The 143,031-nt window shown below is 39.7% G+C and overlaps 6 protein-coding genes, 1 long non-coding RNA gene and 3 pseudogenes across 14 annotated transcripts; 5 read left to right on the top strand and 5 right to left on the bottom strand.

Annotated features, from left to right (window-relative positions):
• Positions 1-5,568: 5,568 nt before the first annotated feature.
• LOC115676882 (uncharacterized) lies at positions 5,569-13,628 on the bottom strand. The gene is given in 4 exon segments (XM_056305093.1): positions 5,569-5,955; positions 5,957-6,094; positions 6,245-6,355; positions 12,802-13,628. Coding segments are annotated over 4 exon segments (933 nt in total). The 5' UTR covers positions 13,462-13,628; the 3' UTR covers positions 5,569-5,931.
• Positions 13,629-20,126: 6,498 nt separating this feature from the next.
• LOC115676880 (SWI/SNF complex component SNF12 homolog) lies at positions 20,127-23,395 on the bottom strand. Its single transcript, XM_030599904.2, has 2 exons — positions 21,342-23,395; positions 20,127-20,538 (listed from the first exon to the last, which is right to left on the bottom strand). Exons 1-2 carry the CDS (start codon positions 22,844-22,846, stop codon positions 20,469-20,471), a joined length of 1,575 nt encoding a protein of 524 aa, XP_030455764.2. The 5' UTR covers positions 22,847-23,395; the 3' UTR covers positions 20,127-20,468.
• Positions 23,396-47,010: 23,615 nt separating this feature from the next.
• LOC115676814 (wall-associated receptor kinase-like 1) lies at positions 47,011-67,660 on the top strand (annotated as a pseudogene).
• Positions 67,661-76,636: 8,976 nt separating this feature from the next.
• On the top strand, positions 76,637-79,689 carry LOC115676815 (phospho-2-dehydro-3-deoxyheptonate aldolase 2, chloroplastic-like). Its single transcript, XM_030599830.2, has 5 exons — positions 76,637-77,312; positions 78,017-78,294; positions 78,408-78,684; positions 78,870-79,115; positions 79,199-79,689. The coding sequence occupies exons 1-5, from the start codon at positions 76,773-76,775 to the stop codon at positions 79,460-79,462; spliced, it is 1,605 nt and encodes a 534-aa protein (XP_030455690.1). The 5' UTR covers positions 76,637-76,772; the 3' UTR covers positions 79,463-79,689.
• A 5,825-nt stretch (positions 79,690-85,514) lies between these two features.
• Positions 85,515-92,844, top strand: LOC115676816 (polyadenylate-binding protein 2). Of its 2 annotated transcripts, none has more exons than XM_030599832.2 (6): positions 85,515-85,732; positions 85,900-85,990; positions 86,742-86,812; positions 91,556-91,747; positions 92,327-92,454; positions 92,541-92,844. In XM_030599832.2, the coding sequence occupies exons 1-6, from the start codon at positions 85,607-85,609 to the stop codon at positions 92,587-92,589; spliced, it is 657 nt and encodes a 218-aa protein (XP_030455692.1). In that variant the 5' UTR covers positions 85,515-85,606; the 3' UTR covers positions 92,590-92,844. The 2 variants fall into 2 exon arrangements, with proteins under 2 accessions (XP_030455692.1, XP_030455693.1); XM_030599833.2 differs by having other exon boundaries at positions 85,518-85,732; positions 85,900-86,002.
• Positions 92,845-99,752: 6,908 nt separating this feature from the next.
• Positions 99,753-104,982, top strand: LOC130135626 (uncharacterized). Of its 5 annotated transcripts, XR_008814915.1 has the most exons (5): positions 99,753-100,187; positions 100,279-100,371; positions 101,476-101,569; positions 104,600-104,733; positions 104,945-104,982. It is a non-coding gene; the product is annotated as an uncharacterized LOC130135626 (long non-coding RNA). The 5 variants fall into 5 exon arrangements; XR_008814913.1 differs by lacking the exon at positions 101,476-101,569; XR_008814917.1 differs by lacking the exon at positions 104,600-104,733 and having other exon boundaries at positions 104,945-104,975.
• A 1,427-nt stretch (positions 104,983-106,409) lies between these two features.
• LOC115676935 (ABC transporter G family member 1-like) lies at positions 106,410-112,431 on the top strand (annotated as a pseudogene).
• Positions 112,432-119,424: 6,993 nt separating this feature from the next.
• Positions 119,425-123,863, bottom strand: LOC115676971 (ABC transporter G family member 1-like; annotated as a pseudogene).
• Positions 123,864-127,897: 4,034 nt separating this feature from the next.
• Positions 127,898-135,826, bottom strand: LOC115667735 (ABC transporter G family member 1-like). Its single transcript, XM_056305107.1, has 9 exons — positions 135,351-135,826; positions 133,712-133,791; positions 133,106-133,570; positions 132,927-133,013; positions 132,711-132,833; positions 132,431-132,628; positions 132,218-132,304; positions 131,502-132,111; positions 127,898-128,086 (listed from the first exon to the last, which is right to left on the bottom strand). The coding sequence occupies exons 1-9, from the start codon at positions 135,802-135,804 to the stop codon at positions 128,031-128,033; spliced, it is 2,160 nt and encodes a 719-aa protein (XP_056161082.1). The 5' UTR covers positions 135,805-135,826; the 3' UTR covers positions 127,898-128,030.
• Positions 135,827-136,720: 894 nt separating this feature from the next.
• LOC130135590 (ABC transporter G family member 1-like) lies at positions 136,721-138,852 on the bottom strand. Of its 3 annotated transcripts, none has more exons than XM_056305109.1 (6): positions 138,800-138,852; positions 138,527-138,696; positions 138,012-138,435; positions 137,824-137,911; positions 137,603-137,730; positions 136,721-137,519 (listed from the first exon to the last, which is right to left on the bottom strand). In XM_056305109.1, coding segments are annotated over exons 2-5 (603 nt in total). In that variant the 5' UTR covers positions 138,528-138,696; positions 138,800-138,852; the 3' UTR covers positions 136,721-137,519; positions 137,603-137,640. The 3 variants fall into 3 exon arrangements, with proteins under 3 accessions (XP_056161084.1, XP_056161083.1, XP_056161085.1); XM_056305108.1 differs by having other exon boundaries at positions 138,617-138,696; XM_056305110.1 differs by lacking the exons at positions 138,527-138,696; positions 138,800-138,852 and having other exon boundaries at positions 138,012-138,513.
• Positions 138,853-143,031: the final 4,179 nt, after the last annotated feature.

Here is a 143,031-nt window from a genome sequence, read left to right as displayed (position 1 = left end):
CCACCCAGTCTAACCCCCCATCACTTCCCACAAAGTCCACCAAACCTCATTCTATTCATATCACTTCCATAAAGCTGAATGGAGATAACTTTCTTTAGTGGTCTCAATCCGTTCGAATGTATATACGGGGCAGGGGAAAGATTGGCTATCTAATTGGAGATATCGCAGAACCAGAGACAAATGACCCCACTTGGGCTGTCTGGGATGTGGAGAATTCAACAATTATGACGTGGCTGACCAACTCCATGGAAGAAGATATTGGTGCAAACTATCTGGGCTATCATACTGCCAAGGAGCTCTGGGATGCTGTGTGTGAGATGTATTCAAATTTCAGTAATCAATTTCAAATCTACGAGTTAACCTTGAAATTAGGGAAGATGCGACAAGGAGAGGAAACTGTCACGAAATACTTTCATTCTTTAAAACGTTTGTGGTAAGAACTGGATTTATTCAATGACCATGAGTGGACGTGTATTGAAGATGGTAATCGGTACAAGAAAATTGTAGAAGCAGAACGTATCTACGCTTTCCTGGCAGGGCTTCAAGATGAGTTTGATGAGGTATGCGGTAGAATACTTGGGAAGCAGCCTCTTCCACCTATTGGAGAGGTCTTCTCAGAGGTTCAGAGAGAAGAAAGCAGACGGGGAAATATGCTGGGCAAGGTAGCTACCTGCGGAAAAGACGGATCACTGGAAGGTTCAGCCTTGGCTTCCTCCGAAGACAAGAAGAGCCATGTTCCTGCAATAATAGTCTCCGAGGCAAATGTAAGTAGAATCCCTGTTAACTTGTGAAGATTAGATGGGAAATCCCGTATTTGGTGTGATGTCTGCAACAAACCCCGTCATACACGGGACACCTGTTGGAGGATTCATGGCCAACCAGCTTCGTTCAGCCTCCTATAGCTAATGAGGCCACCGCTTTCCCTTTCAGCAAAGAACAACTAGACCATCTTCTGCAACTTCTTCAAGCTGGGCCCGTATCGGGTAATCCTACTGCTTCGATTGCCCACCAAAGTAGAAATCTCAACGCCCTCTCCTGTTGTTCGCAACATGTACCTTGGATCATTGATTCAGGGGCATTTGACCATATGAATAATATATTCTATATTTGTTCTCATCCTATGTTCCTTGTCTCGGCAACCAAAAAATTCGGATTGCTGATGGGAGTTTTTCGTCTATTACAGGCAAAGGATCAGTTCCACTTTCTGATTCTATTATACTTCATAATGTACTACATGTTACTAAGTTAGCTTATAACCTATTATCTGTTAGTAAACTTTCTAAAGAGTCTAACTGTCATGTTGTCTTTTTTTGGTTCCCATTGTGAGTTTCAGGATCAGATCTCGGGGAAGACGATTGGCAGTGCTAGGATGAGGGATGGTCTCTACTATTTTGAAGAGTTTGTCTTTGATAAAAGAGTTCAGGTGTATGTAACTTTCAGTTCTTCCTTTGTTCAAGAAAAAATAATGGTTTGGCACCATAGATTAGGCCATCCTAGCATTGGATACTTGAAACATTTGTATCCCCGTTTGTTCAAAGGTGTGGACGTTTCTTCACTACACTGTGACAATTGTCTTTTTTTTAAAAATCATCGTACTCATTATAATCCAAAACAGTATCGTACATCATCACCATTTTATATAATCTATAGTTATGTTTGGGGTCCTTCACCCGTGCCAACAAAAATCAGGAAACGATGGTTTGTCACCTTTATAGATGATCATACCCGTTTATGTTGGACATACTTGATGAGTGCCAAGTCTGAAATCGAGTCCATGTTCAAAACTTTTTATCAAATGGTTGTGACCCAGTTCCGTACTACTATTAATATCCTTCGTATCAATAATGGTACTGAATATTATAACTAGTTTTTGGGGAGTTTTTTGAGAGAAAAAGGCATCCTTCACCAGTCAACTTGCCGAATTACACCCCAACAGAATGGCATTGCCGAACGCAAAAATCGCCATCTCCTTGAAGTATCCCTTGCCCTCGACTTTTCAATGCATGTACCTAAATACTTATGGGGGGAAGTTGTGTTAACAGCATATTATCTAATTAATAGGCTACCTACTTGGGTATTAAACTATACTACTCCCTTAGATTGTTCAAACAAGTGTACCCTATAGCCCGTATTTTTTTTTTATATTCCTCTAAGGGTGTTTGGTTGCACTGCATTTGTCCACGTCCCAATTCAGTATCGATCCAAATTAGATCCTCGGGCTGAAAAGTGTGTGTTTATAGGGTATGCACCTAACCAAAGAGATTACAAGTGTTACGATCCACATACTGGCAAAACTCATATCACTATGGATGTCACCTTCATAGAGTCACAACTATTTTTTTTTTCAACAAATCTCTTTAGGGGGAGAATGCCGAAGTTAGTAAAGAGATTTTGTGGTACTCAAACTCTCATGTCCTTCCCACTCTTTTGCTTGAGTCTTCGAAAACACCTTTGCCGAATCTTGATGTGTCAAAGATAAAGGGAGAAAAAGTTCAAGATCACAATGTGATCAACAAGCCCGAGCTTCAGGTTTATACTAGAAGAAAAACTCTTCAAAAGGTTGCAGATCAGAACTTTGTATTTGAGCCTCATCTGTCTGCCGCCCCGGGAGATGATCTCTTGCCTTCGTCATCAGGTGATCTTAGTAGTACTTTTTTTCCCTCCATTCCAGTCTCAAATTATGATACTAATACTTCTAATCTTGATATGCCTATAGCTCTTAGAAAAGGGGTTAGATCATGTACTCAGCATCCTATATCAAAGCATGTGTCATACCAAAAGTTGTCTCATCATCATAGAGCATTTATGTCAAACATGTCTCACATATCCATCCCTAGAAATATCCAGGAAGCTTTGAAGGATCCAAAGTGGAATATGGCAATTGAGGATGACATGCGGGCACTTATGAAGAATGACACCTGGGAATTGGTTGATGCACTAGAAGAAAAAAGATTGTTGGCTGTAAATGGGTATTTACTATAAAATGTAAACCTGATAGGAGTGTTGAGTGGTATAAAGCAAGGCTAGTGGCAAAGGGGTTCACTCAGACTTATGAAATTGACTATCAGGAGACTTTTACCCCAGTTGCCAAGATAAATTCTGTTAGGATTTTACTATCTTTGGCTGCTATTTTTGATTGGCCCTTGCACCAGTTAGACGTGAAGAATGCATTCTTGAATGGTGACTTGGAGGAGGAAGTGTTTATGAGTTTGGCATCAGGTTTTACAGAAAATGAAGGCAAAGTCTACAGATTGAAAAAGTCATTGTACGGACTTAAACAATCTCCAAGAGCGTGGTTTGAACGGTTCGGGAAGGTGGTTAAAAGGTTCGGCTATCATCAAAGTCAAGGGGATCACACTCTATTCTATAAACACTCAAAGGAAGGTAAGCGTGCCATTCTAATTGTCTATGTTGATGATATAATACTGACTGGTGATGACAAAGTTGAGTTGGAAAGCCTACGAGAGAAGCTAGCTAAGGAGTTTGAGGTTTAGGATTTGGGTGTCTTGAAATATTTCCTTGGAATAGAATTTGCGAGATCCAAGAATGGCATATTTGTAAACCAATGCAAATATGTGCTTGATCTGCTCAAAGAGACAGGTTTATTAGGATGTAAAGTGACGGAGATACCCGTGGAGCCAAATCTGAAACTTGAACCAACCAAGGCTGAAGAAGTGATAGATTGAGAAAGGTATCAAAGGCTTGTCGATCGACTTATTTACTTATCTCACACTCGACCTGACATAACGTTTGCTGTAAGTATGGTGAGCCAGTTTATGCACTCACCAAGGCCAAGGCATTATGAAGCAGTATATAGAATTCTACGCTACCTAAAGGGAAGTCCTGGTAAGGGTCTAATGTTTGAAAAACATGGACATCTGGAAATTGAGGTGTTCACCGATGCAGATTGGGCTGGAAGCATTATGGATAGGAGATCTACTTCAGGCTATTGCACATTTGTTGGTGGAAACTTAGTCACTTGGAAGAGTAAAAAACAAAGTGTAGTGGCAAGAAGCAGTGCCGAAGCTAAGTATCGATCAGTAGCACATGGTGTCTACGGAGTTATGTGGATTAAAGGTATCTTGGATGAATTACAGATCCCGAGTTCCACACCAATGAAAGTGTATTGCGATAATAAGGCAGCAATTGCAATTGCTCATAATCCTGTCTTACATGAACGGACAAAGCATGAAGAAGTTGATAAACACTTCATCAAAGAAAAACTCGATAGAGGGTTGATCTGTATGTCGTATATTTCAAGTGATGAACAGGCTGCTGACCTTCTGACCAAGGGTCTGCATAGAAGGCAATTTGTCCATCTAGTGGGCAAGCTGTTTATGGAAGATGTCTTCAAGCCAGCTTGAGGGGGAGTGTTGGAACATGTTACTTGCTAGCTGTAGAGTTAGCTGTCATAGATATTAATTAGTATTAGTTGTCATCTTGCTATCAGCTATTTATTAGCTTCCAACTACCTATTAAATAGGTTTCATCTCTAACTGGGTTTCTGATGTCTATAAATAGAGACTTATTGTAACAATAGAAAAAAAGTGAATACATTCGTCAGTATTTTTTCTTCAACAAAAACTAATACCAAACAGTCAACTTGTTATGCCTTAATTTGTGGAGATACTTGAAATGGGGTTCCTTTCTCTACCTGGTATTTTCTCCTAGACTGAGGGGTGAGAAAGGGCTGCCGCTCCATGATCGCTTGACGCTTGATGTCATTTTGAAAACGACAACTTTGCTTAGCTGAGGATAACAAGAACCAAAAATAAAACAACTGCGAACAAAACCCCAGAGGAACTTTGGCAGAAGATTGAGATTTCAAGAAGGGTTCTCCTGTTTTAGAAATTTTCTGACAAGACAGAGGCCAAAAATTTGGGGACCACAACGTAGGTACAGACGATAGAAAGGGAAACAATTACAGCAGAAAATCCAAGAACAGTGAAAATTCACTGGAAACCACAGGAACTTCCCTTGTACTATACATTATAGGTAGTGTACCTATCGTTTTGTTTGATGTGACGGGCTCAATTTGTTTAAAAAGACAAGTTAATTTAACAGCTCTAGCATACTTGGAAGGGCTTGTCATTTTTTTTATTCCCTCTCTCTTTATAGGGAAGGTCCGCCCAGCTGGTAAATCTCTTATTTTCTTTATTTTGCAAAATTTCTTATTTTCTTTATTTTGCGAACTACAGTAATTTGAAAATTATTTTCTTAATTTTAATCGTTGTTATCGCTTTTAAAATTAAACAGACGAAAATATCTTCATTGTTGACAAAAATAAATGTCTTGTCAAAGATTCTCGTCGGTTATGAAAATATTTTGCGTTTACTTGTTTTTTGGACAATAAGAAACCAAAATTGAAAAAAAATATATGAATTAATAATTTTTCATAAAGCAAATGGAGCTGACTATCATATCAATCATTCCAATTATTTGACCTAACATCAGGTGTCTTCGGTCAATTTGATTGCACCAGGATTTTCTGTTTTAGCTCCTTTCTTTAGCTAGGAGGATTTTTTGGGATGGCAACTTTTCAAAAGACAAACTTGAAAACAGGGTATATTGACATTGAGACATTCAAGAAACTTCTCAAGGGAAATGATTCGTTAAACCCTTTATTCCTGTACAACCATAGCAGGGTTCTACGGATCCGCATCCAATGATAATCGAGTCACAATGAGTTACGACCTCACACAAACATGCAACTTTCAACAAGAACCCAATCATTTGTCTTATCGTAAGAATGATGATGCAGGAATTTACCAAGAAATGCACATTTGAAAAGAACCAGATCTTTTCGGTTCCTTCCTCATAGACCTGAATTGTGGAGCGTGGCCATGATAGCTAATTCGCAAGAGGATCATAACATCCTACATTGGCTGCTTGCACAATCCTCTGATGTTCACGATTCAGTTCCCTTGCTCATCATAGGGGCTTTAGTTTGGTTGATTTCTAACTGCTTCGACCCTTCCTCAGGCAAACTCGTGGATTCATTCGTGTGTTCTTGATTAGGTCCCCGTCGGCTTTCCCATAGTTTCCCTGTCTTCCCAATTGCAAGAATCAGCTCGAGTTGTTTCTGCTGCTGATCCTGCCGGAAGTCAAAGAAAAACATTAGCAGTAATCTTAGAAGAGAGCATATCATTTTCTAAATGCGCGATTCCACTGCTATCGAGTCGTCCTGGGATGAATAATTTTATCTTTCACAATAAGTCAAGAGGTCTGGAAAGTCATTAAAAACCTGCATTGCCAGCAAAACCTTCTGAATTTCACCAAGCTCCTTTTCAAGAATGTCTTCTTGCATTGCCAATGCACGAGTAGCCTCTGAATTCTTTTGAGCCAGAACTGCAGCCTTAAGACAAAAAAAATATATCGTCAGATCAGATGCGACCCTTTCTAATGATTTTGGAAGCAAAGTTACTTCCTAAGGGAGATGCAAGAACTTTACTTAACTGGAAAGTAATTTTAGTAAATAGTTCGACTTTAAACACTCCATCTTGTCCCTTTTCTAACTTGTAGGCATTTCCACTATAGAGTCTGTGGCACCAGGTGGCCTACCATGGGTTCTCTCTATGCCAAAACAGCTTTTTTTGATCAATTCCTGGACCATTTGATGGATTAAAAATGCCCAATTCACCCATAAATCAGATCATTCTATTTTGAACATTTTTTATTTTCCTATCTGGTCATTTGCAAGTAAATACAAATCCTCAAGAAGTTCTACACACCAATTGTCATATATTACAGTGACTCCATATGATGCTGGTGCATTTCTCACTTTTGAACACCCCGCATTTGCCTGGCGAGAATGAATGTTTCCTGGCCTTTGAATCAAAGCAGGATCAATGATGGAGAAGTATGCAAAGATGTGCTCCAAATCAGTTCCTTAAGACAATGCAACAATATGCATGTTTCCAAGTGAGAAAATGATACATATAATCTTCTTCTAATCTCTTGGTCAAATAAGAGCAATAAAAAAAGAAAAACATAACAGCATGTGTTTGTCATAAAATTGACAGAGCCTCATTTACTTTACTAATCATAGTTGATCCACTATTCCAGGTACTTATTGGAAGTGATCACATGGATTTGTATTGACGGACGATATAATTCCAAAATTTGAATGAGGACGCATAGTTATTGGCCCAACTGCAGGGTTTCCTAGATACCTCCAACGAGAAGGACTGAATTTGACGAGTTCACACTGGAGAGAGCCAGTAAAAATGGTTACAACATCTAGATTACAGATACAATTCCCAAAATAGTCACTCTTTCAAATCTGCAAGCCCTAATTTACATGAGCCAGTACACCCTTCATGCCCTCACATAATTTTGCCAAATTGATTCATAATTCGCCATACCATGACATCAAGTATAAATTCCCTTCATTCCACTATGATGCGTGCATCTTCTTATACATAATCAGGCATGTCAAGCTCCCACCAATGTTGATTGGCTCAATTATTAAGCATTCTAGATCCACATTATCTGTAAAGATTTACATCCTCTTCTCTGGAACAACAAAAGGACGATCTCTGCCAAATGATTACTGTCCAATTTCCTAGATACTGCTTTCATCAATTACGAGATGATTTTCTTAGCCTCTTTCTGCAGAAGTAAATTAGTCGGAACCTATAGTGCCCGCTATCTCAAATTTGGTGCCAATTACTCCCAAAGTCTGGGGTCTAGTACCCCACTGCCTGAAACCGCATTTGCAGTTACAAGCTTTACGATGCTGTACATGTAGACTTAGTAGTCACATGCATTATGTGGAGCAATCGGACTAAGTTCAAGCTCATCACTAAAGTCTGACTGGGGGATACCGACATCAATAATGGGAAGGAACCAGAGGCGGAAAAGGATAGTTGAATGGGTAGGAGGAAAGACTTTTATTTCTGTTTGTTGAAGGATAGTTGATTTCTTGGAGTTGAGGGATACAGGGACATTCATGACTTTGAGTGTATTTTAGTTAGCGTCCTGCCTTCAATAATATCATCTTTATGCTCTCATGCCATTTGTCTCTCATTACTTTGCATTCTCGGTCCTGTACTACTATGTTCTACATTAACTTTACCTGTAGAAAGCAAAGGAAAACCTATCCATTCTGCATTAACTTTTCACTAGATCAACACGTAACATGCTTGGATCCGAAGCATGGCTCATTTCCCCAATTACACCGGTCAAATAATAAGTCCATAAATAATTAGATAGTTGAAGCTGAAGTCTCTAAGTGTTTGGTCTTTTAGCCTCCCTGGTAAATGAACGCACGCTGCAGGAAAATCTTCAACACTAGAGGTTCTTCGGTTTCACATGAACCATCAGGTAAGACTCTTGACCACATTCTTTTGGTTAGATAATTGGCAGCCTCATAGGCCACTCTTGCTTACATATTCGAGGAGTGTTGTACTTGCTTCTGGTTTAAATCTATAGATTAAAGTTTCTGAGCATCCTCATGGCAACAGGTGGAATTTGAGGTCTTCCAGAAAGGTAGTGTGAATGGAGATTCAACAACCATTGTCGAATGATATAAATGTTACCAATATCAATGCGTTAGACATGCAGCTGCTTCAGGTTGCCTCTCTATTTCAGCAGATGCTACAGTGACGAACAGTGAAAGTGCTCCAGTAATGAACAGCGAAGTGCTACAGTGATGAACAGTAAAGTGCTACAGCGATGAATATTGATTTGTCAGCCTCTTTCTGCTATAGCGTCGGCGCCGCTTCGGTCATGTGATCTTCTTTTGAGTGATTTTATTCTTCATCTTCTTCACTATCATCTACTATGGGATTAGCGAAGATGAAGAATAAAATCACTAAAAAGATCACATGACCAAAGTGGTGCTGACACTATAGCAGAAAGAGGCCAACAAATCACCATTAATCACTGTAGCACTTGTACTGTTCATCACTCTATAAAAGTCCGTCTCTTCACTTAAAAGACACGCCTTTCTTTCCCCATTTAGAGAAGTTTTTCTCTTCCTCTCCCTCTGATAGTTCTTCTTCCCATCCTAAAATCATCCCCTTCTACCTTTGTATCCGAATTACTTTGTAAGTTTTCTTAGTCACTTTAATCACTTTTCTATAAAAGGCAAAAGCAATATATAAAATAATAAGCAGAATGATAAAACCAACCATGTAGGTGGTATGTACTGATATTGAAATGATGAGAAAGTTATAGCGTAATTGAAAGTTACAGTAAGCTGAAAACCATCAACAAGGGCGGTAATCCGCACTCAAAGGGAAGTGTGATCTGAAGACTACTAAGTGATTAACCAACCATGAAAGGGTTGGTAACCTTACATGTAATAAAGAAAAGTGATTAAAGTGACAAAGAAAAAATTACAAAATAATTGGGATACAAAGGTAGAAGGGGATGGTTTCAGGATGGGAAGAAGAACTATCAGAGGGAGAGGAAGAGGGAAAGAACTTCTCTGAACGGGGAAAGAAAGGTGTGTCTCTTAAGTGAGAAGAGACGGACTTTATAGAGCGGTGAACAGTAAAGTGCTATAGTGATTAATAGGGATTTGTTGGCCACATTCTGCTATATATATCAAGCTCTAAGCTGTTGAAATAGAGAAGCAACCTGAAGCAGCTGCATGTCTAACGTATACACTCTTTCAGTCTAAAAAATTGTGTTCTTTAACATTGTCATGGTGGCAGAACCACGAGAATCTGAAAACCTAATCTGAAAGCCTAATCATAAACCATAAATACACCAACCTGAACCCTAATCCAAATCCATAATTCTGATAAACTAAACACCGATCAACACTCCTCCAATTAATTTGTGACAATTAGGCTGCAGTACATATAGCCTCTAATCCAGGGTTCCATGAGAGAACTAAACAAATCAAAGTTGATTGTCGCGTTATAAGGGAGTAGTTAATTTGTGGAGAAATTGCAACAGACTTGGTAAAGTCTATCGGTCAGTTTGACGATCTATTTACAAAGGCTCTTCGTGTAAAGTATTAAACTGGCTTCATATGAAAGATAGATTGAAGAAATGGAAGACGTTAGTATCATACAGATGTGTTCTTTGAGATCAGTTACCTGAGATCAGAGATTATCCAACTTTTGAATGTCCTTATTCAGCCGATGCTTTGCCTCATAGAATGTCACATGGTCAATGACGGAGTAGTTTCAAGGCGGGACGACAAGCTCAATTTGACTAGATAAAGATGAACATCTAAAGGAAAAGCTTTTCACATAACTGTTTTTAAATTAGCATGAAATTTCTAATTTGTCTTACTTGGAGATCTAGGAACAGGGGATCAATTGCAATGCTCAGGGTATCCGAGTTGTCCTTGATGCGAAAACCATGGTGAAACTTACATAAAGAGGTTTTAGCTCAGATTAGACCAAAGTGTCACTGATTACCATTGAGAACTATGTACAAGATGGAACATTTTATTTAACTTGAAACGATATATGAGGTTGTAGCAGGATTGGGGACCCCGCTTTAAGACTAAGCATTACTGATAATCATCACGTGTGAAAAGGAAAATGGTAATTATTTCTCCCCTTTCTCCTCTGCAACTCAGTCAAGACTTAAGTTGCAGGAACTTGGCACCAAGAAGGCATTGTCGGTCTCTCTCAAGGATGGAATAACAACAATGCTAACCAAGCCTTATCCCAATAGTGGACTGCTATGCCATCAGTTCTATTTCCTACCAACGGAAAGAATGGTAAAAAATCTAAAATTTCAACTTCACAGGGATTACAGAAAGGAGAAAAAAACAAGAATAAGTTGCAATGTGAAAAAAAAACCAATAATAAAAGGACAAGTCCTAAGGGAATCTAAGATGAGAACGAGTTGATCGACAGCAGAAGAGAGGAAAGTACAACTAGCAGCAAACAACTGAGGCAATGCCATTCCCCATTTTAAGGAAACTTAAGTGATCAACACCTACAGGCTTATGTCCTCCACGGCTCCTCTTTATGGACCTATACAATCATTCGCTCCTCCCCAACATTACTTCCACACACACAGCGAGAAATTGGGAGGAAAATGAACCTTCTACTAGATGCCTCCAACCGAAATTACACTCACAGAGGTTGAAAACATGTAACCAGGGGCATCAAATAGATTTTTCACATGAGTTTGTGTGTGCAACCTGTCCGCCCCTAGAGTGAGAGAGAGAGAGAGCACATAGATGTAAAGTAATTTCCAAGTCTCCAACTCCCTCAGAATTTCTCTACATTAGGCTGCCTCAGCGAGTTTGTTGACCAAGAGAAACCCAAACAGGAAACTAGAACAGTCCAGGTATACACCTCAGGATGCTACTATGAATTCATCATGTACAACATCACCAATTGAAGAAGTCTGCTCTTTCACAAATACACCGTCATGCCCCATGACATCACAATGCAGATAAAATTAAATATCATACGAAAAAGTTGAAAAACTATAAGTATGGGTGGATTTGAAGAAGCCTTTAGTGTGACATTGAGAATATAGAGTGGAGGGATCGTCCTACTCCATTCTATCCCTTCACAACAGATACATCTATGAATATAAACAATCAAACAGTACGATTCCTCGCTGTTATCTTGGGTGGAAAGAAAATGATATTGCTAATGAAAGAATAGGTGTTCTCTGTCTATCTTATTATCAACCTAATGGGTTCATAAGAATTGAGGAAGTCGTTGTGTTGAGAAGTTTGTGGATAAAGTGATGAAGAAATGGCTAGGAACTCTATCCAGGATGTTCTACTTATGTTCAAACGAGTAAACAACCAATGCCCAACAAAAGTGACCACGGAAGCAGCATTAGAATCTACAGGTCAGGAATACATAGACAATGCAGAGGCAACCTTGTATGTATTTTACCCATTATCCCTATTTTTGTTCATTTGACGAGGGAAGGTTTGCATTATGCTGGACAAACATTGAAACTGTAAATTAGAGTAAGCATGACAGTTTTAACATTACTTAACCCAGGAAAATGCAGAAGATGATTGTGCTGATGTAGGTGAATTTATCCAGTGGGAAGAAGGTTTAAGTTCTTTCACTCTAGTTGTTGCTTGTAGCGTGCTATAACAAGAAGGAGAAGTTAGCCATCAGACACATGGATTATGCTACAACCATCTTAATCACATATCTTTTTCTCTAAGAGGTAACAAGGGACTAGGAATGCCTACTGGATTCCATTTGTTTAACTTTAGACTGTGACATGAAATTCTGCTAAAGCAAGAATAAACATCGATAAAAAGGATAAGCATCTAATGCACAAAGCAAAACGGAACCCGGAAAAGGAGTGCGAGGATTGAGGAGACAACATAAGCAAAAGAAAATTTGGAAAAGATAACCTCAATATCTGATTCGAAACACATGATTCATAGGCCGCAATTTCAAGACTGACTAATGAAGTTTTACCAAGAAGTGGGTGTTATTAGGGCATGTGCATACAAACAACGAGTCAGGTCAAGCCTCACAAATTCATCTTTTTCGTTCATTACTTTTGTTTTTTCCCTGGCGTTGTCTACAAAATGCCTCTTTTGACATGGACATCCCCAATTCACTTCTCTAACATTTTTTCAAATGATGAGGATCGTCACAACTTAACACGACTGATATTTGTATCGTCGCTAACTATGTTGATTGAGCTACAAGATGAATCTATGTTTCACCACAATACCCAACACCCACCCTATTCTAGTCCTGTTGATGACTTGCCTCCAATTCTCAGTTCTACCAGCGGAAATAGAGAAAAGTGGCTTGATTCAGTACAATTCTATAGCCTAAACCATAACGAGCCAAGATTGAACTGAAGACAACCATAATTAGGAAGACCCATTACCTCAGCAATCGGCTCTTTCAAAGCTTTCCGGGTAACCCGAAACCTGATCCCGAGCTTCTCGAGCTGTCTCGAGAGGACCCGAATCATAGTCGCGGAGCTCCTCAAGTCCTCCTCCAGCTTCTCAATCCTCTCCACCAAGTTCACATTCGCACCGCCCACTGTCCCCGGCTGCTCAAAGACCCTCCTCCACTGACGCCGCCTGACCCACGCGCCGCTCGCCACGCCACCCACCAACGCCACCACCACCCACCCCAAAACCCTGTCCCCCGCCGCTCCGAAGACCGCCCTCCTCGCGGCGAAGACGACCGACACGACGGCCGCCGACACGAGGCAGAGCAGCTCGGCGACCGAAAGGAAAGAATCGAAGTCGAGATGGCCCGCGCCCTCCTCCCCGTGCACCGCGCCACCGGACGGGTACGCTCCGACCCGGAAACGGCAGCTCCTGAAGGAAGCCGAGGCGCGAAGCGAATTGGGCGAATCGGGCGGATTCTTGCGCAGGACGATGCGGAGCTCCGGGGTCGAGGGGGTGGAGTGGTGCTGGGAGGCGAGCGGCGGGAAGAGGCTGGAGGGTCTGAGAGGAGGGGAGGCCTTGGCGGAGCGGTGGGAGAAGCGGGAGACGGCGGCGCTCCGCCGCTGAGGCGGTGGGAGGGAGAGTGACATGGTCTGGCCGAGAAGGGGGGAGGTCAGGGTTCTTCTAGCGGCATGGATGGATGGGTGCGAGCTTCTTCCTGATCAAGAACGATGCTGCGAATATGCAGAAGCAGATGGTCTTTGGTCGCGCAGAGGGAGGGAGAGTAGTGTGTGTGTGACAGAATTTGGCGATGGATACGATGGTGAACTTGGTGGGCAGTGTGGCCTAGCCGCGCATGATAGCTTGAACGTTTGACTTTTCTCGGGGGAATGTCATTGTCACGTATGATCACTGAATTTTGATATAATATATAATATGATTCTTAAATTTTAAATTTATTTAATGTAGCCTCTAAATTTTGGTTTATTTTGTATATGTTTAATTTAATTCATGAACTGTACGTGGTGGTGGGGTTTTGTGGAACTAGATAGTAGGATTAAGGGGTAAAAGATATGAAGGAAGAGTAATAGTCTTTTTATTTGTAGGAGTTGCAAAGTGGTATTCTTAAACAAAAGAAGGCGAAATGTAGTCATCGATTGAGAACTTATATATGTTTTTAGTGTTTTTCTTTTTTGCATTGATAGCACATGAATTTATGCTTCTGAGATGACCCCAAAAGAAAATATATATTTAACGGTTTGGTCGGGCTTGAATGATGGATACGGGCATGCTTATTACTTGGGCAACTTGTTTCATCAGAGCAGCGATAAGCTTCAATGTCACGGAAACAGTGAAGTGGTCCGAGTTCCTTCCTAGCAAATTCCAATGGCAGCTGAGTGATCAAAGATTGTAACAAGTGAGGAGTATCATCAGTGACAATGACGTTATCAACATATAGCAGAAGATATAAATGGCCCCGAGAGGAGAGGAACCATAGATGAATAACGACTGATCGGTTTTACTCGCTATCAATCCCAACGATAATAAAAATCTGCTGAAGTGGTGATATCATGCACATGGAGCCTGGTTTAAGCCATAGATGGCTTTCCATAGACGGCATAAGTGATTTGGGAAGTTAGGATGAGGGAAATTAGGAGATTGGCACACATGAACTTTCTGAAGAAGGACGCCGTGTAACAGGCATTTTTAACGTCAAGTTGACAAATGGCCCATCCTAAAGAAATCGCAATAAAGAGACAATTGCAGGGGGTTTAACAATCGGACCAAAGATCTCGTCATAGTCCAGTCCGCCCTACTGCTCAGATCTTTATGCAACAAGGCAAGTTTTGGCGAGTTCAAATATTCGATTCCTTGACCTTGAAATCCATTCACAGCTGAGTAAATTCTTAGAAGGATTAGGTGGTACAAGATCCACATGTGGTTGGCGACCAAAGTGTTAAAATACATCTGTCATGGCCGCTTTCCAAAGTGGGTTAAGAATGGACTTAGATTAACAAATCGGTGGCTCTTCATGAAAAGATAGGGAGAGATTAAGAATTTTTTTAGATTTAGAAATTTCGGTTTGGCATGAGTTTGCATAAGCTAAGTGGAAAGAGAAACAATGGGAGTGCGGGAGCTAAACAAAGAGGCAGAAAGGATTTTTCGGGTGTATTGCGAGAGGAATTGGGCAAGGGTAGGAGTCGTGTTCGACATAGTAAGCGGGGTTGGAGGGTAAAAAATGGAAGCGTGTTGGGTGGGCCGAGAGTTGGAGAGAGGCGGGTTAGAAGGCTAGGCTAGAGAAGAGGAGAAAGGCGAATGAGAAGTTGAGTTTGATAAAAAGAGATAAGACCATAGGAGGGAGATGCAGAATGGGCTGATTGAAGGAAAGACAAAGAGAAGGGGCTGATCGGGACAGTGGGTTACGGGACTAAGGATTGAAGGATTTTGTGAAAATGGAAAATTTTCCTCATCAAACCGAACATGATGGTTTATAGAAATGCGACCGCCTAACCGATCAAGACAACAATAGCATTTGCAATTCGAAGCTTTTCTAAGAAATACACATGGCAGAGAATGAGGCGCAAACTTATGGGAAACACAAGACGGAAAAAAGAATAACAAACACACGCAAAGAATGAAGGAATGAGTAATCAAATGGGAACCCATACAAAATAGTGGAAAGGAGAAAATACCAAACAGGATAGGAGTGGGAAGCTGATTAATAGTGTAAACAGCAATTTGAAGAGTATCAACTTAAAATAAAGAAGGCATAGAGCATGGATCGATAAGGCTCGAGACACTTCAACTAAGTGTTTGATTTTGTGTTTTGACAAGCCATTTTGAGTAGGGTATCCGGACAAAAAACACGTTGAAATACCATTGTCATATAAGTATGTTGCAAATGAATTAGTGTCGTATTCACCCCCACCATCGGCTTGTAAAAATTTAATTTTGGTATTGCATAGATTTTTGATAAAACAATGAAAGAGATAAAAGTGTGGAGGCACCTCAGATTTACATTTCATGGGAAAGACCCAAGTGAGCCGAGAGTAGTTATCAATGATTAAGACAAAGTATTTAAAATCAGAATTTGGTATGTACACGTCCAAACATCAGGATAAATTACAACCAAGGGAAAAGAAGCCCAATGCCTAAGAGACTCAAAAGACAGTCGAAGAGATATGTCCTCGTGACAAGACTCACAAGATACTCACTTACAATTAGAATTGGCGAACATGGCTCATAATGTTTATTAGGATGACCAAGACAAGCATCTCATCAAGTGAAAGAGACAAAAGACACCTCGATAGGATGCAACTGAGATGGTACCAATAAGTTGGAAATCGGATAGAGACCATGAGAGGAGTCAGTTTGGAGGTGAACTTTCCCTATTCATTGGTCTCTCAAAAGAAAATGATGAACCATTAAAATCAATAATATAGGAAGTATGGCAAAGTTAAGTAACTAAGAGAAGATTGTGAGCAAGATTAGGGATATGATAGATAGGAGATAACAATAAGGATCAACAACCGGTACGTAAAAAGGTTTTACCAAATTGCTTAATAGGCAATAAAAATCGTCACCAACCATAACTTTTATCAAATCGGGGTTGAAGGTTTAGGATTTTACCAACGTTACTAGTCATGTGGGTTGACGTTCCATTGTCAAGATACCACATGGGATTAGTATTCTCACCAATCGAAAGAGTTGGGAAGGAACCTAGGAGATCATTGGTGGTGAGGCATGGCTAAACCACTATTGACATTTTGCAGTGTGCCCAACCCCATTACAGATGACAAATAAGATAAAGCCTAGATCCAAAAAAAGCTTCCCTAGGTGCATGGGAGAGCATAGGGCCTTAAACCATAATTAGACCAACCAGATGATGTAGAGGAACGACCAATATAAGGGGCTGCTGATGAGTGCAAACTAAACCAATCATAGGAAGATTGCAAGCCTTAATGATCACACGAGAACTGTCCATCATGTCCCCGACCAAATTTCTAGCCCTTAAAGTTGAGTCCATCCCAAGGCCCTAATAAAGTAGGAGTGGGTGAAGTGGCATGCCAATCAAAGCATAATGAATATTGGATGAAGATGAGATATTGGATTTTTGGAGAAATCGTTTTCTTTGATGAGGAGTCGAGAGAACATAACACCAGAGGAAACAATCGCAGAGTTGTTAGTAACCATAGTGACAAAAGGATGTACTAAGGAGGGAGCCCATTGAAGACTTGAATTACCAAATCCTTATCAGAGGTGGAGTAATTATTTGCGGTGAGAGAGTCCACAATTGACTTGAGATGTTGACTAGTCTGATTTCTTCATGGCGTTCTGGAAAACAAATATTAGTCCAATTTTCTTAGCTGATAGCAATTTGTAAAGTGTCTCTCGAGATGTCTAAAGGTCAAAATCTCGACTGTGTGGCCGAATTGATCAAACTAAGAAGACATTAATCTATTTTAACCTAGATGAAATAGGAGAGATTGAACACCATAGTGCCATTGTGATTAGTGACAAGTTTCGACGGACACAAAAAAGACCCATCTACATGGCCAGCAAATCTTTGCAGATTAAAATAAGATCAAACTGATATTTCCACAAAAGATTGTTATCTATATTAAGCTTGATGGAAACAAGACTGGCAACGTTCGGAAACACAAGAGATGGCGAGGCTGAGTGCACGATTGGAGTTTGAGCTGTAGGGAAGGGGGTAGAAGAGGTGGAAGTGAGCGCAATGTTGAGGAGAGGTGATTGGGAATTGGGATTAATGGAGATAGAAGATGATGGGCATACTCCTTACCAAAAAAAAACAAAAAGAAGATGATGGGCATACAGATGGTAGAGAAGAAAAAACTGAAGATGCCTCATACATTGTTGAGATAGAAATAGGAGCAAAGAAAACGTGAATTTGGGGTAGGGATGTTGAAGAATTTGATGCGTTTTTCTGTTTTGATGTGATGTTGATGTTCATAGTTAGAAAGAAAATAATGACAAGGTGTTTATGATGGCTCAACCTTAATTAGGATTGCATGGTATGTAATTATAAAAGTGACTAATTTCAGTCATGGTACAAATGAAAACATAATTATAGATTGACCCCATAGTACATATCAAGTACATATTAGTAACTGCATCCATTTCATATTGGAAAATTTTTCAATTGTGTGCATAAACTTAGATTAGTAAGTTTAAACACATATCTTGACCATTTGGCCCTCCGCCCCCAACATTCAAGGAGCCCGGTTTGAGCCGTTTGATTTCTTTTTTGAGTGGTAGCGGCTGTTTTCGTTTTTCTTTTCATGTTCTTACATAATTTTATCTACTTCTTGTGATTACTTTAATAGGTAAGATATTTATCTAATAGAACTAGGATTATCTACAATTCATTCACGTGAGAACCGGATATCAAGATTTAATTCTCTCCAATTATCCTGTCAACAGATGATTGACTTGACCTCCGTATCACCTATTATTTGACAATATTTTTCGATATAAAGCGCACAGTGTCTAGTAACCAGGGGTACAAGTAGGCAAGTTAGTTACTAGACACTGTGCGAAGCACAAGCCAACCTGCAGGAAGCCTAAGCTTCCCCTTCTGTAACTCTAGGTGCGGGAGGCTATTACATCTATTTACCCAGAAGTAATCAACTAAAGTTGACGTGGAGTCTACCTTCCCTACCAAGAAAGCCCCTTAGTTCCCTCCATTTATTTGTCTTCTCTGGAGAGAGAGAATACGGAGAGAACTTACGGGCATATCCTTCCACCATACTGGGGAGTTCATTCCCATGTCTATCCTTGAGTTTTTTAAGGACCTGCTCAAGTCCAAAATGATTATGTTTCGACTAATATCTTAAAATTTGAAGATATCTATTGGGTTCACACTTCTTTGGTGCGCGCATCTACCACAAAATTTTTACATAAATTCCACTACCCCCTCGGTCATATCAAGTTCGTCTAATATTTTTTTTTTAAATGATAGATGCAACCAAAAACCCTAAGCTATACCCAATCCTAAACTATTTTCTGTGATATCAACAATCCCAAACTTATAACTGCGTGGCACATTTACCCTCTGTTAAAGTTATGTTAATGAGAACTATTAAAAATCTGCCAACATGAACGCCAGAAAGCAAGCGATGTTGACATGTCCACATGGCTTGAGTGAAAGAAAAACGACGTTATTTTGACTGAAAAATCATCTAACAGAACCTTGATGGAGGGCAAATGTGTCATATAAGTACAAGTTTAGATTAATGTGTCACAATATGCATAGTTTGGGTTTTTGATGTAAAAAAAATGTTCAAGATAAATGTGTCACAATAAACATAATTTTGGATTTTTGTGACTTTTTCTCTAAAAAAAATTGGGGAAACATCTTCACTTGTTCTATTTTTTTGATTGGCGACGATCTCATTATTGAGTATTGACAATGAGAACAATGTGTTTCCTTTTTACTTTTTTGTGCATATGGTTGTAGTACTATCAATCATTGCTCTTATGAAAATTGTTGCAATCATAAAAAGTGGACCAATTTGGTGGTGGCTTCTTCCTTATTTTCCTCCCGCCTACTACCAAATGCCTATTTGCCCAATGATTCGTCCACATAAGATGGGTAGGCAAACTGCATTGCACAGTACAGTGTACAGAGAGATCGCTCTCATCAACTTCCAGATGATTGCAACACTTGTTTACATGAAACCTGAAGAGAATGGTCTGTGGTGGATTGGAACATTCGGTAAAGAAGTGGATTAGTATAGTGATACCATCATCAACTAACTATATGGGACCTAAATTTCTGATCTCATGGAGAAACTGAATTGCAGAGAGAGACCCAAAAGGTTAGGTGCACAGTTCAGTTCAAACCAGGATCCAATCTGGGTGCAGTCAACTTCGCTGGTGGCTTCCTCAGCATTTTCCCTAACAAGGTCACTAGTTTCTAGAAGAGTGCAGAGCAATAGCAAGCAAATCTTGTCCCGTGATCAACTACTTTTAATTCATCACGAGCCCAAGAACCACAGTTAGAAAAGTGCATAGCATCCACGTATGACATGACAACCATGGAAAGTTCGAAATGATAAAGAAATTAAGGAGAAAAATAAAGTTCCACACCAAGGTCTAAAACCATTGGCAAAATTAAGACTTATGAGCCTCATTGGAGGCAAAGCAATGGCAAAATTTGATCTGGATTTTCCCAAACAACAGCTTTGAAACATGCAGACAATCGCGTACGACAAGTTCGAACAGGGTCAATGTTGAGGAATGTGCTTGCTTAATAAGCAGAAACATCGGAAGAGAGAGAGAGAGAGAGAGATTGGCAGGACCAATTCACATAATTCAATTCATCCATGCACCGCAAGTCTGCAATTCTGTTTAAAAGTGCAATATGCACTGCAGGCGCATGAACTCGCCTTTCTTCTAAGAACAAAGATTTCATTACAAGATGCTCAGACAAAATTATTGTTTGTCTAAATCCTAATCCGGGAGATCCATAAATCAGGGTGCAACAGCAAAGCAAACCACAAGGCAATGCCTTCTCGAATATATAGAATCATCCCTGCCGGGCACGTTGTAGTCCACATAATCTCTCTCTCTCTCTCTAGACATGTCTGCAGCTACTTCATTGATATATCAAGACAAGAAAATCCTATATGGCTCAGCTGCTTCCAGGAGTGTCAGTTACAGCAGACTTGCGGTTCAAATAACGAATGACAGCATCCTCAACCCTGTAATTTCAACCGAAAAAAGATTTACGAAAAAAAGTCTCTTCGGCAATACATTGTCTAAAACATGACTACTTAGAATCACATCACAGAAGAAAAGATTAAGACAGAGGAATGACTAGCTAAAAAGTACAATATGAGACATTCAGCAAACGCATTAAAACCAGAACCCGATTCACAGTGTTAATAAAAAAAGGGTTCCCGTTCTAATTATCTGACAATTAATGCAATTGAAATCCTTACAGGACGACAAATATGGTGAACAATCAACATTGACAGTGTCTCAAAGAAATCAGGAGTGTGATAATGAACTACAATAATCCATCATTGACATGTAAGGAATATCCCTCATATTGATCGGATTTGCCCGACATTTTCTCATCAATTCAACATGAGTACAAAGCACATTAGGCATAATGAATTTTCAGAACAATCACCATCTAGAGGAGAAAAGATCCAACAAAAATCTGAGACAAACCATCAGAAAAGTTGGTCCATTGATCAGGTTTTACAGCAAATTTTGCACTTTTTATGATACTTATTCCATGACTTCAACAATGTAATGTTATTAGTGAGTAATTTATAAATTTAGGCAACAAGACGCTCAAAAAGCAGGTGTTGCTTGATCGAACAGGGCATTCGTGCAAAATACCAAGGAATATCCAGCTTCGTTTTCTAGAGAAAAAATTAGCTTCTCATTCAAAATGCACTATAAATTACTTCTATCTTTCGTATTTCACTGTACTCCATATCGCCTCCATGAGATGCATACATAAAAAACGGACAAGAAAATTAAACAAACTCACCAAGATTGGTTATAGAAGTCAGGATGATGTTCTTTGTCCACAATATGGCTCGCATCTCCCGCCGAAAGCTTCAAGTCTCTGCTTTGAGAAGCAATCAACGCATTGACGAATTCTGCCGGTGACTGACTGAACCCAAGAAAGAATGAGCGTCTCTGCCGATGGCTATGGATATCTTTTATTGCGGAAATGATCTTATCGTCACAAGAATCAATCTCATGATGCTTCTCGATGTTTGCCAAAAATGCAGACATTTCCTTGTCCAATGGGATAGGCAAATCCATCATCACATCACAACAAGTAGTTCCGGCAGGAGAACTACCAGAAAGCTTGATCCTGTGCTCCAAGTGAATGGGTTGTGGAGGAGTCAAGTGCTGCGACAACTTCTGCGGAACCATGACAAACTTCATCTTCTCGTCTCCAAATACTTTTTGAAGTGGCGGATCACACATGAAGAAGGATGGATCACCTGAGCTCTGCAGGTTCCTGGTCTTAACATAGTGCCAAATTGCTTCCAAAACTCTAGGCCGTGTAGATACATCAAGACCAACAACATCTGATAAAGCAGGTGAAAGCTTGAACTTTTCAGGCACGTAGTTCATGTCTAATCTTATATGCACAGTGAATTCCTTGTCCCCATTTCTTTTGACCTCAAATCCCTCATGCAGAGAAGGAGACCTCTCACTATCCCATAAGATTACATGGTTATCTGGATAGAGACTTTGGTCCAAGTAAATGGTAATTTTCTTGAAGAAAGACGAAAATTTGGGGTTCGACAGACCTGCCTTCTGAATCATTCCACCCACAACAGGATCTTTACCATCCTCTAATATCCTTCCAATAATCTTAAGCGACCATGATGGTGACTCTACATCTGTCTTCTCTGAAGTCGTTGGAGTTTGATTCGAAAATGTGTTGAAAACATATATCCTAAGCGTTTTCTGAAAGCGGGAAGGGTTCTTAAGTGCCTCTTGAATTTCAATCTTCTTCCTTGACAAAAGGGCGTCCACTCTTGCCTCATATTCAAGCAATTGAGTGTAGATGGCAGATTCAGGCAACAGTGCAGCCACCTTACCGGGCAGTTGGTTCTCAGGAAGCTTCCTCTTCTTCCTAGGACCGGCTGGAGTTAACTCCATCGTTTTCAACAGCGAAGCAGCGGCAACATTGGACGACCCTGGAGGCCGAGAAGGCGGCTTCTGACCGGTGCGCTTACCACTTCCAGTACCAGGCGTAGCAACAGACGGTAAAGATGTATTGACATTGCTAGCGCCAGCATTACCGGCATTGTGATTCTGAAACTGAGCTTGGAATTTGGCATGGGGGGCTTGCGGTTGCGCATGCCCCTGAGCAAGCACATGAGCTTGGGGCTCGGACAACTTGAAGTGGCCGGGAAAATGAGACCCGCCATGCGTTTGAGGTTGCGACTGCGGACGGAGATTGGCCGGCTGCTGGTGGACTACCCCAGGATTCCCAAATACAGTATTTTTAATCCCACTATTGTTATTCATTGAGTGACCTTATTTCTATTCCACAGCACTAAATACTAATGATTCTGCAGAATACAAGCCTTACATACAATTCCGAGTCGAGGCACGATCAAGGGTCGCATAAATCTACGATCTTGCATTCAACGACGGAATCTTTACGATCCTCGACACGTTATTGAGCACAAAAACCCTACGTTCCCACGATTTCTTACCCAAAAGAATCGAGAGAAACCTGGAGATCGCTTCCAAGATCGAATTTTTCCTCGATTTTACGGAAAATCTTCCAGACAAAGTGTGGTTTTCGACGATTTGGAGAAGTTAAATAAGGGATTGAGAGAAACTCTAGAGCGGAGACATACGCTGGTCGCCTGTCGGAGAGGCCGTCGCTCAGATCCAGCTTCGTACCCGCAGCTCCCGTCTCCTTCTCAGGCCACGCAGACGCCGTCTCTCTCTCTCTCTCTCTCTCTCTCTCTCTCTCTCTGCGATGGTTTCTCGCCGGAGGTACAGTCGCAGGCGGCGGCTTGGGAGAGAGCTTGAGCTACGTAGTGTTTGTTTTGGTGTTCTCTTGGAGCGGCTTCCACCGGTAAAAATCCTACTTGTTAAAAAGATTTTTGGGAAAATTTCAAATAAGAGTAAGAAATATAATCATTTTTTACTTTTATTTTTAAATAATGATCTTTTATTTTTTAATCTTATTTTAAATAAAAGCCTGAAGTGATCAAATCGTTTAAAATGAGAACATGAAGTAGCCAAATTATCTCAAATAAGGAGTTTTGATCAACCGGCCAACAAGTGACTATTCCGAAGAGAGTACTTCAGTCAAAAAATTCTAAATATAATTTTTTTATGTTTTTACTTTCCTTTTTTGTCTTAGTGATGGCTGGTAGAGGTTGCCGGTCTTAGGTGAGAACCACCCTTGCCGTCGTCGCGAGGGCGCCGCACGGGGCAGCGATTTCGAGAGTCGCCCTCACTTGAAGGTGGGGCGAGAGCCGCCCTCATATGGGTTGGCGAGGGCGGCTCTCACTTGAGGCCGGCGTAGGAATGAGGGAAAAAGGAAAAAGAAAAAGGAAAAGAAAAAACAAAAAAAATGAAAGAAAAAAAGAAAACAAATTCAAATAAGTAGAGAATAAAAATGTCCTTTGGCCAACTAGATCAGACCTTTCTTCGAAATTGATATGGCAATTTCAGGTCCTTATTTAAAGCAAAATCCACACCATGCTCTTATTTGAGAAAATGACGACACTTTATGTCCTTATTTAGAATTTTCCAAAAAAAATTTACCAAAAAAATGATTTTTTTAATAGGAAAAAAATATCAAAATAAAATTCGTCCTTTTTTTTTCTCATCATCAAATACGTTTCTATTGCCTCCTCACTTTGCTTTTCAAACATTAGTATGTTATTATTATGATAGCAATAATAATCAAAATAAAAATATATTAAATAAGGACAACAACAACAATTATATCATTATTATTTTTATATGGTACAAATTGTTTATTGCAAAAGTTCCGATAATACAACCATAAACGTGGGTAACAACTCTAAAACAATGTTATAGGTCTTCTTCGTTAAGTTAATTATGTGTGGCTAACTCATATGTTTCGACACAGCACAAAAAAATCACAACACTGCCACAACACAGTTACAGTTATACAGAACAGGCTCTAGGCTATTACAATTTATTCTACAATTAGCATTATTCTTGTACCTTCAGCACGATGCGAATAAAAACATATATAATGATCTTACTTAAAATTGTATACAATTGTAAAGTTAAATCATAAATAACCTTTAGTAAACGTCCAGAAAGAATAACAATACATGAATAAAGAATTTGTATGTTTATATATTTTTTGCTTCGAAAATGTCTTGTACTCTACGGGTTAGAACTGGTGCAAATTAAAGAGTGACAAATGGCTCAATTATATGGTTTGCAAAGTAGATATTTTATTAAGTTACCAAGATATATAGTAAATCAATACGTAAACAAGAAAATTAGTGTCTATTCTAATTACTGATAAGTCCGAAAAATATTTTGAACCCACTAAAATTATTAGTGAACAATATCGAAGGCTAGGAAAATCTCAATTCAGTAAATTTAAAGCTTGAAAATTACCAAATAAGTAATTCGGAGCATACCAGCCATTTCTATAACTAATATGGTGGTGAATCAATTATCATTGTCCTACATCACTATTGTGCACGTCAACATCTATCAATTTAATTCTAACGTATCGGACTCCGGCGATTACGATTGCGGAAAATTGTCCTTCGCACATTCCACACCTCACAAAATTAACGACCTACATGCCATCCGAAATTCCAAGCTAAATAAATCTTAAATTTATATCCTAAATATTATTACCGAACATAGAAAATTTCAGAGGTCACAACTTTTCCCTCCTTAAAAATGCACAACCGATTGGACTTTTGTTGGAATCTAAAGATATATTATTGTATCTGCTAACCTTAATAAATTCAACAAGGAAGCTCGATAAAACAACAATACATACCGCGGAATGAAGGTTTTGGTTTTTATTTTATTTTATTTAAGGAATTATATCGCTATCGTCCCTTTATTGTCCAAAAATCCAAATCATCATTCTATAGTTTTTTTATAAAATAAACGTCCCTCAACTTTTTAGAAAATGTCAATATATAGTCCTTCAATTATACGTTTTCTCTTATTGGTTGATTTTTGTTGATTGCAGAATTAATGACATAGACACTGGCGAATGCACATGTCGCGCAAGAATACACATGTCTTGTAATGATTTGTCGAAAATTATTATGAGCCAAAAAGGCGGTACATCAAACAATATAAGAGAAAACAAAATTGAGAGAGAGATGGACTTCCATCTCGACCGCCATAGCCGCAAACTCAAGCTCTAAGCTTGCGGCACAACCATTGGAGTTTTGAGTTGCGAAGCTCGAGGCATTGCTGCTCAATATAAGCTCGCAGTCAGGGCAGCTCAATTGGCGATCGTTAGCGGTTTTGAATCATAATTTTTGTATAGTTGTGGATGTTTTGTGGTTTTCTTCAAGTTTATCATTTTTTTAGGGTTAATATTACGAAAAATCGCAAACTAATACACCTGTGACAAATTTACCATAAATTAATTTTTGACCACTAAAAACCCTAAATTGGTACACCTGTGACAATTTTATCCAAACTAATTTTTTGACCACAAAAAACTCCAAACTGGTACATTTGTGACAAATTTACCCTCTATTAGTTTCAGTTAAATTGGATTACTGCAAAAAAAAATCACAAACTAGTACACTTGTGATAAATGGAGCGTAAAACTTAAAACCAGTATATTCGTCAATTACCGCATGTCATTTAACAAAGTAATTTAACAGTAAAATTTAACGGAAACTAATACAGGTTAAAATTATCACAGATATACCAGTTTGTGGTTCTTTGTGGTAAAAAACATTAGTTTTGGGTAAAATTTCTTCAAGTTTAATCCTTTCTTTTATTTTGTTTTTATTAAACTTACATTTAAGAAATCTTACTTAGAGGGATTAAAGAAAATCCCAATTACTAGATTTTATTCCAAATTTCCCAAAGAAACCGGATGAACAATTTATCCGGTTCCCTTGGGAAAATTTAGCCGTTGTATAATCATTTCAATTTATCTAATTAGGAAGTTTGAGGATATCTCTCCTATATTAGAAAACATGGAATTGTGATTATAATTCTATTGGACTAACCCATCTTACTTCTTCTGTCAATTCTATTTAGGAAAGTCAAATTGGAAGGATAAGTTCGACCGAATCCGACCATAATTGGTAACCGCATGCGACTCATGAAACCTACTCACTCAAGACTACGCAATCTCCTCTGCTAGTCCGATTTCTAGGTTTTTGTTACTTCGGGAAAATTGCCAAAACAATCTTAAACCTATTGTAATTGTGCCAATTCAGTTAAACTTTTTTTTTATCAATTCAATCCTAAATCTTTTGTATTTGTGCCATTTCAGTCCATCCGGCCAATTTTGGGTGGCCGGCGCTAACTTGAACGCCGGCCATCCGGTTTTTTAAATCGTAATTTTTTTTTATTTTTTAAAAAAAATTTGATTTATTTATTTTTTCCCCTTTTTTTTTTCCTTTTTTTTTTTTGCTTTCCTTCTTCCCCTCGCCGTCGCCGGGCAGGTCGCCGCCCTCCAGGCCAACCGGGCGAGGTCACCCTACCATGGCCGATCCGGCAAGCTCGTATGGCGAGGGTGAGATCAAACTTGCCCAACCATGGCAAGGGCGAGCTCACCTCGCCATTGCTGGGCAAGGTCGTCGCCCTCTCCATGGCTGATCAGGGAGGTCGCCCTACCATGGCCAAATCTGGGCGAGCTTGGCCATGGTGAGGGCAAGCTCGACCTCCCCCAAGCTCGCCCTTGCCATGGCCGACCTTGCTTGTGACAGTGTGGTCGTCGCCCTCGCCAGACCACCTCGCCGACCCTAGTCCCTGGCCGGTTCGGCAATCGGTGACCGGCTAGGGAAAGAAGGAAAGCCAAAAAAAAGAGAAAAAAGATAAAAAAAATTGCCACGTCAGCGTCGATCGGACGGCCGGCGTCAACGTTAGCGTTGGCCAGCCAAAATTAGTCGGATGAATTGAATTGGCACAAATGCAAAAATTTTATGACTGAATTGGCATAATTACAATAAGTTCAAGATTGTTTTGATAATTTTCCCTTGTTACTTCTGACCTCTCCCTAGCCTCTTCATTTTCATGATAAAAAATGATCCCATGAAACTCCCGTATCTTTCCAACCTTTTGAATTTTGGATTTCATTTTTTTCTCTCTACTCGGGCAGGTGCAAGGTTGGTAGCTGAAGATATTGCGCAAGGATGTCAGGAACAAGGACGGAGCATGCTCATGGGATTGTGACTGAGATTTTCAGCTCGAACTGTGCTAGAAGCTTCGGCAAGCTGGAAGCCATACATAAGCCCTAGCATCGCGAATGCAAAGCTTCTCTCTCCAATTCGGATAACCAGAGAGTCTCTTGACATTGGCCATTGAAGGTCACCGACGCGGCAGCTGCTCATCATTACGTGAGTTACGGCCTGAACATATAGTTTGACCACAAACTACCTTACTCGCCAGACTGGGAGTGGATCTTCATCGCCATGACCCATCATCATCACAAGCAATCTAGCACAGTTCAAGCCGAAAATCTCAGTCACGGTCCCATGAGCATGCTCCGTCCTGGTCTCTGACATTCTTGCGCAATATCTTCAGCTACCAACCTTGAACCTGCCAAAGTAGAGAGAAAAAACGAAATTCAAAATCCAAAAGGTTGAAAGATACGGGAGTTTCATGGGATCATTTTTTATCATCAAATGAAGAGGCTGGGGAGAGGACAGAAATACCAGAAACCTAGAAATCAGACTAGAAGAGGAGATTGCGAAGTCTTGAGAGAGTAGGTTTTATGAGTCGCATGCGGTCACCAATTATGGTCGGATTCGGTCGATCTTATCCATCCAATTTGACTTTCCTAAATAGAATTGACAGAAGAAGTAAGATGGGTCAGTCCAAAAGGACTATAATCACATTTCCACGTTTTCTAATATAGGAGAGATATCCTCAAACTTCCTAATTAGATAAATTGAAATGATTGTACAACGGCTATATTTTTCCAAGGGAACCGGATAAATTGTTCATCCGGTTTCTTTGGGAAATTTGGAATAAAATTAAGTAATTGGGATTTCCTTTAATCCCTCTACGTAAGATTTCTTAAATGTGAGTTTAATAAAAACGAAATAAAAGAAATGATAAACTTGAAGAAAACCCACAAAACATCCACAACTATACCAAAATTATGATTCATAACCACTAATGGCCGCCAATTGAGCTGCCATAACTGCGAGCTTATATTGAGAGGCAATGCCTCGAGCTTCACAACTCGAAACTCCAATTTTTGTGGCCGCCATGACCATGGTTCCCGCAAGCTTAGAGCTTGAGTTCGTGGCTATGGCGGTCGCGATGGACCTCCATCTCTCTTGCTCAATTTTGTTTTCTTTTATATTGTTTGATGGGGCGCATTTTCGGCTCATAATAATTTTCAACGAATCATTACATGACACGTGTATTCCGGCGCAACGGGTGTTTTCACTGACGTCTACGTCATTAATTCTACAATCAATCGTCATTAATTCTACAATCAATGTCAACAAAAATCCATCAGTAAGAGAAAATGTATAATTGAAGGACTATACATTGACATTTCCAAAAAAGTTGGGGGACGTTTTTTTATAAAAAGAAAGAGATAGAATGATGATTTTAATTTTCGGACAATAAAAGGACAATGGTGATATAATTCCTTAAATAAAATAAAATAAAATAACCAATACTTTCATTCCTCGGTATGTATTGTTGTTTTATTTAGCTTCATTGTTGAATTAATTAAGGTTAGCAAATATAATAATGTATCCATTTAGATTCCAACAAAAGTCCAATCGGTTGCGCATTCCTTTGAAATGGAATTTCAGCCCACTATCCACCGTCATCCGACGTAGCCGTTAGGCTAGCATCTCCCTTAGATAATTCCTATAATGGGCATCTTTTTTACATCTCCCTAATTCCCTAATTAGAAAATTCATAAAATGGGCATCATTTTGTTAGTATTGTAAAGTAGCAAAACAAAGTTTTGCTTTGTCCTATGAGAAATAGTACAAGCAATTAAATAGACACATCTTGGTCTAGTCCTTTGTTTTATAAGTAGGTTGTCTCAAAGATTATCAAAATATCTCAACCTTTACATTGGTGCTTAATTTAGTCCTAAACCTTTTTGGTGCCAATTCAGTCCTAAACCTTTGATTTGTGCCATTGAGTCCTAAACCTTTTTGGTGCCAATTAGTCCTAAACCTTTTGTATTGGTGTCAATTCAGTCCCTAAACCTTTTGGTGCCAATTGAGTCCTAAACCTTTTTTGGTGCCAATTGAGTCCTAAACCTTTTGCATTGGTGCCAATTCAGTCCTAAACCTTTTGTATTTGTGCCAATTCAGTTCTTCCGATTAATTTAGCTAAAAAGATTTAGGACCGAATTGGCACAAATGCAAAAGGTTTAGGACCGAATTGGCACCAATGCAAAGGTTTAGGACTGAATTGACACCAATACAAAAGGTTTAGGACTCAATTGGCACCAAAAAAGGTTTAGGACTCAATTGGCACTAATGCAAAAGGTTTAGACTAATTGGCACCAATGCAAAAGGTTTAGGACTGATTGGCACAAAAAAAGGTTTAGGACTAAATTGGCACAAATGTAAAAGGTTTAGGACTAAATTGGCACCAATGCAAAAGGTTTAGGACTTTTTTTGACACTTTTCCCTCTCAAAGATTATCAAAATTTGCAAAGGGATTTGCCCTTCTATAATTACTTGACTTCATTGACTCGTGGTTCTAATTTTCTTCGACCCCTTACAAATTGGGAAAATTACCAAAAAGTCTTAAACTTATTGTGCAGATTTCAATTTAGTCATATACTTTTTAATTTGGTCAATTTTATCTTAAACCTTTTGTATATTTTCCAATTGAGTCCATTCAATCAATTTTAATCGAGAAAGTATGATGTGGATACCTAGTTAGTGTTGGCCATCCTACATGGCATAACCGGCGGTAACATGGACACTGGAAAACAAAACGATGTAGTTTCCCTCTCTGAAAAACGACTTCCTTTCCATTAAAAAAATATTTGAGTCCCCTAAAACGATGTAATGTGGTGACCTTCTTGCCTCAAATTCAATTGATCTCGCCCATATCATCCCAGGAACCCCAATTGAGATCTTCCCCAAATTGATTTCATATTTTGCCCCGAATTCGACCTTGACGTTTGCCAGACCCCTTCGCCCAAATTCGCCCAACGCCTTTGCCCAGATTCACAATATAAGTGTTGTTATCGACAATGCAGAGAATTAAAATTTAGGGGTTCTCCCAGTTTCAAGCTCATAACAACGCTTGTGGGTATGACTCCGTTACCAATGTGATGGAATCAATGAAGATGGTTTTGGACATAGATGGTGTTGTTTGATGATATTCATGGTTTGATTTTTTTTATATAAGATGTAGCTTGCAATTTTGCTTTGGAATATGTTTGATTTGTTCATGAGAAAATTGGGGGAGAATTACCAAAAAAGTCTTAAACCTATTGCATTCGTGTAAATTCTCCTGGACCTTTAATTATATAAATTGAGTTCTAAACATTTTAGCTTTGTTGCCAATTGAGTCTATCCAGCCAATTTTTGCAGAAATCTTCGACGTGGACGCTAGTTATCCTATGTGGCATAGCCAGCGCAGACGTAAATATTTTTTAATAATATTTTAATGATTTTCTGATTTTTTTTTATAATTTTATTCTTTTTTCATTTCTTTTCTTTTCTTTAATTTCTCTTTTTTCCCTAGACTTAGGGCCGGCGATCCCCACCCGAGCCTTGCCGGCCATTGGCAAGGGCCGAGAATCCCTCTCCGACACTGGGCGAGGGTGACGTGTCCCTCACCAATGCCTTTGCTAGATCTGGCCAGGCGAGGGCTGCGATACCCTCGCCCAATCTGGGCAAGCGAAGCTGTCACGTCCCTTGCCGGCCCTAAATTCAGGGAAAAAAAGGAAAAGAAAACAAAAGAAAACAAAAAAGAAAAAATATATTAAAAAATCAAAAAATTATTAAAATACGTCTACGAAAGTGCCGGTCGTGCCACGTAGGACAGCCAGCGTCCACATCGGTGATTTCTGGCCAAAATAGGCCGGATGGACTTAATTGGCAAAACGTGAAGAAGTTTAAGACTCAATTGACACAATTAAAATGTTTGGGATTGAATTGGCACAAGTGCCATAAATTTAGGATTTTTTTGGTAATTTTCTCGAAAATTGGTCGAAGTAAAAATGGGAAAAGTAAGGCCTCAAAAGAGAAAATTCTGATTCATTGGCTTTAAGACTACCTCGGTTAGGATTTTTTGCACTTTAATGATCTTGTCCAACGAGGGTTTCCCTCATCGTGTTCATCGGCAACTATGCCGACACACGGTGAAGCTTGAATGGGTTGGTGGAGATCTTGGAGTGTAACATGAGGTTCAGAGATCATCTGGTGTTGCCCAAGGCCGATGACACCATCTAACATGATCGAGGCTGCAAGGGTCGCAATGTCAAGGATCAAGATGGAACACAGATGGTGGCCGACTGGGCGCCATGAGTTGTTGATTGGATGACTATAGGGAGCACGATACAACAAGTAGTGATGGCACGACAAGGTGAGGCAAAGTTAATGCGGCTTGACAAGTGGCGGCGAAAGGTTACGGCAACGTCGGATTGATGACAATATAAAGGTGGAGGGGGGAGGGAGACAAGAATCTGTGTTATATCCATATTATATCCAAACATTTACTAAACATTGTATTAGATATTACAAATCGCATCACTATCCTATCCAACTTTTAACTTATTCGATCTTATCATATTCGATAAAAATGTCAAGACGATCAAACACAGCCTAAAAAATAATAATATACAAGTGACAATAGCTCATACAAATGAGAAATTTTGGGATGTTTGGGGCATTTCGCATTAGATCGATAATTAATATGATTAAATCCTAGTGCAGGGCGAAAAAATAATTCAAGAGCAATCACATAAAATTATGTTAATCGGCATGAAAAAACCTACTAATTTTCTACTAAAAAACATAGTTGCATAAATGAATATACTTATTTGACTCCATATGCGTGGACGTTCCCATTTCCTTCCATATTCATCACTAAATCTCAAATTGGCCTAGCAAAGCAGTTTGGATTTTTGATGCAAGAAAAAGGAGAGGCCAAGCTGGTTCAACTTCCATAATTTAATGCGTGAAGTCTTCACTGAACCATCTTCTCTGTCAGCATCCTCAATAGCTTGTCAATCACCGACTGTAATTTTCCAGACCGTCTCCAAGGAATTAACGATGTCAGTTATGGCTGAAATGGAAGAAAATGCTTCCTTAGAATCTGTGCACCTCTCGTGTCGGTCCTCCACCTTTCACGACGAAGATGTCTACGTGCACAGGCTTCAAGAAGCTGGCGACGATAGCATTGCTTACTGTCTTGGTGGTCACCGATGTTCTAACAACCTTTGACAAGCTTGTTACTTCATTCCCTTCCGTCAGTCGCAAGTTCTTTCCCAGCTTCCCACGCGCGATGCTCTCAATGACCGATGGTATTGTTACCCAAAATGTTGGTTTGTTTTCAGGATATGGATAACCTGTGAGAATCTTAGAGTCATTAGAGTCCTTGTGAAAGTTTTTTTTTTATATGAGTTTTGGAATTAAAAGGAAGTGAAAGTGTGCGAGTTGCAAGATTCAAAATAGTAAGAAACGAAAGTCTACCCGAACAGACAATTAATGAAATTAAGCTCATACGATGTCTCATTTTATTAATATATATATAATATTTCCATTTACAATCCCCAGATCACTGGGCTTTGATACCATAATTGCCCAAGGATCTGGGGATTGTAAATGGAAAAGAATATAATATAGAAGGATAAATTCTTAATCTGAACGTTTACGTTTATTAGAAAGGAATCCGGGAAATTGTAATAAAAAGATAAGAGCAGTAAAGATATATGTAATTCTTAAACGTTGGTCTAAATGATCAAAATATTCAATATATTGTGAAAATAGATAAAGGATATGAGATCTATCTCTAGATCTAGCAACAGCAAAAATATATGTTAATATAAAAGTGCAGATTTCTACACAAAACACTATTAAATAACTAAAATTAAATAAAAGCGCGAGCATTAAAAATAATAAAGAGTCCGTAAGCAAAAATATATAGAACTAAAATGAGAATTGCTAGGAATTCTAAACCAACCATGTAGGTGGTATTGCTAAGCAAGGTTTTAGCACTCAAGTGATCCAAAAAAAACTTATGACACTTAAGTGATCGTTTTTCCTCCGACTTGGCACCAAAGTGATCCGAAAAAAAGTTATGGCACCAAAGTGATCTCCATACACAAGTTATGGCACTTATAGTGTTCTTTTGCCCAAAATGTTGGTTTGTTTTCAGGGTATGGATAACCTGTGAGAATCTTAGAGTCATTAGAGTCCTTGTGAAAGTTTTTTTTTTTTTTATGAGTTTTGGAATTAAAAGGAAGTGAAAGTGTGCGAGTTGCAAGATTCAAAATAGTAAGAAACGAAAGTCTACCCGAACAGACAATTAATGAAATTAAGCTCATATGATGTGTCATTATATATATATATATATATATATATATATATATATATATATATATATGAATGCCTTAAGGATGGACAATAATTATTGAAATAATGTCACAAATGTACAAACATAAGCACTAAGAAAGGTACAAACATAAAAGATCAAAAGCCAATAAGAAAAGTAAAATTTAAGTTCTATTACAATTCCTCGAAAGGTACTAACCACTAAGAAATAGATACGCACGACACGTGTTCAGTCCACTTGTACTATAAGCATCGACCACTCTCATGTTTAGATTATTCACTCGGATTTCGGCTCGTGCTTCATTTCCAAGGGGAAAAGTACCATAAAAGTACTAAACTTGTTGTGTGGCAACTAATTCAGTCCTTAATTCTATAATTCGGCCAATTTAGTCTTAAAGCTTCTGACGATTGGCCAATATAGTTACTCACTCGGATTCCAGGTCGTGCTTCGTTTCATGTATTATTAACTCACAAAATTACACGTATACAACCAAGAGTTCTCCTCTTATTTATAAAGGGACTAGGACACTAGATCAGGAAACATCAAAACCTTAAACTTGGAAAAATTAAACTAGGAAACATGAAATTAGGTAGACTTAAATTAGGAAACATTAAATTAGGAAATCTGTCAAAATAGGATACCTTATGTGAAGGTTGGGCTTCTAGTTTCTTTTGCAATTTGGGCTTTTCAAAACTATAGTTTGACAAGAGATAATAGGGTCAATATCATGGCCGAAAAATGAAGTGGCTACAAGCTCTAAAACGGAAAAGCAGATACTACGAAGTTTATCTCATAGGATCTGGCGTTCCTCAAAAACGGAATTTGCAGAGACAAAAGTGAGCCGCGATTGCTGTGATAGTTGACTGCTTGTCCACATTGTATCTTTGAAGTTACTAATGTTGCCATAATCCCCCTTGATAAACCTCTATGAGGCAATTCCAGAACGTAAACCTAGTCTTTTCCTCAGTTCCATAGTGCCTTGATTGCTTCGTTTCCATGAGGAAAATGATGGTGGTGGGCCTTTCTTGGGTTCGAAGACCCCGTAGAGCTTCGACTGTCCAGGAATTACCCAGCCCCTGATAGTTCCAACTCAGGAGCTTCATGGGTTTTTTGGTGGCTTATTTGGACTAGTCATCAGAGCCCGAACATTGAAGGTAGATTTCATATGAACTGGGAGTATTTAGTAGGATGGTCTCATCCAGAGAAAGAGCTTTTTGAGCCTTAGAGCCATAGGGCTCAAATTACTATTTTTTTCTTTCTGCTGTTTCATTTTTCCTTCTCCAAGAATTACACCTTTCGCTCTGTCTTTTCTGTTGACATACACTTACATTATTGATTGTCTACACTGTAGATCTGTAGCGTCCGTCCTTCTATGGTGATTGTCACTGGGGAGGTTCGACATGCTGCTTACAGGGATCAATAGGGATAATCCGCCATTGCAGCACCTTGACCTTCATCAACAAAAGGAATATCTGCATATCCAGTGTATCAACACGTTCAACTTTTTTTTTTGGAGTTTCTTTTGCATTCCTCCAATAGGGATTTTAAAATGATGATTCGACTTTTAATTAGGGCCCAAAGATGGATGACTCTTCCCAATTAGCAGTTGGGATTCCATGATCACCATTTTTTAGGTAATGACCAATACGACCACATGAATAACTTTAATGTGGTAGAGTTCTTATCTAACATCGGAAGAATGACACTAGAAGTGTCAAAAGTTGTGTTCGGCGCTCACTTTAGCGCCAAAGGTTTTTTTCGGATCACTTAAGAATTAATTTTTTTTAAAAACGATCACTTAAGTGCCAACTCCGATTAGGGTCGCCGGAAATCCAACGTGGCCATTTTTTATTAATTTCTCAGTCCAATGTGGCTCGCCGGCGTGCCTAGTCATCATATAACCCCTAAACGATATCGTTTTCTCCTAAATATAATCCCTAAATCAATTTTTTTTTTGAAACCCTAAATCGATTTTTTTTTGTCAGAAGAACCCTAAATTTTCACGTTCTTGAATGTGGAGAAGCTATTATTTCAGTTCTCGATGCTCAATTTTGATTTTTCTAAGTGGAGGATGATTAGACTCGATGACATGGCCATCGTCTAATTTCCATTTATAAAATTGATCCAACATAAAAATTTGTTTTTCTTTTAGAAATTCATTTTCAAACCAATCAAAGAAGAATACCTCTATTTCATGTTGGTACATGTAATCATAATATTCCCTTTTGATTTCGAGTGCTTGTTTTTGAAAATTAGCAAAGAACCATTCTCTGAAATGTTTGTTTTCAAAAGAATTGAATTCTTTATTCAAAATGATTTTATCAGGTTCAAAGGCTAATTCCAAAACATTGATTTCGGGGTCTTCCATTTCGGAAGGAGTTGGATCAGGGAAATCAGGAATATGTTGGTAAACTGGTCTGGAAATTCCCGACCTGTTATCTATACCACTGATGTTTGGAAGAGGAGGAGCACTTGCAGATGCTTCTTCAGGATTATTCAAAGGAATATTGAAAGGAATAGTATCTACTGACCTACGAGAAGAAGTGGAATGCCAAGAAGGAATTGATCTAATGTCACAAGACCTTCTAGGAATATCTATAGATCTTCTGAAAAATTGAATAGTTACTCTTCCTTCGGGGTGTTGAATGATATTGGTAGGATCAGAATTTTGAATGATTGGTCAGGGAATTCGGTTTTCTAATTCCCATTGATCGGAAGGGTTATCGATTCCAAGGAATGGTCCTAGGAATGGTAACATTTGCTTTAGAAATGTCTGTTTGCGGGAGAAGGGTTTCCCTATTGGAATTTAATTTAAAAGCTTTGCTACCGAAGGCAGAATTCATTACTTTGTAATAAACTCTGTATATAAGGGCTATGAGAATAGAACCTTCAGCTATGGAATAATTATGGGTTTTTATTTGAAGAGTGAGAGACTTTAAAATATTTTTGTCTTTGAGAGAGACAGTAAGACCAGGATGACTATCAAAATGAATTCGTCCACTACAAAGACTGGTCTCGACAGCACCAAGAATAGATTCTTCATATTTTAAAAGTCTAGCATCTCTCAAAACAAGGAGTAAGGAAGTATCTAATCCTTCTTTGGTAAGGGCTTTGCACCACCTGTACCAAACCTATGTGCATGTAATTCCATTTAAGGGAATGCTTCTTTACGAATCCTTATTTAAAAGTTGTATAGAAGCAAAAGAATTAGAAAGTGGTACATCTCTTTCTTCAAGAACAATGACATAGTCATTATTTCCAAAGAGTTTAAATTTTGAATGCTCATAAATTCTATCCAGTTTGACTTTTGGAATAAACCAATTTTCAATAGATTTATTGAAATCTTCTATATTAATTTCTTCTCTATTTATTGGTCCTTGATCTGAGGACATTTGTGATAAAGAACTAGAAGAAGACTCGGATCTTCTTAATAAGTTCATGTCAAAAGACTACTTTCTTCTTTCTGCTGTTTCATTTTTCCTTCTCCAAGAATTACACCTTTCGCTCTGTCTTTTCTGTTGACATACACTTACATTATTGATTGTCTACACTGTAGATCTGTGGCGTCTGTCCTTCTACGGTGATTGTCACTGAGGAGGTTCGACATGCTGCTTACAGGGATCAATGGGGATAATCCGCCATTGCAGCACCTTGACCTTCATCAACAAAAGGAATATCTGCATATCCAGTGTATCAACACATTTGACATTTATTTTTGGAGTTTCTTTTGCATTCCTCCAATAGGGATTTTAAAATGATTGATTCGACTTTTAATTAGGACCCAAAGATGGATGATTCTTCCCAATTAGCAGTTGGGATTCCATGATCACCATTTTTCAGGTAATGACCAATACGACCACATGAATAACATTAATGTGGTAGAGTTCTTATCTAACATCGGGAAAAGGACACTAGAAGTGCCAAAAGTTGTGTACGGCGCTCACTTTAGTGCCAAAAGTTTTTTTCGGATCACTTAAGTGCTAATTAAAAAAAAAACGATCACTTAAGTGCCAACTCCGATTAGGATAGCCGAAAATCCGATGTCGTCATTTTTTATTAATTTCTCAATCCGACGTGGCTCGCCGGCGTGCCCAGTCAGCATATAACCCCTAAACGACATCGTTTTTCCCCTAAATATAATCCCTAAATCAATTTTTTTTGTTTGAAACCCTAAATCAATTTTTTTTGTCGGAAGAACGCTAAATTTTCACATTCTTGAATGGGTAAGAACAGCATTGGTGCCAAAACTTGTGTACGGAGGCCACTTTGGTGCCAAAAGTTCCATTTGGATCACTTTAGTGCCAAAAATTTGAAAAACGATCTTTTAAGTGCCAACTTTTCAAGATCCCCAAAGTGGCCGATTTCCTTGCAGCAGAATGAGATGGAAAAAAAGGGAATTGTAATAATTAAATATAGTGTGCGTTTTCAGTTTTAATTTTTTTCTTCTTCCCCTTTGGGCGAGGCCAAATACGGTGACGGGCGGCTTGTGAGCGACGCATGCTTGTCCATGAGCGTTGTCGGGGGAGAAGAACAGCAGAAGTGCCAAAACTTGTGTACGGCGCTCACTTTAGTGCCAAAAGTTTTCGCCGGCTTACTTAAGTGCCAAATCGAAGAAAAAACGATCACTTATGTGCCAACGGCGAGAAATTCCGGCCAAATTAATACGTGGCTTTTATAATTAAAATTTTAATATGAGTTGGATTTTTGTTAAAAAAATAAGTCTGCGTGGCATTTCCATGTGTACATTTAGATTTTTTAAATATTTTTTCTAATTTTTTTCCTTCTTTTATTTTTTTCTTCTCTTTCTTCTTCTTCTTCCTCCGGTCACCGGCGGTGACCAGAGGCCAGCCACGGCCAGCTGCCTGACCTCGCCCGGACGAGGCCGCCATAGCCCGCCACAGGCGAGGCCCGGCCGACCCTCACCTAGGCGAGGGCGGACGAGCCCCAGTGAGGGTCGACCTCGCCTCGCACAGGCGAGGCAAGCCCCGGCAAGGCCGACCCTCGCCGGATCCCGGCGGTGCGACGCCATCGCCGGAGGAAGCCGCGACGCCTACTGCGAGGCGCCGTAGCCACGGGGCGTCGGCCGGCCTCGCCGAGCCCGACAGGGTCGGCCTCACTCCCGCACAGGCAGGGCGAGCCACCAGCGAGGGCTCCCCGCCCATGCGAGATCCGGCCGAGGCCGGCCGTCGCCCCGGACCAGGGTCGGCCGGGCCTCGCCCGTGGCGGCGGCGGCGGCCTCGTCCGGTGAGGCCAGGGCGGCCGGTGGCCGGCCTCCGGTCACCGGCGGTGACCAAAGGGAAAAGAAAGAAAAGAAAAGAAGAAAAAAAGAAAAAAATTCAGAAAAGTATTTAAAAAATCGAAATATATACGTGGAAATGCCACGTAGACTAATTTTTAAAAAAAAATCCAACTAAGATTAAAAATTTAATTATAAATGTCACGTATTAATTTGGCCGAATTTCGCCGTTGACACCAAAGTGATCATTTTTCCTCCGATTTGGCACAAAAGTGATCCAAATGGAATTTTTGGCACCAAAGTGGCCTCCGTACACAAGTTTTGGCACCAATGCTGTTCTTCCCCCATTCTTGAATGTGCTCTGTGCTCATGGAAATCAATCCGAAGGACTAGTGGTGACCGGCGACAGAAGGTCGACGCTAACAGATTTTGCTTCGCTTTGCCCTCTTGCGCGCGTCCATTTCCACCATGAGATCACCAGTAAGAAAGAGAGATTTTCAAGATCCCCAAAGTGGCCGATTTCCTTGTTGTAGAATGAGATGGGCAAAGAGGAACGCAAGGAAAGGGGAATCCAAATATAAAAGAGAAGCCTTTGCAGAATGAGATGGGCGAGACCAAATCTGGACGAGCGGCTTGTGAGCGACATATGCTTGTCCATGAGCATTGTCGGCGTCGTTCGGCCAGATCTGGTTGGCTCGATTATTGCCGGTGACTCGGCTAGTGGTGACGATGAGGGAGGGGCAAAAGTCGAACACCGAGGGAGGGGATGACCAGTTGGGTTTTTCGAGCAAGAGGGACGAGAGGCGTGGGAGCAAGCGATGTCATTGTTGCAGAGAGGGAGCTTAGAGAGAGAGAGAGTAACAGAGGAGAGAGATGAAGAGATGAAAAATGTCCATATTTTCTTTTCTTCTTCGTGGGATAACAGCCAAAAAGCCAACATGGACTTGTTTTTTTAATAAAAATTACCAACTCATATTAATTTTTTTAATATAAATGCCACGTAATATTTTTGGCCGGAAATTCTCGCCGGTGGCACTTAAGTGATGATTTTTTCTCCGATTTGACACTTAAATGAGCCAACGAAAACTTTGGCATTAAAATGAGCACCGTACACAACTTTTGGCACTTATAATATTCTTCTCTCATCTAACATCTATCCAAACAATCGCTTCGTATTTTGTGGCTAAAGGTTCAGGTTTGAGTTGCATTGATATATCCAGTAACCCTAATTCGAGCAAAATTTCTCAAATAATAACTAGTATCCACTGTTAACACCGCCAAAAACTAAGAAAGTAGTTTTTCTACGAACTCTTCAGAGAACCAGTCTATAGGTAAACCATAGAGCTGAAGCCAGAAGGGGCAGTCATCAAATGCACATGGTTCCCTCCTTTTCGAGATGAGAAGATAATTAGCAAAAGACCATGGTATTGCATCTTCAATACGTGTCTCCGCTCTTTCATTAGAGAACTGGAATGCAAAAAGAACTCTAACAAATTGGGAGATAATTTTTCCGCAACTTCCACACCTTTTTCATGGTAGATTGGAAGGCATGAAAGTCGAGAATGGGGCTGGCAAAAAGTTACCCAACAAGAGTAAGTTCACGGTTTCTGATAGATTGATCGGATATAGAATCATCCATTTGTCTGACTTGCGTTTGAGGTCAAAGATTGCTCATTTCTTTACAAAGAGCAGCAAGCTTTTCTCGGTCATTCATTGTGCGAGGACAAAAATAGGGGTAAGAAAAGAGGTTGAAAGGAGCTGGTATAGCAGAGCAAAAGGGTTAGGAGACATCAATAGAGTTAGATGGCGGAAAAAAGGTTTAAGGTGGGAGATAGGGCACAGAGAAAACTACCAGAAGGTTAGGGGAAAGAGAAAGCTCTCCATGGTGACAGAGGAAAACCGGCGAATCTTGTCCGAAGATTCAATTGAAACTTGGAGTGTCATGTAATGCATAAGCTAAAACTTCAAGGGCAAAACCAATCAGAGAGCAATCGAATTAATTGATAAAAAAAAACATCTTCGAATCGAAATCTCATTACATAAAAGTTGGTTAATCAGCACGAAAAACAACAATTCCCTACTAATAAACATAAATTGCATGACTGAAAATACTTGTTTGACCACAATGCATTGATGTTCGGTCATAATTTCCCTCCATATTCATCACTAAATCTCAGATGGCCTAGCAAAGCAATTTCGATTTATGACGCAAGAAAAGTGCGACGCCAAGCTGATTCAACTTCCAAAATTTAATTCGTGACATTGTCTTTGAGCCATCATCTTTGTGAGCATCCTCGGAAACTCGTGGATCGGCGGCTGTAATTTCCCGAAACATCCCAAAGGAATTAACGACATCGGTTACGGTTGAAATGGAAGAAAACACATCCTCAGAATCTTTGTCCGTCTTTCTCTCATCCTCCATCTTTACGACGAACATTTCTACGTACATGGGCTTTAAGAAGCCAGTGAGAATAGTGTTGCTTACTATCTCGGTTGTTGCCGATGTTCTGACAACCTTTGACAAGCTTGTTGCCTCATTCCCTTCCATCAGTCGCCAGTTATTTCCGAGCTTCACACGGGCCGTGCTCTCAATTATCGGTTGTACTGTTGCCCAGAAAGTTGGTTTGTGGTCAAGACATGGATAACCTGTTAGAATTAGAGTCATTAGAGTCCTTATATCCTATTCTGTCTTATCTATTGTACGAAATTCCAACCCAAAAATCTAAACTGATAAATCACTTATAAATAAAGAATAGATAACCTCATATTCAAGCGATGTGAGATATTTTAACATTTATGAGTATGTCATGAATATTTTGAGGATGGGCTATAATTTATATGTCCAGAAAGTCCAAACATCGAAAATGGAAAGCCAATTAAGAAATTTAAAATCAATTTTATTACAATTCGCTGCGAGGTTTTCGGCAATTTCAAGGCTCCGAGTTCTTCCTTCTTCTCTCATGACTTTAATTTTCACCAACTTCTACGAAAAAACCCGCGAACCAACTCAACCGTTAAGGAATGGATACTCACTACACGTGTTCAATTCCCTAACACTATCAATATCGACCAATCTCATGTCTTGCGGAATATCTAGTTAATGGCACCCGAGTTTCTTCAACGATAAATTTGCCGGTTATTAAGAAATTCCATTTCAACGAAAAGTGTGCATCTACCATTTGTGCTCAAGAAAATTAAAGTTGAGTGTGAAAATGCAAAAGATGGAAGTTAGGCGAGGAAGAATTTCTACCATTTTCTCCATTGTCGAGGCCGGTATAGTTGCCAAACTTGATGAAAACCCTCTCAAGAGTGTCCACTATGTCTTCGTCACAGTCTGGAGGAAGCTGGAGGCCATACAGAAGCCCTAGCATCACAAATGCAAAGCTCCTCTCTCCAACTCGAATCACCATGGAGTCTCTTGAAAGTGGCCATTGCAGGTCACTCACGCCGCACGTGGTCATCATGATGTGAGTTATGGCCTGCACATAGAGATTGACCACAAAGTCCCCGACTCGCGGAACTGTGAGTGACTGTTCATCGCCATGACCGATCTTCATCACAACCAGGGTAGCACATTCGAAGTTGAAAATGTCAGTGACAGTACCATGAGGATGCTCTCTCCTTGTCCCTATCATCCTTGAAAATTCGATGGGATCAACGTTGGATCATGCAGATGTAGTAGAGACTAGGGAGAGGATAGAAGTTCCAGAAAACGGGTCGATGCAATAGAGTTCAGAGATCTGATTTCGATGGAGAGAAAGAGGAGGAGATTGTGAAGTATTGAGAGAGTTAGGTTTCAAGAATCGCATCAAATTTAGTTAAACTTATCCATCCAATTTGACTTACCTAACTAAAATTCAGCAAGAGATTGTGTAGAAAGGGGCACGATAAGGCCTCTATTTAATCAGCAAAAGACAAGTTAGGAAGTGAATCAAATAAATCTAAGTTGACAGAAGAAGTAAAACAGCGGGTCAGTCCAATAGGACCAATCACAGTTCCACATTTTTCCAATATAGGTAAAAAATATCCTCAAACTTCCTAATTAGGAAAATTCCTAACACGGGCATCATTTAGAAAATTCATTGGATGGGCATCATTTGTTAGTGCTACCAAATAACAAACAAAATTTTGCTTGGTCCTATGAGAAATTGTATAAGCAATTAAATAGACATATCTTGTTTGGGTCCTTTTTGTTTTAAAAGTAGGTTATCCATTCATAGATTTGATCAAAACGTGCAAACGGATTTGCCCTTCTATAACTACTTAACTATGTTAACTCGTAGTTCTAATTTCGTTGGTCTCTTTCAAATTTGCCTTATCGCCAAGTTAGTTCAACATCCCATGTTATTTAAGAGTAAGTAATCTATAACATCGATTAACTTCTCAGCACGTCGGTTAAGTTCGTGGCTTTTCTCGGCTGTCCACGTGCTCTAAACATATTGTTCTTAAGTATGGATCTTCACACCTTTCCAAATTTTACATGTTTGCGTTCCCCTTTAATCTGAAAGTTCCCTTCCTATTAGTTTTTCAAATCTTGTAACGCTAGCACGAGCAATCGACGCTGAATATCATGTACATCTTGCAAGGGCAAACAAGGAAAAGACCGTAACAACCGAAAACCTATGAGAAGATGAAATTTATAGAGTAAATGACAAAGTTCATTGAGGAGGCAAAATGAGTTTGAATTTGTTTCATCCTCGAAATTTAGAATTACCTATCCATTCAAATAGCTGTGGATACTTGCGTCTCATATTGTCTTGACTTTCCCATGTCGATTCTTCCAAATCGTGATATTGTCACAAGACCTCAGCTAAGGGAATAGTATTGTTTTTAAGGTCTTGTTCCCTTCGATCCAAAATTTGTACTGGCTTCTCCATATAAGTTACTCCCTTGTCTACCTTGATTGTGTCGAAATCCAGTACATGTGTAGAATCTGGTTCATACTTTCTTAACATGGACACATGGAAGACATCGCGGACATTGGAAAGTCTTGGTGGCAATGCCAATCGATAGGTCAAGTCTCCAATTCTCTCGAGAATTTCAAAAGGTCCAATAAATCTTGGACTCAACTTGCCCTTCTTTTCAAATCGAGATACACCCGTCATTGGTGACACCTTTAAGATTACATGGTCACCAACGCCAAACTCCAATGGCCTTCGATGCTTATCTACATAACTCTTATGTCGACTTTGTGCAATTTTAAGTCGATCTTGAATCACTTTTACTGTATTCGAAGTGATTAGTACTAACTCTGGTCCTATCAATCTGCTTTATCTCATCTTATTCCAGCAGATAGGAGTTCTACAAGCTCTTCCATATAATGCTTCAAAGGGAGCTATGCCAATACTCTACCGGAAACTATTGTTGTAGGCAAATTCCACTAAATGCCAATGATCATCCCAACTGCCTTTAAAGTCGATCACACATGCCCGTAACATATCCTCTAATTTCTGGAGATAAGAATAGCGCAAGTGCCATAACTTTCGTATGGTGCTCACTTGAGTGTCATAACTTTTTTTTTTGCTCACTTAAATGCTACATTGGAGTAAAATCAATCATTTGAGTGCCATTTCCGGCAAATCATCCTACATGAATTTTTTAATTAATTTTCCATCTAATGTGGATTTTTAAATTTTTAAATTTTTAATTTTTTTATTTTTCGTTTTTTTCTCAAGGCTAGCAAGGGTCACTGGCGACCCTCGTCGAATGCCTTGCCGTCGGCCAAAATGGGCAAGGGCCACCTCGCCATCGACCGGTATGGCCACGAAGGCCCTTGGTGAGGCCATCGCGGCCTCGCTGGCCGCAAGCGAGGTGGTGAAGGCTCTCGCCAGATCTGGCAAGACTGCCTCGCTCGCGGCCACAAAGGTCCGTAGCGAGGCCATTACGACCTCGCCGGCTGCGGGTGAGGTGATAAAGGCTCTCGCCAGATCTGGCGAGGCTGCCTCGCCCACAGCCGCGACTCTCGCCAAATTTGGCGAGGCCGCCTCACCCGCGGCCACCCAGATCTGGCAACGATCTTCGCGACCTCGCCTGCCACCGGCAAAGCCGGGATGGTCTCGCCCAGGGCTTCACAATCGAGGGCAAGGCGGCCCTCGCCCAATCTAGGCGAAGCCTTCGCAGCCGGCGAGGGTCGCCGATGACCCTCGTCGGCATTGAAAAAAAAATATTTGAAAAAAAAAGGATAAAAAATAAAAAATTCGAAAATATTTAAAAATTATCCACGTCAGCTCCGGTGAAGCCACATAGGACGACCGGCGTCCATGTCAAATTTTCCGACGAGGCAAATCGCCGATGGCACTTAAGTGATCAATTTTTCAAATTTGTAGCACTCAAGTAAGCGAAAAAAAAGTTATAGCACTCAAATGAGCACCGTATAAAAGTTATGACACTCTTAGTGTACTGATTTATCAATTTCTGTGTGGTTCTTTCTAATGGACCATCAGTTTGACGATGGAAGGTTATACTTATTGAAGTTTAATTCCCAAAGCAATTTGGAGACTCCACCAAAAATTTGTAGTGAATCTTGGGTCTCAATCATATATAATAGTCACAGGCGCTCCATACAATCAAACTATTTGTTGGACATATAGTGCATACTTTTCCAATGCACGGTATACTCACCGCCAAAAAATAAGCAAATTTAGTCAAACGATCCACTATTTCCCAAATGAAATCATGACTTCTGGGTGTCCTTGGCAACTTTGCGACAAAATCCATCGTTACGTGATCCCATTTCTATTCAAGTATTTCCAATGGTTTCAACATTCTACCAAGCTTATGATACTTTGCTTTCACTTGTTAACACATCAAATATCTCGAGACATGTTTGGCGAATCAACCTTCATTCCATTTTATCAATAGTGCTAACAAAGGTTTTGATACATTTTCGTATTTTCTGGGTGAACACTATAACTGCTTCGGTGAGCTTCCAAGAAAATTTCATTCCTCAAATTGCCGTCATTTGACACACAAATACGTCCATGAAATCTTTTGAATATTAAACTAGACTTAATATTTCTTTTCTAAAAAAAAAAAGGCTCTCTATTCTCTCTCTCTCCTCGTGTGTATCACGGGTAGTTTATTATATTTAATTTCTAGTTTTCTTTAATCATATGGGACCAAATCGCTTTTATTGTGGAAGTAAAACAACCTGACACATGATTCACGTCCATCATTTACTCTTTTTTGGGTGGCCAAGAAGATTCCCAAGTGCTTTTACAGATGGCTTGAGCAAGAAGAGCATTCTAATCGCATGATGCACGACACACAAGGACAATAAAAATGAATTTCTGCTTCAGTAAAGAGGGAGATTGCGACAATCGCACATCGCAGTATGGTTCAAGAAACTGCAAAGAAACCACTTTTGCAATAAAATAAAATAAAAAGTGAGTTTTGCTTTCACGTTCCTAGATTAAATCGTTATCTTGATGTGGAAAATTGGTTTCTTTCTCAAAAAGGACACAAAAGAAGTAGGAACACGAAAGCGGGAGTCATCGAAATTAGTTCATTAGGCGATAATGATTTGATAATGCTCTAAGTCTTTATCGTGAGAGAGTAAGTGCCGATAAAGTTTTGTCCCCGACAATGGGAGAAGTCGTTCTTGGCTGAACAAAATGGTGTCCTCTGCATACCCAGCTTTGTTACGTTCAAGAAAAGGGCGTATAAGTAACCGCGCCTTGCGTCAATTCCCTCCAATAGGTCCACTGTTTCCTGACAAAAAGAAACAGGAACGAGTATGTTTCAGATTCTTCTGCTTCTAGGATCACTTTTGCTTCATAACCAAGCATCACTAGCAGCTCCTATGGTGAAGAGAGGTTGCACATGTGGCGGCGTCGCCATTCCCTTTCCCTTCGGGATTGGAACTCTGTGTTCCCTCGATAAATGGTACGAGATCGTGCGTCGGAATGGCACTGTCCCGATACTGAACAAGGCCAACTTGAAGGTGCTCGACATTGCGCTACCTGATATGTATGGCGAAAGGAACGGCATTGAAAGACATAATGGGTGGACCGCCCAAGATGGGCCAAACCCGGCCCGTGAGCCACAAGGTAGTTATTTGCCTATCACTATAAATAGTAGGCACCCTTTGGAAAAACGAACGTGTTTTTCCATATGCACAAGAACACACTCCTTCGAACATTACGTTATCTCTATTTTTCCTTCGGAAAGTAAACGAGTACGAAAGACGATCGAAGAACTCTCAAGCGCAAAGTGGCACTTAATCTATGACAATACCGGGTATGTTCGTTGTGTGATATGCCTGTACGATCGGTGATACAAGTTGATGGTCATCGGGCACGTTTTCCGCATTGATCGAATTCGTTTCGAATGTGTCGATCGGGGATTGAGTTTTCCCAACATTGGTATCAGAGCCCGCTCACTTGTTTCCCGATCATGCATGTGTATCGTCTCTAACATTGAAGTGTATACTGCTTGTTTTTTGTTTCGGCCTCGTTTTTTTTTTCGTTTTCTTCGCGTCGCCGAACTGTTCATGCATGTTTCGATTTTTGTTTTTCGTCGAAACTTGAATTTTATTGCATAGACAGAAAGTGCTCGTCGAGACGAGCAAAATGAGGGGCGGCGCGTCGCCGGAGGAGGCCGCACGCGCCCTCACATGCCGACAAGGGCAGTGGATGCGACGGCGAAACGGCGCGTCGATCGTCGCCAACCGCCGACGATGACGTCAGCGTGACGTCATCGGAGCGCGGACCCGAGACCCGACCCGTTGATCCGCCCCGATTTACCGTTGACCGACCCAGTTGACCGTTGACACGATCCGATTGACCGTTGACATGTTGACCGACCCGTTGACCCGACCCGATTGACCATTGATCGGTCAACGGTCGGACCGGTCAAACCGGTCAAACCCGACTGGTTCAGACCGGGCAGAATGACCCATTGTGTTCTTTCGGCCTGTTCGAGCTCATTTGAACTCCGATTTGGGCATTCTTGGTATCAACGTGCTCGTATCGGAATGCTCTACGTTATGGTATATTCATATGACATGTTTGCTGCACTTATAAATGTGAAAATGCACGATAAACCCTATGTACACGTACTTAGGGGTATGTTCTTTGGCATTTTCTCTTGTATTTCTCTATAGTTTTTTGAAATACAAGTGCTAGATCATATGTATATGAATAAGCATTCCTTATCTTAATGTATCATGGGTTATAAGTAATCCCTTTGTTCTGCATTCGTTGTAGGAACAATGGTACATTTGAGACGCACTCCGATAATCCCAAGAACGGCAGCTCAAAAGGAGAGGCTTAAGAAACTAAGAATCAAGCTAACTCTTTATCGATGGGACGCTGGAGATGATATGATGACACACATCATCAAGGTTAATAAAATGATACAGGATATCATTTGGAACGATTTTGTAATGCCAGAATATGTAATGGTCGGAGGCCTAAAATGCACTATTCCTGAGGAGTTAGGAAGAATGATTGATAAGGTTAAAGAAACCTTAAAGGGTCCAAGCTATAAGATGCTTGTGGAGAATTTTCTACAAGAATACATAAGGGTCGGGGCAAGGAGAACATCAACCCTTGCATTGAATGGGTCTTGGCGCAAACCATGGCCCGGATCTAGGGGTTTTCCGGGAGCCTCCGTTTTTGTTCCAAAGAAAATAGAATTTTCTAAAGAATTTATGAGTCATTTCCTGTCTATGTGTTGGATTGGTACACTTGATATTATTTTTTTAGGATTTGGAATCAATTCTGTACATGTTTCAAGTTGATATTACATGTTCTTAAATATTTGTGAATATGTTATGAAATATATATGGCTATGAATTTTTGTGATTTCTCATTTTATATTGCCATATTATATGTTATGTCATATGTGGGAAGTTCTTAAAAGTTTGTATAACTTTTGAAAAACCAATTTCTTTACATAAATGATTATGTAAATAATAATTTCAAATTAGGATTTTTAGACGATGATTGGGAACATAGTGAATTTTCGACTCTAAGACCTTTTGTGAAACTATTCATTAATATGATTCGTTTATGTAATCATGATGCTGATGAAGCATTTATATAGGCTTTAATAATTCGTGCGTATGTATCTGAAATGTTCAGATACGATGGCTTCAGCAACTAAGAACATAGTGGCTGAATTTAACAAGGGAGAAAAATTGAATGGCGACAATTATGAGATTTGGAGTTTTAAGATTCAATATGTGCTGGAAGAGCAAGAGGCACTCGAAGCTCTTAACCAGATTATGGAAGAACCTGAGGATGGGACAACTGCCCAACACAAAATGGACAAAGATGCCTTTACTGTTTGGAAAAGAAAGAACTCTCTTGCTCATATTACGTTGCTAAGCAGCATGGACAATGACATCATGCGAGAGTTTGGACGTTTCCAGAGTACCAAAGACATGTGGGCTGTACTGGCATCAAGATTTGGTCGAACTTCTGTGACCAAACTGAGACAACTCACTATCCGTTTCGACTCATATAAGATGTCTCATGGAAAAACCATGAAATAACATTTGAGGTAGATATCGAATATGATTAGTGAGCTAAAGGATGCCGGCCACATACTCACTGATGAACAGCAGGTGCATGCAGTAATCCGCTCCTTGCCTCAAAGCTGGGAGCACATGAAGATCCATTTGACCCACAATGAGGGTATCAAGACCTTCGAGGATGCTATGCGGCACCTTGAGCTGGAAGAAGATCGCCTCATGGCGGCTAAGTCAGAAACTGATATTTACTTTGCTGGTTCTAGCTCGCATGGAGTTTTGGGCTCCAAGAGGAAGCACCCTGCTGGGTCAAAGAAGTGGAAAGGTAAGGGGACAAATCCTTCAGGGAAGAAACCGAGGCACAACCAACGGGAGAAAGGAAAGCATCCTTTCAAGAAGAACATTTCAGAGTGAAATGTTACAACTGTGGCAAGAAGGGCCACTTTGCTCGCGACTGTGGCGAGCCAAAGAAGGTAGAAACCCTTAGCATTCATGAAAATGCTACTTATGTGTCTAGTTCAGTATTTAATCCTTTGTGGACCGTAGATTCGGGAGCCACAGATCATGTAGTGAAGGACAGAGAAGCTTTCGTGGAGTTCCAACGAGTTCCACAAGGAACGAAGTGGATATACGTGGGGAACAATTCAAGAGTAGAGGTCAGAGACATTGACACCTGTCAACTACTTATACGCGATGGACGCACATTGTTCCTACATGATGTGCTATTTGCTCCGGAGATTCGTCGGAACTTAGTTTCGGTGTTGGTTTTAGTTAGACTTGGTTTTAATGTAAACTTCCATAACAATGGTGTAGACTTGTCTTTAGGTACAAGTTATTATGGTTTCGGATATTTTTTAGATGGTTTCATTGTATTAGATGTTAACTATTGTGAAGTTAATGTTAGTTATTCCTTATTTACATCATCTGATACTTATGAAAATGATGTGAATGTGTAGCATGCTAGACTTGATCATATTGGCCAACAAAGAATGAATCGATTGGCTAAAGATGGCTTATTGGCAATATTAAAAAGGTTGATTTGCCCATATGTGAGCATTGCCTAGAAAGAAAAACAACGCGGAAACCATTTAGAAAAGAAACAAGAGCTGAATTTCCTTTGCAATTAATCCATACTGACATATGTGGTCCAATGAATGTAAAAGCAAGGCACGAGTATGTTTATTTCATCACATTCATTGATGATCATACTCGATTCGGACATGTTGATTTAATTTCTCATAAGTCCGAGGCTTTAAATTGCTTTAAAAGATTTATGAGCTTAGTAGAAAATCAATTAGACAAAAAAATAAAAGCATTAAGATCCGATCGAGGTCGAGAATATCTGTTTGATCAGTTCAGAAATTTATGTGATAAAAAGGGAATAGAAAGACAACTGACTATTCCACATACTCCTCAACAAAATGGTGTTGCGAAAAGAAGAAACAGAACCTTAATGGAAATGGTTAGGTCAATGATGACACAAGCTAACTTGCCCATCACTTTTTGGGGTGATGCTTTGTAGACTGCTGCCTACATACTTAACCGTGTACCTTCTAAATCAGTTGCTTCTACTCCATATGAGTTATGGATAGGTAGAAAGCCTGATTTAAGCTTTCTAAAACCTTGGGGTTGTGCTGCCTATACTCGTGAGTCTTCTCACAAGTATGGAAAATTAGGCCCAAGAGGCAAAAAGAGTATTTTTATAAGATACTCAAAGCACTCAAAAGGATGTGTATACATAGGTGAGCAAGAAAGCGAAAGTATAACTGAATTTGAATCACGGGATGTCACATTCTTAGAGAATGAATTTCGTAAAAAGAGCGAAGTAGGTAGATATTATTCACTATACGAATCTGTGGATCGTGATAGTGAAGTTAGTGGGAGCATTGTGACAAATGGAGAGTTGAATGCAACCCAGTCTCAATTGTAACCACTTAAAAAGACGACACCACCATTATCTAATTCAAGTGGGAGCGTAATGGAACGTGGTGAATCATCAGGAGTACAGCATTCCATACGACAGTCAAGTCGTAATAGGATTCCCCGTCGACGTTTTGACATTGAAGGAGAAGCTTTCATGATCGCCCCACAAGATGAAGATGAGCCGAAGAATGTGAACGATGCTCTAATGTGCCCTGATAAGGAAAAATGGATACATGCAATGGAAGAAGAAATGGAGTCATTAAGATCAAACCAAGTTTGGGAATTGGTTGACCTTCCAAAAGGACGCAAAGCCATTGGGAACAAGTGGGTTCTCAAAATAAAGTGTAAGGCTGATGGCTCAATAGAGAGGTATAAGGCTCGCCTTGTGGCGAAATGATATAATCTACAGGAAGGAGTTGACTTTGAAGAAACTTTTTCTCCTGTGGTTAGATTTACCTCTATTCGCCTTATTCTGGCAATAGTAGCTAGTATGGATCTTGAATTACATCAAATGGAGAATTACAAGAAGAATTTATATGGAACAACCTGTTGGTTTCATTACAAAATGCCAGGAGCACAAAGTGTGTCGACTATTGAGGTCGATATATGGCCTTAAGCAGTCTTCGAGACAGTGGTATATACGTTTTCACAATGCCATAATGGCATATGATTTTGTAATAATTAGTGAAGACAATTGTGTATATATCAAAAGATCCAAAGATCAATTTGTGATCTTATCATTATATGTTGATGATATACTAATTGCCGGAAGCAATATGGAGTTTGTTAATACAGTCAAGAATTGGTTATCTTCCAATTTTGAGATGAAAGATATGGGTGAAGCTACATACATTCTTGGAGTTAAGATTTCAAGAGATCGCTCAAAGAAATCCCTATCCCTTTCACAAGAGACATATGTGAATAAAATCCCTGAGCGATTTCGTATGCAAGACTGTAAATCAATAGATACTCCTATTGCAAAGGGCAAAGCATTAAGCGACAGAATGTATCCTAAGACTTCACAAGAAAAGGAGCAAATGGAGCAAGTTCCATATGCTAGTGCTGTCAGAAGCTTGATGTACGCTATGATGTGTACAAGACCTGATATTTGTTATGCAATTAGAATGGTAAGTAGATACCAATCCAATCCAGGTCAAGCACCTTGGATCGCCATCAAAAGAATCCTGAGATATCTAAAGGGAAGTGCCGACTATGCGCTGACTTATCAAGGAAGTGATCTACACCTTGAAGGCTATACTGATGCTGACTGGGGAGGAGATTTAAAAGAAAGGAAATCTACTTCTGGATACGTGTTCTTACTGAATAATGGCACCATATCTTGGAGCAGTAAGAAACAACGGTGTGTAGCCTTATCTGCAATAGAAGCCGAGTTTGTGGCTCTATCAGCAGCGGCACAAGAAACTGTTTGGCTTGGAAGATTTTTGGATCACTTAGGTGTTACTGAAAATCCTGTAAACCCAGTATTGGTCTATTGTGACAGCCAAGCAGTAATAGCGTACACTAAGGATCCCAAGTACCATGGAAAGACCAAATATATAGATATCAAATATAACTATGTCAAGGACATGGTTGCACGAAAAGAAGTGAACGTGAAGTACATATCTACACAAAGGATGATAGCTGATCCTATGACGAAGCCAATTCCTAGAGAAGTTTTCCATAGTCATGTGAGATCTCTAGGACTGTGTAGAATATGATATACTGAACATTGTAATTTTCCCTGAATATTCACTATTAATAAAGTTTGTTATTATCAATGCCTACAAGTTTGTATGACGTTTGTGAATGTCGATGCTGAGTGCATTATATTTAAAAGGTATGTCGGACAGATGAGAGATTAGCCTACTCACACGGGGAATCGCCTCTACTCACTGTGTGATGAATAGAGATGAGACAGTTTTAAGCTTGTTATCTAGGTGATAATTGAGAGCTCAAGCTTGAAGCATGGACGTCACCTTAACAGAATGTTAAGATGAGGACATATAAGTTATTATGTCCGAAAGTGAAATGACCCACATATTTCACTTTACCTGTCTTTAATGCCAGATGTAAGTTCTGATAGACGCTTATGAATAGAATAGATTTGTGAACTCAAGTTAGGTATTGAGTATGTCTAAACTATCATCTGTACGGTATTGAGAGTAAAGACATACGCTCTATGGGAAAAGGAGAGAATACCATAATACGTATTTTATATTACGTATGCATGGGACGACTGATAAGAGTTGGCAAAAATTATGATCTCAATTTTTAAGTCGTGTGAGACTCTTGAGGAAAATAGTTTTTCTCAATTAAAATGCCCTCACGACTCTTACTTATTCTCAAAATTTCTATTCAGTGTTTGCTATCTTAGGATGTTGCCGATGATCATGATAATTCGGTCTAATGGGGCATTTCTAGAAAAGCGAGTTGGACTGAAATGGAGAGGTTTAAGGAAAGAGGAAGATCAATTTAATTTATGATGTCACATTCTATATTTGTATTCACAGGTCGATCAATTATGATTTTGAGTAAATCATAGCTGTGAATACAATATACGACATACTAAAAGAGATCAAGAGAGATAAAAAAAAATGTGACTGATTGATCTAGCGAACTGCATACTAATTCTACTCTGGATAATGCCCAATTTGAGCTGTTATATATTCCTAACAGATGTATAACAACGAGCTCTCGTAGTATGCTGGTCGCACGGATTATTTGCCAATATGAACTTTGCAAGGAAAAGAGTTGTGTTTAGTCCATCGTGGGTGAGTGGGAGATGAAAGACATAATGGGTGGACCGTCCAAGATGAGCCAAACCCGGCCAGTGAGCCACAAGGGCCCACAAGGTAGTTATTTGCCTATCACTATAAATAATAGGCACCCCTTGGAAAAACAAACATGTTTTTCCATATGCACAAGAACACACTCCTTCAAACATTACGTTATCTATGTTTTTCCTTCGGAAAGCAAACGAGTACGAAAGACAATCGAAGAACTCTCAAGCGAAAGTGGCACTTAATCTGTGACAATACTAGGTATGTTCGTTGTGTGATATGCCTGTACGATCGATGATACAAGTTGATGGTCATCGGGCACGTTTTCCGCATTGATCAAATTCGTTTCGAATATGTTTCGAATGTGTCGATCGGGGATTGAGTTTTCCCAACAGGCATGATTAAAGTCAATCTTCCAATAACTTACTCGTCAAATGTGAGCTGCGGCAGCAATGGAAGCTCCACGCCCTTGAGCTTGAAAGGAAGCCAGTTTGTCTTCTCTGCTTCGCGAAACGTTTTTGTTGTCGTCGGTTGCAATATACATGCTCAGATGAATGATGCCGAGTCTACTACCATAAGATGCAATTCAAGTTGCGGAGCAAAGGACAATGTTGTTAGGAACACGACTTGTTCGAGCAGCGACGGATGCTGCCAAATAAGGATTACCTCAGTTCTTCAGGCTTTCAGTATCGATTTCCAGCCGTACATTGAAACAGCGGGAGACAATGGATGCAACATTGCCTTTTTGGGAGATAGGTCACAGTTCACGCCTTCAGTTATGGACTTCAATAAGTTGAAGGCGAGCGGGCATTTTGCAGCTATCCTAGAATGGGGGATAGCTAATTCCTCAACAGCTGCATTAGAGATTTACAATTACAGCTCCATCTCTAACAAATCCTACTGCCAGAAACGGATTCCTAAAAATGCGGAAAGACGGAAACAAATTCCCAAAAGATGAAAACTCGAACTAACGAGTAACACCAAAACATATGCGGAAACGTGCCCAAGAAAACTTGAATCACCGTTCGCAAAGTACATCACCAAGACGGACGGGACGTACCTTGTTTTCCACGGATTAAATGCATCTATTGCAGCCTCGAGAGAAAGCGATCCTTCAATCATAGACTAAGGGCGTTGTCCATTTCAATTGAGAGTTTCTTTTGTGAGAGTTAACACCGAAAAACTGGCAGAACATTCATCGTGTTTCTTCCTCTCACTTTGTTCATTTTGCAGTTGCCCACAAATAACTGCATTGGTGGTTATTTCTCTCTCATGGGTCATTTTATGATTAACGGGCTGGGTTAGCCTAACATGGGCAACCAAATATCCATAAAACCTATCATCTCCCACTCGCTTATAATGGGCTAAACATAACTCTCTCTTCTCTGCAGTATTCATAACTAGCATACTTCGAGAGCTCGTTGCTATGCATGTGTTAGGAATACATAGCAGCTCAAATTGGACATATCGTTTTCGAGTAGATATAGTATGCAGTACCCTAAATCAATCAGTCACATCTATATCTCTCTTGATCTCTTTTAGTATCTCGTATATTGTATTCACAACTATCATTTACTCAAAATCATAATTGGTCAACCTGTGAATAGAATGTGACATCATAAACAAATTGATCTTCCTTCTTCCTTAAACCTCTCCATTTCAATCAAGCTCGCTTTTCTAGAAATGCCCCATTAGATCGAATCATTCATGACCATTGGTAACACCCTAAGATAGTGAACATTGAATAGAAACTTTGAAAATAAGTCAGAGTCATGAGGGCACTAAATGAGGAATTCTTTTCCTCAAGAGTCTCACACGGCTTAAAAGTTGAGATCAAAACTTTTGCCAACTTTTATTGATCGTCTCATGCATGCATATTATGAAATACGTATTATGGTATTCTCTCCTTCCCTATGGGGCGTATGTCTTTATATTTAATACCGTACAGATAATAGTTCAGACATACTCAATGTCTAAACTTGAATTCACGTATCTACTCTTCCAAAGAATCGATCAGAACTCACATCTAGCATTAAAGACAGATAAAATAAAATATGTGGGCTATTTTACTTTCGAACATAGTAAATATTATGTCCTCATCTTAACACTTAGTTAAGGCAACATCTGTGTTTTAAGCTTGAGCTCTCAATTATCAGCAAGATAATAAGCTTAAAATTGTCTTATCTCTATTTATCACAGAGTAAATAGAGGCGATTATCCATGTGAGTGGGCTAATCTCATCTGTCAGACATACATTCTAAACATAATGCACTAAGCATTAAGATGCATAAATATCAAATAAATTCATAGGCATTAATAATGATAGAACAACTTCATTAAATATGAACATTAAGGGAAAATACAATATTCAGTACATCACTCTCTACACGGTCCCAAAGATTTCACATGACTATAGAAAACATCTCTAGGAATTAGCTTCGTCATAGGATATGCTATCATTCTATGCGTAAATATGTACTGTAAGTTCACATCCTTTCGTGCTACCATATCTTTAACAAAGTTATATTTGGTATCTATATGTTTGGTCTTGCAATGATATTTTGGATCCATGGTGTAAGCTATTGCTGCTTGGCTATCACAATTAACCAATAATGAACTTGCAACATTCTCAGTAACACTTAAATGATCCAAAAATGTCTTAAGCCAAACTCCCACTTGTACTGCTGCTGACAATGCCACGAATTCGGCTTTCATGGTGGATAAGGCTAAACAAGTTTATTTCTTACTGCTCCAAGATATGGCGCTATTATTCGGTAAGTAAACAAATCCACAAGGAGATTTCTTTTCATCCAAATCTCCTCTCCAGTCAGCATCTAAGTACCTTTCAAGTTGCAGATCCTTTCCTTGATAACTTAGAGAATAATCAGCATACCCTTTAGATACCTCATGATTCTTTTGATGGCTTTCCAATAAATTTGACCTGGATTGGATTGGTACCTACTTATCATTTCAACTGAAAAACATATGTCGGGTCTTGTACACACATAGCATACATCAAGCTTCCAACAGTACTAGCATAAGGAATACGTTTCATTTGTTCCTTCTCTTGTGGAGTTTTAGGACACAATCTATGGCTCAATCCTTCACCTTTTGCAATAGGAGTATTCATGGATTTACAGTTTTGCATACAAAATCATTCAAGAACCTTATTTATATAAGTCTCTTGCAAAAGAGACAATAATCTCTTAGAACGATCTCTTGAAATCTTAATATACAGCCTCACCCATATCTTTCATCTCAAAGTTAGATGATAACAACTTTTAACGGTATTAACCAACTCCATATTACTTCCGGCAATTAGTATATCATCAGCATATAATGATAAGATCACAAATTGATCTTTGTATCTTTTGATATATATGCAATGATCTTCATCAATCATTGTAAAATCATATGCTACTATGGCATTATGAAAACATATATACCATTCTCTCGAAAACTGCTTAAGCCCATATATCGATCTTAAAAGTTGACATATTTTTTGTTCTTAGCCTTTCACAATGAAGCCAATGGGTTGCTCCATGTAAATTTCTTCTTCTAATTCTCAATTTAGAAAAGCAGTCTTTACATCCATTTGATGTAATTCAAGATTCATACTTGCCACTATTGCCAGAATAAGGCGAATTGAGGTAAATCTCACTACAGGAGAAAAAGTTTCTTCATAATCAATTCCTTCTTGTTGATTATACCATTTCTCCACGAGGTGAGCTTTATATCTTTCTATTGAGCCATCAGTTTTACGCTTTATTTTGAGAACCCATTTGTTCCCAATAGCTTTGCGTCATTTTGGAAAATCAACCAGTTCCCAAACATGATTTAACTTCATTGACTCAATTTCTTCTTCCATTGCAATCATCCATTTTTCCTTGTCAGGGCAATTTAGAGCCTCATTTACATTCCTTGGCTCATCTTCATCTTGTGGAGCAACCATGAAAGTTTCCCCTTCTATGTCAACATGTCGTTGGGGAATACTTTTGCGACTTGTTCGCCATACAGGAGATTGTACACTTTGTTCATTATTCTCCATTACGCTCCCACTTGGATTAAATAATGAATGTATTCTCTCATCAGGTGATTGTAATTGAGATTGAGTCGAATTTAATTCCTCACTTCTCATGTTACTCCCACTTAGACGAACTCTATTAAGTTCATTATCAGGATCCAAGGTTTCAAATAGTGAGTAATCCTCACCTATTTCACCCTTCTTAGGAAATTCATTTGCTAAGAATGTGAGATCTCGTGATTCAAATTCAGTTATACTCCCACTTTCTTGCTCACCTATAAACACGTACCCTTTCGAATGTTCTGAGTATCTTATGAAAATACTCTTCTTAACTCTGGGACCCAGTTTCCCATACTTATGAGAAGGCTCGTGAGTATAAGCAGCATAACCCCAAGGTTTAGGAAAACTTAAATCGGGTTTTCTACCTGTCCATAACTCATATGGAGTGGAAGTAACTGATTTAGAAGACACACGGTTAAGTATATAAGCAGCAGTTAACAAAGCATCACCCCAAAAAGTGATTGGTAAGTTAGCTTATGTCATCATGGACCTAACCATTTTCAATAGGGTTTTGTTTCTCCTCTCGGCAACGCCATTTTATTGAGGAGTATATGGAATAGATAACTGTCTCTCTTTTCCATTTTCATCACATAAATTTATGAACTCATCAGATAAATATTTTCGACCTCGATCAGATCTTAACGCTTTTATTTTCTTATCTAATTGATTTTCTACCAAGTTTATAAATTTCTTGAAGCAACTCAATGCCTCAGATTTATGAGAAATCAAATAGATATATCCGAATCGAGTACAATCATCTATGAATATAATGAAATATACGGCCACATGCCTTGCTCTTACATTCATTGGACCACAAATGCAAGAATGGATTAGTTGCAGAGGAAACTCAGCTCTTGTGCCTTTTCCGAATGATTTCCTTGTTGTTTTTCCCGCCAGGCAATGCTCGCAAATAGGCAAATCGACTTTTTCAATATTGCTTAATAAGCCATCTTTGGCTAATCTATTTATTCGTTGTTGCCAATATGACCAAGTCTAACATGCCACACATTCACATCGTTATCATAGGAGTTGGAAGATGTAAATAGGGAATAATAAACGTTAACATCACCACAGTTAACATCTAATACAATAAAACCATCCAGAAAGTATCCACAACCATAGTAATTCGTATCCAAATACAAGTCAACACTACTATTATGGAAGTTCAAATTAAAACCAAGTTTAACCAACACTAATGCAGACACTAAATTCCGACGAATCTCTGGAGCATATAATACGTCATGTAGGAATAAAGTGTGTCCATCAAGCATATTTAATTGACAGGTGTCAATCCCTTTTACTTCAGCTTTGGAGTTGTTCCCTACATAGATCCATTTCGTTTCGGTCGGAACCCGTCAGAACTCCACAAAGGCATCTCTATCCTTCGCTACATGGTCTGTAGCTCCCGAATATACAGTCCACAAAAGATTAGACTCAGTTAGAAATACAGAACTTGACACATAAGCAAAATTCTCAAGAATGCAAGGGGTGTTTACCTTCTTTGGCTCGCCACAATCGCAAGCGAAGTGGTCCTTCTTGCTACAGTTATAGTACTTCACCCTTGACATCTTCTTAACGAAAGAACTCTTTCCTTTATCATGTTGGTTAAATTTCGGTTTCTTACCCGAAGAACTTGTTCTCTTGCCTTTCCACTTCATGAACCTTTCGAGTCGCTTGCGCTTGGAGCTTGAAGCCTCATGTGAGCTAGAACCAATGTAATAGATGTCAGTTTCTGGTTTCGCCGACAGGAGACGATCATCTTCCAACTCAAGATGGCACATGGCATCCTCAAAGGTCTTGATGTTCTCATTATGGGTCAGGTACACCTTTATGTGCTCCCAACTTTGAGGCAAGGAACAGATCACTGCTTGCATTTGCTGTTCATCAGTCAGAATATGGCCAACATCTTTGAGCTCATTGATCATGTTCGACATCTTTCTCAGGTGTTGTTTCATGGTCTAGCTATGAGGCTTCTTATACGAGTCAAACCTTATAGTGAGCTGTCTTAGCTTGGTCACCGATATATGACCAAATCTTGCTGCTAATGCTTCCCACATTTCTTTGGCATGGTCAAAACGCCTGAACTCTCGCATGATGTCATTCTCCATGCTACTCAGTAACGTGATGCGAGCAAGAGAGTTCTTTTTCTTCGAAGCAGCAAATGCATCCTTATCCCTTTTGTATTGGGCAGTGTTTCCATCTTCAAGCTCTTCCATGACTCAGTTAAGAGCTTCTAGTACCTCTTCCCGCATATATTGGATTTTCATGTTCCATATTTTATAATTTTTGCCGTTCAATTTCTCTCCTTTGTTCAATTCAGCTACTATGCTCTTAGTTGCTGAAGCCATTGAATCTGAATATTTTAGACATATACGCACACCTATTATTCCACGATCGGCTGAACGAACACCTATTATTTTAGACATATACGCACACCTATTATTCCACGATCACCTATTATTATTCATGTTTTTGGCATTACTCATTAGACATACGGGGTGACACTGTTCCTGCAACAAATGCAGAAAACTAACAGGATTACTTTTAATCCATGATACAATAACGCAAGAAACACATTCTACCCTTTTTTTGTGGTCAACGTAGGTCAACAGTCAACGCCAGTCAACAGTCAATGCTGGTCAATGGATGACCGAGTCGGGTCATACGGGTCGGGTCGCAGGTCGATGCACCGGGTCGTGCCAAGTTGGGTCGGACCACCCAACCCGATTAAATAACCGCTAGATGATGTCACGATGACGTCATCCGTGTGTGCCGTGCACGCACGCAGTAACTGCTGGCGCGTGCAGGGCACGCGTACGGGGTGGCGCTAGCAGTTTTTCGCTCGCGCGCACGTGCAACGCACATGCCAGCAAGGCCGCCGATTGCGACCGCGCATGGAGGCGTGTCCGGCCTCCCCTAGTGGCGTGCCAACCGTCGTTTTTCTTGTCTCGACGAGCACTACAACCCTACATTTTCAAAAATAAATTTCAACGCATGAAAAATCAAGAAACGGCCTCGAATAGTACGATCGGGTGTCGGTTTTTCGTACCCGAGCGTTCGTCAACGCCGTTTCACGAATTCTGGCCAACAATCCTTTTATAAAAGCATGAATTCAACAATCAGGAAACAAGAACTATCGTTCTGATACCAATGTCAGAAACGGATTCCTAAAAATGCGGAAAGACGGAAACAAATTCCTAAAAGACGAAAACTCGAACTAACGAGTAATGCCAAAAACATATACGGAAACGTGCCCAAGGAAACTTGAATCACAGATCGTAAAGTACATCACCAAGACAGACGGGACGTACCTTGTTTTCCACGGATTAAATGCACCTATTGCAACCTCGAGAGAGAGCGATCCTTCAATCGTGGAGTAAGGGTGTTGTCCCTTTCAAGTGAGAGTTTGTTTTGTGAGAGTGAACACCAAAAAACTGGCAGAACATTCATCGTGTTTCTTCCTCTCACTTTGTTCGTTTTGCAGTTGCCCACAAATAACTTCCTTAGCGGTTATTTCTCTCTCATGGGCCATTTCATGATTAACGGACTGGGTTAGCCCAACATGGATGGCCCAATATCCATAAAACCCATCGCCTACAAATGCAGCTCAGTCAGCTTCGATGCTGTAGATCCCATGGAGATGCCATTTTTGCAGTGTGTTTGCATGACGGGCTTCACTCGTAACCTCTATCTAAAGGATGGATGTGAAGGTAAAGCCAATTACGTTTATCACACCAATCATTGGAAACCTAACCTCGATACACTATACTAATAAGATAAGTAGCTCTTTGGAGGCTAAAGTAGCTTTACATGCAATCCTAAACACCCATTAAAGAGACGAATCTCTACTAATTAATTTGTCGTGTTTTGTCCAGTTGTTGATGAACGCAAAGGTGTTACCAATCGATACCTTGGCAGAAAGTGTGCAGAGATATCAGGTCCCGCTTATGTTGTAGATTATAGAACTTTCCGTTACTCCTCATAGGTAAGCAAATTTCTACATTCTGTCATGAGCTATGAACAAGGACTATCCATCTTTCGTATACCCAGATATTCACGAGTATCACATCCTTTCAGTTAAATAAATGCAACATCGAGTCAATCAGTGATAAAACCCACAATTTAGAAAAAGCATATAGCATGATGCGCTTTTAGTGGATTGGATGTTCCGCATTTGATTTGGGCATATATTATGCTGCTCGATTGATTATATGGCTTTTCTGTTATGTGCTAAGTTTTTCATAAGGAGACTAATCTTGCACCATGCACATTAGCATCCTGTTTAATCAGTCTAAGGTAAATCTCTCCAGTATCAAATTAGCATTTTCTATTTTTCAAATCGGAGTTGCAATCCTTGATGCTTGCTTTTGGTTATGCTCATACCCCTTTGGTAAACCAGGAATCGGAGCAGGCCTAGGAGCACTACTCTAGATTCAATAAGTAGTATCTATCAAACCAACCTCAGAACTTTCTCTTGACACTATTACTTGAGAGTTATCCTACTTATTCTTGTCAGATTTGAATTGGAATTATTTCAATCATAATTAAGCTAACTGCCAGTAGAACCTTTTTCATTTTCATCAATGGTTTGCTAAATTCCTTGCAAGGGATATCGTTGTACAGTGTAGATGTTTGTATAATATTTTCACCAGATGGAACTTAAAAGGAGACAATACATTTTCATGCTTGTTAAGATAAATCGCCATGAAAAGAGACTCAGGTTAATCACTCCTGTATGTTTTCCTTTTAGTCGGATTCACTTAAATTCTTGATGATAAGTTCGTTTATAGATTCCTGACAAGCAGGTTACATTTTTTTCACTTTTGCCACTTAAATTTTTGCAATGCAGGGGTTGGGGTAGGCCTTGGGTTACTGCTTTTGTGTCTTATCTCATGGAGGTTGTACAAATGCATCAAGACGAGAAAAGAAACCAAGCTGAAAAAGAAGTACTTCAAATGCAATGGCGGTCTTTTGTTGAAAAAAGAGCTATCGTCACTGGAAGGCAATGTTGAGAAAAGCAAATTGTTCAACTCCAAGGATTTAGATAAGGCCACCGACAATTTCAACAATAATAGGATACTCGGGCAAGGAGGACAAGGTACTGCTTACAAGGGAATATAACAGATGAAAAAATAGTTGCAATTAAGAAACCAAAAGTGATAGACAAGAGAAAAATTGAACAGTTCATAAATAAAGTCCTCATTCTTTCACAAATCAACCATAGGAATGTGGTTAAGTTATTGGGGTGTTGCTTGGAGATAGAAGTCCCACTTTTGGTATATGAGTTTATACCGAACGGGACTCTATACCAATATCTACATGACCAAAATGCGGAGTTGCCTATATCGTGGGACACATGCCTACGAATTGTAACTGAAATTGCAGGAGCCTTATTCATCGAGACATGCCTACCTGCATTAAGCAGCTTCTATTCCCATTTATCATCGAGACATCAATTCCACCAATATCCTCTTGGATGAGAGATATCGGGCAAAAGTGGCAAATTTTGGTACTTCCAAGTCCATTTCCCTCGATCAAACTCATGTAACCACATTGGTGTAGGCGACTTTCGGCTACCTAGATCCCGAGTATTTCCAATCAAGTCAATTTACAGACAAAAGCGATGTGTATAGCTTCGGAGTTGTCCTTGTCGAACTCTTAACAGGACAAAAGCCAATCTCATCACTGAGGGGAGAAGAAGGAAGAAGCCTTGCGATGTATTTCATCATTTCGATGGAGGAGAATCGCTTGTTTGACATTGTCGATGCTCCTATATTGAAAGAAGGTAAGAAGGAAGAGATTACATCGATCGCTAACCTCACGAAGAGGTGCTTAATTTTGAATGGGAGGAACTGGCCAACAATGAAAGAAGTGGCAATGGAGTTGGAGGGGATAAGGAAGCTCCAACATCCTTTGGACATTCAGCAAAATCAAGAGAATCGTGAGGCAACTGAATCTTATGATGCTGTCTTTACATCTAGCAGTTGTCGCGACCTCACCTCCGCGGGTACACCACCTAGGGGTTCGGCTAATGAATTATTAAGTCTAAGCCTAACTCGGGCTCTCCCAAGCCCTACCAATTCGCGACTTAGGGTTTAAGTTCTTAACATGCAAGTGTTTTCATACTTGGAATCGCCACTAATCTATTTGCGATGGGTCAATTAGAAACTCAAATAAAATATAGTGAGATATGTTTTATTCCTACAAGCGAGAGATTGTGAGTTCGGGGATTTAGTTATACTAGAATAAATCTAGTACCCTTTTGGTACCTTTTCTTTTAAAAAAAATTGATTTAGTAAGCAGTCTGGATCCATTTTATTTCTTTCTAACATGTTAGCTGACCATGTGGGTGCGCAAACCACTAATTTAACGCTCATAAAGCAGTAAATAAATTACTAGGTTAGGAGAATAACGTACCTTTTAGCAATATAAGCATCTGCATTGTTAGCTAGAAAATCATATAGACAACCCTAATATGATTTCTAATTAACAAAGCAATCCACTCAATGTGCTCTTTTGGGTTTTCTCTTTATTAAAATGAAAACTAACCTATATGCAATGACGTGCGAAATATGACATGCAATTAACGAAACCTAGCATGCGAGCTTATATGTCATGTTACGAAGTGACCTAATGCTAATGACGGGCAAACGATGTATTTTTTGGTATTTTTCATTAAAATTCGGAATAATAAAAATACCTAGATTAACATGCAATCTATTCTAGCAAGACACTCTGACTTACCCTAAAATGACGCTTTTTTTGGTATTTTTTATTATGAAAATTCGAAATTATAAAATACCCCGAATAATCTATTAGGACTAGAATAATCCCTAATTTAAACTAGGAAATAAACTATCCCTAAATCCGAATTTAAATTAAGAAGCACTCCTATCTTCTAGATATATTTAGGATTTCCTAAACATGCAAAATTTCTAATTTAAATCCTAACTAATATTTTTTGGATTTTCTTTTTAAAAGGAAACGAAATCAAACAAACGAATAACCAACACAGTCAATGTCAATCCACGCAATCGACAAGATTTATTTATTACGTTTAAATTAGGAAAACGAATCGGGCTATCAATCATATCCACAGGGTTGTGGATATCAATGAAAAGCCGATCGTTTGAATTTGGAAAGCAAATAAGATATATTGTCATATCCAAGTGATTATGGATAAGATAACAATTTTTTCGTACTGCCACATATCGTACCTTATGGTTAATTGCTAAATTAGGAAAAACTCCTAATTTGGGGTATTTTAGAATATTGCGGATATCACATGCATTATCTTAAGATATCTACCAATCGATCAAAGATATCCACAAAATATTCAAACGCCGAAAAATTAGGAAATCTAATATTCTAAGATATGGATGAAAATCTTACGTAATTTCGCTGATAATTTCCAAGTTTGAATCGTCTTGGCATCGGACTCACGGATCGGGACGGGGTGGCCGATGGTGGGCGTGGCCACAAGGACAACGGAGGCGGTGGTGTCGCTCACGGTGGAGCTCGATGGTGACCGGCGACGTGCTTGCGGCAAAGGATGGCCTAAACGTCAGGACTGGACTTCTCCGTTAAGGCAATGGTCGCGCTCGGCCTATTTATTTGGATAAAACAAAAGCACCGAATTTGCTTCCTTTGGCCTCCACCAATTCTTTCAATTTGGTCTCCACCAGTTCTTTTATGTGACCTTTTCAATCTTCCCTTCGATGGAATGACAACAAGAATCTTCAGTGCACCGGAAGACAGGGCCTCGGAGAAACCTGCAAGGGAATAAATAAAACAGCAAAAGCTTCGTTGGTGTTAGGGCGTTGCTTCACTGTGGACTGGTCGTGTCGCAAAAAGTGCAATCGAGAGGCGAAGATATAAATCTCGCAAGATGTTGACCCCGATTGGAGACGTTCGGGATTGGTGGCAACAACTCTTTGGGAACCCGCAGGAAATTGCTCGCCAGGACAGTTACGCTGGTGTCGGAACTGCAAAGAGGCCTAAGTAGCCGCGGCAAATCTCGAAGGAGGCACGACAGGACTACCAGGCGTAGCTGCGGTGCAGGTGGCCGTCGAAAGTTAAGTGGGCACACCGCAAAAACTGTTGTGGACTCACCGTGGGGGTGACTAGACACGTCCGAAAGAACTTGTGAGTGCGGCTACGGACGATAGTTTTAAGCAGTGGACGCCTGGATAGTGAAAATCTCGGAAAACAGCTACATCGTCGTGACACGCATTGCGCTTGCTGAGCATCGGACTATATCGCAGCGGCAAAGAGACTGGTGCTATTGGAATCCGCCACGGGAGTTGATGTGAAATACTCAGCCAGGTGAGGATTCGATGGTGAGGCTGAGAATTCGTGGTCGCTGGGCACCACGGGCACAAATGGCGGCCACGAGAGAAGCAACTTTGCTGAACCATCCGTGTATATGCGTATAGTCAAAGGATCTCCTCCTCCTCTCTTTTGCTCTCTGCACTCTCTGTATTCTCTCCTCTCTCTTTTTCGTGTCTCTCGATTGTGGCCGTGTATTTCAATTTTGTGGCCTCTCTTCTGAATGTATTTATAGGTAAAGTGTAGGGTTTTTGCTTGCAATTATTTCCTATTTCAATTCAAAGAAGATATTGCAATATCTCTTGTAATATGTGATAATACCAAATTTATTTATTGAATTTAAATCGTGTTAATATCCAGATTAATAAATCAATATTTTCCAACTTGACCTTTTTCAATGAAAATTTCAGCTCTTATAATGTTCATAGGCTTGGCCAAGAATTTTCTTGAACGCAGTCTTAGTCCAATTTCAATAAGTTTAGAGCCGTTCACTCGAGTTCATCCACTGCCGGTCAAATGCAAATGCAATTTATGAGCCTAAACACTAATTCAAATGCTCCTAATCTATATGCAATTTAACTAATTTTTTTTGTCTAGGGATCATGATCGATCCTTAATTTTTTATGCAATGAATGACTAACTGGGTCGCCAAAATTTAGGTGTTAACAGCAGTTCAAGCATTGGCACAAATGTCTTTACATTTTCGGGTGTGCAGCCACTTTTACCTATTGAGACTAGGTTAAGATCTGTTTTGCCTCTTACTCTTATGAGTCATATAGCTCCGTTTGTCATGTAAAAAAGTAAGGATGAAAACTCGTTCGTTTTCACTTATAGGGGGACTCTGTCACTTTGCTCATTTATTTATGGGTTATGTACTTAGTCTTGGTGTTCGGGACCAATAAACTGCCAAATTATACTTATTCCAAATTTATTCAGGTCTTGTAATTAGCTACATATTATCATACAGTGCATGTGCCAATTTGGAAATACTTTACAAATCGCAATCATCTAGGTCGAGCATGGAGTAGCTGGGGATGGATTCGGTGAGGGAGTTTGATTCGACCACATCTAGCCCTTCAACCCAGAAGACGTTCTCTGACTTCACCAATTACAAAACTTAAGCTCACCTGTACTACTCCTACCCGAGCAAGAAATCCGGAACCCCGAATATCTAGCAGAAAAACCAGGTAAACAGAATTCATGGTAGAGCAGTTTTTATGTTTTGCACGACTAAATAATACCGTATCGTCAGAAAAGAACAGATGAGAGAAAGCGTCTCTTGATCTTTTGATAGATATAGGATCGCCATGACTTAGCAGCACACCTTCATCGATCTCGAAACCTGAGTATTCCACGCATGAAATGAAAAATAAGGGCAAAATGGGGTCTCCTCGGTGAATGCATGGAGAGCTTGAATCTCTACCAGGCGGCCTCCGTTAAGCATTACAGGGATAGACTGGGTGGAAGAGCATCAGGGAAGATGAAGAAGTAAAGCACTTCACAGGATATAACCAGATTCAATGCTATCATAAGCTTTGACAAGATCGATTCCGACATGCACAGAACCAGCCTTACCAAATTTCTCTGTCTTGGCATGGATAATTTCTTGCACCAGAACACTAACCTTTGATCTAGGACCATTGCAAAGAATGAAAATAATATATTTTTTACGTCTCCGAATTCGGGTCTGGTCCTACACGTGTAGGATGTTTCCTGATCTAGGGATGCAAACGGGCCGGTGAACCACGCCTAGAGGGACTTGGCCTGGCCAGGAAAAAGAAAAAAAAAAGCCCTACTTCGTAATTACTCAGTTCGGTTCAATTCGGTCCAGGCCGATTCAAGCTTTCAATCCAAAAAATTTTGTATTTTAATTTTCTTTTTCACAATATGATATGTTATTAAATTTCCAGAGTCTGACATACAATTATCAAATGACTAGCATTAAGTTGCTTACAATTCACGAATTTGATGAAACGAAATTCACACATCTCAACTTTGATATAACAGTACTTTCTTATGGCCCATTTGTAGTTTGACCATTAATATAATATATAACTTTCTTGAGGTTTATAACAGTGAATGGCTAACTTTTGAATTTTTAATGTTGAATTTTATAATTTTAGAAATGCTTTATGTAAAATAAAATAAAAAAGACATTTCGGCAGGGCCCATCCTATTCGAGCCTGAGCGTTTTAGGCCCGCTATTCCTGGTGCTACTCCTCTCTATCCCTCTCTCAAGCTCACACTGATATACAACCTGATTGATAATATTAGCTTGGTATGTAACATGATTTGGTATATTGTGGGGTAATATGAAATTGTTCAAATCAAGAAGAAAAAATTAGACATCAAATTATACAAATACTAAAAGCAAAAGAGCTGGAACTCATCTTAATTCTTGAACATCAGATGCACCAGAATATTCAATATGCTTCCTTTTATAAGAAAAAAGTGTCCTCTCTTTGGAATCTTGTAGGCTTTTTTTTTTTGGGGTATCTTGTAGGCTTTGAAGTTTGATCCAGTGTACTGCTAAAATATGAAAGCTCTCTCTCTCTCTCTCTCTCTCTCTCTCTCTCTCTCTCCAAAGAGAACCAACCCTCTGTCATGAATTTAACGCTGACAACAGAGGTACAGGATTTGCTTATCGCCGTGTGATGAGCCAGATTTCGTTGCCATCAACTCGGCGATGGTAGAGAGAGAGTCGGCATCGTTGAATGGCGGAGGCGGCCATTTGCAGTGGTTGGGATAGGCAGCAAATAAGGAGCGGGTGGTAGAATGGATGCATGCATGTACTGAGTCGACTCGAAAGCAATTCTGATGCTGTGTTTATCTCCAAGTGAAATCGTCATACCGCAAATCTTTTCAGGAAAGTTTGCCTAAGTTTGGGTAGGTCCGGACCTACCTAACTTTTGCCTCCTAGTATAAAGCTCATGGATCAGTGTCGTTCGTCTTCATCACTTTATTGCATGGTTTTAATTTGCTTGAAACAGTTACTTTTGTTTCTCCTGTATAACGAGGCATATATTTAGGCCCACCCCAGCAACTGATGCAGGTAGTAGAGATCTCAGAGATTTGTTTCTGTACTCCACAAAGCGGATCATCATTAGATCTATCGTCAATGGAGGGATAATCCATCATGGAAACTACACCGCAGATCAGTAAAATATCTTATTATAAATATTGTAATTATCAAGTTTCAGGTGTGTCATGAGAGCGACGATACTCACGTAAACGCACGAGACAAAACGAAGTTCCGATCTCTCTCGCCAAATGGCCTTAAACAATGAGAATAGTGCAACGACTAGGGAAGGTATGAGGGAGGGTGGAAAAGCTAATGGAATCATAGCTAGCCGCCCAACTGCTACGCAGCGCAGCTTGGTAACAACGTTTCAATCGAACACGCATTAGAATTAGGAAGGTTGACCGTGCACAACCACCTCTTCGATTGCGAATGCTTTTGTTTGGTCCAACCGTCTTATTGCCCCCGGTAAGTCAATGCTATCAATGAGCCACGTTTGGGCTTTTTCGCAATTCACATCACAACCAACCGTTTTGTATTTCAAATCTCACACTCAACTTGCAAACTACTTTGAATCAAAGTCATCAGCACTGATCAAAGGCCTGGACTTAACCAGTTCATGTGGTTTGCAAGGTGTTTCATGAGCCTCCAGATTATCAGGCTCATGCACCGGTGCGACTGGATTATTAAAAAAATTATGTGTAAGATACTACGTGTTACCCTTGATGTTTAGTTGAAAATATAAAGCTAGAATAGAATGCAGGGTTAATATTATTCCGTAAGCCCACGATACATTATTCGTCTCACCAAAAGTCCAAAACTGATATCATGTGACACATTTACCCCGATTTGATTTTTGACTAATAAAAAAATCTCAAACCGGTATCTCTAACCCAGATCTATCTTCCATTAGCATTCCCTTTAATATTCCGTCAAAATGCGTGCGTGTCAATACACGTGGCGAACAACTGCAAGATGGATCCAACATGGTGAATGACGGATCCGACGTGAAAAATCCACGTGCATTGACACACATGCATTCTAATAGGATGCAATATGTATGGGCTTGGACCGTTTGGTCGCGCTCTTATATAATTTGAGCTCCCAATATAATATATAAGAGGGGGTGCATGAAGAGTAGAGATAAATATTGTATCACGTGCTGATTGTCTTGCTATTGTTACCAGCATCTTCTTCTTTCTGATCATTTCCTTCTGCTGCACATGCTGCGGATCTGGACGACCGAACCGTTGAAAGGAAGATGATCAACAGCACGTTTAAGTTTGATATGCTGTTGACATGGAAGTCTTGGTGGAAGTATCGTTGAGGAGCTCTCCACGTTTCGTTGTACCTCCCCCAAATGCGTTGAACTCCCCATCCAAAGCGTCCGTACCAATAATTAGGGTTGGCTTTAGTAATAAGTACGGAACGTCCGCGTTAAAACGAACCGTTATTTTCACGAAAGTTGAAAATGTCAGGTAACCGATCGATAAGGCATACACAACACATCACTTAACATTTTTTTATCCCTAGCGTGTTAACTGGTCCCTGTCGACAGTGTGTGATAATACGCATTGGCTCTTACTCTGTGTGAGCAAGTTCTGAACCCCACGAGTTATGAATTTGACAGATCGTGCCGGGTTTTGAACCATTGATCTGTACTTTGGTACCAGTTTAAAGAAAATGGTTTTTCCCAAAGAACTTAAGTCATTAGGAAACGAGTGAGCAATTTACATACAGCATATAACTAAGTGCAGATTAAGCAAGCAAAACATGTCTAATCGATTGTAGAGTAAGCTTATGTTTAAGCCATCTATTTAGATTTTGACTCGCATCTTACTTGATTCCATCAATGTGGTTCGATAATTTTTGGTGTAATTTCTAGTAATAAATAGTGGGCATCTCTTTGGAAGGTGAATCTGCGATTCATAAGCATCGTTTTCCGCTAATACAAAGACAAAAGACGTTTCATGCGCACAATGTTCTTGTGGGTTCGTCTCAAGTAAGCAAAAAGACAACAAGCACTCAACTCGAATGTTTGTCCAAATCAAGAACCGCTTGTCGGAGAGCGTGGAAAATATTAATAATTATTAGGGAACATAATTTAAAAAACCTAAATTTGGCAGAATTTCTAATGATCTACCAAAAGTAGAAAGCGCTTATGATCTTTTTCCCATTTTGAGATCTCAAGATGTAAAGTGGTAGGATTTAAAAATGAGAAATGATTAAGTCACAGCCCGTAATCTATTGTGACATTAACAACATGTTTTGGATTACAAAAAATAAATAATAAATAATTATAAATTGTTGTAGGGTCCACTCTTTCAAGAATTTATAGCTCACAACATTCTGTTACTCTTGTAATGGCCCAAAGACTATTATGCTAGCAACTTTAAAAATAAATTGTCGATGGTGTGGCATAACGTTCAAAAGTTAAATACAATACTATATCAAATTATGTTTCAATACCATCAAAAACCCCAAAATGCTACATCAATGCCTCATTTGCCCGAAACTTATTTTGTGTCGTAAAAACTCCTGAACTAATACATCCGTGTCACATTTATCCACATGTACCATAATTACCCCCAAATTAATTTTTGTAACACAAAAAATTCCAACCTGTTAAACATGTGCTACATAACCCCAAAAAATCGCAAATTTACCACAATTCTAGGTACATGTATATCAGTTTGGAATAAATATGGCATGGGTGTATCAGTTTGGGATTTTTTGTAATACAAAAATTAATTTTGGGTAAATGTGACACGGGTGTATCGGTTTGTGAGTTTTTGTAATACAAAAATTAGTTTGAGATGAGTGTGGCACGGGTGTACCAGTTTAGAGTTTTTTGTGGTATTGACCCGATTATTTTTTGTAAAAAAAGTTGAGTTGCTAGGTGCTAAGAATATATGTAAGATTAATGTATTTTTGTAGAACTCAAATATGGTTCAATCTCGACATTACGTCACATAAAAGCCGATTCCATGAAAGATAGGTAAGTATATGGACAATAATGAAGTTGAATTATTTATGTGTATTCAATAGTGAAGAGACTGTCCTAAACAAAGACTTATCAATGAGAAAAATAATTTATATTTTCAATAATGCAAATGGAATTTAATTTAATGTGCCACAACATATTAATAGCTACATTTCTTAATTTATTTTGTTTCTACAATTGAATCAAATATTTTTTTAATCTATCATATTGATAGCAACTTTTTTTATATAATAGATACTGTCATTCAAGCTAGAAACATTACGTTGTAGCATGCGTTTAAAATATAAATCTAAAGACTATTTCAACTGATAAGTAAACCAAATTATACAATGATAGTCTCAATTTTTGTCAAGAGTCATTCTTGGATGTGACATACGTGCATATATTCGTTTTGTAATCACCCTATCACCCCTAAAGCAGTGTTCGTTTAATTTTTTTCGTTTTTCTATAGCAATATATTCGAAAAAACCATATAAAAATTAATAAACTAGAATATAAAGGGTGCGGTACCATTGTAATAGAAAGGCATGGACAAACTTTTAGCAAGTAATAGAGCCCCCTGAGCAAAACCCGAATAAGAAAATTAAGTTTTGTGATGTTATTACTGTGACATACCAAGTCTCACTTCGGATACAAAAAGAGTCGTGAGTACTTTTCTTAGGAGATCAACTACCGCAAAATGAGCCGGGTTGTTCGGATTAGTTGTAACGCACAGCAGTTTCACTTTCTTCTTTTTCTGATATTCATTTTGGGTGTATTTACTTCGTGAAAAATGATTAATTTGAAAAGTATTTTCCTAAAAATAACCGATTGTATCGCTTACGAAGATGAATGAACGAAAATTATTTTCACTATCCACCAAAATGTTTAGATATAAAGTATTATTGATAATAAGAATATTTTTTATCGACTAATTATTTCAAACAATACAAATTTTCAGAAAAATATTTTTCAAATTATTTATTTTCTACGAAACAAAACAGAGCCTTTAGTCTCTTCCGTTTTTTTCTTTTCTTTTTTGGCTAAAAGATAGCAAAGACAAAGCTTGTTGTCTAAACATCCAAGGAGATTAGGTCAAGATAATTTCTTTGTTTTTGCAGTAACGTGTAGTGGGGATTGCAGTAAACTCTGTGTCTGTGAGGGTGATTAGTGAGTGCTTTGCTTAAATCAATGAATGTACTTGCTACATGCTTCATCCGAGCACTATGTACCATTATAATATCGGGGTGTGATTCATAAGGTACGAAGATTTCGTCTATATATAATATTTTTCTCTTATAATTAAAAATTAGACTAAAAAGATAATAAGTGCTTATTTTATATTGAATATAATCCTATTTTAAGAGTAAATCGAAATAAATTTTGTCTCAATATTTCTTTTTTATATTTACTTTTTTGTGTTTATACGTCTCGTCCTAACACATCAATCAAGATAGACTTCAGAAATGCATTTACATCCCCAAAGCCACACGTCGGCTTCTGCTCTTTCATCGTTCCTGGTGTTACTGCGATCTGTCCAGTCCTTGTTTTTGGTTCCAAGAACCACCGAGATTCATGAAATGAGGGTGGTCATACGAAAGAGTTGGTGACGATTGGGCTTGGAATTTGGGACCCCTCGCTTTCTGCTGCGCCGATTCACGAGGAGGTGTCATTGCATATATTTTCTTAGTCATTCGATTGACATAGTTAAAATTGATATCCATGCATGCAACACGTGATATTTGTCAATTAATTTTTTATTGTTTTATTGGTCAGATGCCATAAAAGATTCAAGCTTAAACTGACAAAAATAACTCTAATTTTCAAGCGGCTCAAATATTAACATAAATTTTTACTGGAAGAATAAAAACATCTACTGGATTGAATTTTTTAAGAAACACGCAATTTTAAATCTAGAACGATGATATCCACACATTTCAAGCTACCTAAAAAATCATAAATTTTAAATAATAGAAAGTTTTATTAAGTTCTTAGTAGCAATTGGCGACTCTTTCTTCTTTTGCTTCGCATTTTTTTTTGTCTCCTTCGTAGCCTAGAAAAATCACATTATATATATGAACAAAGCAAAAGAGCTTATCTGTATTTTTGTTAAAAGATAGCTAGTAGTTTTAGACCTGAACGTATTCGAGTGATCTAGTCTTGAATCTCATCATTTGTATTATCGGAGATACCCATAGCATAGCTTATAATTAGATAGGCAGAGTTATCAAAAAAGTCAAGTGGCTGAGGAAATTCTCTACCTTGGACAGTCTCTCTCAAATGCTTCTTTTTTTTATTCTAGTATTGAGCGAAAGGTTACACCTATGGATTATGTATTTGTGGAGGTAAAAGGTCATGCTTTTTATGATATTATGTAATATATATATATATAGAGCAAAAATTGCTTCTTTTGAATCGATTAAAAAATGTATGAATTCATTCTTTTTGGCATTTGGCTTTTCTTGATGATCTAGAGAATATGGAAGGAAGCGACCGGCATCAACAATCCTCTATGAATTAGCGTAGGTATTCACTACATGTAGTGAAAAAATTCTGTTTAAGCCATATCACTGATTTGCCAGAGCAAGTCTGTTATGGTCACATCATCGAATGCAAGTTGGGATAAAATCACAATTAATTTCCGCCCAATATACCTTCGACGAACCAATACTTCTAGAGATTGAAAAGTAATTGGAAAATTTGAAACCATGATAACGGGGTCACCAAATCACATGAAACTAAATCGTAATTTTTCAAGGGTTAATACAATTTCAAATTCCAAATCGTTATTTGTGACACTGACACATTTACCTCAACTTTCACCTCACAAAAAATAGCAAATCGGTACTTCAGTGACACATTTATTCCAAACTAATTTTTTTCCTCATGAGAAATCCCAAATTGGTATCCCAAATTAATTTGAGGGTAGATATGTCATAGAGTACCACTTTAGGATTTTTTGTGCGACAAAAAAAATTAAAGTTCGGTTAAATGTATCATGAGTTTTTTGAGATCTGACTTGGATAGTGAATTTAGGGTAAGTGTATTGTGAGATTACCAATTTGAATTTTTCGTGATCGGAAAATCAATATGAGGGCAGATATATCATAGGATACCATTTTGGGATTTTCTGTACAAAGAAAGTTAAGTTAGGATAAGTGTATCGAGAATAGTTCGAGATCTGACTCGAAAAGTGAATTTACGGGGAAGTGAGCTGTGGGATTACCAATTTGAGATTTTCTGTGATTCGAAAATTAATTTGAGGATAGATATGTCATGAAAATACCAATTCGGGATTTTTTTGCGTGACGAAAGTTAAGTTAAATTAAATATATCGGGGATACCGGTTTGTAATTTTTTACTACTGTTTGCCCTCAATTTCAACCAATCTTTTGAGAGGTGGTGAAGAATCAAAATTTCACCTTGTGAGGAGGATAACAAGAAAATCTACCAAAGTCAAATCTGCTTTTGTCTTTTCATTCTTCCCCATGATGTCCAATTCACATTTACAATGGCACCCCCTGTTCTGCCTGCTCTCTCCAATGTCCTATGATCCCTATCTACCTTCCCGTCCTCTGTCCCCACCCTTCCTCCTTTGACCGGCGAACCTTCCCGCCACCAAACACTCCCTCCACCGCCTCCAGCCACCTCCTCCTCCTCCCTCTCTCTCTCTCTCTCTCTAGACTCTCTCTCAACCCACTTTCTCTCTCTCTCTCTCTTCACCCCTCTCTGTTTTCCTCTGCCACCTTATAAAAGACCACCCGTCTCCGCTCTCCTCCGCTTGTGCATCCCCCTGCTTCCTTCCTTCCTTCCTTCCTTCCTCCCACCACCTCCCTCTCTCTCTCTAGAACTCCTGATCAAGAAAGCAAAGTTCAGAGAGAGAGAGACAGAGGAACCAAGTAAAGCATGGCCCTCGCGAACACCTCCGCCCTCTCCTCCAAATCGCTCTACAGCGACATGCACGCGCTCCTCCACCAGCCCCACCACCAGCCGGCGGCTCTGTCCCTCGCCGCCGCCGCCGCCCCCAGGACCCACCAGAAGCCCCGCCCCATCTCCGCCGTCCACGCCGCCGAGCCCGCCAAGGCCAAGGCCGCCGCCGCCGCCGTGACCGCCAAGCCCGCGGCCCCGGCCGACGGCGGGAAGTGGGCGGTGGACAGCTGGAAGGGGAAGAAGGCGCTGCACCTGCCGGAGTACCCGGACGCGAATGAGCTCGAGTCGGTGCTCCAGACGATCGAGTCGTTCCCGCCCATCGTGTTCGCCGGGGAGGCGAGGAACCTCGAGGAGAAGCTCGGGGAGGCCGCCATGGGGAACGCGTTCCTCCTGCAGGGCGGCGACTGCGCCGAGAGCTTCAAGGAGTTCAGCGCCAACAACATCCGGGACACCTTCCGGGTGCTCCTCCAGATGGGCGTCGTCCTCATGTTCGGAGGCCAAGTGCCCGTGATCAAGGTAATAAAAATGTTCTCTGTCTTTCTCTTTTGTTTCTTTTGGCTGATTTGGCGATTCGTGCTGTCATTGTCGTTTAAATTTGAGGTTTGCATTGCAAAGGATCGGATCATCGTTGAAGCTTTCGACTCCATTTAGATGGGGTATCTAGGATGAGTTTCAAGATCTTGTGTAAGAATGCGCAACATCAAGCTGTTTCAAAAGCTTGAATGTTTGAAACGGATCGCTTTGTTTTTAGCTATAGTTATCAGGGGGACCGGGTGCATCCGGATCTTATCTCGACCGACGAATCTGGTCTGTCTTGTTGGGACTGTTCTAGATGCATCTGCATGCATGGCGATAATCAGCCGTCTCTAATGTCGTACGACGGGCCAAAGTGAGGTTGCCCTGGACAGGGAAATCTTGATTTGTGCAGAGATTTTGTTTTCAATTATGTCGTGTAAAGACCAAAGATCTAAAAATTGGGATCTAGCTAGGTGAGAAGCTCATCATATGGATCACTAGATCTGAAACTGTACATTAGACCACACCAGAGATGATTGTCTGTCCTTGATGTACATAATTGGGTGCTAAATTTTAACTGGGAGATTTGTTGCTGCCTTGGCTTTCCATTTTGGAACTCGGATTTAGAATTTGGCTTGATATGACTTCATGAGGATGAGTTCGAGCCGAATAATTGATGGGATTTGCGGGTATGATTTGCTCAGGTGGGGAGAATGGCGGGACAGTTTGCAAAGCCGAGATCTGACCCGTTTGAGGAGAAGAATGGGGTGAAGCTGCCAAGCTACAAGGGGGACAACATAAATGGTGATGCCTTCAATGAGAAGTCGAGAATTCCTGATCCACACAGGATGATCAGAGCTTACACTCAAGCCTCGTCGACTCTGAATCTCTTGAGGGCCTTCGCCACTGGAGGCTACGCTGCCATGCAGAGAGTTACCCAGTGGAACCTGGACTTTGCTGAGCACAGCGAACAGGGGGATAGGTATAAAGCTCATTCTCTTGAGAATCTCGTATCCGAAGATCACTTTGCTTTTGCCAAGTATCAGCATTCAAATGGCAAAACTTCATTTAATTGATTTTGGGAATGGTGAACAGGTATCAGGAGCTGGCTCACAGGGTCGACGAGGCCTTGGGGTTCATGGCTGCAGCTGGGCTCACGGTTGATCACCCAATCATGACCTCAACCGAATTCTGGACCTCTCATGAGTGCTTGCTTTTGCCTTATGAGCAATCTCTCACCCGACTCGATTCAACCTCCGGCCTGTACTACGACTGCTCTGCTCACATGGTTTGGGTCGGAGAGCGCACCAGGCAGCTGGATGGTGCCCACGTCGAGTTTTTGAGAGGAATTGCCAATCCCCTTGGAATTAAGGTGCATTGTTAAATTAGTCATAACTTGGAACTCTCGACTAGTATGGCACTGCATGCAGCATGGAATTGTCGTGATAATCTTTTACTTTGATGTGACTTATTTAATTGTGCTGATTTCGACTTTCTTGGGCTGGCCGATTTACTGTTATCTGGTCATTGACTTGCTAACGTTTAAATCTGTTTCAGGTAAGCAACAAGATGGATCCCAATGAGCTTGTCAAGCTCGTCGAGATCCTTAATCCGCACAACAAGCCCGGAAGGATCACAGTGATCTGTAGGATGGGTGCCGAGAACATGAGAGTCAAACTCCCGCATTTGATCAGGGCAGTCCGAAGAGCCGGACAGATTGTGACTTGGGTTTGTGATCCAATGCACGGAAACACAATTAAGGCACCTTGCGGGCTCAAAACCCGTGCCTTCGACTCAATTCTGGTGAGGACTCTTCCATAAATACATTTTCTTTGCAGCAATATACTTTGAACGGTGCCATAATGCAATGTGTTTGTGATCGGTAGGCTGAGGTGCGGGCCTTCTTCGATGTCCACGAGCAAGAGGGAAGTCACCCAGGAGGTGTTCATCTGGAAATGACGGGTCAGAACGTGACCGAGTGTATCGGAGGGTCCCGGACTGTGACGTTCGATGATTTGAGCTCACGCTACCACACGCACTGCGACCCGAGGCTCAACGCTTCTCAGGCGCTCGAGCTATCTTTCATCATCGCAGAGAGGCTCAGGAAGAGAAGGATGGGGACGCAACGGCTTCTCTCCTTGAGCGTTTGAGCCGATTCAACCGTCGCCATGTCTTCTCGCTCGATCGAGGTTCCGGCGACAATTTCGGTTTAACTAGATGTCGATCGTTGTGTTACTAGAAATAGGTGCATCGTTTAAGCAAATCTGGGATGGGAATGTTGTGTGTTTACTTTGGTATGGATGTTCTGCGAGACTATCATTTGAGATCATTGACGAAAAGCAATAAAATCATGGGCCATTGTGGCATTTGAAGTTGAGTGAGTGCCCTTGTTTGAAACTGGTCTTTGTGAAACTTGGACTGTAAGCCATTTCGTTTAATGTCTTAGAACACTACTTTCAAACAACTAGATAAAAAAAATTAAATGAAAAATATTAAAAGTTTTTAAAGCATCGGTCTTTGATATGTTTAATTAATAAATTTTTTCTAATGGACTTTACATGACACTCATATGATCAACGATTGTAATTAACTCGATCGAAGTAGATTAAGATTTAGGCCCTTTCGACCAAAAAGAAAAAGATTAGGATCTAGACCCTTGTCCCTATTCAATGTTAGATATGTTTCCAATCACCTATTATCCATGCATGAAGATGTTATGTTAGTAGATAAGTCTCTCGTAATCTAAAACAAACACAACGCGTTTAACAATCATATGGGTGCCATTGAGCTACCATCTCGAGCGACCTTAAACTAGGACGACGAGCTTTCATCCGAATGCGGGGCACGCCCTGACCCAAGCGCGTAAATATTGTCCTGTCTGCTAGCTCGGCCGTCTGCATGTTCTACTCATCGTGAATCATAATTTGATGAGACAACCAACCAATAGAGAAAATCTCTTCCTTAATGAGAACCTTAGTGATGTGATTCGTGACCTTTAGGTGCTCCTTGACGTATCATCTTACCTCAATCAATGCCGGAAACACCGTGTGCCAATCAAAGCTGAATTTCTTGTGGTCTGCTCCCTGGTGAAAGCAGAGTCGACCTTGACTGGTTGTGCGTGGTCTCGCTTCGAGGAAATTCACAGCATCATTTGAGGTCTGCTTCCTTGGAAAAGCAGAGTCGACCTTGACCGTGTGTGGTCTCACTTCGAGGAAAATGGGGAATTGCACGCGTCAAGGCAGCGTTTTCCACGGAAGTTCCGCGTTCATCTCGTCGCGCTTGTCGTTATATATTTTGGAAATGGAAACAGAGAGTGAAGACGTAGACATCAGAAACCGTCTGGACAATACACAGATGACTCGACTTTTCTGTATGTTGTCGTTTTTCATGTTCTGCACTGTGCTCACTTGACCTTACTAGTAGCAGCAGCATTGGTTTTTTATTTTATAGAAATATCCTGCGTCGCTCGGCTATAGATTTTATAGGTTATTTATACACATGCGATTTCCATCTATTTATCGGTTTAAACTTTTGGTTTAAACATTTTAATATGATATCGGAGTCAGGTTTATTCTCTGGTCTATATGCTTTTTATACACATATACTCTTTCTTCATCTATTGGCTTAAATCCTACTACCTCCTATGATAGACCCAAATATCACTTTTGACTCAACAACCGGAAAGTAGTACAAAAAGACAAGTCTATAACCAAGATGCAAGCATGAGCATTTTATATCAAGTTAGTGAAAGTAACTTATAAACATAAATTTTCATGAAGTATTATGATAAAGGAAGAACCATTTTCCTAGTTTTTCATTTATTTAATAGTATAGGGAAAATGATTTCCTTCTTACTAGAAGGATAAGTCATTTTCCCCATATCTAAATTCGTTGTTCTCAGTCCACGGAAGACTTTTTTCATGCATCGATTAGTTTACCATCATTTAAATATCGGAAAGTCGGAAAACAATTTCCCAGAAACAGTTTTCCTTCAAACATTGAAGTGTGACAAGATATATCTACTACAACTATAACGATCCAAACCAGAGATTCACCAATAGTGACGCGGAGAATAGATCTATACTTTTAGCTAACGTTACTAGCGAAAAGGGTATTATACTACTTAAACATGAAGAAGCATTTATCCCGAGCGATCTATAACTTCAAGTGACACATAGATCATCTGATACACCAAAAAAAAAATAGTTCTTGCAAGACCTTTTTGCACTGTAACTGCTAACCTACCTACCGTCTCTGAAAGGGAGAGGTGCTACCGGAATGCCGACTTCGCTAGGGACTAGTTAGCGATAACTACCCAAACGGTTCGAGCACGATTAACTTTTCAATTAAATCCGTGCAATTATAATTTAATTTCCTAAAAATTTACATGTTGCATATGCCCATTTGCTTTATTCATGTTTAACTATTGGTGGTGTCATCTCTATAAGATTCAATTGTCTGTTTACCTTATTCATGTTTGTTGCTGTAATTCCTAAACTGCTGCACATGATCTGAGGATGATGAACCTTTATACCGTCATATTAGCACTAGACTGCATCGCCTCATCCATCACACCACCACAGTTTGTGCACCGTTTTTGCTGGTATCATGTTGCTTGCACTGTGAATGAATTACATGCTTAGCATAGAGATCTTCATCCAGGCAAATCTCTCTTGAATGTTGAATCATTTTCTTATTTTCAGTCCTCGAACAAGCATAGCTCCTAAATAGCACCATGTATTCCGTAGTCCGATCCAAACTAGATCTAAGATGAGAATGGCACGAGAAAATTCCTCGGCCAGCGGCGCCCGGTTCCTCGCCCTTGAGAAGAACTTAAGGGACCTCTCTGTTAAGTTTGACAAGCCGTTGGACTTTGTTTCTTCGAATATGGCCATGCACTCCGAGACGAACCAAGCTGCTGGTTGTGTGCCTTCCGGCAGTGATACCAGTTAAGGATCAGGCTCCGCCAGACCCGGGGACAACAGCTCATGGGTTCCGGAAGCTGAAAGAGGAAGAGGAAGGGAAAAGGGCAGCTGAAGAGAGAAGGTTGAAGAGATCACGATCCAATATTTAGGAAACCTAGTGTAGGTTGCACAAGTAGGTGGCTAATATGATCCGAATATAATACTTATGACAAGAAAAGAGCGTCTCTTAGAAAGAGATTTTCAGGTGTTTATAGAACACAACGTTCCTATCCACTCAAGCCAATTACTGCATGCGAAGTGTTATCATATTGAAAAGAAAAAAAAAAAAGAAAAATCATAATACTTGATGCGTGATGATTGACTTGAGCAAATAGTGCTCAAAAAACATATGAAAATTCCTAGCGAAGAGAAAAGCTAATTCTATTTTATACCAGAAAGGATACCACACCATTCGAAAATCAGATAAGCCCTTTCAAATTCTTGAAGGATGGTGATTTCAGTGGTTGTGGGCTTTATAAGACTTCTAAGATCCATATACTTTCCGTGGAGACTCAAAGATTCATGAACCTTACCACTATAGTATACGCGATTTATGTCCACGATGGAGTTGACCATGATATAAGGTGAAGTTTCTGGACTGATATGAGGTCGATGTTATCCCAATGAGACATAATGGATAGGACTTTGGACACAGATCAAGTTTTAACTAGAGAACTTTGATGATGTTGGTTTTGAGATCAAGCCCAACATATTTTTATGGGCTCCTTTAACTTGACCAAGAATGTCCAAAGAAGCCTTCCACCGCTCGACCCAAGAATTAATTGCTTTACTAAAACATTATAAATCCAATCGTTACTTTTCACCCTTTGATAACTTTCCATCCCAATTACTTTTTGAACAGTCAATTTACACTTTGAGTTTTGCTACTAGAATTGGACTTTGAAAATTGTGCCTAAGTGTGAAGTTATTGCATGGTTTATATACCATATACACCAAGTGTATCTACATCATCGATCATTTAGGTCCCACAATATTCTTTTTGCAAATAGAGGATCGTGATCTCATATAAGATGTTGATCTGACGAGCAAATGGAGAGGGAGACCAAGAAAGCAGAGACCAGGGATTGATTGATCGAGCTTCTTGATTCAAAAAGAGAGAACAAAAATGAAATGAAGAGTCTCCCCAGTGATGTGTTGATTGATCGAGCTTCTTGATTCTAGTGTAAGTGGTTTACTTGCTATATGTTGGGTTAATATGTATTTATCGTGTGAGATATTGAATACGGGCTTTGCAAATTACTAATATCATCTACTTCGAGCACGATATTGATTTTTGTGCACAGTGGGAACTAAGTGCCATGCGAACAAAGTGCTATCACGTGAGAGCCACCTTTTGAATCTTGTAAGGGCAAAGTGTTACATAGCGATAGCCATCTCTTGAAGTCATGGGGCCACCTCTAGAATCCTACTATTGCAATTATCAGTGTATATTGGTGGGGTTAGCTATATTGTATGCATTACCGAATAGCATTTGTTTGATGTATTATCAATAAGCATTTCCTATCGCAAGAATATGAGGAGAAGGACACTATAAGTGCCAAAAATTGTATACGGCGCTCATTTTAGTGTCAAAAATTTTCACCGGATCACTTAAGTGTCAAATCGGAGAAAAAACGATCACTTAAGTGCCAACGGCGAGAAATTCCGACCAAAATTTACACGTGACTTTTATAATAAAAAAAAAGGTGACGTGGCATATTTTGAAACTCAATCCACGTGGACTTGGAAAATGCTATCGTTTTTCTGTCCGCCATGGCTCCAACAAACGAAACGACGTCGTATATAGCCTCTGGCCAAAACAAGGTCGCTGGAGGTGGATGAAATTAGGGTTTTTGAGGCAGACCATCCACTTCCTGAGGAATGCAGGAGTCCCACCGCGATTTTCCAATATCTCCATACATAAAAAATCCGACTTCTGTCGCTCGAGTCTCTTGTAGATCTCGATCTCCATTTGATCTGACACTTTGTTCCGTTTCCTTTTCTTCTTGATCTGGCTCTATTTGTTTCCGTTCGCTGTGCGTCCTGCATCATCTTTTCGATTCGAATTTTTTTTTGGGGCGTTTTCTTCTTTGAATCGAGGAGTGAGTTGTTTTGTGGAGAATGAGGGAGGGGGGTCTTGTCTAGGGGGCTGAGCAGATGATGAGAAACGATGTGATTGAATACTAATTGCTTCTGCCCTTCATTTGCAAACTTGAGCACTTAATTTGGGAGGCAAACAGAAATAGGGTGAATTCGACCGGTTAGGATTTTCAATTTGGGGATTTAGAGTTCTTATTTGGGGGAAATAAGTTACACTACGTCGTTTTCAAGTGTATATGCTAACTAAACCTTCCGGCGAGCCACGTCGGCATAAGATACTAATAAAAAAAAGCCATGTCGGATTTCCGGCCAATCAAATCGGAGTTGGCACTTAAGTGATCGTTTTTTAAAAAAATTGACACTCAAGTGATCCAAAAGAAACTTTTGGCATCAAAGTGAGCGCCGTATACGACTTTTGGCACTTGTAATGTCCTTTTTTCCCAAGAATATGTGATGAATAACTTGCTTAGTAGGTGATGTGTTTTCTTGGTATTGAGAGCAATTTAGCAATAGTGATTGCAGGTCTATTTGGATTGGGGAGATAGAAAATCGAGGTCCTGGAATATGGGAGTACACGGCGCAAGCTGGGTGAACTTAGGGGTGTTCCATTTTTTGTTATTAGTTTAGGTAGTCGGAGTGATAAGGTGGCTTTGAGAATTTAGATTAGAGAAATTTTGAGGACCAGCTTTATTTAGCGGGAGGAGAATGTGAAGACTCGGGTTTTTGGCGACTGATTAACAGGAGGAAAATCATTTACGGTCAAAGAAAACATACACGCTTCAAGTTAGGGAAATGAATTTCCTAACCTAAAAAAAAGAAAATATTTTCCCGAAAAATTGTTTCTAGAAAAGTATTTTCTTTTATCATGAAGTTTTTTTCGAAACAAAAACACTCTAATACTTATTGTGCCATTGAACGATTATATTGAATAAAAATTCTTTCTAGGCGACACATTTTCGTCAATTCGTCAATTTTACTAACATTAGTTAATTAGATCTGAATTTCCGTTTCTAGCGAAAAAAAAAGAAAATCTGAATTTCCTTTTTCCGAATATAAATCACAAAACTCTTCCTTTTCTGGAAAAAAGAAAGGAAGAAATAAAAAAAATAAAAAAATCGTCCTGAGCTAAACCTTCCATCGCCTTATTCATGTACTCTCCCGTTTCTGTGCCGAAGCTCGTCGCAGAGACCACGGATTCAGCTGTGTGAGGCTCGAGGAGAGAGAGCGAGGATGGAAGAAGAAGAGCACGAGGTGTACGGCGGAGAGATCCCCGTGGAGGGCGAGATGGAGGGCGACCTGGACGCCGCCCACCACGCCGACGTCGACATGTCCACCGCCGACGACGACGCCGTCAAGGTCCCTCCCTCTCCCTCTCTCTCTCTCTCTCGATCTTGATCTCGATGCCCCGCGTGGTTTTGTGGCCGTGTGTGTTGTTCGATCGTCGGAAGATGCTCTGGGTGATGGATTTTTTCATCTGGGTGTGTTTTTTTTTTTCCTTTTTTGTGATGGGTGGGACGATGCAGGAGCTGGATGAGATGAAGAAGAGGCTGAAGGAAATGGAAGAGGAGGCTGCTGCCCTCCGCGAGATGCAAGCCAAGGTCGAGAAGGAAATGGGTGGTGTCCAAGGTTTCCTTTTGTTTTGTTTTCGGGCTTTTTTGTTTAGGGTTGTTTGATTGGTATCTGGGTTTTCTTGGATCTCCTACCTAACCCTTGATTTGTGGATGCTGAAGTCTGGTGGAAGAGCGGGCTCTTGCCGTTTCGGTTGTTCTTTCTCTTGTTGTCTTGTGATTCTGTTGGTTACTTGCAGCAGTTTATTCTTTACTGGAATTTGTTGTCTTTTTGTCCGCTTGACGCTTTATTTCATCGATTTGGTCAGTCGCGAAAGATAGATTTGGCATAAGGATGGAACATGTTTCGCCTTTTGGAATATGGGTTTCGTAGATAACAGACTTGTCTTTTGATGTAGCATTGGCTTAATAGTTGTGATTTGCTCCCATACTATATTCAGAGAATTCTCTGGATGGAGAGAAAATGAACCATCACTTTAGAAGACCTACTGATTCCACTGGCATGCTTTTCGATGAATACTTGCTTTTTCTTTCTCTGGATGATGGATAGTTTGTTCAAGTCATTGTGCGTATGCTTGCCTGCATTTGTCACTTTGGGCATTGAAATTATGCACATATTATGCTCAGATTTATCGTTTGTGTTGGACCTTGTTTGACTGTTTATTTGTTTGTGTTTTCTAGACAATCGGATTTATATTCTAAGATTCATTTTTGGAACTCTGCCTGAACTAAGTGCACAAAACTGTTTTCTTCATATTTCTGTGTTGACGCTGTGTGGTGATTGTCCAATTTCACAGATCCTGCTAGTGCAGCTGCTTCTCAGGCAAGCAAGGAGGAAGTCGATTCCAGATCTGTGTTTGTTGGAAATGTGAGTTTGACTGTTATTTCTTGGCAGTTTTTTGGCTATCTTGCTTACACTTTTCTTGATAAAGGATATGAGCTCGCGTTAGCTATTAGAGTTTGCTTTTGTTCTTTGAAATGTTTGAGGGTTAGCTATGCGAGTTTGATTTTTTCTCATTAAATGTTCCAGTTATTTTTACCATTCAGACAGTTATTTTCTGGTGATGATGATGATTCTGACAGTTCTCTGATGGTATCTCATCATGATTTTTCCTTCAATACATTTTGCACTTTATCCAATCTTTCTGTAAATGGGATGAAGTTCTTATATTTTATTGCATATACTTCTACGTGATAGTTTCCTCAGTTCATGCTTGTCTGTGCTGACACGTTTGCTTGAAACGTGAGCAGGATATTTCACCTATTACAGTTACTGTGTTTTTAGAAAAATAAGGATTTTATTGATATAGAACTTAATAATTAAGATGTTTATTTTCCTGAAGGTTCTCTCTTTCCCTTCCAAGAAAAACATTTCTGGGTATGGAGGTTATTGACTATTGCAATCCCACATTGCATTTAAAATGATGTACATCTGTGCTTGGCAAAGTATACCCAGGGGTTGTGATGACGAAAGAAATTTAGAACGATAAATCTCAGATCTAAGAGGAGCAAAGTAAACTTAACCACGCACTTTGTGATGATCTTTTTTGGTTTGCTTGTGAATGGGTTGCCAATGGTGGAAGATGGTTATATTCTTATTGCAGTTGAATAAATTATGTTTGCTATGGTTGTTAGTGGTGGCGTAGTATTTAATTCTAGTTTTTTGTTTTATTGTGTTTTTTAGTTTTTTGCTAATGGATGTTTAGTTCTGGTTGCCAGATTTCCTTTAGTAATATTTTGGTGTAGACACGAAACGAGTGTTAGTTAGGATGAGACTGGTTCATTGGATATGTAGATTCTCAAAAAGGGCGAGTAGGGAATTATCTTTTCTACAAAAAAAAAAATATAGAGCATTAGTTCAATCTACATCGAAGAGACTATATTAGGTAAGAAAAACTCCTTTATGGGTGGTTTGGAATTTCGAAAGAGGACATTTAGCTACTTGAGTGGGAAGCTGTTATTCTTGCACAAGGCAAAATGATTTGGGTAGAAAATTTCTTTGAATGTTGTCATATTGCACAAAATGGCATAAAATGCTGCACACTAACATTCTAGGATCTATAAAACAGACTCTGCTTTTTGAAGAAACGTTCTATGCCAGTGGTGGTAGTCTTGGCGAAAACCAGATTTTGTTATCTAACTTTTTACTTAATTCTTTCCTGGGTATCAAACTTTATTTACTGAATTGGATCATATGATTCTACAAATCGTATTATTTAGTGTAACCTTTAACTTTTGTTAGCAAGGTACATTGGCCCAACAAGCGGCAACGCAGCTTTTACTGCCAGCTAGAGTCTTCAGGAAGGAACCAAGATTGCCTAGTTCATAAGCTTTTTTCTCCTAAGACTGATGATTTCTTCAATACAAGAAAACCAACAAGAAATCAAATATTAGTTCGACCGACACCTAGATATACTAATAGTGATAATTTTTAATAAAATTACTAGATTCGACTTAAACGGTATAATAGATAAAGCTGAAAGTATCCAATATTATGAACACAGAAAGAAATATATAGAGAAATATAAACCCTGCTGTATCTACCTTGAAGACTTCACAGCTGAAGAGGCATCAAGAGGAACCCAGGAGACCTTCCATCCTCTCAAAAGATAAATGACTGACAAACTTTAACTAACTTCGCGCTTTTAAGACATGAAGGGAAGTGCCTGAAAAGAATCACTCTTTAAGGGGTGTTTGGTATGAGTTCCACTTTGTACTTTTTTGCTTTGTTAAAAATTTTCTTGCTGCTTCCGAAATTCAAACATCATTCAATTTTTCAAGACATACATGTAGAGTCTTTTTAAATCTTGTCGTAATATTTTAGTTTTTTTTTATTGTAAAATTCTGAAGGGAAAGCAGTAAATCCTTTTTTTTTTCTAAGCCCTAACAAGTGAAATGCAAAGTAGAATTGTTGTCTTCAATTCTAGGTTTACTAGGATCTTTCTCTTTCGAAATATTCTAATCCTGAGGTCGGATGCGGAAGTTGTAGATGGGATCTCTTTTTCAAAGTCTTGAGATAAGAGATAGCTTGCTCACTACCAGTGAGGATAGAGCATAGCCAGCTTTCTAGCAGAAAATCACATGTGCATATTCGAGTTAAAAAATCTATGCTTATCTGTTGCGTTTTTGTGGTTTTATCTGCTTCATGACTTAGATGAGTTTTCCCTGCGATTTTATGGTTCTACTGTTGTCTTGTCTATTGCCTTCTGTGCGATCTTCCCAATTTTTTCTTTTTCTTAGGCCTGTCAAACTATGTCGTTAATTTGCAGTTCTCTTACGTTTGCTCATGCGTAATGGATAGTTGCCTGCATGTCATTTTGACTTGACGGCTACACTATGTCAGTCAACCTTAGAGTTATGGTTGATTCCGTGTTTCACTGTGATTGCAGGTTTCTCATTCTTCAAGTTGTCTATATAGATTGAGCAGGAATCTTTACACTGTCTTTTGAGCCAGAGTTAATTTTGTATTAGATTCGGTTGAATAGATGTGGGGAAAAAATAACTGAAGTTGCAAAATCATGTGACAGAAAAAAGAACAAAAAATTTGAAGAAAAACAGTGCAGAGTTTCTGTTGTGTGGGTGAAAAAATGTGTGCTGTGGAGGAAAAAGAACCAAAAGAGAAAAAAAGAAAAGGAAAGATGGAAAAAAAAAATAAGAGAATGAATGAAAGAAAAATGCGAAACAAGTGGCACATGGAGAAAGAGTCGAATATTGAAAGTCGAGGATTGGAATATTTGAAAAGAATGTTCTGCATTGGTGAGAGAGATGTTGGATGGCTCGAAAGTAATTGATGATTTACTAGGACTTGCATAGAATCTATGGGCTCTCATACCCTTGCTACTGTTCGTGGTGGTGGTGGTGTGTTGGTGCTGGTGCCGGTGATTTGGCCTCAGGACTTCTCGTGATATAGCAGACCTGGTGAGGGGCGTTCGGTTGTGTCTTCCTCGTGTCCTTAATCTATTGTTTATATTTATCGACAGTTATCCTCTAAATTATCGATAAGATTTGCTCCTCAATAGACCCCTATATGTTATTCTACTGTATGGTAGTTGATCATCTAATGCCAGTGGACCCTACTTAGTGGATTAGTTGTTCTGGTTTATCCTTTTTCTTAGATAAAGAAAGCTATTATTTGGATCTTTTTTGATTTTTCATTTTGCTGACTAAAAACTTTTGGAGATTCAGCAGAATTTTATTAAGTTTGGCTACTTGTTATTATTGAGTTTCTATCTTCATCTTCATTTGTGCAGTTTGGGAGGTATAATCTTTTGGTTAAATACCAAAAGCAAACCTTACCTTCACTCAATGACCACTTACATACTTTTACTTTTGAAAATACCAAGTACATACTGAGTTTACCTTTGGAGACCACTTTTGCACCTTCAAATAAATTATCCTTGTGTCTCTATTTATGAAAATGTTGTTTTTTTTTTCCGAAAATGCCCATCTGCAAATCCTAAATTCTGACAGCCACCCAAAACACTCAAAACCAACTAACCCTAAGCAAGATGCTAAAGTGAGTTTGCAAGGAGGGGCAATTTGGTCTTTCCAATGTGAGGTTTTGAAAATATTATGCTGGTCTACTGTTTCTGTTTCGGAGTAGAATCTGTCTTTGGTATTTGTCTCTGATTCTAGGTTTATGCAGGTGCCTTAGCCTTTTGTTCCGTGGTTTAAGTTATTATGGTTTTGAGACCTGCTACACAGAGCAAGAAATATACATGTCATGGACTCATGTCCCCGTGATGATGATTCTTTGACCTCTAGAACCTGTTAGTCTGTTCTGCTTATTCAGAACACATTCTTTAAGCTCTATCACCAGCCTGCAAGTCAACACTGACAGCCTGCACTTTAGATGCTTAATTTTGGCTACAGACTGTTCACTCAACTTGAGAGTGTGTTCTTTAATCTGAATTAATTAATTGGGGTTGCTGAGTTATTTGATTTGGAGGATGTGCATAGATGAATTTGAAGTTTGCTGGATATATAGAAACAAGCTACGCAAGTTGTGTACACCCTATGGGGGCTGTGTTTGAAGTTCCATGTTGCTCAGTTGGAGTTGACATAAGATGATTGTCTGCGAATGATGGTTGGAGCAGCAGAAAGGGAAAATTAAGATATAGTATACTTTCTCCTACTTAGTAGGTACTAAAAAGACAGGCTGGGTTGATGCCTTAAATTCTCTTTCATGATGAGCTAGACTTCAAAATTTTATCAATTCCATTCTTAAGGAGCATTAATAGAACTTGCTAAATTTGTTCAATGTGGTTTACAATTGACTGAAGAGATATTTTGTGGAACCCCCCTGATGATTAACCAGAAAGAGAGATCTCAGAATCAGTCATGAAACTATTGTTGTTAAGCATGTAATTTCTGTCAATCTTTTGTCATAGATGAGGATATGGCTTCATGTATATGTGCATTTATGACAAAGGCGCCGTCATGAAATACTTTTTATTTTGCCTAATAAGAGACGATGGCTGATGTGAACCATGTACTTTAATATGCATGTTGGCATATGCTCATTCGAAAAGCATGTTAAGTCAGATTTTTCATTTTGTTGGCTAGATGCATTGTGCCAGTGAAGGCCTGTGACTTAAAGTGGTGCTTGCAGGTTGATTATGCTTGTACCCCTGAAGAAGTGCAGCAACATTTTCAATCGTGTGGTACAGTCAACCGAGTGACAATTCTTACTGATAAATTCGGCCATCCAAAGGGCTTTGCTTATGTTGAGTTCCTTGAAGTTGAAGCTGTTCAGGAGGCTCTCGTTCTGAACGAATCTGAATTGCATGGACGTCAGCTGAAGGTAAACTCTCCTTATTTATAATTTGTGACATTAACCTTAGCAACATTCAAGATATTCCAGTGGCATGCCATTTTTTTACAGCTATTCTGCTGAATATGCAATACTTGACTTCCAACGTACCATAGAAGTTTGATATCTTCATCTCGTAAGACTTTTAACTTGTCCATATGTCAGAATTTGAGGGCACAGCACTTGTCAGTGACCATAAGCTTGTTATGGATAGTATATGCTGGTTCTAATGTCATAATGGAGTCGACCTTCGCATAAATTTAGGTTTCCATTAACTAGTTTTCTCACACACTTGTTAAATATACCTTAAATAAAATAATTCAGTTATGAAAGTAGTGGTTACACATGACACAAGAAAAGTTAGTACATTAGAAACTGTAATATTTCCTTAATTAATTTACTAAGTGTCCATGTGAGTTAACAAAACCTATATATGGTGCCTTTTTTTTTGGACGTATATATATGGTGCATTTGAAGAGGTGTATTGGTGCCGATTTCAGCATCTAGGTGATAAATTAATTTTTGTATAACAACGATTATTTGATATTTACTACGATGTGAATGACTTAGGTTTTGCCAAAACGGACCAATGTTCCTGGGATGAAGCAGTACTTCCCAAGACGCTTTAACCCGTATGCAGGTTACAGGTTCCGGAGGCCGTATGTACCTCCTTATTTCTACTCTCCGTATGGATATGGGTAGGTATCTCGTGTTCTCCAAAGTCGTTAATCTACTGGTGAAGGAGGGCTTGTCGGTTGATTCTACTGCCTCATGCTATTTGCAGGAAGGTTCCCAGGTTCAGAAGGCCGGCGCGCTACATGCCTTATTACTAGAAGTCATGCATCGTCTGTTGGCGCTCTCGCAATTCTTCGAAAAGTGGGTACTTCCACAATATGTTCCGTTTCATTCGGGAGATGCATCTAGCGGAACTGCATGTTCATTAGACTCTGCTCCTAAATATTGTCGACCAAATGACTTGAGAGATTATAAGTCTGGATTATTGGCTGTGACTTCTAGACATTTCTCCGTGATCATAGCTAAAATTTAAAGCAGCTTCGAGAGGCATGCCTTTTTTCTCTCTTTTCTCACTTTCGACGTGGCATCTCTGCTAACATAGAACAGGTTTGGTCTCAGCTTGCTTTGAAAAAGGATTTCGTTAACTACTGCCCCAAGTACACTCGTTAAAGATCCAAATAAAAAAAGTTTGTTATCTTCAAAGCGTTGTATTTCATGATTCCAAAAAAAAAAAAGAGTCGAATTCAGAATTTGACTGGGCCAGAAAGAAAAAAAAAAACGGACGTGTTTCTACCTTGTTCTTGAAAGTGGTGTATGCTGCTATATTCATTACACACTCGGAGGTTGTAGTATATGAATGAGTATTGCGCGACTCATCCAAGTTGAAGAACTGTGTTCCAGGAAGAAAACCATGATCGTAAAACATTATTATTCAGGTTCTTTCCCGTCGTCGACATAAGTTTTATTCGACTATTTGACTGGCGGATAGGTGTCGATAAATGAATCATTCAAGAGGGACTCTCTCAACCGACTGATGTGAGACTTGGGACACGAAAACTCCTCCATTTGAAAAACTCACGTTCTTGTCAGTGGGGGCACACATCACCCACCGGTGCTCCATCTATTTGATGTGTGGTGCGGTCCATTTCTGCCTCTTCCATCGTTCTAAAAGTCTATCAAGAGCCGCACCTGGTTCGCTCACTCTTTCTTCGGCGATCACTTCCCACTCTCACTAAATCGAGCATTTGCCTACTGTTATTATAAAAATAATTTATGATAAAGCTACCTAGTCAAATGATCTCGCTATTCAAAATTTCAGCCCTCGGTTGGAGTAGGGGCAAGTTTCACGTAATCTCCATGCGCATAATTTACATGGAAATTGAAAGCAAAGGGAGGGTCGAATTTCCACGTTTGGCCCACATAGCTAGTTTGGCAAGCTACCCAGTCAAATGATCTCACTATTCAAATTTCAGCCCTTGGTTGGAGTAAGTGCAATTTTCACGTAATCTCCATGCGCATAATTTACATGGAAATTGACAGCAAAGGGAGGGTCGAATATCCACGTTTGGCCCACGTAGCTAGTTTGGCATCACTAGACTCTACCTTAGCCCTGAAGAAAACTTATTAATCATCCTATATTTCAAAACATTTATGATAATTTATACTTTAATCACAAATTTGGAAAAATAAATAAATGCTAAATGTTAATACTGCTTGGATTATTAAATGATGAGAGTTTAAAAGTGTTGAATTTATGCATTACTTATCAGTTGGCTAATTATATATTTATCCTTCATGTGTAGTTCGGATTGAGTATCAGTGGGGACTCGAACCGAATCGGACCGGACCATTGACGTCACTACTTATGACTATGTATAATGACATCCCCAAATAAAAACGCATGCAATCTATTTGATGTGTGGTCCGGTCCATTTCTGCCTCTTCCATCATTCTAAAAGTCTGTCAGGAGCCGTACGCTAGTTTGGCATCACTAGACTCTACCTTAGCCCCGAAGAAAACTTATTAATCATCCTATATTTCAAAACATTTATGATCATTTATACTTTAATCACAAATTTAAAAAAAATAAAGAAATGCTAAATGTTAATACTACTTGGATTATTAAATGATGAGAGTTTAAAAGTGTTGAATTTATGCATTACTTATCAGTTGGCTAATTATATATTTATCCTTCATGTCTAGATCGGATTGAGTATTAGTGGGGACTCGAACTGAACCGGACCGGACCGTCGACGTCACTACTTACGACTATGTATAATGACATCCCCAAATAAAATCGCACGCAATCTATTTGATGTGTGGTCCGGTCCATTTTTGCCTCTTCCATCATTCTAAAAGTCTGTCAAGAGCCGCACCTTGTTCGAGCACTCCTGCTTCGTCGATCACTCCCCACTCTCACCAAATCGTGAATGGGGCCTAGTTTGTTCATGAATCATGCATTTATTGCTTCCGTAACAATCTAGCTCGTTCCAAGTGGGCCAACCCCTAAAAGGAATACTCTCATTAACCACAAAACGTGGTGGCTGTTTGAGGGTGAGTATTGAGTTAGAAATCACTTAAGAAGACGCCTCCCGATTGACGTATGGGTTTTTGACTACGCAAAAAGAAGATAGAGACGTCATGAGGGCTGGATCGACGCACACGAAATGTGAAAAAGTTCAAGTATCTACTACAAACCGAGCACATGTGGGCATAAAGAAACATGGGCTAGTAAAACATTTTTCAAAATCATAAGAAAGTTCAAGAATTGATAAGAAGCAAGTTCGAGGGCTGAAAGTGATGAGGTTGTCAAGAATACCCAATCGTAAGGTCTAATAATAAAATCATAAGATTTTACAAAATAATTATTAGGAAAAATTACCTAACCAGTTTTAAACCTATTGTACGGATGCCAATTTAATCGTAAACTTTTATATGAAATTCCAATGTAATCATTTTGATCAATTTTTGTCGGAAATTACTGACGTGGCAGTCTAGTCATCGCCGGTCGTCCTACGTCGCACGCCGCTGAGTTAGCGATTTTCGACGAAAATTGTTCGACAGGACTATATCAGAATTTAGGCCAAAGGTTGAGAACAAAATTGACAAAATTGAAATGTTTAGATCTGAATCGACATCCATAGAGTACGTTTAGGACTTATCAGACAATTTTCCAACTTATTATAAAAATAATTTATGATAAAGCTACCTAGTCAAATAATCTCACTATTCAAAATGTCAGCCCTCGATTGGAGTAGGTGCAATTTTTACGTAATCTCCATGCACATAATTTACATGGAAATTGAAAGCAAAGGGACGGTCGAATTTCCACTTTTGGCCCACATAGCTAGTTTGGCATCACTAGACACTACCTTAGCCCCGAAGAAAACTTATTAATCATCCTATATTTCAAAACATTTATGATAATTTATACTTTAATCACAAATTTGGAAAAATAAAGAAATGCTAAATGTTAATACTACTTGAATTATTAAATGATGAGAGAGCAAAAGTGTTTAATTTATGCATTACTTGTCAGTTGGCTAACCATATATTTATCCTTCATGTCTAGATCGGATGGAGTATCAGTGGGGACTCGAACCAAATCGGACTAGACCATTGATGTCACTACTTACGACTATGTATAATGACATCCCCAAATAAAAACGCATGCAATCTAATTAGTAGATGAGAGAGCAAAAGGTTGAATTTATGCATTATGTATCAGTTTCAACTTCGAATGTTGAAAACCATGTAATTTCTAGGGTTAATACTGCAAAAAACCCAAAACTGGTACACTTTTGACAAATTTATTCAAAACTAATTTTTTGATCATCAAAAACCCCAAACTGGTACACCCGTGACAAATTTACCCTCTGTTAGTTTCTATTAAATTGGATTAATACCACGAAAAATCATAAACTGGTACACCTGTAACAATTGAATGATAAAACCCCAAACCGGTATACCCATTAACTGCCATGTGTCATTCAACTCAGCAAATTGATGGTAAAATTTAACCGAGACTAACGTAGGGTAAATTTATTACAGATGTACCAATTTGGGGATTTTGGTGATCAAAAAATTAGTTTTCGATTAATTTGTTATTGGCATCACAGTTTGAGATTTTTCGTAATATTAACCCTAATTTTTATCTTATATTTGATCAAAACATTAACTTAAACTTTGATAGGAGGCTACTGTTTCAAAATAAGCTCGAAAATGGGCAACAATCCTTTGTTACCGAGGAAGAAGATCGAGATCAACAAAGTTCACCACCAATGCTTAAAGGACGAACCACCTACTAAGGATAAAGAACTTCGGAATAGAGAAGCTCACCACCATTCGAATATAAAAGGCTTTTTGACTCACCACCAAGGAGTAATCCACTCTTTAAAGATAAAAAAAACCGGAATAGGAGTTATCCACTCTCCAAGGATATTCACTCAAACAGAGGAAAATCTCATATATTTATGTACTCAAAATTGTTGTGTCTTACAATAAGATTACACCTCCATTTATAGATATATTGCTAAATAAATGAAAAGACTCTTCGAATTCCCGAAAACCGAACAGACTCTCTGAGAATTCACCTAATTAAGACTTTTAAAAGCAACACCACAATAAAGACTCATAAAAAACTGCGAATAAAGAGTTCTAAATGCATGTGACTAATTATTAGATGCATAGAAATCTGATGAGACTCTCTAAATTCGTGTACCAGCCTTAGAAGCCGAACAATCACCGTAGAAAGTCATCAAACAATGGTAGAAATTGAACAAAATAGCCTCCAACCAATAGGTTGTCGATTGGGAGTCTTGAAATCGGCAACAAACTTGTAAATCAACAACCAAGTCGCATAATCGGCAAGCTTCATCCTTGGATCCAGGTGATTAAATTGCAGCGTGAATTGGTTTTTGTTTTTATGAATAGTACATGGGTCGGTTTAGTCGACAAAATATGAGTTGAGCTTCTTGGTTGATCAATAGAATCTGATGCTGCCACATCAATTTGCCCCAAGGATCAGGGATAATCTATGCTTATTTTGAAATAAGTAAAATGAAGTAACTCTACAAGAACCTAACAGCAAGAGTTTGCTACAATCTTTTGTGATGCCGCGTTATATATTAATCTTTGTATCACGGTATTATTCTTCTATCCAACAACGACTGATTTGATACGTATGTAAGTTTATCTGTATACCCAAGGACCAAGGGTTATTCCTCGGTCTATCATATAATGTGATACCTAAATTATATTTATCCAAGAAAAAACTTGTACAAAATTTATACTTTCAGGAAATTAATGATAGATTAAGACGCCGGGGATCTTGGGTTTGAAAACAAACAAAAATTCAATAAATAAAGAAGGACTCAAATATCTTATAGCAAAAACACGTGCTTAGGGTAATACCTTTTCAACCGTCTTTTTACCCGTTCTTAGTGAAGACTAAGACGAAGAAAATGAGAATTTTCACGATAAATTTAAGATGCCGGACATCTTGGATTAGAAAACAAGCAATAATATATAAGTAATAACACCAGAACGCCAAGTACTTCATAGCCAAGCTGAGGCAGGTTGACATTCCTGAAGACAATGAAGTCATTTAAGCCCCCACTAAACCTTAAAAAAGGCTGACCAAAAAAAGAAAAAAACTTTAAAAAAGGAACAGTAGAAGTCAATGAATCTTGTCCCAGCTTTCTCTCTTGTCCAGAAGTCGACCAACGATACAACCGCCCTCCCCTTTCGACATCTTCTCCTCTTAACAAATATTGTTGACGTGGGCCGTCCGTCGACAATATACTAATCCCCACAAGATACAACCGTCGTATCATCTCGGCCGCATTTGATAATCGATAGTTGGATTGAATTTTGTAACATGGCATCAGAGACAGGTTATGTCCCGATTTATCTCGCATGTGCATCCTCTCCTCTCATCAAATTCCATGCGTCATCCCTGATCCGGTTTGTACGTGAGAGAGGGTGTTAAAATAGCACATATCGCTTGATTACGAGATTTATATAAATTTAATCTCCCCCCATTTATAAATCTCCCCAGGCCATTCTGGAGATTTATATAAATTTAATCCCTGATCCGGTCAATTTTGGCTGGAAATCGCTAACGTAGATGGTAGACATCCTATGTGGCGCGACCGGCGTCGACGTGGACATTTTTTAATAATATTTTCATAATTTTTTGCTCTTTTCTTTTCTTTTCTTTTTTTTTTCCTTTCATTTTGGCCGACCACTAGTAAGGGTCGCAACCCGTTGCTAGATCTGAGCGAGAGTTGCTTTGCCCAGAGCCGGTAGGGCCGCGAGAGAGGTGGCCCTTGCCCAAATCCAGCGAGTACCTACGCGCCATGGCTCGTGGTCGGCAGGGCGACAAAGGCCTTGGGGGAGGGGCTTTGCGCCCTTGCCTAGTGCCTTCACAGCCCCGCTAATCCTAAGCGAGGCGGCCCTCGCCCAAATCTAGCGAGGATTGTGACCCTCGCAAGCAATCAATGAGGGCTTGCTGGCAACGAGTCCTCGTCAGCCAAAATGAGAGGAAAAAAAGAAAAAAAAATCAAATTTCAATTTTTTTCTTAAAAATTGTTTACAATAGTGCCGCCCGTGCCATATAGGACGGCTAGCGTCCGCGTTAGCAATTTCCGGCCAAAATTGACCTGATGGACTTAATTAGAAAAAATATATATGAAAATGCATTGACCCAATTGAAAGGTTTAGGACTGAATATGCATAAATACAATAGGTTTAGGACATTTTTGGTACTTTTCCCCAGGTGGAGAGCACACTCACAAAAGCAATCCATCTTATCAAGCTAATAGTTCAACCTTAAACATCTAACGACATCAGGCCTTTAGGAAGAGAAGGAAAATGTTTTAGAAGAAGTAATATCTAAGAGAGAGAGGAATCCCAATGAAGCATCAAGCATCATGTGGTTCACGCTAGCATCTGCTACCTAAGGATTTTCTAGCTGCAACTCCACCAAAATAGTGCCACAATCAGTCCTAGCCAGAAGTATTAGAGACTCATATGATGTAATTTCTCTGCTGACAATAGATAAATTCAATTCCGAGCATCACAACCAATAAGCCCACTCACCTTGTGCATAGTTTAAGAATATGCACTTTTTACCCTCCTATTGACCTTACCAGTACTCATTCAAATTAACATGTCTCTCTTTTTTTTTTTTTTGGTCGAAATAGAACGCTATAAAATAAAACTAAAGAGTTCTTGAAACTACAACCCGGCAGAGGGGCATCAAAACATAACAACTCCCATAACGGTTGGGAGGGACGGGCAATCCAAAATAAATTCAGAGAATTTCTGCGATGCGCTTTGGCGATCCAATCAACAGCTTGGTTCGCGGATCTGTTACAATGGGCCACGGTTAATTTATTGAACTGGGCCATACGGAGCAAGGCTTCGTGAACTATAGCGTCCTCTTCCCAGCCGACTTGACTCTGGTCATTCAGCAAGATTACCATATGGAGATAGTCTGTTTCCAGAACTATTTGCTCGCTCCTCCAGTCAGCGAAGAATTGAAGCGCATGCAGCAACGCTTGTAGCTCTGTGTGCAACGGCGAAGTCGCCGGGACTGTTCTAGCGAAGCCGTCTAGCAAGGTTCCAGTCGCGTCTCTGAGGATTGCCGCTACTGCTCCTTCTGTTGCATGTTCAAGAAAAGCCCCATCGATGTTGATTTTGAAGGAGTTCATCGCCGGTGGGTTCCAATTCAGAGGGAATGGAACCTTTTCAGTATGCAGATTAGAACTCTGGTGATTCCACTTGCTGTAGTTTTGAGACATCGTCCTTGCCGACTCAATTAAGGTTCTCGGATTTGGGGGTTTTTTCCGAAAAAAAAAATTCATTTATGGCCTTCCAAATCAACCAGAAGATAATGGCAATCTCATCTAGTGTAAGCAGTTTATGTGGCTGTAGCTGATAGTTTTGAATCCATACCTCAATTCGTGTTATTTCTGTACGTGCGATTTTGATATGAACTGAAGGTGCTGTCCAAATTGCTTCGGTCCAGGGGCAGATAAGAAAGAGGTGCTCCACAGTTTCAGCCTCTTGATCACAGAAGGGGCAAGCTGGACGAGGTAAGATCTTCCTCCTGTAGAGGTTTTCTATCATTGGGAGCGCGTTTTGGCACATACTCCATAGAAACAATCTTACCTTGGGAGGGGTATTTAGTTTCCAAATTCGGCACCACAATTTAGTGGAAGGTTGGAAAGAAGATGATGCCTGCTTTTCAATCTGTGGAAGTTCTATATCACGAATCTTATTATAAGCACTTTTCATTGAAAATTCTCCCAACTTTGTAGCTGTCCAGACTAGTTTATCTTCTGTTATTCTGCTGCATAGAGGTATGGCTAACACCTCATGAACAATGTGGTCTTCAAATAGTCTTGTTAGCATATCTACATCCCATGTTCTGTCCTCGTGGTTGATTAGGTCTGAGACTTTTACCGGTTCTTCAAGGGTTTCTGGTTCTCCCAAAACTCCTCTTTTTAGCCACCTGTCTTCTCGAATACTGATTTTGTCCCCCGTGCCAACCGACCATATGACTAAATTTGATATCTTTTCCCTTCCCAACAGAATGCTCTGCCATCCCCAAGAGGGCTGAGACCCCTTCCCAGCCTGCCAGAACGATCTTGTAGGGAAATATAGTCCTTTGAGAATTTGGCTCCATAATGATGATTGGTTTTGGGATAGCCTCCATGCTTATTTACCAAGCATAGCTCTATTGAAGGATATGAGGTCTCTAAATCCCAAACCCCCTTTATCTTTTCTTGTTTTTAGAACTTCCCACCGCTTCTAGTGAAGACCTGACTTTGATTCATAATTTTTCCACCAAAAGGCTGCAACCCTTCTTTCTATGGACCGACAAATTGAAACTGGAATTTTAAATATTGACATCGCATATTGAGGAAGAGCTTGAACCACAGTCTTAATCAGCGTTTCTTTTCCTGCCTTTGAAACAAGCCTTTCCTTCCACCCCTCCAGTTTCATATTGACTCTTGCTAATATCCAACCAAACATTTGTTTTTTTTATTCACCCCAATCCGAGGGAATCCCTAGATATTTGCCGGTCTTCTTAATCTCTGGGACTCTAAGTTGAGTAGCCATATTATCTCTTAAGTTCAGTGGACAGCACGAGCTAAAGAAAATACCAGATTTGTTTAAGTTGATTTCTTGGCCAGATGCATAGCAATACTGATTGAGGATCAATGCAAGATTCTGGCATTCAATAAGCTTACCATCTAAGAAGAAGATGGAATCATCAGCAAAGAGGAGGTGAGATAGAACCGGACAATACCTGTTTAATTTTATTCCAGAGATTGTGCCATCGTGCACTGCCTTTCTCATCAAAACCGAGAGTGTGTTTGCTACCAATATAAACAAATAGGGGGATATGGGGTCCCCTTGTCTTATCCCTCGTGTTGGCTTGAAGTAGGGCAATGGTTCCCCGTTCAGTTTTACACTCAAAGAGACAGAAGTTACACATTGCATTACCCTCTGTACCCACCAGTCACTGAATCCCATTTTCAACATACTAGCTTCAAGGAAGTCCCACTCTACCCTATCATAGGCTTTTTTCATATCCAATTTCAACACCGCCTGAAATTTTCTTTTCCTTTTTCTGATTCTCATTTGATGTAGTACTTCTTGAACAATCAAAATATTGTCTTGGATTTGTCCACCGCCCACAAAAGCGGTCTGTTCTGCTTCTATTATAACCGGCAGCCACTTTTTCAATCTATTTGCCAGGATTTTCGAGATAATTTTGTATGCAAAAATGCATAGGCTGATTGGTCTGAACTGATCTAAGCCCTCTGGATTGGGAACTTTTGGTATCAAGGTGATATGGGTTGTGTTTAGTGTTGGATTCAGATTTCTAGATTCGAAAAACTTCTTCACTTCATCAAAAATCCGTTTTTTACATCGTCCCAGTTTCTTTGATAAAATTGGTCATTCAGACCATCTGGTCCCGGTGTCTTCAAAGCACCCAATTGAAATGCTGCTGTATGGACCTCCTCCATTGTGACTTGAGTTGTTAATTCTTCGTTCATCTCAACTGTGACTATAGAAGAACATTGTAGCAAAACAGGATAAAAGTCTCGGGGACCCTCTAAATGATAAAGCTATTGAAAAAACGCCACTATCATCTTCTTTGAGCGCCTGGGGATCTCGAATCCATACGTTGTCAGCATTTTTAAGCATAGATATTCTGTTCCTCTGCCTTCTCTGAATTGTTGTGGCGTGGAAATATTTTGTGTTCTTATCTCCCCATTTCAGCCAATTGATTCGAGACCTTATTCCTGGTACATTTCCTCCTGTCTCCACAATGTTTCAATCTGTTCAGTTATGGCCCTCTTTCTATTATGGTTCCCATGCACATTCTGATCATTTGTCAAGGCCATCAGTTCTTGTTTTAATGAATTGATTTGCTTGTGGCTGTTCTGGAAGTTGTCCCTACTCCATCTCGCCAATGCGATTGAGACTGCTTGTATTTTCTGCATTAGGTTAGATTCTTATAACCTATCTTGATTCCATATTCGCCTGATTAACCTCCCACAATCCTCATTTTCCAGCCAAAATGCTTCAAATTTAAACATTTTATTTCTCCTAATCGGTTCAGCTGATAAGACCAGTAAAATAGGGCTATGATCTGATCCGATGGTCAGTAAAGCAAAGACCTCAGCTTGAGGGAACAATATTCTCCATTCAAAGTGGCAAACAGCCCTATCCAGTCTTTCTTGAACATAATCCTGCCCTTCTCGATTGTTAGCTCAAGTAAATGTACAACCTTTACTTTCTAAATCCATTAATCCACAAGCATTGAGGAAATCTCTAAATGCGTTCATTCTATAGAGTTGTGGAGGTCGCTTCCCCCTCTTTTCCCAATAGTTCAAGATTTCATTAAAGTCCCCAATACACACCCAAGGCAAGTTGTTCTGTATGCTCAGACTTTTCAGCTCTTCCCATAATCTCATCTTTTCTTGAAACATTGTTGGAGCATGAACAAAAGTGGCCCTGAATTGTTTGGCCATCTCATCATCATGAAGAGTGATGTCAATGAACTCGCTCGTGGTTAAATTGACAGTCAAAGAAGTTCCATCCTTCCACAGCAGCGCCAATCCTCCCCCAATCCCTATTGGATTAACAGTATAGCAGTTCTGGAAATTTAAAGTTCTGCTTAGTCGCCGTACTAGGTGATTTTGGTTCTTAGTCTCCATAAGAAATACCACGTCGGGCCTTTCTTGGGCCATAATAGCCCTTAAGGCTTGAACTGTCAAGGGTGTGCCCAACCCTTGACAGTTCCAGCACAAAAGCCTCATTTGTAACCCGGTGGCTTATTAGGGCTAGCCACCAAAGCCCATTGTTCGGGTTCTTTTGCAATTTGCATCGGAGTGTCTAAGAGTTGTGCTTCATCCAACAAATGTTCTTCCCAACTTTTCTGATCATACGGTCTGTACCTTCTTCCCTTCTTATAGTTCCTTGCCTTCAGTTTTCTGTTTTTGCTTTGCAATCTTTCACTTACTTTCTGTGATGAAGATTGGTCAATCTGCAATGGAATAGCTGATTCAGGATCAACGTCTTCTTCGATTTCCCGATTGCTCGCTAAGGCGATAAGTTCCTTCTCAGTTAGTTTCCTCTTTCCCCTATCTTCTTGCATGTTATTCAGTCTGGTTTGTGAGTTGCTTGTACTATTTTGAACTAAGGTAATTTGTCCAGAATTTTGAGGGGTTTCCGGCACCATCTCCTGTTCCAACTCCTGCCCTTCTTCCCTCTCCAAAATCTCCCCATAAAAGGCATTCCAAAAGGGGCTAATGGAGCTCTCTTCAGCTTTTAACCAGGGCCCATAAAACATTTTTTCATCTATGGATGTTAATTCTTCATCATAAGGCATGAGTTCACAATTTTTTGCATAATGCCCTATTATCCCACAGGAATAGCAGAAATGGGGAAGTCTTTCATATTTAAAATCCAGCCAATGCTCCTTACCTCTAAAGCTAGAGATCATGCCCGATGAAAGGGGAGTCGACAATCTTAGCAGGACTCTAGCTCTCCCCACCGCAATTGATGCATATCATTTGGTTTCTATACGCACTTCTGAAACTTCCCCAATGTTTTCAGCAATTTCTCTAATTGCTTCTTCAGTTGTTCCTTCAATAGGTAAGCCATGAATTTGAACCCAAAAGTTACACGAGTAAAAAATAATGCACTGTGGAGGCGTACTTGGTTCCCATAGTTTGATCACCAGCAAATGACTTGAGAACGACCATGGACCAGAATTCAGTATTCTATTTCTTTCCTGGACAGACTCAAACTCAAAAGAAAACAGCCCAGGTTGTAGATGCTTGCAGATGACGGAGTTCGTTTTCCAAGCCTTCTTCATAGTGGCTTGAAAGGCTTGGAAATTGATAGAAGGACTTCCATGAAGTTTGCCAAACACTGTACATTCACACTCTTGTAATTTCGCTTCCATCACAACATCATCTAACACAGTAATTTTCCTACCAGTCCAGAGGTGTCCTAGCCTTCTACACAAAGCTGCCATCCTGAGGTCCCGTTCTCTGTTGTCTTCCATATTGCTGAAACTTGTGTGGTGAAGAAGACCTAACTTATAAAAGAGGCTATTTTCTTACATCTATGCTTCATACCTAGGTACCCCACAGCATTGCGTTACCAAGGGGGGCAAGGGGACCTACCAGAAGCAGCTGTTGAACCCTGATGAACGATCTTTTGTTACGGACATGATTCTTTCCTTCAAATTTGTAACTGCTGTTATTGACCTACGAAGGGGAGAAAGACTGTTGCCTTGCACATCTGGAAAGGTATTTCACAATAGGAGGAGTCGAGTCTTCCATCCACGAAAGCTGGCGTCAGATTTTGGGCGTTTAGCTGCGGTGGTGCCTATCTTCTTCAACGCGGTTTCTTTGACTCTTGAAACAGCTTAAACAATGGTTTGGGGTTGATGTAAGGGCTGGGCGAAAGAGAAAGCGAATGCTGTGATAAGGGAGATGGATTCTTGGGTTTTGAAGGAAGTTTGGGGTTAGGGCAAAGCTATCCAAAAGATAGAGAGAAACTCTACACGCGAGAGAGAGCACATGTCTCTCTCTTTGCTGAGTTGAATGTTGTGCCTAGATAATTGTTAGATAAATTATCAGGACAAAAATATAAATATAAAATTTCTCCCAAAAGACTAATAAAATCACAAAAGCACAGAAATTTGAGTCGACATGCCGGGCTAGTGATTGTGTTCGAAAATAAAACCCCTACACGTATCTACCAAACAAGTGTTGCAAGTCAAGGCCCACGTGGATTAAGTGGAAATCGTTTGTTCACTTACATTTGAGAATGTGATAGGATAAGAAATCTCTCTATTATAATGGATTTACTTGCTTAGAATGTCTATTATCAGCAACTTTACCGACGAGTTGTCAATTCCCTTTAACTTGTCGATTGTTTTGTACATTGATCACGAAACTCTGCCTCCATCGACTAAATCCGTCACTTATCGATACTAAATAAAAATTGGTCAATTTAGGGATGATTCCAAGGGGAGGACTGAATATGCTCAACTAATATCATGATGGGTTTCGAACCAGTTGTCATCCGGCTCTCCATCCATATCTGTCGTTGCATTTTGTAGGTCTGTCGTATAAATTGAGATCCTACAATATGCAAAATCTCCTTAATTAGAATGGATTTTGAATGCCCTAAAGCATCCGGAAATGTCAAATGACCATCTCGGCTCTTCCTGTAATCTTGAAATGAGGGACTAGAACATAAAAACTTTGCAGGCTGCTATCATTTGGTATGAGAGGGATCCTCAACAACCATGGCTGGATTCGCATGCTCTACTTCTTCACATGTATCTTGAGTTTGAAAGAAAGTGACCGCGGAGGTTAGAATAACTCTCTAGTCCATACTATATAGATATGTTTCACATGCAAGCTCTTTCGAAATCCTGGGCAGGCTTGGCCAATTGACAGAGATACCGTGCCCAAAAGTCATGATAATTTAACAATTAAGTTGCTTGATTTAAGTAACCAAAGAACTATTAATGGATGGTGCTGGATACCGCAAGTGTCAGTAAAAAAATTCAAATGTATGTACGCGTTGTAAATTCCGCTGAAAATAGTAAAAAGGTACGATCCATGAGAGCCTCCAAAGACCAAGCTGCCTTTCTTTGAATACTTTCAAAGCCCACGTTCAAATTCTTGCTCCCTATCAATACCCCTACGACAGTGCCATCTTCTTAATCTCCAGTCGAACAGCTCCAAGAGGAGAGAGAGAAGAAAGCAGCGGCGGCGGCGGCAAATCTTCTTATTTGCAATGGAATCTCCTTCTCCCGTCCATGTGCCCAGGTGGACTCCGAGATCGAGTCCCACAATTTCATCGCCGCCTCGTGAGAAAGCCCGCAACAACGACGGAATACGGGGCTCGGCTTCCGAAGGAGATGATGATGGCCTGTCCACCGGAGGCCACGAGGTCGTCTTTCCATTCAGTATCGGCTACGCCGCTGCTCAAGACGCCCATGACGACGAAGCACCCCCGTGGGGAGTCCATGGCGGAGGCAAAGGAGCGCGACCCGACCCGTCTACAGGAGCGCACGAAAATTGGAACGGGATGTTCTTGACGTGGAAGGACTTGCAGGTGACGTTGACGGACCGGAGAAACGGGACACGTCCCATATTGCAGGGGCTCACCGGATATGCGGAGCCGGGTCGGATGCTGGCCATCATGGGTCCATCTGGCTGTGGCAAGTCAACTCTCCTCGATGCCCTAGGAGGTTCGTATCAGAATAAATCTCTCTTTCGAGTCTCGACAACATAAATGCGCCTATTGCTATTATTCTATAGGTACAGCAAACTCAAAACGAGTTGACTTATAGATGTTATTAGGAAGTTCCCTCCACTCCAACATCATTTAAAAGGTACGAGAACTGAACATTTTGTAAAGGCTTAATTAATACCTTAAAATAACCCTCAATTTTAACTTTTATCCCAATTTTACCTTTATCTCATAAAGAACCTCCAACTTTAGGTCCAGTCATAATTATATCATTAAATTTTTTTTATCTATTAAAAATCCTCAACTTTAGCTCATGTCCCAATTTTCCCTAAAATTTTTTTTGTCTTATTAAAAACCCCTAACTATAGGTCATATCCCATTTTACCATAAAATTTTATAGTCCCATAAACAATCACAAACTTTTATTCAAGTCATTAACTTTTTTTGTCCATTAAAAACCCTCAACTTTAGGTCATGTCCCAATTTTACCCTAAATTTTTTGTCTTATTAAAAACCCCTAACTGAGGTCTTGTCCCATTTTACCATAAAATTTTACAGTCTCATAAACAATCACAAACTTTTATTCGAGTCACAAATATGCCTCCAATAACCCTCTATCCAAACAAACCAAAAAAAAAAACCCTCTGTCCAAAATTTCTCATTGACAACGGAAAGATAGAAAACTCTCAAGCAGGAACTGCTAGAGTCCCGAGCGCGAGCTCTCCGACCGCGAGAGATGGAACATTCCCAAGCACGAGAGATCGACGAGCGCAAAGTCACAACGGGCGATATTGATGGAGGGTTAATAGAGAGCAAATTTGAGACTCAAGTAAAAGTTGGTGATCTTTTATGAGAAAAAAAAATTAGGGTGAATTTGAAACTGCACCAAAGCTAGTCTTATGAGACAAAAACAAAAGTTTATAGTAGAATTGGTACTGGACTTAAAGTTGAGAGTTTTTTATTAGACAAAATATTTATGGTAAAATTGAGACTAGACCTAAAGTTGGAATTTTTTATGGGAAAAAAAAAGTTTAGAGTAGAATTGGGACATAACCTAAAGTTTAAGATTTTTTATAAGACAAGAGGTAGAGTTGGGATAAGTGCTCAAGTTGGTGGTTTTTTAGGGTATTAAACCCATTTTTATATAATGGACAAAGTCATAGTTAATAATGTAGATCTTATAAGCAAAACTGCCAATACATCAAATTATTCCACATCATAAAATACAAATATAAATCTCCCAATTCTCTAATTATTTATATAATGTCCCCAAATTATCAAAACCTTTAATTATCTTCTCTTTGGTCAGCATTTAAATTTTTTTTACGCTCTCAAGCTTAATGAAGTAAAAATCTTATTAATAAAATTATTTGACATACGCGACAAATTATATATGCTTATTTTGATATAAGCACAAATGAAGTAACTCTATAAGAACCCAACAACAAGAGTTAGCCACAATATTTTGTGATGCAACTTTATAGATTAATCTTTGTATCATGGCATTATTCTTCTATCCAACAACAACTAATTTGATACGTGTGTAAGTCTTTCTGTATACCCAAGGACCAAGGGTTATTCCTCGGTCTATCACATAATGTGATACTTAGATTATATTTATCCAAAAAAAAAACTTATACAAAATTTATACTTTCAGGAAATTAATGATAGATTAAGTCGCCGGGCATCATGGGTAAGAAAACAAACAAAAATTTTCAACTGTCGTTTTTACCTGTTCTTAGTGAAGACTAAGACGAAGAAAATGAGAATTTTCATGATAAATTTAAGATGCCGGACATCTTGGATTAGAAAACAAACAATAATACATAAACAATAAAATCAGAACGCCAAGAATTTCATAGCCAAGTTGAGGCTGGTTGACACGTACTGAGGACGATGAAGTTATTTAACCATCCACGAAACCTTAAAAAAGGAACAGCAGAAGTCAATGAATCTTGTCCCAGCTTTTTCTCTTATCGAGAAGTGGACCAATCATACGACTTCCCTCCCCTTTGGACAGCTTCTTCTCTTTCCTAATATTGTAGACGTGGGCCGTCCGTCGACAATAGACTAATCCCCACCAGATACAACCGTCGTATCGTCTCGGTCACATTTGATGATTGATAATATTTGAAACAGGTTTAATCTTGATTTATTTCGCACGTGCGTCCGCTCCTCTTGTCAAATTTCACACGTCATCCCTAATTCAGCTTGCACGAGAGAGATGAGGTGTTAAAATAGCACATACCGCCTAATTACAGGATTTATATACATATGATCTCCCTTCATCTATAAATTTAAGTTTTTAAATTAAGCTTTTTAATAATAATAATAATAACAGAGTTCTACAATTTCGAAGCCTCCTGCTTGTTCGGTCTGAAACTTGACCCTTGACTATTGCATGGCCTAGCAACGAGGACATCGAATTTCAACAAAGAAGATGAGGCGGGTTACGGATCTTGAAAAAGTACTTAACTTAATGAGCGGGATACATACGAATTCGGCATGAATAAACTTTGTCGAGTACGCAAGAATACATAGTCGTATGGCGTCTACTGCACCAACCTCATGAAGGATTTTATTTTTGAAGGACTTGTTCTTTGAGACAGATGGATTTGAATTAAGTATGAATGAAAAAAGAAAACATCGATTTTCGATTGTATCTATGTTGTGAGGGAATGAAATTAACCGAAATCTCCTTTTTATTTCACATTCAAGCTTCTAGTCATTTGAACAAGTACCCAACAAATCTGTAATCTTTCCATAACTTTTATTGATCTATTTCGTTTTTATTTTCAGTTTCTATCCCTTCTTTTCCTGATAAGCAACTTTTGCAGGGAGATTAAGTTCAAGCACTCAACAGACAGGAGAGATCTTGATCAACGGTCGCAAGCAACCACTTTCTTTCGGAACTTCGGTAAGCCTAGCTGATAGATTTGGCGCTGAGTTGAATTTCAGTGTGCAGATTTCCTAATTTAATCGTAGTTTATAGAAATCATTCTTCACTTTATTCACTTTTTTTTTTTGTTTTGGTTTTGGTATAGGCATATGTGACTCAGGATGACACACTAATAACAACTTTAACAGTGAGAGAAACCGTGTACTACTCGGCTCGGCTCCAATTGCCGGAATCCATGTCAAAATCAGAGAAGAAGGAGAGAGCTGAGGCGACGGTTAGAGAGATGGGATTGCAAGATGTGAGAGATACTACGATAGGCGGGGGGAGCACCAAGGGCCTCAGTGGTGGCCAAAAGAGGAGGGTGAGCATTTGCATGGAGATCCTGACGCGCCCGAAGCTCCTCTTCCTCGACGAGCCGACCAGTGGGCTCGACAGTGCCGCGTCATACCATGTGATGAACCGCATTGCCAAGCTAGCCCATCATGACCGGAGGACGGTGATCGCCTCGATTCATCAGCCAAGCAGTGAAGTCTTTGAGCTTTTCCACAATCTCTGCGTTCTTTCTTCCGGGAAAACAGTCTATTTTGGCCTTAGATCAGGGGCAGAACAGGTGCTTGTGCTATTGGACTACTATGTTATGAATTTTTTCTTGTTGCAAGGAATGAACATTTTCCTAACCATTTCTTCTTCTTTTTTTGGCAGTTTTTTGCATCAAATGGTTTCCCATGTCCAACTCTTAGGAATCCGTCTGATCACTACCTCAGGACGATTAACAAGGACTTTGACGCCGTAAGTCATGCCACTGAAACTTGATTTGTTCAACCATAATTTCAAGAACTGAAGGAAATTTCATGGATCCAATGAAACAAAATTTCTTGTCAGGACATTGAACAAGGAGGCAATGGCATGAATGCTGAAGAAGCCATTGACACTCTGGTCAAATCTTATTTGTCATCTCTCGTGTGTCACCAAGTTCAGCAGCAAGTATCCAGGATATCCGAAAAGGTATGCAATTTTGATATTATGTGGATTGGAAACTTGAAAATTACGAATTTGATAGTTTCTGATAAGTTGTGTGTTTCGGTTAGACTGTTGGAGGATATATGGATAGAAATGGAAGTCAAGCAAGCTTCATTACCCAGAGCCTTGTTCTAACTAAGCGATCGTTTGTGAACATGTATCGTGACTTGGGGTATTACTGGCTTCGTTTAGCAATCTATGTTGCATTGTGTCTGTGTGTTGGGACTACCTTCTATGACATCGGATCCACCTATGGCTCAATTCAGGTAAGCTCTCTAGTTCTAAATAATCTAGTGACCAAATCAATGAAGAATGAGATTTATAAGTTATTGCACATTCCATTGACCAAGTTTCTTAATTTTTACGAATTTGGAGGCAAGAAGCTCGATGCTAATGTTCGTTGCGGCATTTCTTACTTTTATGGAAATCGGCGGATTCCCCTCCTTTGTTGAGGACATGAAGGTACTTCTCTTTATTTCCTTTTTTCTTTCTCTTATGTTTGATGTTCCGGTTGCTTTTCATTCTGCCAAAGTTGTGAGAATCCTACATTTTCATTTCACCAGGTCTTCGGGCGAGAGAGACTGAACGGGCATTATGGTGTCGCTGCGTTCGTTGTAGGCAATACATTTTCGTCCATGCCTTAACTACTGATCATCTCTCTTATCCCAGGAGCCATAGCTTATTACTTGGTTGGCCTCCAAAAGAGTTTTGAGCACTTTTCGTACTTCGCTTCAGTGCTCTTCGCATGCATGTTGCTAGTCGAGAGCTTGATGGTGATTGTCGCAAGTATAGTCCCCGATTTCCTCATGGGGATCATAACCGGTGCCGGAATTCAAGGTGTGATGATGCTGAATGGAGGGTTTTTCAGGTTGCCAGATGATCTCCCCAAGCCATTCTGGAGATATCCCATGTATTACATCTCATTCCATAAGTATGCCAACCAAGGTTTCTTCAAGAATGAGTTTGAAGGTTTAATATTTCCAAACCAGATGGGAGGGTCACCCATGGTGAAGAAATCTTAAGAAACTATTGGCAAGTGGAAATGGGCTACTCTAAATGGGTGGATCTTGCCATCTTGCTTGGGATGGTGGTTGTTTATAGGCTCATGTTCCTTGGTATAATAAAGGCAGCGGAGAAGATGAAGCCACTCGTGAAAAATTTTAGGGCTGAATCTCCTAAACGTACCAAACATATCATGGAGAATCCTTCGTCAACGCCTAAATGATACGGGGAGTTAGGGGGACTTATTTAATAGTGAGAAATCGGCGTGTTTATCTTCTATATCTGTCGAAGTAACTACATCTCCTTGTATGGATAATAATAAACTCAAATCATGTGTATGAAATGTTTATTCTATGCTTGATCATAAAGAAATGTCGAATGAGCATGTTGTTGGTAGCTTGTTTGTAAAACAATAAAGATGTGCATTGCCCCAGTTGATGATTACTTATTAGCAGTTATTTCAGAGGGATACCACCTTTGAAAGGTTGTATCTGTTCAAACATATTTTTCGCTATTAATTACTAAACGTTTATGTTCAACAGATGAACTTTTATTTTCGTTTCTTTCTAAAGATAGGCAACCACTGTTTTCTATTGTTTCCCTTTGAGAGTTCCTGGAGAAATAACATAATTGATATATGGTATTTTCGCTTGAGACTTTGTTGTATCCTGAAAGATTTTTGTCCCTGATCATTAGCAACATTTGTGAGGCAAATAATTCCTTAAAGATAGTGTTATAACGCATCAAAGTCTAACTCCATTCTTCTTCCCAATTGCTTGATTTATTTCCAACAATTTTAATGAATTATTTGTGCCACAATGGAGTCAGAGCCGGAGGAAGTACAGGCCCGTGGTGGCTCATGATCGGGCGGTCCTCGAGATGTTGTCCATGGATCCAGGATCTTCCTCTTCTTCTTCTTCTCTTCCCCATCGCGACGTGCCTCTCAAGTTCTCTGTTTTGGCTTTCATTTTGTGTTACAATCGGTTGAGTGAAAAAGTAGGAACTGTGTGTGGATGTTGATTTCTCGTTTAGAGTGTCGTCTATGTCGAGAAGTGAGCTTTAAAGTGCAGAAATTGGAAATGGGATGAGCGGCTTAGCTTCGTGTTGGTGCATTGATGTATATTCTTGGACCTGTCGATCGAATCCAGAATCACTTCAAATAGTTCTTCACTGAGGAGTGGGCATGCACAGATTACTTGAAAAAAAAAATCACCCACATTCTATTACATTTCAGTTGGTGTGAATCAATTGCTTTGAAAGGACAAAGTTGTTGTGCACTTATTCTATATCTAGAGGGCAGCATCAGTACAGAAGCGGATGCTACTTTATGAAATTATGAATTTGGATTAGATTTTTAGTGCATTTTTTTCTGCTGTGACAGAAAAAGGAGTGGATATGATGCAATTGCTCTTGGGTAATTGTGGAGGTGTTTGAACTTTTTAGTGGCATTGTGGTTTACTACCTAATAGTCTATAGTTTTTCCGGCAAGGAAGGTACTCTTGTTATGATAGTCCGAGTGAATGAAACTAAAATACGGCACGGTAGATTGGTTGGTGGATGACCTTTTTACATTGTCATATTTGAGTTGAAGATATGATTATTTTTTGAACCAATATAACTGGAGTCATTGAGACTAAGAAGTATCTAACTTCTAATTTTAAAATTAAAGATTTGGGTGAAGTAGATACTATATTGGGTATTAGAGTTAAAAAACATAATAGGGGTTATTCTTTGAGCCAAAGTTAATACCTTGAAAATATGTTAAATAAATTTAAACATCTCGGTTTCAAAGAAATGAGTACTCCTTTTGATTCCAGTATTAAATTAAATTATAATACTAGTAGAGCAGTAGCACGACTTGAATATACTAGTACTATTTGGTCTATAATATATGCAATGCATTGTGCTAGACTTGATATTATTTTTTCTGTGTGTAAGTTGAGTAGATATGCTAGTATCCAAATATAGAACATTATAATGCTATTACCAGAATTTTTGGTTATCTTAAGAGAACTAAAAATATGGGATTGTTCTATAATGATTATCCAGTTAGATTACAAATGTGGGTGATAACAATTTCGCTTCTGGATGGATTTTCACATTAGGTGGATGTGCTATACCTTGGGCGAGCAAGAAACAAACTTGTATAACTCATTCAACGATGGAATATGAATTTATTGCTTTATTAGCAACTAGAAAAGAGGCTGAATAAATTAGAAATTTGTTGTTTGACATCAAATTATGGTCTAGCCCTACGCCTCCTACTTTGGAATGAGCTTATAATAGCACTTGTAATGACAAGTCTAGACATATCAGTTTAAGATATGAGTATATGCGACAATTGATTCGTAATGGTACCATAATAATTATATATGTGAGGTCAAGCAAGAATCTAGCTAATCCCTTTACAAATGCTCCACCAAGAGATATGGTAAAGGTGACCTCAAAAAAAAAAAAACAGGGTTGAAACCCTTTGACTGAAGTCACCAGTAATGGTAACTGCTAATACTACTACTAGTATATTACTAGTTATAAGATTTAATAGGTAAGAACAAGTTACTGAAAGTGGTTGTTTGATGCTGACATTAGCCCATACATGAGAAGTCAATATCGTCTATTACGTTTTGTAGGCTGAGTTATATTCTCAATGAAGTATGATACAAATTAGTAATGTGTTTATTAGTAACAAAAACACAAAGTACACACTTCACCTATATGAGCTTAGAAGCAGTGCTACTTCTTACGAAATTTAGAGTTACTTTCTACAGAGTTCATGAAACGGGAACAAGCATGAGGCCATAATAGTACTAAGTAAATCATAGAATTTCTCATTAAAACAAGATGTTAATATATGTGCAATATGTCCGATTCTATTATTAAAGTAAAAAGTTTAAAGCTACAGCTATTTGTAACTTTTATAGAATCTTGAGATACTTGAACTAAATAAAAGTTTAACTCGAAAGAGACCTTTATGTATGTGGATTAATCTTATGGAAATTTTGGCTGTATTTTTTTTACATACTGTTTTTTGAATTTTGTTTTACAAACAAAGTAGGGTATTGTGCCCTAGCTCGCCGGCCGCGCGGACACCTCGATTATCAAAAAAAAAAAACAAAGTAGGGTATTGTTAGTAATTTGTTTGTAAAACAAACAAAAAGGTGCCTTGTCCCCCTGGGCAGTTACTTATTAGTGGTTATCTATTAGCAGTTATTTCATATGGATACCACCTTTGAAAGCTTGTTCAAATATATTTTTTGTTATTAATTACTCAACTTTTTTGTTCAATAGGTGAACTTCCATTTTCGTTTCTTTCTAAATATACATGGCCATATACGGCCATTGTTTTCTATTGTTTCCCTTCAGGAGTTCCTGACGAAATACCAAAATTGCTATATAGTATTCTCGCTTGAAACTTTGTTGTATCTTGGAGGTTTTTTGTCAGTAACCATTAGTAACGTTTGTGGGGTAAATAATTCCTACACCTCAAAGTCTAGCTCCATTCTTCTTCCTATTGCTTGATTTTTCTCCAACATTTGTATCACACTGCATTTAACCCTCACAATTTCTTGTGAGACAATTTCTCTATCTCACAAAGGAATTCTTAAAATCCATACCACAAGATTCTCTAACTTAGACACTCTACTCTTGGATGCACTTACGAGAACCGCACAATTGATAGTTGCTCATTTACGGGCAAAATTCCAATTTCTTTTGCAGGTTCAAATGGAGACATATTCTCAACACCGTGCTTTAAAATTCTTATAATTAGAGCTATTATTTTGATTAAGATCTTTAGAACATTTGCCTCAAGGCCACTTTTTAAATGTCCAAATAAGGAAATTTTGTTATTTAAAATACACTGTCTCTCTTGCTACGTAAAATCAGTGCATTTGGTAATCAAGACGATTCCTTGTTAAGTATACTTAATAACTGCTTCGAGAGCATTGGTTAACAAGACTATAAGAAATGGCTGATTAGAGAGAGTAAAATTCTACAAAATAATGGCTAACACGTGCAATCTTAGTCTGTCCAAATAAATGATATATAGCAATATAATCCACAACAAAGAGGGCTGTTCATAAAAAATTTGGCTTGTCGAATCCACAATTTGACCGGGCCGAACAAATCTGTCTTTACTTTGCTCTTGAAAATGGTTTAGGCTGCTATCATTATCACACTCGGAGGTTGAGGAGTATGTGAGTTTTTGAGTCTTGCGTGACTGTGATCCAAGTTGAAGAACTGTGTTCTAGGAAGTGATCCATGATGGGATAAGTACACCACAAGTCTTTTATACAGCGCTCACTTGAGGACCGTAACTTTTTGTTTTACCAGTTGATTGTCATAACTTCTAAAAGAAATGTTCATTTAAGTGCCGTAACTTTGAATTGATCACTTGAGTGCCATAACTTCTTAAAAACATTCACCCAGGTGTTGAAAATCTGACGTGACGTGGCATGGCACTTGTTTGTGGCACTCAAGTAATCAATTGAAAAGTTATATAGCACTTAAGTGCGGAAAAAAAAATTATGACATTCAAGTGAGTGCCGTACATAAGTTATGATACTCAAGTGATTGAAAATAAAAAAGTTATGATACTTGTAAGGTCCTTTTCCTGATCCATGATATATACTAGGACAAGTCATCTGATAAAAGTAAAGTGTGAATTTCCCAATATAGTTGTTGAAGTTGTCCATGATTGTAAAAGATAATTACTTAGTTTCTTTTCCTGTGGACAAAACTATTAGTTAACTCTTTGATTGTGGGTTGATTTATGAATTACTCAAAAGAGCCTCTCCTAATCAATATGAGATTCAAGACGTCGCAAACTCTCCTACTCAAATAATTGATGTCCTCATTAGTGTTGAGCCGTATTACCTAGTGATGCTCCCTCTATTTGATGTGCGGTCTGGTCCATCTGCCCCTTCCACCATCTTAGAAGTTTGCCCTTGGCCGCATCTTGTCCGAGCCCTCTCACACAGGCAATCACTTCCTATCTTGATTGGATCGGATATGGGCATAGTTTATCCATGAACCAAGCTTTTATTAAGGGAGTCTGGCTCTGATACCATTTGTAACAACGGCTCGTTCCACTTGAGCCAACCTCTAAAATATTATTTTAAGTAACTACAAAAGGCAGTGGCTATTTGGAGGTGGGTGTTAACTTATGAATCACTGAAGATGACATCTTTCAACAGACGTATGGGCTTTTGACTAAATATAAAAAGGAGAGAGATGTCATGAGGACCAAATCGAAGTTTTCAGAATGTAAATAATATCGTATGGTCTAAGTGAGCATTACACGATTCAAGTTCATCTAATACAAACCGAGCAAGTGTTGGCACAAGTAAACATCAGCTAAGAAGAAAAGTTTCTTTCAAATAGAGGCTTATAAAGGTCCATTTACAGGCCAGGGCCTACTGTACTATTTGACCAAGCCTGGCCGAGGAAGGGTTACGGTCCGGAAGACAACTTATCTATTTAACAGGACGTTTAGGGGAAAATGTTGGCACTCATTTTTACCACATACTTTTGTAGATAAGGTTGACATTTAATGTTAGTACACCCTTTTAGCCATAAGTATTTTCGGGATAGTGCAATTTGGTGAAGCCAACTTTTACCGCATATCTTTGCTAGAGCTATTAATGTTTAGGATTAGCCTGTCCAAAAAGTTAATTGCTTCCTCGTCCAACAAAGTTCACGAATTGATAAGAAGTAAATGCATGGGCTGAGGACTTAGATCTGCACGTGAAAGCAATGCTAGAAGAAGTTTGAATTCATGTTGGCACATGATTTGCGAATAGAGACTAATGTGACGAGTGGAAGCATGAGTGATTCAGAGAAGCTTGTTATCATCAATCAGGAGAAGTTGTAAAGGAAATGGAGGCAAAAACTTCGATGAAGCGGAGTTAGTCCTTTCAGCGGCTGAAAAGACTACATTGAAATTTCAAGTAAGGGTTTAACACGAAATTGGCAAAATCGGAAAGTTTAGAACTAAATTGACATATGTACAATAAGTTTATAATTAATTGGGTAATTTTTTCATTCTTAGTTCTCCGCCAAGAAAATACCAAACATTTCTTTCAATTCCATGTAATCTCGATTCCTCGTACTTTACATTTCCTTGTACTTAAGATTCATGTAGATTCATCATTCCATCCAAACTCCATTTGCATGCTTTGCGCTTGATTGAGGATCTGTGAAGAGATCTCTATCGCTCTCCAATCTTCTGAAGTGCCGATTGCCTTAATGCTTATCGATTTTCATCAACAATACTAGAATTTGGTTCCTTGCAAAGGGTGTTATAATGTGCTTCCCGAATGATTCCTTAGGGGGTTAGTGTTATGAACGGAGCAACATTAGAGATCAGGCAATCACAACAAGCATCAAGGCGTTAGTGAGGGGCGCCAGCGATAGATGCTTTGTCCAAGAGCAAAGTCAATAGCCACAGGACAGGAAAGAGGCCTGTCGCTCACTCTGGATGATGAATTTTTTAGGTCTCAAATGGATGGTTTCGAAGGGGTATTTATAGTAGGAAAATTGAACTGATGCTCCATTTATTTCGCGAAAAATAAATAATTTAAAAAATATTTTCTTAAAAATGATCGCTTGTATCGCTTAAAATAATTAGCCAATAAAAAATATTTTCATTATCAATAACAATTTATAAATAAATATTTATGGATGATGAAAATATATTTTGTTCATTGTAAGTGATATAAACGCTCATTTTTAGGAAAATGTTTTCTAAATTATACATTTTCCGTGAAATAAACGGAGCTTGAATATTAATGGAGATTCTCAATGTGGCCCGGTGGCACAAACGTAGACAAATTTTATTAATTTTAAAATATTCTTTCGAATTTTTATTATTTTTATTATTTTTAATTTTCTTTTCTTTTCTTTCATTTTTTTCTTCTCCTTCCTCCACTAGTCGCCTAGCCTCAGCAATGGCTGGCGATCGGCTAGAGACTACAACTGACGAGGGTCACCCTTGTCATTTGTTATAGGTAAGAGGCCAAATGACCATCTCGGCCCTTCCGGTAACCTTGAAATGAGAACTGGAACACAAAACTCTGTGTGCTCTTGTCATTTGGTATAAGAGGGATCCTCAACAACCATGGCTGGATTCACAATCTGAACTTCATCAGAACTATCTTGAGTTTGAAAGATTGTGGAGGTTAGAATAATGCTCTCTGGTCCTAATGTTATCGAGATATGTTTCCCATACAAGCCCATTCAGCATTTCTTTATGATCAAGCATGGAGTAAACATTTATTACCCATGATTGAAGAGAGTTTATTATCCATGGAAGGAGAGTTATTACTTCAACAACAATTAAAGATTAACACACCAGTTTATCTATGACCAAAAAAAAAAAACACACCAGTTTATCACTATCAAATAAGTAACCCTAACTTGCTGCCATATTAAGGCGTTGAAGAAGGATTCTCCATGACATGTATGGGATGCTTAGGAGATTTAGCCCTGAAGTTTTTCACTAGTGGCTTCATCTTCTCCACTGCCTTTACAATTCCAAGGAACATGAGCCTATAAACAACCACCATCCCAAGCAATATAGAAAGATCTACCCATTTAGAGTACCCCATTTCCACTTGCCAATAGTTTCTCAAGATTTCTGTAGGTGGTCCTCCCATCGGGTTGGGAAACGTTAACCCTTCAAACTCATTCTTGAACAAACCTAGGTTGGCATACTTGTGGAATGAGATGTAATACATGGGATATCTCCAGAATGGCTTGGGGAGATCATCTGGCAACCTGAAAAACCTCCATTCAGCATCATCACACCTTGAATTCCGGCACCAGTTATGATCCCCATGAGGAAGTTGAGGACTATACTTGCGACGATCATCATCAAGCTCTCGACAAGCAACATGCACGCAAAGAGCACTGAAGCAAAGTACGCAAAGTGCTCGAAACTCTTTCGGAGGCCAACCAAGTAATAAGCTGTAGCTCCAGGGATAATAGAGATGATTAGTAGATAAGGGATGGACGAAAATCTATTGCCTACAATGAACGCGGCGACACCATAATGCCCACTCAATCTCTCTCGCCCAAAAACCTGTTAAAATGAAAATGTAGGATTCTCATGACTTTGGCGTAATGAAAAGCAATCGGAACATCAAAGATAAAAAAGAGAAAAAGAAAAAGGAATAAAGAGAAGTACCTTCATGTCCTCAACAAAAGAGGGGAATCCGCCGATTGCCATAAAAGTAAGAAATGCGGCAACAAACATTAACGTCGAACCTCTTGCCTGCAAATTCGTAAAAATTAAGAAACTTGGTAAATGGAATGTCCAATAACATATAAATCTCATTCTTTGACGAGTTTGTCGCTAGATTATTTAGAGCATATATACTGTCACTACGGTAGACCTTACCTGAATTGAGCCATAGGTGGATCTGATGCCGTAGAAGATAGTCCCCACACAGACATAATGCAACGTATACTGCTAAACGATGCCAGTAATACCCCAAGTCGCGGTACATGTTCACGAACGATCGCTTAGTTAGAACAAGGCTCTGGGTAATGAAGCTTGCTTGACTTCCATTTCTTTCCAAATTTCCTCCAACATTCTAACTGAGACACAACTTATCAGAAACTCCCCAATTCGTGATTTTCAAGTTTCCAATCCATACAATATCAAAATTGCATACCTTTTTGGGATATCCTGGACACTTGCTGCTGAACTTGGTGACACATGAGAGATGACAAATAAGATTTGACTAGAGTGTCAATGGTTTCTTCGGCATTCATGCCATTGCCTCCTTGTTCAATGTCCTGACAAGAAATTTTGTTTCATTGGGTCCATGAAATTTCCTTCAATTCTTGAAATTATGGTTGAACAAATCAAGTTTCAGTGGCGTGACTTACGGCGTCCAAGTCTTTGTTAATCATCCTGAGGTAGTGATCAGGCGGATTTCTATGAGTTGGACATGGGTAAACATTTGATGCAAAAAAAAGAAGAAGAAATGGCTAAGAAAATGTTCATTCCTTGCAACAAGCAAAACTTAATAACCTAGAATTCCAATATCACAAGCACCTGTTCTGCCCCTGATCTAAGGCCAAAATAGACTGTTTTCCCAGAAGAAAGAACGCAGAGATTGTGGAAAAGCTCAAAGACTTCACTCCTAGGCTGATGAATCAAGGCCATGACCGTCCTCCGGTCATGATGGGCTAGCTTGGCGACGCGGTTCATCACATGGTATGATGCAGCACTGTCGAGCCCTCTGGTCGGCTCATCAAGGAAGAGGAGCTTCGAGCGCATCAGGATCTCGAAGCACATGCTCACCCTCCTCTTTTGGCCACCACTGAGGCCCCTGGCGCTCCCTCTGCCTATCCTAGTATCTCTCGCATCTTGCAGTCCCATCTCTTTAATCGTCGCCTCGGCTCTCTCCTCCTTCTCCGATTTCGACATGGATTCGGACAATTGGAGCTGAGCCGAGTAGTACACGGCTTCTCTCACTGTTAAAGTTGTTATTGGTGTGTCATCCTGAGTCACATATGCCTATAACAAAACTAAAACAAAAAGAAAATGAATAAAGTGGAAATTTACCGTTAAGAACGATTTGTATAAACTACGATTTGGCAAGGAAATCTCCAGATTCAAAGTCAATTGAGTGCCACATCTATCAGCTAGGCTTACCGAAGTTCCGAAAGAAAGTGGTTGTTTGCGACCGTTGATTAAGATCTCTCCTGTCTGTTGACTGCTTGAACTTGATCTCCCTGCAAAAAGTTTCTTATTAAGAAAAGGGAATGGGTAGAAACCAAAAGTAAAAATGAAATAGATTACTGAATGTTATTTAAAGATTACAGATATGCTAGGTACCTCGTCTATTGTTCTCCTTGAAAACAAATTAATCTACTTCTAAACGATTAACTGCTTGAATGTGAAGTAAAAAAAGCGAATTCGGTTAAATTCATTCAGCTGCGACAGAGCTGAATGTGCAGCAGCCATCCAAGAGGGCATGCCAAGACTGAAACTTAAGTTCCCGCTCACGACCTTCATAACAAGCTACACCGAATAAGAAGTGTAAAACAATTAGCTCAAAAGGATCGCCGTTATATAACCATTCATCAACAGACACCGCTTCCCATATTAGGCAGACAAATCGTGACCGGAAAGGTTATGACAGCAAAAGCCATTGGAATTTTCATTTTGTACGTTGGAAGAATCCATTGTACGACATGGGTGCACTGGGAAATCCATGTCCTTTTTGTTGACATTCAATGTTGTTCGCTAGGTCGTGAAATATCTTTCCAAGAAAATATTTTCTTCATTTTTCGATATTTGGTTCATTTAGGAAAATAAGTTAATGAAAAATATTTTCCTAGTCAACGAAACCTATTATTATATTCATAAAAATGATTTCCTTTTTTGAAAAACCGGAAAATAGTTTCCAAAATATGACTAAGTATCGGCACTTGGATTTGAAACTCTACGTTTGGCCATGGAAACCCCAATACTGGTTGCTAGATCCTCGGCGTTCGGGACCATGTCTCCGGCGCCCGAGCCCAAGTCCATTGAGGTCGAGCTTGGGACCCCAGTACCCGGGCCCGGTGCCTTGGCGCCCATGCCTGGGTCCATCGAGGCTAGGCCCGATGGGGCTCGTGCTCGATGTCCTGGCACCTGAGCTCGGATCCATAAATGTCGTGCTTGGGTCCTCAATGCTCGAACTCTGGTCCTCGGCACTTAGGTCCAGGCTAACAAAGGCCTAGCGCGGGTCCTCAATGCTTGGGCTCAGGCCCTTAGTTAATGAAACATTCATTATTATAAAAATATTTCTTTTCTTTTTTTTTCTTTTTCCTTCTTCCTCAGCCGGTGGCCAGCCACGACAACAAGCCACAAGTGAGGGACGAACTCCCCTAAAGCCGGCAAGGCTCTAACTCACTAGATTCCAGTGAGCCGAGCCTCGTCAGCCTCGGGCAAGGCTCCACCTTGCTAGATCTGTCAAGGTCAAGCTCGAGGCCTCACCAAAGGTCGGCAAGCTCAACCTTGCCAAATGTGGCGAGGCTCTGCTCAGCTTATCGGAATCTGACGAGCTCGAGCCTCATCGGCCTGTGACTGGTCATCGACCATCGTCGTGGCCAGCCAACCAAGAAGGAAAAGAAAAAAAAAATAAAAAATAAAAAAAGTAAAATTTGGATTTTTCAAAAAATATATAAAAAGAAGAGAAAATTTATTAAAAGGAGTGCACGGAGGAAAATCATTGATTTTTCATACCAAACACCGGAAAATACAGTCATTATCCCGGAAATATGACTTCCTAAAATTTTTTTTTCATAAACGTCAAATTTTCTGCGAAATAAACACACTATTCATCTAAGTCTTGATTTTCAAGTCCACGAGGGAAAAGAACGAGCAAACAGACGGTTAAACAGATAAATATAATTTACAGAATTGAGGGATTTATATTTGTATTTTATAATGTGGAAGATAGATAGACAATTTGCTTATAAGATCTAGATTTGTATATAGAAATGCAAGTTATCATTCATTATCATTCCTTTTACTGGCCGACACTATGATCGTGGAATTTTCTAATAGAATCTTGGAAGTCAAATCTCGTTTTGAGTTTGCTTTACTTATAGCGTAACAATAATTTAAAAGGACAACCTACAGATCAATTATATAGAAAGAGAAATTTATTGGAACATGGTACCTCCGAGGGCATCGACAAGAGTTGACTTGCCACTGCCGGACGGACCCATGATGGCCAGCATCCGACCCGGCTCCGCATACCCGGTGAGCCCCTGCAAAATGGGCTGCGTCCCGTTTGCCCGGTCGGTGACCATCACCCACAAGTCGGGTCGAGATCCTCCATGGCCCCCCGACAGGGGCCCCATGTCGCCGTCATGGGTGTCTGGAGTAGCGGCGAAGCCGATACTGAACGGAAAGATGACCGGGTCGCTTCATGCAGACCCGCCATCATCGTCTACTTCGGATGCCGAGCCCCGCATCTCATCATCATCGCCGTCTGCTTCCTCGGGAAGCGGCGAGGCGATGAGATTGTCGGACTCGGACTTAGAGTCCACGGGGGCACATTGATGGGAGAAGGAGACTCCATCGAAAAGAAGAATATTCCACCACCGCCACCCGCCGCCACCGCCGCTTTCTTCTCTCTCTTTTCTTGGAGCTGTTGGATTGAAGATTAAGAAGATGGCGATGTCGCTGTGGTACTTATAGGGAGCAAGAATTCGAACGTGGGTTTTCAAACGATTCGAAGAAGGGAGATGTCGAACGGAAAGGAGTATGAACGGTGATGGGAAGACCGTATGCGTTTGCTTTCCTCGTTGGACTTTACCACTTGTGAATAGCCCTCAAACAATATGGCAAAGTGGGAATTCCTTGGTCTTAGGCGGCTCCCTCATGGGTTGCACCTCTCTTCTACTTTTAACAGATTTCTAAACGTCCTACAAATATCGATTTTTTAGGTGTTCATACTACGAAAAACTTTAAACTCGTATATCTATGATAAATTTACTCCAAACTAATTTTTTGACCATCAAAAATCCCAAATTAATACACTTGTGACAAATTTATTCTATGTTAAATTGAATTAATACCACGTAAAACCACAAATTAGTAAACATGTGACAAATGGAGGGGTAAAACTCCAAGTCGATACACCTATCAACTGCCACGTGTCATTAGACGTAGCAATTTGACTGTAAAATTTATCGAGAACTAACGGAGGGTAAATTTATCACAGGTGAACCAGTTTAGAGTTTTTCGTGATATTAACCCATTTTTTAATAGCTACTTTAGTGTCAGCACCAATTGGCAACCGACTAATCTACGACGATGGCAACAGTCCTCCGATCCCAACCATGAAGCCCTCGTCGGTCCTTGCCTATGGTCAGTCACCGGCCATGGCCGAGCATTGGCCACAGGCCAACGAAAAAGAAAGGGAAAAAAAAAAAGGAAGGAAAAAATTAAAAAAAGTTAGAAAATTTATTAAAATATTATTAAAAAAATTGTCCACGTTAACACCGCATCCACATCAGCAATTTTCGGCTTAATTGGTTAGATTAGCTAAATTGGTATCAATGTGAAAAGGTTTAAGACTAAATTTGTCCAATTTAATAGTTTAGGATTGAATTGGTACTCATACATTAAGTTTATGACTTTTTTAGTACCTTTCCTCCCATCCCAACCAAGGTGAGTCCGTTAGATTAATACCTCCAACTTAACTATAATTCGAGCATGTAACTAAATAACATCCATGGCGAGCCCAATAGATTAATACTAATTATTATATCGACGTCGACAACATTTACAACATTATGAGAATCGATAAAACTGACAAATGGGTGAATTGATATTATCCAACTCGGTAAGAAAGTTGTTCCGTATTAAGACGAGCTTAATAAAATATCGCACCCGCTCCATAATTTGATTATCTTCGACTTCACTTATGGGCTTGATCTAAGTCATCTCACCATTAATCGCAATTATGCATCATGGATGTGTGCGTTGACCCCGTGGTTAGATGGTTAAGCGCCTCAATGAAGCAATGTCCAACCAATTTTGATTGGCTACAGGTCTCAATGAAGCAATGTCTCACCATAGTTAATGAGACAAAGCACGATAAGAGGTATTGGGTTCAACTCTCGCACTCTACAAGAGACAGAGCATAAGTATGAGAAAGGAGAGTTAGTGATAGAAATGACCAAATAAAATAGTACTAGCAAAAAGGGTCTAACTTAGCTGAATTTCTAGGGATCAAATCTGACGTGGCGTTTACCTGGCCGGTTGGTTTGACCGGTCCAAGAGTCCAAAGATCCCATTTTGACTTTGACTAGGTGTGTCTCATTTATATGATTTGAAATAATTAATCAATGAAAAATTACGTAATCTTGTATTTTAGATAGTTTCTTGTTTTAACTTTAAAAGAAAATCACAAAAATATCTTATGCATATCCCGTATATAGAATTATTTTCGTAACTTTCATGTCATCGCATGTCGTATTAGATTAGTTCATAATTCTTTTGTCCGTCATTAGAATTAGGTCATATAAATTGCATGTCATATGTCATTAGATAAATTAGGATTGTATAGACTTAGATCAAAAGTACATCTCATGCATTGCATGTAGTTTAATTTTTTTTTTTAAGAATAAAAAACCAAAAAGAATTAGTTATAATTACATAATCACTTAGAAGTCGTGTTTAGGCTATGCATGCTTTCTTAATTAACGTATTGCGGATATTGAGATATTAGTGATAGTGAAGTTGTGCTTTGCTTCGCATTGAGGTTAGCTCTATTTCGAGCAATTTATTTACATGCTTTGATTATTAAGTGTTACATTAACTGCTCGCTCATCCGGATGATCGCATCTCGCATGTTAGTTGCTTATGTTAAGATTGATCAAGACTGCCTGCAAAATATTTTTGGAATTAAAGAAAAGATATATCGAAATAGTGTAAGATAAATTTAGCATAACAAGTCCCCGCATCCATGAATTTGCGATTTGCAAAAGTAAAGTGCTCTCGTTTGTGGCACTTAAGTAATCAATTAAAAAGTTATATAGCACTCAAGTGATCGAAAAAAAAAATATGGCACTTAAGTGAGCGTCATACATAAGTTATGATACTTAAGTGATTGAAAACGAAAAAGTTAAGACACTCAAATAAGCGTTATATGAAAGTTATGACACTTGTGAGTCCTTTTTCGAATCCATGATAGATACTAGGATAAGTCATCTGATAAAAAACAGTATGAATTTCCCACTATAGTTGTTGAAGTAGTCCATGATTGTAAAAGATAATTACTTAGTTTCTTTTCATATTGACAAAACTATTATTTAACTCTTCGATTGTCGGTGTTGATTTATGAATCAAAAGAGCTTCTCCCAATCAATATGAGATTCAAGACGTTGCAAACTCTCTTACCCAAATAATTGACGTCCTCATTAGTGTTGAGCCATATCACCTAGGGCTCCCTCTATTTGATGTGTGGTCCGGTCCTTTTGCCCCTTCCGCCATCCTAGAAGTTCGTCCATGGCCGCATCTTGTCCGAGCCTCTCACACAAACGATCAATCTCTACCATGAGAAATTTTTTTTTTCTATTCCCTAGATGCGTTTCTGAACAGAGATACGCTTTTAATAACGATACAAAATTTCTCTTCTCGGAACAAAAATTTATTTGATAACGATACAAAATTTCTCTCTCTTACGCTCTTTTCCATTCATCGACTGATGGCGGCTAACAACGGGGAGCGGTGGCTGGCAGGGGTTGGTGGTGGCCAGCGGCGGCAGCCGACAGCTGGCAGCAAGCGGTGGCTACATGTGACGAGAGGCGAGGGTGAGCAATGAAAAGATTTTTTATTTCTCTTTCTGCTTCAAAAATAGAAAAGTAGAAAATTTATACTTCTTATTTATATTCCAAACTTATTTCTGAACTAAAAATTTGTTCCTGAAAAATGAAATTGCGTTACCAAACGGATTTCTATTCCAAACGTGTTCCCGGTAACAGAAAAATATAAATACAAAATGGTTACCATATGCACCCTAAATACATATTAGATAAATAATCATGTCAAAGATATAAATCTAGGAAACTTGAAGCATTAAATATTCCCAAGCCATCAAGCCTTTTTAACGCATGGACTTTGCCAAAATAACAGATTTCTTCCGAAAGACTATCAAAATCACCAAAACAACAAGAATACTTGGTAAAAGAGGGATCCTCAACAACCAATGCTGGATTCACAATCTGAACTTCATCAGAACTATCTTGAGTTTGAAAGATCGCGGGGGTCAGAATAATGCTCTCTGGTCCTAATGTTATCGAGATATGTTTCCCATACAAGCCCATTCAGCATTTCTTTATGATCAAGCATGGAGTAAACATTTATTACCCATGATTGAAGAGAGTTTATTATCCATGGAAGGAGAGTTATTACTTCAACAACAATTAAAGATTAACACACCAGTTTATCTATGACCAAAAAAAAAAAAACACACCAGTTTATCACTATCAAATAAGTAACCCTAACTTGCTGCCATATTAAGGCGTTGGAGAAGGATTCTCCAGGACATGTATGGGACGATTAGGTGATTTATGTCACGCCCCGAACCCCTTCGAGCACGCGACATACTTCTCTGGTCGAATGGTGCGACATCCCAGGGTATCGCCGACCCAAATGAAACTTATCAGAGATTTATATCAACAGCGAAAACCACCAATACCCGGACGATAATAACTGGGATAAACAGGGAGAATGCACAAATTCATTTCTCATTCAAACTTATATAATATCCACAATTTACAAAACCACATATATATAAGCACACCGCATTGCCACACTACATACCACCGATATAAAAAAGGATCGATAACCTGGGTACCCTATCACCAAAAATAGTACGCTTCAAAAGCCTATTCCACAACCCCTACACTTGCCCCTACGCCCCCTACTTGGCGTCCACTCCGAGTCTGATTCTTCATTCTCTGAATCTGAATCCTCCTGAGTCTCCTGCTCGTCTGTCGGGTACTCTACCACGTTAATGTCGGTGTGCAACGGTATTGCAAAACGCTGCGGCGGCGGCGGAAGGTTCATTGATCAGACCGGGGTTCTGAAATATTTGGTTGAAACAACCATGAGATTACATCTCAATAAGTACACCCCTAAACCCCACCTAGGCTATCACGTACCTCCAGACCACACATACCTGACACAAACAACCAATCATACTAACACTCACACGCGAACCTATCTGGGATTCTTCATACACCTCCCTGCACGCCAAATAATAATACAGCCAACATGCCACAATGATGTCTCATTCATGTCGCAAAACCAAAGAATGTAATATGAATTCACATGCATCAATGCATCACAATCCCGCATGCCTCGATTATAAGTCAAAACCCACTTGGGCACGTCCCATACCATGCCTAGCAGTTTTTGCCCCATAATCGAGCACTACATCACACGATACAACCACACTCGCACACTAACTCACGCCATGCGTCAACTTTCGCAATCCTCACACGTCAAGCCAAGTCCAGCTCATTCTCAACTTTTCCACCACTACCGCACCCGCGTAAAACGCATCAGGCCAACGGTCTTCTGACCTCGTCAGGCATCGTCACCCCGTCGGGCCGGGCATCGTCACCTCGTCAGGGACGGCATCGTCCCGCGTAAACGAACACGCCTCAGGACGGAATCCTACACTCAACTTTCCTTCTACCGCGTAAAACGCATCAGGCTAACGGTCTTCTGACCTCGTCAAGCATCGTCACCCCGTCGGGCCGAACATCGTCACCTCGTCAGGGACGGCATCGTCCCGCGTAAACGAACACGCCTCAGGACGGACTCACCCCGCGTAAACGAACACGCCTCAGGGTATCACTTTTTCAACCAATCCTACATTCTCGTACTTTCGTTCCACACATTCCACACGTACCACACGGCCACACATACACACGGTCATACACAATCCCACGCCACACATGCCTTACGCCAACACACATTACCATCACACAATCACGCCACATGGCCACACATACTTAGCACGCGGTCACACACAATTTCTTGCTCATAAAAATGAACATCCATAGAATCAGGGTAAATCTGGACAGTTTACACAGTGACCGAAATGCCATCAAAATAAATAGTAAACGAACTCCAAAAATTCTAAATTTTGGATATGTCATAAAAAAACATCTTGATAAACATTTCTTATGAAGAACACGAAATCCGGTTCAATCTGCAACCATGCCTTTTTGTCCCTCGAAATCAGACCAAAATCAGTTCGCTCTAACAGATTACTTTGTCCTCAAAATACATTTCTTTCAACACCCAAATCACCTTGGAAAGTTTTGAAATTTTTATATGCCATAGAAAAGAAAGTCGCCAATAAATTTTGTGAAGAAAGTTTATTGAAAATAGCTCTGGAAAATTTTATAAAAATTCGGCAAGACAAGAAGGTCGGGATGAACAGTGTTCCGGGCAGTTTAATACGGTCTGTAAATGGGCTTTCGTGCGACCCAAATGGCCTCCAAAAATTCCAAATTTAAAATATGTTATACTTCAAGATGTTGGAAGCAACTTTCATGAAGGAAACTTCCTCAAATTCGGCCCACAAAATTCTCCACAAAAATAGCAAACCGGACGGGTACAGTAGTCACGAATCCGAGAATCACACCAAACCTCACGGATTCAAACCCGAATTGATTTCTACTGAATTTCAACCACCAAAACTCATTCCCAGACGTCTAATCCAATACGCAACAGCCACTAACAGCCATGATCAGCCACCAACAACCACGATCAACACCCTAAAACTACACTAAACCGCGTCCAATTAAACCCGATTCCACTCCTAATTCATCCGTCGATACCCGAAGTCCTAAATAGAGTTTAGGGTGTGACTTACCCGAACTCTAGACTAACTCGGCTAGAGCGGGAAGGGGAGAACGGCTAGCCGGCAGCTCACGGCGGCGGCGATCGGCGTACGGCGACGGCACGGCGGTGGCGGCTTGCTCCGGCGATGATCGGCGATCCAAGGCCGAGAGAGAGAGGAGAGGATTTTTCGGTGAGTGAGAGAGGGAGAGAGTTCTCAGTTGGGGGGGGGGGGGGGGGCTGCCGTGAGAAGAGAGAAAATGAGGAGAGAGAGAGTGGTCTTGACTTAAATAATCAAACTTTGACCAAACTTTCGAAATTCCAATTTTGCCCCTCCTTACTTGGCCAAGATTAATCCAAATCAAAATATCCAAGGGCATTTTGGTCCAATCTTTTGGGGCTGATATTTATCCACAATTAATCCCCAAATTTAATTTTCAAAATTCCCAAAATTCGGAATACCCAAAAATAGGCCTAGGGGCAAAATCGTAATTTTCCGGTCCCGGGTCGAATTTCCATTTTTCGACCGTACCATCCCCAAATATGAGTGGCCAACATAATATGACGTCGGATTTGCAAAAATAGTCGTGCAAGCCCTCGAAAATCGACACCAGAGTCCGGGTCCAATTTCGTGACCAAAACTTGCTAAATTTCCAATTTCAGGGTCTCTCACTAACGGGCGGCTGTTTAGGGGTTACTCGTATCCACCTAGGGTTATCCGAATCATGACGGTTCTGATCATAGAGAGAGAGAGAGAGAAATTATCACTAGTCCCAGAGGTCACGATCGTTCGGGTTAAGTTCGGGACTGGTTGGCCACGTGCACTTTCGATCGTGCAGAATCACTTGCGATCCGATTGTACATCGTTGGCATTGGCCAAACCAAATCCATCACTTTTCCTAAGATCTGCCCACGTTGGCCCAAAATATTTCCTTATCGTTTCTCGAGATCGGTGTCCGATTCGCGATCGGGTCCCTGGTCCACGTACCGTTTTCCTAGTTAGCCATACCCCATTGGTTAGTATCCCGAGAGTGATCAGCTCTGAGCGAGACTTGCTAAAATGAAATGCGAAATGATGCCAATTTTATTGATCCCGGAATTACGTCGAAATTCAGGCCATTACAATTTAGCCCTAAAGTTTTTCACTAGCGGCTTCATCTTCTCCACCGCCTTTATGATTCCAAGGAACATGAGCCTATAAACAGCCACCATCCCAAGCAAGATAGCCAGATCCACCCATTTAGAGTAGCCCATTTCCACTTGCCAATAGTTTCTCAAGATTTCTTCACCACCAATTGGAGGTGACCCTCCCATCTGGTTGGGAAATATTAACCCTTCAAACTCATTCTTGAAGAAACCTTGATTCGCATACTTATGGAACGAGATGTAGTACATAGGATATCTCCAGAATGGCTTGGGGAGATCATCTGGCAACCTGAAAAACCCTCCATTTAGCATCATCACACCTTGAATTCCAGCACCGGTTATGATCCCCATGAGGAAATCGGGGACTATACTTGCGACGATCATCATCAAGCTCTCTACCAGCAACATGCATGCGAAGAGCACTGAAGCAAAGTACGCAAAGTGCTCAAAACTCTTTTGGAGGCCAACCAAGTAATAAGCTATGGCTCCAGGGATAAGAGAGATGATTAGTAGATAAGGGATGGACGAAAATGTATTGCCAACAACGAACGCGGCAACACCATAATGCCCATTCAATCTCTCTCGCCCAAAGACCTGTTAAAATGAAAATGTAGGATTCTCATGACTTTGGCATAATGAAAAGCAACCGGAATATCAAAGATAAAAAAGAGAAAAAGAAAAAGGAAATAAAGAGAAGTACCTTCATGTCCTCAACAAAGGAGGGGAATCCGCCGATTGCCATAAAAGTAAGAAATGCCGCAACGAACATTAGCATCGAACCTCTTGCCTGCAAATTCGTAAAAATTACGAAACTTGGTAAATGGAACGTGCAATAAAATATAAATCTCTTTCTTTGACGAGTTTGTCACTAGATTATTTAGAACACATATACAGTCACAATGGTAGACCTTACCTGAATTGAACCATAGGTGGATCCGATGTCGTAGAAGATAGTCCCCACACACAGACATAATGCAACGTATACTGCTAAACGAAGCCAGTAATACCCCAAGTCGCGGTACATGTTCACGAACGATCGCTTAGTCAGAACCAGGCTCTGGGTAATGAAGCTTGCTTGACTTCCATTTCTTTCCAAATTTCCTCCAACATTCTAACGGAGACACACAACTTATCAGAAACTCTCCAATCGTGATTTTCAAGTTTCCAATCCATATAATATCAAAATTGCATACCTTTTCGGATATCCTGGACACTTGCTGCTGAACTTGGTGACACATGAGAGATGACAAATAAGATTTGACCAGAGTGTCAATGGCTTCTTCGGCATTCATGCCATTGCCTCCTTGTTCAATGTCCTGACAAGAAATTTTGTTTCATTGGGTCCATGAAATTTCCTTCAATTCTTGAAATTATGGTTGAACAAATCAAGTTTCAGTGGTGTGACTTACAGCGTCAAAGTCCTTGTTAATCGTCCTGAGGTAGTGATCAGATGGATTTCTCAGAGTTGGACATGGGTAACCATTTGATGCAAAAAACTACAAAAAAAAAAAAGAGAAATGGTTAGGAAAATGTTCATTCCTTGCAAAAAGCAAAAATTCATAACCTAGCATTCCAATATCACAAGCACCTGTTCTGCCCCTGATCTAAGGCCAAAATAGACTGTTTTCCCGGAAGAAAGAAGGCAGAGATTGTGGAAAAGCTCAAAGACTTCACTGCTAGGCTGATGAATCGAGGCCATGACCGTCCTCCGGTCATGACGGGCTAGCTTGGCGATGCGGTTCATCACATGGTATGACGCGGCACTGTCGAGCCCACTGGTCGGCTCGTCAAGGAAAAGTAGCTTCGGGAGCGTCAGGATCTCAATGCAAATGCTCACTCTCCTCTTTTGGCCACCACTGAGGCCCTTGGCGCTCCCCCCGCCTATCCTAGTATCTCTGGCATCTTGCAGTCCCATCTCTCTAATCGTCGCCTCGGCTCTCTCCTTCTTCTCTGATTTCGACATGGATTCCGGCAGTTGGAGCTGAGCCGAGTAGTACACGGCTTCTCTCACTGTTAAAGTTGTTATTAGTGTGTCATCCTGAGTCACATATGCCTATACCAAAACCAAAACAAACAAAAAAAGGTGAATAAAGTGAAAATTTACTATGAAGAACGATCTTTATAAACTACGATTTGGCTAGGAAATCTGCACATTGAAATTCAATGCAGCACCGCATCTATCAGCTAGGCTTACCGAAGTTCCGAAAGAAAGTGGTTGTTTGCGACCGTTGATTAAGATCTCTCCTGTCTGTTGAGTGCTTGAACTTAATCTCCCTGCAAAAAGTTCCTTATTAAGAAAAGGGAAGGGTAGAAACCAAAAGTAAGCATGAAATAGATTACTAAATGTTATTTAAAGATTACAGATATGTTACGTACTTCGTCTATTGTTCTCCTCGAAAACAAATTAATCTACTTCTAAATGATTAACTTCTTGAATGTGAAGTTAGAAAGCGAATTCGATTAAATTCATTCAGCTGCAACAGAGCTGAATATGCAGCAGCAATGCAAGAGGGCATACCAAGACTGAAACTTAAGTTCCAATTCACGACCCTCATAACAAGCTGCACCGGGGAAGAAGTGTAGAACAATTAGCTCAAAAGGATCGCCGTTGTATAACCATTCATCAAGACGCTGCTTCCCATATTGGGTAGACAAATCGTGACCGGGAAGGCTATAACAGCCAAAGCCATTGGAATTTTCATTTTGTACGTTGGAAGAATCCGTTTTACGACATGAATGCATTGGGAAATCCATGTCCGTTTTGTTGACATTCGATGTCGGTCGCTAGGTCGTGCAAATAGCTAGGGTCGTTGTAACTCGTGGGGATTAGTCCAGTGTCCATGGACTTTCGACCTCAACGACGTTCAAACAAGAAAAAGCTGTTCGAAGGGAAGAGCCGCCATATTATTCGTCGACTTCACCATAAGAGAGAAGGTAGAACGCGGGGTCCTCGGCGCTCGGCCTCGGATCCTTAGTTAATGAAACATTTATTGTTATAAAAATAGTTTTTCTAGAAAAATATCAAATTTTTAATTATTATTTTCTTTTCTTTCCTTTTTTTTTTTTTGCATTCTTCCCTGGCTGCACGGGGACAAGCCACGGGTGAGGGCAAGCTCACCCAAGACCGGCGAGACTAGAGCCTGGCCACCTCGCCAGAGGTCAGCGAGTTGCGGCGAGCTCGACCTTGCCCGAGGCCGGTAAGGCTCAGCTCACCGGAATCTGGGGAGCTCGACCTTCACCGGCCGTCGCCGTGGCCGACGACCAACCAAAGAAGAAGGAAAATAAAGAAAATAAAAATAATTAAAAATTCATTTTTAAAAAAAAATAAAAATTATTATAAGGGGTGCATAGAGGAAAATCCATACCAAACCGCAAAAAATATTTTCTAGTTCATTTTCAGATTTGAACAAAGCACCGGCAAATAAAGTAATTTTTCTGGAAAATGACTTCCTACAAAATATTTTTCAAAAATATCGTATTTTCCGTGAAATAAATGGAGCGAAGTCTTCATTTTCAAGTACACGAGAGGGAAAAGAACGAGCAAACAGACGGTTAAACAAATTAATATAATCTACAGCATTGAAAGATTCATATTTGTATTTTATAATGTGGAAGAGTTTGATATATAGACAATTTGCTTATAAGATCTTAGATTTTTATATAGAAATGGCAAGTTATCATTCATTATCATTCGTTTTAGTGGCCGACATGATGTTTCATGGAATTTTCTAATAGAATCGTGTTGAGTTTGCTTTACTTATAGCATAATAAGAATTTAAAAGGACAACCTACAGATCAATTATATAGAAGGAGAAATTTATTGGACATGGTACCTCCGAGGGCATCGAGGAGAGTTGACTTGCCGCTGCCGGACGGACCCATGATGGCCAGCATCCGACCCGGCTCCGCATACCCGGTGAGCCCCTGCAATATGGGATGTGTCCCCTTACTCCGGTCCGTCGCCGTCACCCATAAGTCCTTCCACGTCAAGAGCATCCCCTTCTCATCCGCATGCGCTCCTGTGCACGGGTCGGGTCGAGATCCTCCATGGACCCCCGACAGGGGCCTCATGTCACCGTCGCGGGTGTTTGGAGTAGCGGCAAAGCCGATACTGAATGGAAAGACAACCGGGTGGCTTCGGGCGGACCCACCATCATCGTCTCCTTCGGAAGCCGAGCCCCGCATCTCGTCATCATTGCCGTCGGCTTCCTCGGGAGGCGGCGATGAGATTGTCGGACTCGGATTCGGAGTCCACCGGGGCACGTTGATGGGAGAAGGAGACTCCATCGAAAAGAAGAATATTCACCGCCACCGCTGCCGCTTTCTTCTCTTTCTCTTTTCTTAGAGCTGTTGGATTGAAGATTAAGAAGATGGCGATGTGGCTGTGGTACTTATAGGGAGCAAGAATTCGAACGTGGGCTTTGAAACGATTCAAAGAAGGAGTATGAACGGTGATGGGAAGACCACACGCTTTGCTTTCCTCGTTGGACTTTACCTCTTTATGCCCATTGAATAGCCCTCAAACATAAGGCAAAGTGGGAATTCCTTGGTCTTTGGCGGCTCTCTCATGGGTCGTATCTTTCTCCTACTTTTGGCGGATTTCTAAACGTAGTACAAATACCGATTTTTTTTCTGATAGCTACTTTAGTAGTCAGCATCAATTGGCAACCGACTAATCTATGACTGTGGCGACAGTCCTCCTATCCCAACCACGGTCGAGCCCTCGCCAAATTCAGCGAGGGCAATCGCTCCCGGGCAGCGAGGGTTGAGCCCTCTCCAGATCTGACAAGGGCTGCAACGCCCTCGCCGATCCTCACCTATGGCCGGTTGCCAGCTATGGCTGAGCATTGGCCATAGGCCAAAGAAAAAGAAAAGGAAAAATTTTTAAAAAGAGTTTGAAAATTTATTAAAATGTTATAAAAAATTTATCTATTTCGTTTATCTTCAGTCATTTGAACATGAACAAGTACCCAACAAATCTGTAGACTTTCCATAACGTTTATTGATCTATTTCGTTTTTATTTTCAGTTTCTATCCCTTCTTTTTATTTTGCGGGGAGATTAAGCTCAAGCACTCAACAGACAGGAGAGATCTTGATCAACGGTCGCAAGCAACCACTTTCTTTCGGAACTTCGGTAAGCCTAGCCGATAGATTTGGCGCTGAGTTGAATTTCAGTGTGCAGATTTCCTAATTTAATCGTAGTTTATACAAATCGTTCTTCACTTTATTCACTTTTTGTTTTTGTTTTGGTTTTGGTATAGGCATATGTGACTCAGGATGACACACTAATAACAACTTTAACAGTGAGAGAAACCGTGTACTACTCGGCTCAGCTCCAATTGCCGGAATCCATGTCGAAATCGGAGAAGAAGGAGAGAGCCGAGGCGACGATTAGAGAGATGGGATTGCAAGATGCGAGAGATACTAGGATAGGCGGGGGGGGGGGAGCACCAAGGGCCTCAGTGGTGGCCAAAAGAGGAGGGTGAGCATTTGCATGGAGATCCTGATGCGCCCGAAGCTCCTCTTCCTCAACGAGCCGACCAGCGGGCTCAACAGCGCCGCGTCATACCATGTGATGAACCGCATTGCCAAGCTAGCCCGTCGTGACCGGAGGACGGTGATCGCCTCGATTCATCAGCCTAGCAGTGAAGTCTCTTTGAGCTTTTCCACAATCTCTGCCTTCTTTCTTCTGGGAAAACAGTCTATTTTGGCCTTAGATCAGGGGCAGAACAGGTGCTTGTGCTATTGGACTACTATGTTATGAATTTTTGCTTTTTGCAAGCAATGAACATTTTCCTAACCATTTCTTCTGATCATTGGTGGATCCGATGTCATAGAAGATAGTCCCAACACACAGACACAATGCAACATAGATTGCTAAACGAAGCCAGTAGTACCCCAAGTCGCGATACATGTTCACAAACGATCGCTTAGTTAGAACAAGGCTCTGGGTAATGAAGCTTGCTTGACTTCCATTTCTTTCCATATATCCTCCAACAGTCTAACGGAAACACACAACTTATCAGAAACTATCAAATTCGTAATTTTCAAATTTCCAATCCACATAATATCAAAATTGCATACCTTTTCGGATATCCTGGAGTGGATACTTGCTGCTGAACTTAGTGACACACGAGAGATGACAAATAAGATTTGACCAGAGTGTCAATGGCTTCTTCAGCATTCATGCCATTGCCTCCTTGTTCAATGTCCTGACAAGAAATTTTGTTTCATTGGATCCATGAAATTTCCTTCAGTTCTTGAAATTATGGTTGAACAAATCAAGTTTCAGTGGCATGACTTACGGCGTCAAAGTCCTTGTTAATCGTCCGGAGGTAGTGATCAGACAGGATTTCTAAGAGTTGGACATGGGAAACCATTTGATGCAAAAAACTGCAAAAAAGAAAAAAAAGGAAGAAGAAATGGTTAGGAAAATGTTCATTCCTTGCAACAAGCAAAAATTCATAACCTAGTATACCAATACCACAAGCACCTGTTCTGCCTCTGATCTGAGGCCAAAATAGACTGTTTTCCCATAAGAAAGAAGGCAGAGATTGTGGAAAAGCTCAAAAAGACTTCACTGCTAGGCTGATGAATCGAGGCGATCACCGTCCTCCGGTCATGACGGGCTAGCTTGGCGATGCGATTCATCACATGGTATGACGCGGCGCTGTCGAGCCCGCTGGTCGGCTCGTCGAGGAAGAGGAGCTTCGGGCGTGTAAGGATCTCGATGCAAATGCTCACCCTCCTTTTTTGGCCACCACTGAGGCCCTTGGCGCTCGCCCCGCCTATCCTAGTATCTCTCGCATCTTGCAGTCCCATCTCTTTAATCGTCGCCTCGGCTCTCTCCTTCTTCTCCGATTTCGACATGGATTCCGGCAATTGGAGCCGAGCCGAGTAGTACACAGCTTCTCTCACTGTTGAAGTTGTTATTAGTGTGTCATCTTGAGTCACATATGCCTATAGCAAAACCAAAACAAAAAGAAAATGAATAAAGTGGAAATTTACTATTAAGAACGATCTGTATAAACTACGATTTGGCAAGGAAATCTCCTGATTGAAATTCAATGCAGCACCACATCTATCGGCTGGGCTTACTGAAGTTCCGAAAGAAAGTGGTTGTTTGCGACCGTTGATTAAGATCTCTCCTGTCTGTTGAGTGCTTGAACTTAATCTCCCTGCAAAAAGCTGCTTATTAAGAAAAAGGGAAGGGTGGAAACCAAAAGTAAACATGAAATAGATTACTAAATGTTATTTAAAGATTACAGATATGTTAGGTACTTCGTCTATTGTTCTCCTCGAAAACAAATTAATCTGCTTCTAAATGATTAACTGCTTGAATGTGAAGTTAGAAAGCGAATTCGGTTCAATTCATTCAGCTGCAACAGAGCTGAATATGCAGCAGCAATCCAAGAGGGCATACACTCAAGTTCCAATTCACGACCCTCATAACAAGCTACACCGAGTAAGAAGTGTAGAACAATTAGCTCAAAAGGATCCCCGTTGTATAACCATTCATCAACCAACAGACGCCGCTTCCCATATTAGGCAGACAAATCGTGACTGGGAAGGTTATTACAGCAAAAAGCCATTGGAATTTTCATTTTGTACTTTGGAAGAATCCATTTTACGGCATGAATGCACTGGGAAATCCATGTCCGTTTTGTTGACATTCGATGTCGGTCGCTAGGTCGTGCAAATAGTTAGGGTCGTCGTAACCCGTGGGGATTAGTCCAGTGTCCATGGACTTTCGACCTCAACAGTGTTTTATGTTGTATGATCGGTGACGCGGCGGAAGCAGATCGTAACTTTGCAATTAAGTCGGGAGCCGTAGAAACGATAGGAAAATAAAACGAAGAATAATAAAAGGACACGAGAAATTTACGTGAATGTCGGAACCTACGTTCACGGGGAGAACCGGCAAATAATCCACTAATAAATCGAAGAATTACAGGATTACAATTACTCAAGCTCGAATATCTCCGAGCTCACGCCTCTCTCCTGGAGCTCTCTTCTCGGCTTGCTTGCTTCTCTACGCCCTCTGCTCCCCCCTTTTATCGGAGAATGGGATGTAGAAAGGAGACAAATGCCGCCCATCTTCAGAAGCCAATGCATGCGTCTTCCGTGCAATGAATGATGGCATGAGCGCGTCACCGTCATGCACCGCCACAGGAAAAGATGGACGTGGGCTTCTGCCTTCTTTCTTTCTTCATTTAACGACAAATAGACAAAAGGAAGCACACAAAAGTTGACCGGATGTGCGTGCATTTACGAGGAAGAAGGGAAAAAATGGACGTGAAGGCGTGCACATAAAGGCCTTCATTAATTGCAAAAAAAAATCGTATTTTTTTGCGAAACAAATTAATATAATCTACGGAATTGAAAGATTCATATTCGTATTTTATAATGTGGAAGAGCTTGATATATAAGACAATTTGCTTATAAGATCTTAGATTTTTATATAGAAATGGCAAGTTATCATTCGTTATCATTCGTTTTAGTGGCCGACACGATGTTTCATGGAATTTTCTAATAGAATCGTGTTGAGCTTGCTTTACTTATAGTCTAATAAGAATTTAAAAGGACAGCCTACGGATCAATCGTAGAAAGAGAAATTTATTCCATATGGTACCTCCGGTAGCGGCGAAGCCGATACTAAACGGCTAAACGGAAAGACGACCGGGTGGCTTTGGGCGGACCCGCCCTCATCGTCCCCTTCGGAAGCCGAGCCCCGCATTTCGCCGTCGGCTTTCTCGGGAGGCGGCGATGAGATTGTCGGACTCGGATTCGGAGTCCGCCGGGGCACATTGATGGGAGAAGGAGACTCCATCGGAAAGAAGAATATTCACCGCCACCGCCACCCGCCGCCGCCGCTTTCTTCTCTCTCTCTCTCTTTTCTTAGAGCTGTTGGATTGAAGATTAAGAAGATGGCGATGTCGCTGACAGTCCTCTCGAGAGGCTCTCGCCCCAATCACGGTCCAGCTCTCACCAAATTCGACGAGGGCTCACCAAATCCAACGAGGGCCGCAACACTCTCGCCGGTCCTTGACTACGGCAGGTCACTAGCCACAAAAGCCAAAGAAAAAGAAATTAAAAAAAAATTAAAAAATTTATTAAAATATTATTCACGGCAGCGCTGCATTCACATCATCAATTTCCGGCCTAAATTGATCGGATTGACTGAATTGGTACCAATGTAAAAAGGTTTATGATTAAATTAGTCCAATTGAAATGTTTAAGATTGAATTAGTATATATACATTAGGTTTAGAACTTTTTTAGTACTTTTCCTTCCATCCCAACCACAGCGAGTCTGTTAGATTAATACCTCCAACTTAACTATAATTTGAGCATGTAACTAAATAACATCCATGGCGAGCCCAATAGATGAATACTAATTATTATATCGACGTCGACAATACTTACAACATTGTGAGAATCGATAAATTTGACAAATGGGTGAATTGATATTATTCGACTCGGTAGAAAGTTGTTCCATATTAAGACAAGCTTAATATAATATCGCACCCGCTCCATAATTTGATTATCTTTGACTTCACTTATGTGCTTGACCTAAGTCGTCTCACTGTTAATTGCGATTATGCATCATGGATGTGTGCGTTGACCCCGGGGTTAGATGGTTAAGTGTCTCAATGAAGCAATGTCTAACCACAGTTAATGAGGCAAAGCACGATAAGATGGTCAAACCATAATTAATCAAATTTATGGACTTTATGTACTAGCAAAAAGGGACCAATTTAGCTGGATTTCTACGGATCAAAGCTGAACCGGCGTTTACATGGCCGGTTGGTTTGGCCGGTCAAAAATTCCAAAGATCCCATTTGACGTTGACTCGGTGTATTAGAGGGTCCGCATCGTTTGAAATAATTAATCAACGGAAAATTAGGTAATCTTATATTTTAGGTAGTTTGATATTTTAACTTTAAAAGAAAATCACAAAAATATCTTATGCATATCTAATATATAGAATTATTTTCATAATTTTCATGTCATTGCATGTCGTATTAAATTAGTTCATATTTCTTTTGTCCATCGTTAGAATTAGGTCATATAAATTGCATGTCGTATGTCATTAGATAAATTAGGATTGTATAGGCTTAGATCAAAAGTACATCTCATGCATTGCATGTAGTTTAATTTTTATAAAAAGAATTTAAAACCAAAAAGAATTAGAAGTGGTGTTTAGGCTATGCAAGCATTCTTAATTAACATATTGCGGATATTGAGATATTAATCATAGTGAAGTTATGCTTTGCTTCGCATTGAGATTAGCTCTATTTCGAGCAATTTATTTATTATTTTTTTTTTTTGGTCGAAAATGCATCCTTTCATTTCATGCTTTGATTATTGAGTGTTACGTTAACTACTTGCGCACCCGCATAATCACCTCTTACATGTTTGCTTTTTAAGTTAAGATTGATCAAGATTGCCTGCAAAATATTTTTGGAATTAAAGAGAAAATATATCAAAAGGGCATTAGATTAATCTAGCATAATCAAGACTTCGTATCCATGAATCTCTTATTCGTGAAAGTAAAGTGCTCTCCCACACTTCACTTGGGTGTCTAATCGACCCATCCTTAACTGATTAGCGGCTACTCTTGAATAAACTTATTTGCATGTTAAGTTGATTAAATCATAATCCCAAAGTCGAAGTTGATATGGATTTGCAAAGTCTACGCTAATTTTTTGGGCTTAGTAATCTATTAGCTTTCCCAAATTCATCTCTGGGAAAGCCAGGACAAAGGCGACCCACGCGTTGTGCAAAATTAATATACTTAATGAATAATCACGTTGTTGAGAAAAATTTTAACTGATTGTATATATTGCGGTATAAAAAAAAGTAAATTTTATTTTGTTTTATTCTCTAAAGCAAAACCATGGTCCTTGCACGGTTTATGAGAAGTTATGATAGAAAGTTACATATAGAGATCCAAAGCGTATCTCTATAATAATTATCCCGACCTCGAAGATGGTTGAAAAGAAGTGGAAAAGGAAAATTAAAAGAATAAGATAGAAAAGTAGCAATCAAAGAGGATTCTTTAACATTCTAAAGTATTAATCAAGCTAATAAGAGAAAACTCTAGAAAACTGTATAATTGCTTTTATGTATGTTTACATAAATTAAACAAGAAATTACCACCGAAATTTTTAAAAAATTGGAACTATGCCATTGAAAGTCCTTCACACAGTCTTTTAATAATGCCATTAAGTTGAATAAATCATTTCTTAAAATTACTATTATATCAGGAGAGAAAATCTCAACTCAAGTTGAGAAGATAGAGCCTTCCTCAAATGAGACTTATATCCCATTAAAAAACAATTCAAGATGTTGATGAGACTCCACATGTGATTGTCGCGTTGCATAAAATTTCCTTTTGACAACCTTTCGACCGTTGACTTATAACATTAATCTCTTTTGAGTTTTCACTTCCTTTCACTCTAAATTTGAAAAGATGGATTAGGATAAAATACCTGGAAGTACATAATGTAT

The sequence above is a fragment of the Syzygium oleosum genome, unplaced genomic scaffold (genome assembly GCF_021117445.2).
Source record: "Syzygium oleosum isolate NSW1041296 unplaced genomic scaffold, Sole_v2.1 Sole_v2.35, whole genome shotgun sequence".
NCBI classification, from domain to species: Eukaryota; Viridiplantae; Streptophyta; class Magnoliopsida; order Myrtales; family Myrtaceae; genus Syzygium; species Syzygium oleosum.
The sequence above is the reverse complement of the archived record's forward strand: the minus strand, read 5'-3'. Positions and strand labels throughout refer to the sequence as shown.

What these genes read in the sequence shown, in the direction of transcription:
- LOC130135590 (XM_056305109.1), bottom strand. An exon ending in TCAGATCAGAGGCAGAACAG is followed by an intron (nt 137,912 to 138,011) that starts GTGCTTGTGGTA and finishes TCTTTTTTGCAG; the next exon opens with TTTTTTGCATCAAATGGTTT. An exon ending in TTAACAAGGACTTTGACGCC is followed by an intron (nt 137,731 to 137,823) that starts GTAAGTCATGCC and finishes ATTTCTTGTCAG; the next exon opens with GACATTGAACAAGGAGGCAA.
- LOC115676880 (XM_030599904.2), bottom strand. Translation starts at nt 22,846, where the DNA reads ATGAATAACAATAGTGGGATTAAAAATACTGTATTTGGGAATCCTGGG. An exon ending in GACTTCTATAACCAATCTTG is followed by an intron (nt 20,539 to 21,341) that starts GTGAGTTTGTTT and finishes TTGAAATTACAG; the next exon opens with GGTTGAGGATGCTGTCATTC.
- LOC115676816 (XM_030599833.2), top strand. Translation starts at nt 85,607, where the DNA reads ATGGAAGAAGAAGAGCACGAGGTGTACGGCGGAGAGATCCCCGTGGAG. An exon ending in CCGACGACGACGCCGTCAAG is followed by an intron (nt 85,733 to 85,899) that starts GTCCCTCCCTCT and finishes GGGACGATGCAG; the next exon opens with GAGCTGGATGAGATGAAGAA. An exon ending in TGCATGGACGTCAGCTGAAG is followed by an intron (nt 91,748 to 92,326) that starts GTAAACTCTCCT and finishes TGAATGACTTAG; the next exon opens with GTTTTGCCAAAACGGACCAA.
- LOC115676815 (XM_030599830.2), top strand. Translation starts at nt 76,773, where the DNA reads ATGGCCCTCGCGAACACCTCCGCCCTCTCCTCCAAATCGCTCTACAGC. An exon ending in GCCAAGTGCCCGTGATCAAG is followed by an intron (nt 77,313 to 78,016) that starts GTAATAAAAATG and finishes TGATTTGCTCAG; the next exon opens with GTGGGGAGAATGGCGGGACA. An exon ending in CACAGCGAACAGGGGGATAG is followed by an intron (nt 78,295 to 78,407) that starts GTATAAAGCTCA and finishes AATGGTGAACAG; the next exon opens with GTATCAGGAGCTGGCTCACA.
- LOC115667735 (XM_056305107.1), bottom strand. Translation starts at nt 135,804, where the DNA reads ATGGAGTCTCCTTCTCCCATCAACGTGCCCCGGTGGACTCCGAATCCG. An exon ending in CACTTTCTTTCGGAACTTCG is followed by an intron (nt 133,571 to 133,711) that starts GTAAGCCTAGCT and finishes GTTTTGGTATAG; the next exon opens with GCATATGTGACTCAGGATGA. An exon ending in TTAACAAGGACTTTGACGCT is followed by an intron (nt 132,834 to 132,926) that starts GTAAGTCACACC and finishes ATTTCTTGTCAG; the next exon opens with GACATTGAACAAGGAGGCAA.